Source organism: Microtus pennsylvanicus, chromosome 17 (assembly GCF_037038515.1).
Source record: "Microtus pennsylvanicus isolate mMicPen1 chromosome 17, mMicPen1.hap1, whole genome shotgun sequence".
Taxonomy (NCBI): Eukaryota; Metazoa; Chordata; class Mammalia; order Rodentia; family Cricetidae; genus Microtus; species Microtus pennsylvanicus.
The window spans coordinates 4,592,410-4,736,588 of NC_134595.1; the positions used below are offsets into that span (position 1 = coordinate 4,592,410).

Here is a 144,179-nt window from a genome sequence, read left to right on the forward strand (position 1 = left end):
TCACTGGTATGCGAAGTTTTGCTAGCCACTTTGCTCCGGGAATCCCTTGTCACCATGCCCACCCAACATTTATGAGAGATTCTTGTGATGCAAACTTGACAGTCCTTATGCTTGAGTGACAAGTGCTGTTACCACTGAGCCACATCCCCAGCCCCTATTTTTATTTTTATTTGTTTTTGAGCAAGCTCCATATGGGTTTTAATAATGGCTGTCCTAATTTATATTGTTTTTTTTTAACATTTTTTTATTGATAAAAGAAGAATAAAGAAAAAAAACCAATTTCCACCTCCTCCCAGCCTCCCCTTTCCCTCCCCCTCCTCCCACTCTTCTCCCCCTCCTCCCACTCTTCTCCCCCTCCTCCCACCCCTCTCCCCTTCCCCCCACTCCTCTCCCCCTCTCTCTCCAGTCCAAAGAGCAGTCAGGGTTCCCTGCCCTGTGGTAAGTCCTAGGTCCTCCCCCCTCCGTCTATATCTAGGAAGGTGAACATCCAAACTGGCTAGGCTCCCACCAAGCCAGCAGATTGCATAGGATCAAAACTGCGTGCCATTGTCCTTGGCGTCTCATCAGCCCTCATTGTTCGTCATGATCAGAGAGTTCAGTTTTATCCCATGCTTTTTTTGGTAATAGTCCAGCTGGCCTTGGTGAGCTCCCAGTAGATCAGCTCCACTGTCTCAGTGGGTGGGTGCACCCCTCGTGGTCCCGACTTCTTTGCTCATGTTCTCCCTCCTTGTGCTCCTCATTGGGACCTTGGGAGCTCAGTCCAGTGCTCCAGTGTGGGTCTCTGTCTCTATCTCCATCCCTCGCCAGATGAAAGTTCTAAGATGATATGCAAGATATTCGTCAGTATTGCGCTAGGATGGGGTCATTTCAGGTTCCCTATCCTCAGCTGCCCAAGGAACTAACTGGGGACCTCAGCTTGGGCACCTGGGAGCCCCTCTAGGGTCAATTCTCCTGCCCACCCTAAAGTGGGTCCCTTAACTAAGGATTGTGGTTCCGTGCTCCCCTATCCAACCTTCCTTTATCCCGATCCTCCTATTTCCCCAAGTCCCCCCTCCTTCCCTTCTACCTTTTCTCTCCCCATCTCCCCTTACCCCCTTCCCACCCCACCCCCAAGATCCCACTTTTCTCCCCGGCAATTTTGTCTACTTCCCTTATCCAAGAGGATAACGATATGTTTTTCCTTGTGTTCACCTTCTTACTTAGCTTCTTTAGGTTCGCCAATTGTAGATTCTGTGACCCCTATTTATGGCTAGAAACCAATTATGAGTGAGTACATCCCATGTTCTTCTTTTTGGGTCTGGGATACCTCACTCAGGATAGTGTTTTCTATTTCCATCCATTTGCATGCAAAATTCGAGAAGTCATTGTTTTTTACCGCAGCGTAGTACTCTAGTGTGTATATATTCCATACTTTCTTCATCCATTCTTCCATTGAAGGGCATCTAGGTTGTTTCCAGGTTCTGGCTATTACAAATAATACTGCTATGAACATAGTTGAACAAATGCTTTTGACATGTGATAGAGCATCTCTTGGGTAAATTCCCAAGAGTGGTATTGCTGGGTCCAGGGGTAGGTTGATCCCGAATTTCCTGAGAAACCGAAACACTGACTTCCACAGTGGTTGCACAAGATTGCATTCCCATCAGCAATGGATGAGGGTACCCCTTCCTCCACAGCCTCTCCAGCAAAGGCTATCCTTGGTGTTTTTGACTTTAGCCATTCTGACAGGTGTAAGATGGTATCTCAAAGTTGTTTTGATTTGCATTTCCCTGATTGCTAAGGAAATTGAGCACGACCTTAAGTATCTTTTGGCCATTTGAAGTTCTTCTGTTGAGAATTCTCTGTTCAGTTCAGTGCCCCATTTTTTAATTGGGTTAATTAGCATTTTAAAGTCTAGTTTCTTGAGTTCTCTATATATTTTGGAGATCAGACCTTTGTCTGTTGCGGGGTTGGTGAAGATCTTCTCCCAGTCAGTAGGTTCCCTTTGTGTCTTAGTGACAGTGTCCTTTGCTTTACAGAAGCTTCTCAGTTTTAGTAGGTCCCATTTATTCAATGTTGCCCTTAATGCCTGTGCTTCTGGGGTTATACCTAAGAAGCGATCACCTGTGCCCATCTGTTGTAGGGTATTTCCCACTTTCTCTTCTATCAGGTTCAGTGTTTTCGGGCTGATAATGAGGTCTTTAATCCATTTGGACTTGAGTTTTGTGCACGGTGATAGATATGGGTCTATTTTCATTCTTCTACAGGTTGACATCCAGTTGTGCCAGCACCATTTGTTGAAGATGCTTTCTTTCTTCCATTGTATACTTTTAGCTCCTTTATCGAAAATGAGGTGTTCATAGGTTTGTGGGGTAAAATCCGGGTCTTCTATACGATTCCATTGGTCGACTTCTCTGTTTTTATGCCAGTACCACCCTGTTTTCATTACTGTAGCTCTGTAATAGAGTTTGAAGTCAGGGATGGTAATGCCTCCAGAAGATCCTTTATTGTATAGGATTGTTTTGGCTATCCTGGGTTTTTGTTTTTCCATATAAAGTTGATTATTGTCCTCTCCAGATCTGTAAAGAATTTTGATGGGATCTTGATGGGGATTGCATTGAATCTATAAATTGCCTTTGGTAGAATTGCCATTTTTACTATGTTGATCCTCCCAATCCAAGAGCAAGGGATGTCCATCCATTTTTTGGTATCCTCATCAATTTCTTTCTTCAATACCTTAAAGTTCTTGTCAAATAGATCTTTCACTTCCTTGGTTAGGTTTACCCCAAGATATTTTATGCTGTTTATGGCTATCGTGAATGGAGAAGCTTCTCTGATTTCCCTCTCTGCTTCCATATCCTTTGTGTATAAGAGGGCGACTGATTTTTTGGAGTTGATCTTGTATCCTGCCACATTACTAAAGCTGTTTATCAGCTGTAAAAGTTCTTTGGTGGAGTTTTGGGGGTCGCTTATGTACACTAAGTTTTGGGGGTCGCTTATGTACACTATCATATCATCTGCGAATAACGAAAGTTTAACTTCTTCCTTTCCAATTCAAATCCCCTTGATCCCATTATGTTGTCTTATTGCTATTGCTAGAACTTCAAGCACTATATTGAAGAGGTATGGCGAAAGTGGACAGCCTTGTCGTGTTCCTGAGTTAAGCGGGATGGCTTTGAGTTTCTCTCCGTTTAATTTGATGTTAGCTGTCGGCTTGCTGTATATAGCTTTTATTATATTTAGGTATGACCCTTGTATCCCTAATCTCTCCAAGACTTTTAACATAAATGGATGTTGAATTTTGTCGAATGCTTTTTCAGCATCTAATGAAATGATCATATGGTTTTTTTCTTTCAGTTTATTTATATGCTGGATTACATTGATAGATTTTCGTATGTTGAACCAGCCCTGCATCTCAGGAATGAAGCCTACTTGATCATAGTGGATAATTTTTCGGATGTGTTCTTGGATTCGGTTTGCCAGTATTTTGTTGAGGATTTTTGCATCGATATTCATGAGTGAGATCGGCCTGTAATTCTCTTTCCTGGTTGAGTCTTTGTGTGGTTTTGGTATCAGAGTAACTGTAGCTTCATAAAAGGAATTTGGTAATGACCCTTCTGTTTCTATATTGTGAAATACATTAAGGAGTATAGGTATTAGGTCTTCTTGGAAGTTCTGGTAGAATTCCGCATTGAAACCATCTGGTCCTGGGCTTTTTTTGGTAGGGAGGTTTTTGATAACCTCTTCTAATTCTTCGCGACTAACAGGTCTATTTAGATTGTTCACCTGGTCCTGATTTAACTTTGGTAAATGATATTTATCTAAGAAAGTATCCATTTCCTTTACATTTTCCAGTTTTGTGGCATATAGGCTTTTGTAGTAAGATCTAATGATTCTCTGAATTTCCTCTGTGTCTGTGGTTATGTCCCCCTTTTCATTTCTGATCTTATTAATTTGCAAATTCTCTCTCTGCCATTTGATTAGTTTGGATAGGGGTTTGTCAATCTTGTTGATTTTCTCCAGGAACCAGCTTTTTGTTTCATTGATTCTTTGGATTGTTCTCTGTGTTTCTATTTTATTGATTTCAGCCCTCAGTTTGATTATTTCCAGTCTCCTACTCCTCCTAGGTGAGTCTGCTTCTTTTTTTTCTAGAGCTTTCAGGTGGGCTGTTAAGTCTCCAATGTGAGCTTTCTCTGTTTTCTTTAAGTGGGCACTTAGTGCTATGAACTTTCCTCTTAGGACTGCTTTCATAGTGTCCCATAAATTTGAGTATGTTGTTTCTTTATTTTCATTGAATTCCAGGAAGACTTTAATTTCTTTCTTTATTTCTTCCTTAATCCAGGTATGGTTCAGTAGTTGGCTGTTCAGTTTCCATGACTTTGTGGGCTTTCCGGGGGTAGCCTTGTTGTTGAATTCTAACTTTAATCCATGGTGATCTGATAAGACACAGGTGGTTAGTAATACTTTTTTGTAACTGTGGATGTTTGCTTTGTTACCGACTATGTGGTCGATTTTCGAGAAGGTTCCATGAGCTGCAGAGAAGAAGGTGTATTCTTTCCTATTTGGGTGGAATGTTCTATAGATGTCTGTTAAGTCCATTTGTTTCATTACCTCCATTAATTGTCTTATTTCTCTGCTAGGTTTCTGTCTGATTGACCTGTCCATTGGTGAGAGAGGAGTGTTGAAGTCTCCTACTATTAGTGTGTGCGGTTTGATGGCTGCCTTGAATTTTTAACAATGTTTCTTTTATGTATGTGGGTGCTTTTATATTAGGGGCATAGATGTTCAGGATTGAGACTTCATCCTGATGAACTGTTCCTGTTATGAATATAAAATGCCCCTCTCCATCTCTTCTGATTGATTTAAGTTTGAAGTCAACTTTGTTAGAGATTAGTATGGCCACACCTGCTTGTTTCTTAGGTCCATTTGCTTGATAGGCCTTTTCCCAACCCTTTACTCTGAGTAGGTGCCTGTCTTTGTGGTTGAGGTGTGTTTCTTGTAAACAGCAGAATGTTGGATCCTGTTTTCTTATCCAATCTCTTAGCCTGTGCCTTTTTATAGGTGAGTTGAGACCATTGACATTAAGTGATATTAATGACCAGTGGTTGTTAACTCCGGTCATTTTTTTTTTAGTCGTAGAGTTTGTGTGTATCCCTTCTTTGGTTTGTGTTGATGAAGGGTCTCTAGATGCCTGAGTTATTGTGGTCATTGTTGGACTCCTTGGTTAGTGATTTTCCTTCTATTACTTTCTGTAAGGCTGGATTTGTGGCTGCATATTGTTTGAATTTGTTTTTATCCTGGAAAATTTTATTTTCTCCATTTATAGTGAACGAAAGCTTGGCTGGGTATAGTAATCTGGGCTTGCATCCATGGTCTCTCAGTTTCTGCAGTGCATCTATCCAGGACCTTCTGGCTTTCATGGTTTCCATGGAAAAGTCAGGTGTAAGTCTGATAGGTTTACCTTTGTAAGTAATTTGGCCTTTTTCCTTTGCCGCTCTTAATATTTTTTCCTTATTCTGAATGCTTTGTGTTTTGATAATTATATGGCGCGGGGATGTTTTTTTTTGATCCAGCCTATTTGGTGTTCTGTATGCTTCTTGCACCTTCATAGGTATATCTTTCTTTAGGTTGGGAAAGTTTTCTTCTATAATTTTATTAAATATATTTTCTGGACCATTGAGCTGCACTTCTTCTCCTTCTTCTACTCCTATTATTCTTAGGTTTGGTCTTTTTATTGTGTCCCATATTTCCTGAATGTTTTGTGATGAGAGTTTGTTGGACTTGCTGTTTTCTTTGATCATAGTGTTTATTTTCTCTATGGTATCTTCAGAATCTGAGAGTCTTTCTTCTATCTCTTGTATTCTGCTGGCTATGCTTGTTTCTGTAGTCTCTATTCGTTTACCTAGATTTTCCATGTCCAGCCGGCCCTCTGTTTGTGTTTTCTTCTTTGCCTCTATTTCAGTTTTCAAGTCTTGAACTGTTTCCATTATCTGTTTGATTGTTTTTCCTTGGTTTTCTAGGGTATCATTCACTGATTTATTCAATTCTTCAAACTTTCTGTTATATTTCTCATCCATTTCTATAAGGGCGTTTTTTACATACTGTTTAAGGGCGTCAATCACTTTCATGAAGTCAATCTTTTCTCCTTCTTGATTAAGGTGTTCATGTCCTTCCGTTGTGAGGTCGCTGGTTTCTGGTGGCTTCATGTTGTTCTTCAGTTTGTTGGGCGAATTCTTGCCTTGGCGTCTGCCCATCTCTTCTTCCAAATACTCCCTTATGGATCTTCTTTTACCAGATCAGGTCTCCTTGCCTACCCAACGCGGCCTCCCCAATGTTGGCTCTCCTGGCACCAAGGGATCAGGTCTCCGTGCCCAACCCTGATTCTCCCCAATGCTGGTTCTCCTGGGGCCGAGAGATCAGGCCTCCGTGCTGGTTGGGCAGCTCGCAGACAAAGCGCCTACCCTGCTGGGTGCAGGCAGGCCACAGAAACAAAGGAACTGCAGCCCGCCTGGACGCAAAAGAGGGCGGGGGGGGGGGGGGGGGGGGGGGGGGGGGGGGGGGGCCAAGTGGGGGGGGCTCTGGACGGAAGCTGGGTGGGCCAGGAAGAAAGAGGCAGTAACCAGGGAATAGAGGTCCTGCAGAGAGCCCAAGAAAGACAGGAGGCCAAGGGACCCCCGAGATCCCCGTCCCTGGCTGGCGCTGCGGGCCAGAAACTCACCCCAACGCTGGTTCTCCTGGGGCCGAGAGATCAGACCTCCGTGCTGGTTGGGCAGCTCGCAAACAAAGCGCCTACCCTCCTTGGTGCAGGCAGGCCACAGAAACAAAGGAAGTGCAGCCCGCCCGGGCGCCCCGAGGACTGGGACCCAGCTCCCAATGCCACCCGCCAAAAGAGGGCAGGGTAGGCAAGTGGGGAGGGCTCTGGACGGAAGCTGGGTGGGCCAGGAAGAAAGAGGCAGTAACCAGGGAATAGAGGTCCTGCAGAGAGCCCAAGAAAGACAGGAGGCCAAGGGACCCCCAAGATCCCCGTCCCTGGCTGGCGCCGCGGGCCAGAAACTCACCCCAACGCTGGTTCTCCTGGGGCCAAGAGATCAGGGCTCCGTGCTGGTTGGGCAGCTCGCAAACAAAGCGCCTACCCTCCTTGGTGCAGGCAGGCCACAGAAACAAAGGAAGTGCAGCCCGCCCGGGCGCACCGAGGACTGGGCCCTAATTTATATTGTTATCCACAATGTAAAATGGTTTTTGTTCTCTATATCCTCACAGAGGCTTTTTGTCTCTTATTTTGGCTAATGGACCTCTCAACAGGTGTGAGGCCACAGAGAAACGAGGAGGAAAGAAATCGTGCTGTCCAGTAACTGTGAGTTTTATGGCTCTGCTGCAGCCCTGCTGGAGTATTGTGTGTGACGTGGGTTTCATCACCAGCACTCAATGCCATGTTGCATCTAAGTCATTCACATAGTCATTTAAAACTGTGTATACAGAGAATTAGTATTTTAAAATTGATTTTAAGCAAACAACGTAGAAAACTCCATTAAGACATTTTCACACATATCTATTGCTACGTTGTGTTCCTCTTCATCGTCATACTCTTCCTCCGTTGCCCTCACCTTTTCACTCTGATCGTGCCTGCCTGTCCCCCCCTCCTGTCTAAGGTCCTGTCCTCTGCTTTCTTGTCATTGTGTTAGCTGCTTCTCCCTCCCATCTCAAGGCCTCTTTTCATATATTCAAACCTAGGTTCCACACATGAGGGAGAACATGGAGTGTTTGTCTCGCTAATTCTCGCTTGTTTTGCTACACATAATGATTTCCGGTTCCACTTACTTTCCTGCAAATGTCAAGATTTTAATTTTCATTGTTGTTGAATAGACTCCACTGCATAAATAAACTAAATAGTCTTTATCCATTCACAGAACCTTGGACCAGTTCCTTACTTTGGTTATCATGAACTGGGCTGCAGTCAACAGGGATTTGTGAGAATCTCCCAAGTATGTTGACTTCAGAGTTCTTTGGGCAAATAGCCAGGAGGAATTTAACAGAGCCACCGAGTAGCCCTGTGTTTAGTTGAGCCCTTGCCCCAGGGAATTCCACCCTGATAGCCACTGTGGATGAACTAATTTACATGTCTACCGGCAGTGTGTAAGGTTCCTCTTTCCCTGCTTCCTCCCCGCAGCATTTGTTGTTTGTAATGGTTGCCATTCTGGCTAGAAAAGATGGAATCTCAATGTAGTTCCACTTTGCATTCCTTTGATGCATTTCTGGTGATGCTGAACATTTTTAAAATGTCTATGGCCCATTTATACTTCATATTTTAAGAACTGTTCTTTTCATTAGACCACTCACTTATTGGGCTGCTTGGCTTTATTGATATTTAGGTTTTTGAGTTCTTTGTTTTTAATATTAACCTTGTCTCAGGTAGTAGACATTTTCCCCTGTTCTGTGGGCCATTTCTTTACTAAATAATTGTTTCTTTGTTGTTTAGAAACTTTGGAATTTCATGCAACACCACTTATCAATTCTAGATTTTTCTTGAGCTATCAGAAAGTTCTTGCTCATGCTTATTGCAAAGTTTTTCTCGCCCAATAGGCCTCTCTGCTGACACAATAATCCAAATCAGACCAAATCAAACCGAATTAGAAAAAGCCCAGGTTTAATGGATATCAGCGCTCTGGGTGGATCTCTGGGAAAACACGGCGGGGGGGGGGGGGGAAGAACTAGGAAGACCACGTGTTCGTTCTCTGGGGGGCAGTTTAAATAGTCTGTGGGAGTGGTCTTGACCCTCTCTGGGAAGGGGTTGCCATTTGGTGGGCTTTTTTGGAGGGAGGTGGAGTTTGGACTGTGGCAACTCCCAGAGGAAGGGGCTTGAAATGGAATTTTCCACTCAAGCATTTCAAAATGGATGTCAAGGGCTGGGGTGAAGCCCCACCCAAACATTCAAGGCTCTTTGGATAAGGATGTTAGGGGCTGAGGTTATGCTTCCAACCAAACACTTATATCTTGTAGCGTTTCCCTTGAACAATTTCAGAGTTCATGTCTCACATTAAGGCCTTTAACTCCTTTTGAATTACCATATGTACAGGGTGTATGGATATCAATTTTTTTGAAGAAGTTGTCTTTTCCCCAGTGTATGTTTTTGATATCTTTGAAAAGTCAGGTACCTGTGACTTTGTGGTTTTATTCTTGGGTCCTCTATTCTTGTAGAGTAGAGGTGACTTACAGCCCCCAAACTGTGGTGAGTTTTTGAGGCTAAAGGTTAAAATCATTCAGTGATGGCTCTGGTGAGGATCTTCTCGGCTGTATCGTACGGCAGATGGCACTAGGAAGGGAGGAACATGCTGGAAGGAGGCATTACTTGGTCAGGCAGGAAGCCACACTAGATCAAAAATCTTGTTCTTTTTTATAATTATTTGATAGCCCTATACATCTACCTTAATCTTTTCTGAGGGCAGTGATTTCAATGGATCCACCATCTGGGATCCCCTTTTGGGATCCACCATCTGGGGTCCACCATCTGGGATCCCTATCTGGGATCCACCATCTAGGATCCACCATCTGGGATCCCCAACTGGGATCCACCATCTAGGATCCACCATCTGGGATCCACCACTTGAAACTCTCATCAATTAACACTGCCACCCAGGGAACAAAGCTTTGAAGGATAAACCACGTCAAGTCCACGGTGTGGTGGTTTGAAGGCTCATCTGGTTGAATACCTGCTCCACAGCTGCTGGAACTCTCTAGGAAGGATTGAAGGGGTGGCTTTGTTGAAGCAGTTGTATCTCTGGGGTGCACTTTGAGGCTTAAAAATCGCACACTCTTCCTAGTTAACCTGTCTCTCTGCCTCATGCTTGTGGAATCAGACACGGTTCAGTGGCTGCCTGCCTCCCTGTTTCCACACTCTTCATTATTGTGATCATGCACTCACCTTCTGAACTGTAAGCCCCAAAGAATTGCTTTCTTCTATAAGTGGCTTTTGTCATAGCGTCTTATCGCAGCAATAGAAAAGTAACCGGGAAACACAGCAAATATTAAGAACTCATTATAAGATTTATGCAAAAACAGATGTAATCTTGAGAGTGTACAAAAGTTGATTTTGTTGCACTGTTGGAGTGGGACTGATGTATATTGTTCTTGACTAGGATGCATAGACTTCGTGGCCTCCTTTCCAGATATAGGAAGCATACTTACAGGAAGAGAGGAGTCTAAGCGCATTACTCAACCCCATGGCTTGTGGCGTCTTTAGTAAAGACCATGCATCTCTGTACCAGCAAAGTGAGAGCCTTGTGATTAGATATCTCCCTGGGTTCCTAAATTCTGCCCGGAAAAAAGTTAATGAGAGGGGCAGAACAGATGCTCACATTGGGAGGTTACTAGTTTGCAGCCAACAGCTCAGCTGCAAGCTTGGGTAACCTTTCTGTGTCCTCTGCAACCCGAGAATGCATGCAGCTCTGGGCCACGGCCATCTCAGAGAAAAAGATGTTCACTATAAGGCCAGAAACTGAGCAAGTAGGTAGATATATATGACCTTACTTCACTTGTATCTTGTGAAGGCTCACAAGTCTCATCTCCATTAAATAAAAAGCGTTATTAAGCCAGAAGACTGTTAAACCTAAAGAGACCCCGATAACACAGATTTGTGGGACCCCAGAAAGAAAAGACGTCATATAAAAAGTGGCAAGAAGCTGAGGTGCCATCAGGTCATGAAGACTGGTTAGATGGTGATGGCATTAAGAAATCTTAAAATGATTTCCCAGATCAGATAAGAATTCCGTGGTCAGAACATGAAATCCAGACAGAAGTATCTGGAGTACAGGTGTGTGTGAAATGAATTCAAGGACTGGCTGGTTTAGTTGACTGTCCAGTCAGCCTGGGACAGTGGTTGTCAAAATGTGGTCCTTAGAGCTACAGCAGCACCTGGAAATATGCGAAAATGCAGATTCTCAGGCTCCACCTGGAGCCACTGGTTGTCATAAATTCAGATCTTTGTTCATCTGTCCATGGTTGAGACAAGGTCTCATGGAGCCAGGCTGGCTTTGAACTTGCAATGTAGCTGAGCTTTGGCCCTAAATTCCTGATTTTCCTGCCTCTACTTCTGAAGTTCTGGGATTCCAGGTGTGTGCCACCATGCCTAGCTAGGAATCTGTTTTAACTGATGGGCTCAATTGGCACTAACAGAAACAAAACAATAACAACAATTACTGGTGGAGGATTGATGTATCTTGGTGCATTTTCTGTCTGGGTCTGGGGAAATTATTAAGAATGTGAGACAACTCAGATTTTAAGCCTGGTTGAGTGGGAAAAATGATTTGTTTCTTTAAATACATTTTTAAAAATTCCTCTAAATCACACACTTGGAAGCTCTCTATCAAGTTATATAGATCTTTACAGAGGTTTTTGATAAGTAATAGAAATCCCCAGCTAAGAGGAGTTTAAGTCGCAGAGTCCAGTATTTCACCAAAGTTTAGAACTGGCCTTGGGTCGGCTGAGAGGCGCTTGAAGCTCACCATGGCCAGGATTTTCCTACATTTTGGATTGCTTATTATCATCACCTTATTATTCTAGTGATGTTTCTCTCCTTGTGTCCACAAAGAGCTGCTGATAATGAAGGCATTGCATCTTGATAGAATAGCCTTTTAGGAAAGAAGTACAAAACTCCCCCCTATCCCAGCTTGCCTGGACGTCCAGAAGATGTTCCTTATACCGTGTTGTTTAAACCTGAGTCATATGACTGCTCTTAGACCAGTTGCTGTCAAGCAAGACTAGATTACACACATCAGTATTTATAGCCTGGTGTTGGGCTCATTGGTTATTTTAACAAAATCAGAATTTTATTAGCTAAGAGGTTGGAGGCAGAACTCTGAGGAGAGAACTGGCAGTGTCCTCTGAAGGTCAAGGACTTGGACCGCTGGACTCAGCAACTACTGCCAAATGCCCTTCCCATCAACATGCCCTAGCTCTCCATCGTGCCCTTACCGTGTCAACTTTAACAACACCAAGAAAATTATTTTTAATAATCTTGCATTAATGCTCTTTCTGATAGCAAAAACCAGATTGAGATTTCCAAGTTGGTCTATTACATATTAGGCTACTGTAAGAACAAGGCATCAGTTGAAAAGCTGAACCTCCCTAACAGGGGTGAGAAGCACTGCCTTCAATAAGCAGCAAGTGCTACCCCTTCCTCCCAGCATAACCCGTAGCTGACAATCAGGGCCAATGTGGGGGAATGGACAGTGATTAAAGTTAAGCTGTTTTATTCACATCTAGGAATCTATTCCAAAACCTGCTATGCTGGTCCAAAGGCAGGACGTACGTAGCTCATACGCATGCTAGGATTGTGGTTGACTGTGCCCTTGAGAGGAGAAATCTCTGCCTTTGCTTCTCTCTAGCTCCTTGTATTTTAGTAGGAGAATCAGCTAATTATTTGACTGGACACAGTTGACAACCTACGGGTGGGGGGTGGGGGTTGAGGAATCGTAAATGGGCCGCTACATTGGAAGGTGGCATGTGTCTATGGTCGTATTCATTGGGTTTTTTGTTTTGTTTTGTTTTTAAATTTTATTTATTTATTGTGTACACAATATTCTGTCTGTGTTTATGTCTCCAAGCCAGAAGAGGGCACCAGACCCCATTACAGATGGTTGTGAGCCACCATGTGGTTCCTGGGAATTGAACTCAGGACCTTTGGAAGAGCAGGCAATGCTCTTAACCTCTGAGCCATCTCTCCAGGCCCATTGTATTCACTGTTTTAGCTTCCCTGCCTTGTACTGTGCTATGTTAGTCAAAGTGCTGATTTAAGGGGACACAGTAAGATGTGTTACTTTGGCTGAAGACACATTTTCTTGACCCCAGATTCATTTCTCAGTGTAATTCAGTTTTACCGGGGATGAGGTTTACATGTCAGAAACAACATGCATCCACCCCCATGTGCGACATTCATCTAATTATTGTGCTTGTGGTAATCCTCTTTCGGCTGAGTACACATTGCAGGAAGTTGGTAGGATGGATTTCAAACCTCTGCTCTTGATGCAGAATCAGGCTATCTGCACGGAGCATCAGATAAAGTGCTAACTTTGGAAACAAGCTAGCCAGTTGTGTTTTGAGATTATCCATGTATTATCATGGTATGGAAGCAAGGCAGAAGCATCTGAGATGCCCCAAATTCCCAGGAAGCGGTAAAAGCTGAAGTGTTTCACCAGACTCCTGGGCTTCCATGAGTCCCTAAGCAGCATTGGTACACGGTCCTAGGAATGTGGGAAATGTATGTGAACACTGATTTGAGTAGTGTTGCTTTAAAAAAGACTTTCATTTTTACTTCCATGGTGTGATTCTTTGGAAAAAATCTGCTTTTCTTTCAAAATTCAGACTATATCATGTGTCAAGTGATAGAAGCCTCGTTAGTCAATATTAACCAAACTATATTATTTGTTGCAGAGACACTTATACCAAATATTCCCAAATAAACAGTGCACATCTGGGTTTTCGGAAGGTGAGTGGCCTGACTAGACCAGAGGATCTCATAGAGTTTGCAGTTTTCTCAGTTTACCTCCATTAGCTGGACTCGCTACCAAGTGCTCATCCTCTTGTTTCAGCTAACAGGGTTCTGTGTGCAGAGAGATGAAGGGGGAAGGAATGGGAGGCAGGGGAAGGAGAGAAGAGGAGAAGAGAGAAGAGAATGGGTTGATGAATCTGTTCTTTTTAGCTCTGGCCCAATCAGCTGAGGTGTTAAGGAGATGTGAGACACATGGCCTTAGCGTCCCAGTTCAAGAATGACGGGTGGAAGCTGGGCGTGGAGGTACACACCTCAATCCCAGCACTTGGGGTCAGAAGCCAGCTTGTGCTATATAGTGAGTTCCAGGATGACCAGGTGGAAGGCAACAGGTGACGTCCAGACAAAGATATGCTGATTGACAGCACTTAGGTTAAAGTACTGAAAACAGTGGCTTGCATCCATTTATTTTTGAGGACATGCAATAATCAACACAAGTGGGAGGAGACGCTGGCAGCGTGGTGGCTGTGCTGGAGCTTTTAGTCTCTTAACTGCTGTTTGATCGCTCTTCCCTAAATGCAGACACTCAGGGGTCTTTATTTCATACAATTTCAATTCCTTTGTATTTGGTCTGGTTGGAGCCATTGTTGGTCCCCAGTTTTTCCCTCGGAGTCTGTAAAGAGAAGAAAACATGGAAAGATGTAACAATCTCTAAAATTCACCAGTAACTTGTGTTTATCTTAGCCCTGCCCCCCTCTCCCACTGCCCACCAGATTCCTGCCTGCAGTTTGGCTCCCTGAGAGGAAACGTGTGGGGCGGGTTCATCCCTGCGTCTCGCCTCTCCTCAGTGCACCCGTTCTAGTCCTTCGCAGCCAGCTCATTCCCAAGCCCAACACGCGCACTGTCAGAACAGGAAGTGCACTGGGCTGTGCTTACAGGATGTTACACACAAGGGGGGAGGTACATCCTGACTCGTACAGGCCACTAAGAAAGCCATATCAACTGTTTTCATAAGAAAAGGGGAGAACTTGGGGAGACCTCAGACAAATGCTTTGACGAAGGGAACTCACAAGGCTGGACACATCTCCTAGCTTATTCTGTCATTCATCCTGGGGAAAGAATAGACGGCCCTTATCATGGCGTTGGTCATTAGAGAGAAGAGAGTCGGCCACCAAATCTCTACTGTACTGTTGGGGGCAATTGTTAGGGGAGAATTGTACTGCCTGGAGCCCGGATCATGTGCTAACCAATCCCACTTGTAGAGGAAGACAATGGAGAGCTTATTAATGCTATGTCTACCATCTACTATTTGTGGATTCTCGAATTTATAAATTTTCAGAGGTGAGTTAATAACTCAGATCTGAAAAATCCTCTGCAGCAAGTAGAGAATCAAAAGAATTACTATTTAAAGCATGCAGACTGTTGTGGCCATTCTTGCTTTCTCCTGTCTCATTCCTTCTGCCTAAGCACTTCCTTGGTGGCCTTGCTCTATTAGGAGTTGCAAGGGGTGAGGCCATGTCTGTATGGAGTCTCAGTCTAAGACAACAACTATGTCCTGGCTCCATGTACCACAGAGCAAGCAGCTGTCCCAACAGAGAACTGTGCTCCAACTCTGCTAACTCCCACAAACGCTGGCCTCACAGTGCAAATCACTGGGCAACTGCCCCATGATGCCCAGCTTTCTTCTACATAGAGGGATCTGGATAAGCACACTGGATTGTTATTTTATCCATTGATTTGTGTGCGCACATTTAGAACCCATACTTGCTTCTGTACTGGTGTTCTCAAGCTTTCTCCGCCTACTCCCAGTTCAACTACTGAGAACAAAGTTGTCAGAGTCAAAGAGCGTTCTCCCTCGGGTCTCTCAGGCTCCCGCTCTCGGGACTCTCTGAAGAAGACTCCCTTCTGTTCCGTTGGTTATTTTGGGGCTTTGTAAAGGAGAGTTGAGTAGAGAAAAGTGGGGCCAGGACTGAGCTGAAGTGTCTTGGGAGTTCGAGGTTTGAGAAAGCAGTTTCAGTATGAGAGGAGTTATTTGTGCTTTCATTTTTCCTTCTCAAAGAGTTTATGGGGCATAAGGGAGAGACTGAGTTGTTCCTGAACCCTTCTTCCCAGCGTCCCGGGCTCTGCAGCTAGACAGGAGCCCTGACCGCGAGGTTCCACAACTCACCGTCTGACACTGCTGGTTCCTTTTCTTCAGGTGAGCTCATGTTGGAATGTATGCTATCCTTACGTTCTGGAACTAAAATGCAAAAAGTCAGGGTTCAAATATCATAACCAGCCTGTGAGATAGATAGTCTGAGTTGGTGCTTTTCAAACTTTGTGCCAAGATTAACAGTAAAAACTCTCTCTCTCTCTCTCTCTCTCTCTCTCTCTCTCTCTCTCTCTCTCTGTCTCTCTCTCTCTCTGTGTGTGTGTGTGTGTTTGTGATATCATAGCTCATTATGTTTGTGGACACGCAGATTGACTAAAAATTACTTGCCACAATACTCCGAATTAACCAAAAAACTGCTTTCTAATCTCTTTTTACTTACCATTCGTTTCAATTTATTTTTTTGAGAAAGTATCTCATTGTTAGCTCAGGCTGGTTTCTGATTCTGAGCAGAGTCAGTTAACTACTTAAGTGCTAGGATCACAGGCAGGAGCATGCCTGGCTTCACATGTGTGTGTGTGTAATATTAATACATACATATGATTAAAGCATATTAACATATAGATTATGATACTGATATGTTGTATACGCTATTATTAATATGTATAGGATTTATTTATCTATTATTTTTTTCCTCTCTCCCTCTCTTTCTGCTGTCTTTTCTATCCTGTTCTGTCCTGGTCTATCCTGTGCTGCCCTGGTCTATCCTGTGCTGCCCTGATCTATCCTGTGCTGTCCTGTTCTATCCTTTCCCAGTTCACTGGAAAAACAGCTCTCTTAACCCATCTGTTGCCAGTTTCATAATATTTCAATGGGAAAGTCCTGGCGATTAAGTTGATTTTCTTAATAATTAACATTTTGATGCCCAATTCAGAAAAAAACTATATGGTATGCTTGATTTTAATGCTTACTCAAAAAAATCACACACCCCCCTCCAAACCTGAAATCAGTGCCATCTTCTCTACTCAGTCAGGGGCCTCCGAGTTCTTTAGTCTGATATCTAATATCTTCGGCTAAAAATATCACTTGGCAGAAGGTTAAGTACCTCAAGTTTCAACTAGCAACTTGAACTGGAATTATTCTGGAGAATGTGATTTCTACAGCTTGGTTTCTTGCCTGCTCATCCCAGGAAGCAGCTATTCACCTTCTTCATGACAGATTTTATAGACTCGCAGTTCTCTCGGGGCCTCTGCAGTGCCAGTCCGCCTTCCTGGAGGAATAATTCCTCTCCAGATTAAATCCAGGCTTCTCAAGCTCTGCTGAAGCTGGGGCCCAGGTCTCTGGACAGTGACAGGGTTGTAAACGACCTCCACCGGCTACTGAAATGGCCAGGGTAGTTCAGGCTTGACCTCCAACTAGTCCATGCTTTGGCCAACCATCCACCAGCCAAATAACCTAGCATCGCCAAGCATCACGTGATCGCTACCTTCTTCCCCAGGTCTGTTAGTCCATTTTGCACCCCCTGTCCTAACCCAGATACCTTACTGTTTGGGGGAATTATGCACCTCTGGCCTTGCCTTGGTTACCCCAAAGGCCAGAGGCCTCTTTGCTGAGGGAGGTGCCTTTTAGCATCCCCTCTCTCCTCTCCACTTCAACTATACACTTTTGTTCTAAATCCCAGGAAAGAAGGATCCATCACCATGCAGCCCAGCTCCTACGTCGTCTGTTCCGGGAAGTCTTTCCTTACCCTCCCAGTTACCACAGGGACCCCCAGCTGCTTCCACCCTGCCTAGGCCTCTGTGCCAGCACTGCATCTCCACAGGATGTAAACGATTGTGTTCTGCACCCTATCAACCCATATGTTGAAGTGCAAACCTTCTCGTGATTATACTGAAAGGTTGAACTTGGGGAGGTGACCAGAGGAGGGTATAGCATGAATAAGAAAAACCCAGAGACAGATACTGGGGTTCAGCCTGAAGATAAGAAAAGCAAAACAATCAACCACTAGAGAGACCTTTTTCTTCTACCAAATCTTCAGACCGAAAGGGCTATCCTGCAACGCTCTCCACCTACCTCAGACCCCACACTCCACTGAGTTCCTGTCTCTTCTTTATATTCCTCTCTCTGTACAGCCATATAACTCTGTCTCCACCTCCTCAGTGCCGGGATTAAGGATGTATGATTCCAAGTGCTGGGATCACCTTTGTGTGAGCTCTGTTTCTCTTTTAGACAGATTCAATCTTGTGTAACCCAGGGTGGCCTTGAACTAACAGGGTTCCCTCTGCCTGTCTCCCAAATCCTGGGGTTAAAGGTATGTGTCACCACTCCCTGGCCTGTATGGCTGACTAGTGTGGTTGCTGTGCCCTCTGATCTTCAGGCAAGCTTTATTTATTAAAACACAATCATATATCACTATAGGAGGGCACAGCCTTGGTGAATTCAGAATTACAGTCTTCCAAAACAGGTCCATCAAAATTCATTTGTGCTTGTTTTCATGTGAAGACAGAAAAATAAATAACAAAACTGGCCCTGACCTCACACTGAATCTGCCAGTGCCTTCTTCTCAACATGCTCCTTGAACCGTGAGAAGTGACTTCCAGTTGTTTTTTAGAATAATGACCAGAACAAAGACATTTCTCAGAACTGAACTTTTCCTCTTTGCTCTGCTATTTCACGTGCTATAAAGGAGCTACTTTTGAAGGCAAGCATCTGCTGGATGTGTTTTAAAGCACCTAGCATGGCTCCTCCCTCTCTCCCCACTTCTTCTATCTGTGCTGTAAAATACATCTCACATGAAAACTACCTCATGCAAACAGAAACTCCATGCAACACCGTCAGCGTGCCCGCTGCTAACTGGCGGATGTCTAGAACGACTAAGCTGCATGACCAATGCAGTGCTGTTTCTGAACAAACACCCATTTAGCTCTCCTCTGCCGTCTTAGTTCTAAAGTAACTTTAAGACTTGTTTAGGTTTTCTCCTTCATGTCACTGGATCTTTCCTCTCCCTCTGAATGTTTAGATTGCCAATCGTGTTTCCTTCATTTTGATTTTCAAAACCCTGTTTTGTTAAGCTGTTAAACTAATTGTGAGTCTTGGCATGTCATAGGCTCTTAGGCCCTTCTCCCACACAGTTTGTGTGACTAGAGCTTCTGTGCTAGCAAGTTTTATGTCAACTTGATGCAATCTTTAGTCATCTGGGAAGAGGGAACTTCACTTGAGAAAATGCCTCATTAGAACTGGTCTGTGGGCAACCCTGTCGGACATTTTGATGATCGATGTGGGAGGTTCCAGCTCACAGTGGATAGTGCCACTCTGGGCTGGTGGTCCAGGGAGCTGTAAGAAAGCAGCATGAGCAAGCCAATTAACAGTATTCCACAATTGCCTCTGCATCAGTTCCTGCTTCCAGGTCCCTGCTCTGACTTCCTTTGATGGTAGTCTCTCAAGTATAAGTGTAAGCTGAAATAAACCCATTCTTTCCCAAGCTTGTTTCTGATCAGAGTTTTAACACAGCAACAGAAACCCTAGCTATGAGAGCCTCCTTATTTACTGTACTTCCGTTGTCTTTCGCAGAAATCAGTGACTCCGCGAAGCTCAAGGAATACTCTATAGCTTGCTATGAGGATTTATTAGTACCTTTAAAATATGATCTCATGTAGTTTGACATTTGGGATAGGATCAAGTATAAAATATGACCTTATTTTTTTAGTACGGGATGAGGATTTTGGAGGCCTTAACTGTTTTATGGCTAACAGATGATTAAATTTCTTTCTTTGAAACTCAGTGAAAATTCTTAGATTGAATGGAACATATTTTTTCCTCCACCCAAGTCTACTTACTACTCATGGCCTTATGCTCTTCCTGGCTGTCATTTGTGGGGAAGTCAGAGGTGTTTTGACCTTTTCAAAACTTAGTTTATAGCCTGAAAGTCAGAAAATTAAGTATTAAAGTAACTGAAGAGATCTCATGAGCCTCCTACATGAATCTTCTCACTGATGAGCTATTAACAGAGATCTCCAAATTGAGAGGTAGACTGCTCTAGTTATTTTTGGAATATCTGGGACAGTGGGCTCTATTTTTGGGGTAGAGACAAGGTCCAAAGGTAACAAAGTAAAAAGCAATCTAGACCTTTGCTAATAAATAAAAATTCAGTTTATACCATGTCATACTCTCTCACAAGACTCTTCATAGTCAAGCACAGCTGAGAAATTTAGGACCAGTTACCAGTCAATGAGTCAAACATAGGATGACAGTTTTGAAGCCCTTTCTAGAGGAAGAAAATTACATTCTTGCCTGCCAAACCCATGCAGCCACCCAGAGGACCTGTAAATTTTAAGAATAAAAGAACTCAAGTTAAAACCAGCTGTTCCTTGGACTTCTACAACCTGAACACCCCCCATCTTGCCTCTGGGCTGTGTTTGTTTTGGCTCTGTTCTGGGGACTTGATCATCAGTCAAGCTCTGACTTCCCCAGCCTCACGTTCTGCCCAGATCTCACTAAATCCTCCTTGGTCTAAACCAATGGCCTTCTGTCAGTTTCTTCCCACTAGCTCATTCTGAAAGAAAGCAACCTCTTTGGTTGGAATTTGCACTGACTGATTCTTAGACACGTTTCATATCACCTCTGGTTGGGCTTTGAAAACTTGATTTCTCATTATCTTTCCCTTCTTTGTGCAAGCACAGACCCACCAAATACAGTCTATCTGTATCACAGTTCCTCTCAACCTCTTTGCCTTAGCCCCTTCCTCCTCAGAGGCTAAGCAAAACAACGAGACTGGTTTCTTCCATTCCTGTGTTCAATGCAGGTACCCAAATCACCCCAACCACTTAAAGCCTGAGTAACAAAAGGAGAAGAAAGCGAGAAAAAGAAAAAAATACTTTAGGGAGATAATTTATTCTTACAGATAAAATCAGTATGAAAAACCTTAGAGTAGGGCTGGAGAGATGGCTCAGTGGTTAAGAGCATTGCCTGCTCTTCCAAAGGTCCTGAGTTCAATTCCCGGCAACCACATGGTGGCTCACAACCATCTGTAAAGAGGTCTGGTACCCTCTTCTGGCCTGCAGACATGCACACAGACAGAATATTGTATACTAAATAAATAAATAAATATTTTAAAAAAAAAACCTTAGAGTAATTTGTAGAACACAGCATCGAGGTTTGCAATGCTCACAAAATAGGATGGAAGTACACATTAATATTTAGGATAAAAGCACAGGCTAATATTTGGGGGCATGATCCACTTCTGCATCCAGGAAGCTGGGCATCACTTTAAGGAATCCCACAATCACACTCTGGACTCTTGGTTTTGGTCTCTGACTTGCATTGAACTCCCCGTACCTCTTCCGTATAATGTATCTCCTTTTCAGAATTAGTTATGTCCAGTGCTTCCCTTCTTCATTATGGTCTTTGACTCCAGAGATCTGTCCCTGACTCCTGCTTTGTTCTGTGCTCTCCTTGCCACACAGGCACCTCCATCCGCAGCCCCACCCTCCAGACTAGACAAACTCTAGACATGCTTCTCGATTAGATCTGATTCTCTGCTCTGCCTGAGGACTCTTCTCACTCTGCTCTAGCTTCATCCTCTTCCTAATGGTGGCTAAACATTAATATTCACCTTTCTATTTTTGGATATGTATGTCCATTTTTTGGATGTGTAATTACTCACAAAACCAAGTCCAAAGGAATTAGAGAGCACGGGTGAGGAAGTGTTCCTTTTCTAGTCACTTGGGACCTCCTCCTAGAGGTCCACATAGTTACCAGCTTCTAAGAAATCAAATAATGGTTGCTGATCACTCCATCTCTTTCTTTCCCACCCAGATCTCTCTTATGTGTGGAGACATGTGTCCATTGTTCAGAAGACACGTTCACTTACAGGATTCCTGAAAACCTGCTCCTTCATCTCTACGCTCTCCCTTAATCATGCCCTGCCCGTAGTCCTCATGACAGCACACACGGCGAATGACGAAGGCAGTGGAGGCAGCCAGCTTGAGCTGTTGCTGTTCTTAGGGCTGAGATCAATAGCTCCACATTGTTAACCCATTTGGTGCTTACTGTTGGGGAATTCTATTCCAGGGATAGTCTTAAATGATATATCCTAAAGCCAAAAATCCCCTGGGCACTTTGCTTGTGTGTGTGTCCATGTGTGCATTTACCCATGTGTGTTTATACATGTGTATGTGTGTAGGCTAGAGATTGATTTCAGCTCTCTACCTTATCATTTGAGAAATGGTCTCCGTGAATCTAGAGTTCACTCTTTGTCTAGCCTGTCTAGCAAGCACCAAAGATCCTCCTGTCTGCCCTCCGCCTGCATCCTCACCCTTGCTACCAAGCACTTAAGCTACTGAGCCATTTACCCAGCCAAATCCTCAGGCACATTCTAGACTCCCTTGACGTTTCAGACTGCCCAACTTCTGTCAACAGTAACTCTTTCTATACTGCCATGGCCACTGCTTTGTTCAAATCTAGCTGCACCTCCATACTACCATGGCCGCTGCTTTATTGGGCTCTCCTCTGGCTGCAGAGCTGGTCTTCTTGCTTCTAGGTTTTCTTTCGACTCATTCTACTGTATCAGACATCACAGATAGCAACCACTCTAAACTTAAAATTTACTTCTGTCTCTCTCCTCTCCCTAATCACGTGTTTGTTTAAAATGGTTCTTTGTTCCATTCCCGGTCTCCAGACATTCCTCAGGTCAAGCTCTATTTCTACAGAAAATGTAGCATTCTCTGAGCATTTTTCCTTACTTCTTGTGGATGTTGCTGCCTCTGACTAGAGCCCTCCTATTCACCATTCTTCCCGTGCTTTCCTCATTACTCAGTAGTCTGCCGTTTCCTTTAGAAAGTCCTTCCAGTGCATTCCTCTAGCCCAGAGCATTTAGCATGTGAACTCCACAATCTAAAGTCCTTTCTGGTCTCATGTCCTCCCTTTTCAGTCCATAAAAGTATTCTCACCCTAGCTGTGACTGACTTCTAGGCCACCCATCCATTGGGTGTGTCATGTGACCGGCCCTCTTCCCCACCACCGTCAGCCTCATACAACTTGGTCTTCCTTCCATGACATCACAACATCTCATCCCATCTCTCCATCATGCACCTTTGCCCACCTCCCCTGCTCTATTTAACCCTCAAAGGCTGGATCCCTCCTTATCCTCTTGTTTTCCAGATAAATCCATCACAGTCATGTGTCCACGGCTGTTTATGGATCAACAGCTCCCAGTTTGACAGCTATAGTCCAGGACTTTCTGAACTCTAGGATTAAGACATTATCTCTCTGATATTTCCATTTTAGACATTGCATGGGTATTTCACTGTCAGAATGGTAGACCCTAACTGGCCCTTCAGTTGCTCTCATAGTACAGCTCCTTGTGTCCCACTCACACCCTTTACTGACACACACCATGCGCTTATCACCTATTCTGAATGATGGCGCTCTCTTTGCCATTTCCCCTGTCAACAAACATACACCTCTGCCCAGTTTCGAGTACCCTGGCTGACACTGATCCTTTCTTCATGTTAATGTGCTGCTCTCCTCATCCCTTCACTTTCTGTGCATAGCTTTGCTTTTTGAACTATTTACACACTGGACCAGACTGCATTGCCCGTCCTGTGTGGCTGACTCTTCTGCTCCTCCTTCGTCGTCCCTCTGCCGCCTGTTCCCAAAGTCTTCCATTAGCTGGCACAGGCATTCTTTATGACTCTGCCTCTCTGCCATTGTCCTTGGGCTTCGGTCACCCAAGTTCTTCTGTACTTCTTCCAAACAAGTCCATCTGTGTGTTCCTGGCCCAAGGTTTTCTCTTCTATTCCCTGGCATAAGCCCTCCCAGAATCCCTTTCTTCTCATTCCTCAGGTATAGAGAGATGCCATTTGGATCAGGCGTGGCCACCATCTATTTTATCTACCCTATACTTTCAGTTTTTACTGTCAGCTCACTGTTGGTACTCCACAAATATTAGTGGAAGAAGAGAATCTAAGGTTGGGAAAAACATTTGGTTAATGCTCTTTGCATAGATAAGTGTATTCACTTCAACATGTCTTCTTCCAGATGTAAACTGAATTTGTTCTTGTTCTTGTTTGTTTGCTTTGCTTTTCAAGACAGGGTTTCTCTTCAGAGAGACTACGTAGACCAGGAATGGCCTCAAACTCACATAAGCCTGCCTTTGCCTCCTAGGATTAAAGGCGTATGTGCTACCATGCCCAACTGAGAATTTTTTTAAATGGCTCGGAGAAGAAAAAAGGAGAGAAGGCAGCACTTCCTTATGAGTTCATGATTAGCAAACCATCAAAGGGAAAAGTGTGTTTATTGATATTTACTGGATTGTAAATGAAGTTATTTAAAAATAAATATGGTATAATAGGTTAGACTGTGCTTCCCCAAAGATAGATAGCAGTTCTAACTGCTGGTGCCTGTACTTTTAATCTTGTTTGTAGGCAGGGATAATCAATTTAAAATAAGGGTCTTATGGGGGCTCAAGGGACAGCTCAGCAGTTAAGAGCATTTTCTGATCTTGTAGAGGACCAGACTTTGGTTCCCAACACCCACAAGGAAGCTTGCAATTGCCATGTCCGGGGGACCCAACACTCTATGTGGTCTCTGCAGGCTTTTGCACACATGTGGTACACATAAATCATGCATATACACACACACATACATATAACAAAAAATACAAGTACAAATTTAAATGGAGTCATAGTGAAATCAAGATTGGTCTTAAACGCAATAAGGTCTAGTCCTTGTGGCTTGAGAGAGATTTGGAAACACAAACATCCAGGGCACAAACAGATATGTGCAGGATGGCAAAGAATGTGGTATGGTTACGAGTCAACACTGCCGAGTACCTCTACTAGAAGCCAGGCTAAGCAAGGAAGGGTTCTTCTCTAGAACTTGCAGAGAACAGGGCTTTACTGACATCTTAGTCTTATGTCACCTGGTGCAGGCTAACTTGTTATACTAGTTCTGAAAAACTAGTAAATGTGGAATATACAAAACTTACAAAGCCACAGTATTCTAAAAATGTGATTTCTTTAGCATTTTATGCTGTATTTCTAAAGACACATTGAATTTAGCCGCTTATTTTGCTAACAATTTAGTTTTAAAAACAAAATATGTAGTCTAGTTATCTATATTAGTATTGACAGCAGTTCAGCTATAACAAGCATTTCATATCTGTGTGTAGGCATGCACATGTGTGTGTGAGCACTGCATGGTGTGTGAGTGTGAATGCAGGTGCACGGCATGTGTGCACGGCAAAAGGAGGAGGTCGTGGCTCTTCTGACTCTCTCCACTTTGGTTTTTTAAGACAGGGCCTTTCATTAAAATGCAGCTTGGTTGACAGCTAGAAGGCCTCAGAGACCTTCCCATCTCTTGCCTGCCTGAAGCTTTGGGAGTTACAGGCACACATGTTTGACCACACTCTCTCTTCTGTGTGAGTGCCACCAATCCAAACTCCTTCTTGCAGAGCAAGTGCTCCTACCCACAGGCCACCTCTTCAGCCATGTGGTACCTTTTAAAAAAATTTAAAAAGATTTATTTTTATCTTATGTGTATGAGCATTTTGCCTGTCCATATATCTATCTGTATACCACATGCATGTCTATTGACAACGGAGGCCAGAAAGGCTGCCCTGAAACTGGATTTGTGGATGCTTGTGTCACCAAATGGATGTTGAAAAATCAAACGTAGATCCCTTGAGCAGCCAGTGCTGTTAACCACTGAGCCTTCTCTAAAGCACCCTGTAAGTACCTTTTTGGCATCAGATCAAAGAGACAACAAATTTATGAGATTACCTTCTTTAACTGGCTGAAAAGTTATTAATTCTCCAAATGCAACACGTTTTTCCTGTTGAAAAAGTTATAATCAGAGCATTAAATGACAGCAACCGCTAAGTCATTCTTTAGCAGAAAAATTATTTGATGCTTGATTTAAAACAAATAAATATTTTTAGCATACTGAAAATTATAAAACCAGATGCATGACATGTTTTTGATATATTCTCCAAACCTTTGCTGCTTTATGGTTTTCAGGAACATGACAGAAATTGAGCTCATGCATGTCTTAGCCTCCAGAACCATTTTGAGATCATTATCAAAGCCAGCTCCTTTGTAGGCCCTCTGCCGTACCTGAATCAGATCATCTGTGAGCCAGTTTATTATCTGCTTACTCAGCGAAACGCCCTCAAGGTCTGTAAGAACTACCCACGTTCCGTTATCAAATTTCACAGGCATAGAGAACACGACCCCTTCTGGAATATCAAATTGGCCTGCAGGGAGCATAGACAGAGCAAAGCACAAATAAATATAGAATTTGGAAAAGGACTGAAAACAACGCACATAGTACATGATTTTAAAACTCTGTATGTGTGTGTGTGTGTGTGTGTGTGTGTGTGTGTGTGTGTGTGTGTGCGCACGCTCATGCATGTACCTAAGGGGGTCAGCAGAGGGTATTAAATATCCTGGATCTGAGCTTATAGGTGGTCAGGTGGTGTGAGCTGCCTGATATGGATATTGGTAATCAAATCCTGGTCCTCTATAAGAGCAGGAAGTGCTCTTAATCCCGGAGTCAGTACATGATTTTTAAGGACACTGGTGGTGCTAAGTTTCTAGAATTCCTATCTGATTAGGACTGGAGCACCCATTCAGTCCTTAATGCACACCATTCTCCCTTCTCTTTCATATCTAGGGGTTAGTGAAGTCTTTCTTTTCTAAGCCTTGTGTATAATTTGTACCTGTTTCCCATAGCTGTTCTATGACTCTGCATGTAACACATGAGCATGAACCACTCGAATAATTTGGCTTTCTTTTCTAGCTTACTACGTGTCTTAGGGTTACCATTGTTGTGATGAAACATCATGACCAAAGCAACTTGGGGAAGAAAGGGTTTATTTGGCTTGTGCTTCATCATTTATGTAAATTGATGACATGGCCACTCCATGGTAAGATTAAGGGGAAAATTTTTTATTGTAGATATGGGAGAAAAAGAACACCCAGATGAATCTGGAAGATCCCAGAGAAGAAAGAGAGAAAGACGTAGTTTGAACATGTCCAGCAGCCTGAACCTAGACACAAGAGAAGTAGGAACAGATCAGAGAGTGTAGATAGAAGTTTCTGTCCCATCTGGTCCTGCAGCAATTCAGTTCCAACAAAACATGCAGAGGCTTATATTAATTATAAACTGGTTGGCCTATTAGCTCAGGCTTAATATTAACTTAACTCTTACAACTTAAACTAACCCATGATTCTTTTCTATGTTAGTCATGTGGCTTGGTACCTTTTATCAGTGAAGCATTCTCATCTTGCTTCTTCTGTATCTGGCTGGTGACTGCAGACTGAGTCTTTCCTCTTCCTAGAATTCTTCTAGTCTGGTCACCCTGCCTATACTTTCTGCTGGCCAATGGCCAATGAGTGTTTTATTAAACCAATACAAGTGACAAATCTTTACAGGGTACAAGAGCATTATCCCACAGCAAGAGAGATAGAGGAAGAGAACGGGAATACAAAGAGACTTCATATGACTTATTCATCCTACTTTCTTAAAGAACCCAGGGCCACCAGCCTAGGGATGGTGATGTGGGATTCCCCTCTGCATACTGTGAATATGATTGGTTAATGAATAAAGAATCTGCCTTGGCCTGTGATAGGACAGAGTAGAGCTCGGTGGGGGAAACTAAACTGAATGCTGGGAGAAAGAAGGCAGAATAAGGAGACACCATGTAGCCTCTGGGAACAGATGTGCTGGAACCTTGCCAGTGAGCCACAGCCACGTGGTGATACACAGATTAATAGAAATGGGTTAAATTTAGATGTGAGAGTTAGCCAATAAGAAGCTAGAGCTAATGGGTCAAGCAGTGATTTAATTAATATAGTTTCTGTGTGGTTATTTCAGGGCTGAGCAGGCAGGAACAAACGAGTGGCCTCTTACTACCAATGGCACCATCCAGAACAGATGGGGCCCTCCTGTGACAATCACTAATTAAGAAAATGCCTTATACACTTGTCTGTAACTTGATCTTATGGAGGTATTCTTTCAGTTGAGACTTCCTCCTCTCCAGTGACTCTAGGTAGTGTTGAGTTGACATAAAACTAGCCAGGACATTATAGCAACCATATAGTTAATGTATGCTAGGCTAGGAAAGGAAAGGAAGTGGACAGGAGGTTTGGTTATTTCCTTGCAGCTTCAGTTCTCCATCTTTGTTCTTGTAAAGCTAATCATACTTACTTTCTATTCTAGTCACTTCCTATGGACGGCTTTCAGTTGTTAAATTGCTAAATCCTGGCATTCTGCATACCAGAGCCATTGTTGTCAGTAGCTGTGGGAGGCCCAGCTCAGTACTGGCCTGTATGTGGCCAGGGTTCTTTTCAGAGACTCCACCAGGGGAGAGATGAAGGTACTGAATTACTTTGCAGATAACAATTTCAGGACAAGTCAGTATAAAACAAACCTGGTGTTTTCTAAAGCAGGGTTTATTAAGTAAAGGGCTTCAGCATACACTTAAAGGTGGGTATAGGCTTCTTGAGAGAATCACAAGGGTGCCATCTTGGACAGTCATTTTATGGACAGATTTTGAAGTCTGTGGATGTTATTCATGAGTTAAGGTAGAGAGAAATGTGGAAAATTATAGGACTAGGTCAGAACAATCCTGAAAATTCATTTTCTCTCCCTTTCTTCTTTTAATGGAGTTTTCCTGGTGTGCCATGGTGTCAGATGCATTGTGGGAACAGGCAATTTTGCAAGGCTAATGATGTGGAAACACCCCTAAAATGAGGAAAAGAAAGGCAGTGGTCATGTGGGTTAGCCATGTTGATTCCAGCAGCCTAGACAGTCTTGCTGCAACAGCTCTGTGATCTCATTTTCTAAATACTGCTAAGTTGTCCTATGGCCCTGTGTTTACCTAGTCTGGCTCATTGCCAGATCTGTCCATGGTGCTGGCAACCTATCTGTGGAGAATGTGTTTTATTGGGACAGAGTGTAGGTTAGCTTATCTAACAGGGTCTCATGAGAATAGACTAAGAAACAAATAATTTTTAGTTTTGAGTGGAATTCCTACAGAGGTTAATAAAGCTTACAAATAAAAAGATTTCTCTCTCTCTTTCTCTCTCTCATTTTCTTGTGTGTGTGTTCACATACACACATTTGAAGGTCCTCTCCTTCTTCCATATGAATTCCCAAAAGCTAACTAAACTTAGAGTCACTTCCATGTCCCATCACGGGGTTTTCAATGCCTGTCTCTCCACAGTCCCAGAGTGGCAATGGCCAGGCATTATCACTTAAGCTGTTCACTGTGGCCTGAGTGTCACATAAGAAGCTTCTCCCATGGAGATGTAGCAGGAGTCACAGAGTGAGCCTACCCTCAGTGCAGAGATTCTAATGAAGAGGTTGCATGCATCTATAAAGGCACAGTAGAATATTCTGTCTGACAAATGAACCGAGAAACAAATCAGGGAAACAATACCTTTCACAATAGCCTTAGAAAAATACAAAATATCTTGGGATAACTCTAACCAAGTAAGTGAAAGATTTGTGTGATAAAAACTTCAAGTCCTTGAAGAAAGAAATTGAAGAAGGTATAAGAAGATGGAAAAATCTCCCAGGCTTATGGATTAGTAGAATTAATGTGTAAAAATGGCCATTTCATGAAAAGCAACCTACAGATTCAATGTAACCCCCATCAAAATTCCAACATACTTCTTCACAGACTTTAAAAAAAACAATTCTCAACTTCATATGGAAAAAACAAAAAACTCAGGATAGCTAAATTGAAAAGCTTCTGTAAGCAAAGGACACTGTCATCCAGACAAAGCCCAGCCTACAGCACGGGAAAAGATCTTTACCAACTTCATATCTGATAGGTGACTAATATCCAAAATCTATAAAGAACTCAAGAAACTAAATATAACAAAACTAAATAGCCCAATTAACAAGTGGGATACAGGTCTAAATAGAGAATTCTCAATAGTGAAAACTCAAATTCCTGAGAAACTATTAAAGAATGTTCAATGTCCTTAGCCACCAGGCAAATGCAAATCAAAACTACATTGGGATTTCATCTTTCAACTATCAAAATGGCTAAGATCAATATTTGAAGTGAAAGCTCACGTTGGTAAGGATATGGGATAAAGAGAGCACTCATTTATTACTGGTGGGAGTGCAAACTTGTACAGCCACTGTGGAAATCAATATGGTGAGTCCTCAGAAAGTTGGGAATCAATCTACCTCAAGATCCAGCTATAACACTCGAGCATATATCCAAAGGACGCTCCATCCTACCACAAGATACTTGCTCAACCATGTTAATTGTTGCTTTATTTATAATAACCAGAAACTGGAAACAATCTAGATGTCTCTCAACCAAAAAATGAATAAAGAAAATGTGGCAGATTTACAGAATGGAGTACTACTCAGCTGTTAAAAATAACATCATGACATTCGCAGACATATGGATGGAACCAGAAAAAAATTATCGTGAGTGAGGTAACCCAGACCCCAAAAAGACAAACATGATCACTACCTCACTCAGTCGTCGTCAGAGAAGTTTCCTCAAGCAGCAGATGGGAACAGATGCAGAGACCTACAGCCAGGCATTACCTCAAAGTTCAGGGAAGCCTTGGAAGAGAAGGTGGAAAGAGTGTACAAGCCAGAGGGTGTGGAGGAGAGCAGGAGAACAGAGCCTCTGACTCAGCTGAGGTAGGTGCATGTGACCACAGAGACTGGCGCAGTGGGCACGGTGTCCACACTGGGCTGCATCAAGTCCTCTGCAGAGATAGCAGAGCTTTAACTTCTTATTCTGATGGAACTCCTGAGTACGAGAATGCGTGTGTCTCTGATTCTTATGCCTGCTCTTAAGACTTTCCTTTTGTTGAGCTGCTGTGAGCATATCTGATATGATGGTTTTTGATTTACCTTTTTGTTTTGTTTTGTTTTTTTGACACAGGGTTTCTCTGTGTAACAGTCCTGGCTGTCCTGAAACTCCCTTTGTAGACCAGGCTGGTCTTGAACTCACTGAAATCTGCCTGCCTCTGCCTCCCAAGTGCTGGGATTAAAGATGTGTGTCACCACCAGCAGCTAGTTTTTGCTTTATCTTAATTATATTTTATTTTGCCATCTTTGACAAAAGGAAGGGAGGAAGGAAGGAAGAAAGGAAGGAAGGAAAAAAGGACGGAAGGAAGGAAGGGAGAGAAGGAAAGAAGGAAGGACACACCCACAAATACTGTGTTTGTGTGTGTGTGTGTCCTTTTGACTCACAATTAAATTTATACAAATTCTTCTGACATTTGTCTAAATGAATGTCCAAACATATATGTAAATTTTAAATTGTAATGTTCTTTACAGGGAAGGGGGTGAGGCAGCCCAGCTGTTTACAAACAGGGAAAGTTACCTAAATCATGGCATGATGGAATGATGTGAAATTATTTAAAAGAATGAGGTACATTTTCATATTTTCATGTGCTAATAAAAGATTTGCAGGGGAATTTGTCCATAAAAAAAGGAATATTTTGTCTGAGCTGAGTGATGGTGCATGCCTTTAGTCCCAGCACTCGGGAAGCAGAAGTAGGCAGATCTCTATGTGTTTGAAGTCAGCCTGGTTTACAGAGACAGTGCCAGGTTACACAGAGAAACCCTGTCTCAAAACAAAACAAAACAAAAACCAAACAAACAAACAAATAGAAATATTTTTTTCTCACTCTGAGAGAGTTTTGAGAGAGACATTAATTCTCACACTGGAGATTTTTGGAGACGTCTCTGAGATGCACTGAAATTGGAGCGAGGAAGCAATGGTGGCCCTACTGATAACACAAGCAATGCCAGAGGTAGGTCTGACTGAGAAAAAAGCCAGCAGGTTCAGGTTACCCTATGTTGGGTTCACAGCATGGCGTTCACATGACCATGTTTCCAACCTACTGAGGCTTGAATTCAGTAGAGAGGCCAGGGCCTGAAGATCAGGGAGCCAACGAGATGGACAGAAACAAAAGGGAGGAAATGCTAAAGGCCGAACCTACAGAGGACACAGCAGCAGCACTGCCTTTGCTAGTTTGTAAGAGTGATGGAGACTTCTACATACTTCTTAGCTTGTAGCATACCTCTGCAGTGTTTACTGATGGGCAGCAGCCTGTTGTGGATAATCTTTTTGTACTACACTGTGAAGATGTTTCTCTCTGATTGGTCTAATTAAAAGCTGAACGGCCAATCACTAGACAGGGTTTCCAGGCACAGGAGGATGCTGGGGATAGAAAGGGCAAGTACTCCAGGTATGCAAAGGAAGCATGGTGGGTCCCCTATGAGTAAGGTGATAAGGTTTCGAGGCAGAAAGTAAATACAAAGGAATGGGTTAACTTAAGTTTCGAGAGCCGGTTAGAAACAAGACTAAACTATCAACTGAGCTTTCATAATTAATAATAAGTCGTCATGTCATTATTGGGGAGTTGATCATATGACAAAAAAGTCTGACTACAAATGGCATCCAACCATTTGTTGTGTGGGCTCAAATATCCAAATACAGGACCTGAGAAAGTGGGAAAAAAAGGTATAGGCAAAGAGCCAGACGTAACTTCTTAGTTCTGCAGTCTGTCAGCCTGGTGCTCAGGGTCATACAGAGGCACAGCCACCGGCTGATGCCTGCAGGCTGGAACCATTGACCAGCACCATGTGCCAGCACCATGAGCTAAGCTGATCCAAGCAGGTGGCTGACCTAACAGTTTAAGATTTGTCTCACACGATCATAGAATGTTGCAAATGCTTAGTAAAGACAGATACAGATGGAAAGAACCTCTAAACAGGTTATAGTGCATTCAAAAGTGTGCACAGGCTTAAGAAAGAAAAGAAAATGGTATCAACAGTCATAGAAAAAAGAAAAGCATTTATAAATAATAAAAAAGCAAGCCATGCAGAGATGGGAAATGCACAGGAGTCTGGACCCTGTATGGTGCTGTGTTGACTTTAATTTTTTTGATTGCTGATGAGCAAGCCATAGCTGCTGAGAAACATTGGATTATTTTTAAAAACTACTAAATGAAACCAACTTATACATTTTAAAGATGTTTTAGCTTCAAAGTGGAAGTAAAAAAAATGTTACTATGAGGTTATGCTTTTACTTCCAAGGAAATAAAAGGCTGTGGATTTATTCAAGGTCAAAAGAGCTCCGATTTGATTGGGTGAGTACTCCTTGAAAATCCTGACTACAGACATGAAGAAACAACCTAGAAAATCAACAAGGCAGGTGATGTACATTTTAATGCTCAAACATAAAACAAAAAATCTCCTTTGGCTGGCTTGTGTACAGTGCACAGTCTATACTTGTGTTAATGCAGATATATATGTTATCTTCAAAAGTTTGTGTGTTTTCAGAGCAAGGGGACCAGACACCAATGAAAATGGGTGGTCCAAGTGATTCAGTCTCTCAGAGTGCCTCTATTTCAGTTTCCTCAGAGTTCTGCATCCAGAACAGCTTTAAGGCTGTTAGCTGAGATGGTCCAGCCTCAAAGACTATTCTAGCCAGGATTTGACCATTATTCAATTTTCTCAGGGTCCCCTAAAATGCCAGTGCCCCCAGGAAGCAGCCTGAAGAACATTACGGCCAGTTTCAGAAAAGGAAGGGTGGGAGGTTTTTGGTTAATCAGTGGGTTATGGATGGTTATCATTGTTAAGGGGGTTGGTTACAAGTTGTTATTGGTCATGGTCAGGGAGAAAGCTAATCAGAGGAGATTAGCTACAAGGATCTTTTCCTAAGGAAAAAAGGGAGACTATAATATAGAACCAGTGAGATAAGAGGGTGGATCGCTGAATCTACTTTTGAACAACCACTAGTCTTAAATATTTTACATTGATGTGGATTTTTGTATACTCATGCAATTTAAGATTTTTTTGTTACACTGTATATATGTTTCTATCTTGTTTAAGAGATTGTACCTATGCAACTCATTTAAAAATGAAATGTAAAGTTTTAGTCTTTGAAAGCTATTTAGGAGAACAAGAAAATACAGGTTGTCAATCATCTATAACAATTAAACTTATAGTCATGTCAGATATGTTTTCAAGGTCAATCAGAGACGTTTTAAAAAAATTGTCTTCAAATACTTTGGAGACCTACAGAATATAGCATTTTAATGTTTTAATAGCACAAAGCTTTCATGACAATGAGACATGTCTGATCTTGGAAGCACCAATTTACTTCATAAAAGAAAGATGGCAATTGAAGAACCCCCACAAGGTATTTGCTTTCTTTATGGCAAAAATTAGCTATTTGGGCAAGAAATTGTTCTTGTCTCAACTGCTGACAGTATGCTGTCCAAATTGGACAAGCAGGATACCAAAGAAAATGACTGCTGAACTTTTTAGACCAGGTACAACTTTCTACTTTATAGAAAATTCTGCAAGATATTCTAGACTGAAAGGCCAAAGATGGAAGCCACCAGAATTACAGAGGAACCTTGGGTGACTTTCTAGGAAGTCAGTTGTTTTGTCATTTTTTTATAGATTTGGAAGTTGCTTGCTTTGCACTTCCTATGCACTCAACTAATATTTTATCCTCCTTTGTTCTATGATAGGAACTCCAGACTAGAGAGTTATAGTTTTATAGTTTTCCTTGTTTCCAACTTCAGAAAAGAAACTTATATAAAAGATGTAATGTTTAGAAGGTTGAGAAACATAAAAGCTTAAGTTGTTTATCTAAAAAAATGTTTTAAGGTCTAAAAAAGATATTTTTAGGGTGATAATACAAGTTATGAAAAATGGTTTAGATATAAATTTTGGGCTAAGATAGGAGATATAATGGAATATTTTCTATAAATTTTCAAAATGCAAATGGACTGGGCATTGTAAATGTAATTCTTACCCGATAATTGTTTTTTTATCACGTACAGTTTTACTGCACTAGAGTTAAAACTTTTTCTTTTTTTATCTAGACAAAAAGGGGGAAATGTTGTGGAATAATCTTTTTGTAGACTGTGAAGATGTGCCACTCTAATTGGTTTAATAAAAAGCTGAATGGCCAAAAACTGGGCAGAATTTCCAGGCACAGAGGATGCTGAGAAGTATAGGGCAAAGATGCCAGGGACACAACGCAAGCAGGATGGGCACCAGGGAGATGAGGAAATAAAGGAGAAAGTAAATTAATAGAAATGGGTTAATTTAAGTTATAAGAGCCAGTTAGAAACAAACCTAAGGTATTGGCTAGGCTTTCATAATTACTAATAATAAAATTAATAATTAATAACAAGCCTCCATGTCATTATGTCATCACTGGGGAACTGATAGTCCTGTCGAAAACTCTGACTACAGTGTCCTTTTGGCATTCTTGGTTCTGCTTGGTCTCCTGAAGGTTGGGTCTCTTTCCACGTTTGCATACCGACTCTGAGTTTTCACTATTGGTGTTCAGTGCTCACCCACAGCCTTCCAGGTCAGAATCAAAGACTTCAAGATTTCCTGCAATACCCTCTCTTCACAAAGCCTGGCCTGCCTCCCTGTCGCTGTCTAGAATAGATTTGGATTTTTCTTTCTCAGCTGTATACAGAGAGGAAAACATCATGAGCCTTTCTAGAGACCTGGCTCTTCTTGACTCTACTTAATTGCTTTCTAAAGGCTGCAATCCCTTGTCTGCCTCTCTAGTACATTCACGATAAATATTGTTGAGTTTTTGAGTGAGCAGTTGGATAATGAATGAATGAATGAATGAGTGCATTATGGCCCTGTTAAAACCTACACAAATCATATACCATGCTATGATCTAAACAGAGCATTAAGACAAGAATTATTGCCAGGCAGTTGTGGCACACATCTTTAATCCCAGCACTCGGGAGGCAGAGGCAGGCAGATTTCTGTGAATTCGAGACCAGCCTGGTCTATGATAGCTAGTTCCAGGACAGGCTCCAAAGCTACAGAGAAATCCTGTCTCGAAAAACCAGAACAAAAAAAAACCAAACAAACAAAAAAACAAAAACAAACAAAAAAACAAACAAACAAGAAAAAACCCCAGGAATTATTACCTTCACTCATTATCCCCAAGGAAACAATCTCTCCAGGCGGTGAGCCATGATACCAGTACTTCAGTGTGGTGGCTATGCTGTGTGCAGCCAAAATGCCCCCAAATTCCTTTCCAGTGCTGCTCAAGTTCCGAAGCCTCATCACAAAGTCTTTTGTTACCCACTCACTGCAAGAAAAGAGAGAATCAACTTCCCAACAGAGAGAGGGATGGAAAGGAGATCCTCTGAGCCCTGGAACTCAGCACAGAGAGCTCTATGTGCCATTGAGACAGTAATGTGACCCACATACCCTTTCTTCTGGCGTCCTCATTACCTATGAAAGCAATGCAATTGGGCAGAAAGGAACAATTAAATTTCAGTCTGAAGTGTAGTGGTAAATTATGGAACACTGAAAAGATACCATAGGCTACAAAAAAATTTCTTTTATTCTAAGTAATTAATTATATGTTGATGCTTTCTTGGGACCGATCAGACCCTTCATTTAAAATCAAATACGTTCATTAAACAGTGAATCATTCACAATGAGATTTGGGGTAACATGTTTTATAGTCGTGAAGGATAAACTCAGGAAAGAGCTGAGCTGGATGAGAGCAAGGTTTGCCCGATTAGCCGGGCAGAGAATGGTCCCAGATCCCCACAACATTGACCTTGTGCAGGTAGCACATGGAGAGGACTGGGGTTTCGGGAGAGGGAGCCCAGCACACCTGGTTCCTTGGCATGGATACCATCCCCTAGTCTGAAGAGGGCGGGGCAATAAAGGATGGGGGAAAAGGAGAGGCCGCACTGGGGAACTGGGGCAGCGATGAGAACGGTGCTTCAGGAGCTCTGGCTACCCCTCTCCTTTCTCATCATCATGCAGGCTTTAAAATGAATTCATTAATTTCCCCATTTCTTCTATATGTGACAGGCCACATTACCATTTCCGTTCTATCAGTAGAGCCACGGAGGCACAAATTTGATGTAACTTCCCCAAAGCCACACAACTAATAAATGATGTTGAATTCCACCTCAGGAGGTTTCCTGCTCCTGGGACACACGGGTTCTCAGCTCTGCCTCTCTTGGGACCTGACAGTGGCCTGCTCATCATCACAACTCCTCTTCCTCCAAATGCTCAACTACTTTCTCCTTGATATACACCTGTCTTTATATTGACATCTGCTTTGCGTACACCTACTTTAGAGACAACTTTGACAGAATACATAAACTACTTTCTGGGTGACTTGAAATGTAAAAATTCATGATTTTAAACCGAATCAAATGGGGATGAGGGCCAATAAGTTACTATTCTGTGGATTTTTCTGATTCTTTGGTAGAAAACAAAAAATGTGCATAAACAATACAAGTTATTTTATGCAAATTTTACAAGATGTTTCAATAGTGCTTTCAACTGTTATATATCATTATATTATTAATCTAAGTCTATATACATTATATTATTATCTAATGTTAGTATATTTCACTTAAAAATATACTGTACCTGTCAAAAATCAAGTTTAACACCGGGTGACAATATCCAGGAGGTCCCTTAATAGCACTGTCATAGTCATAAACTTTGGCTTTCCTCAGATCAACGTAGTTATTTCCACTGATATTACCCCAAATTATGACATCTTTGATGCCTATACAGAACAGAATCAGAAATAATCATAATAAGGACCATCAATATAAAATTTACTTAAATGCAAAGCTTTGTATATATTTGTTTTAGGGTTGAGCCAATGAATCCAAGCTCTCCAGCCTGTGCTGAAGCTGGGGTTCACCTCCCTAATTATCAGGGCTTGATTGTCACTAGTGCTGCCTTGGGAATGGTGGGCTAGATGGGTAATTCAAGCAATACCAAGAACCTGCCGTGAGAGATCGCTAATGGAAATTGTATCCTTTGTGTTGCTCAACTTCTCAATCTATATCTATCATCTATCTATCTATCTATCTATCTATCTATCTATCTATCTATCTATCTATCTATCTATCTATCTCTGTCTGTCTATCTATCTATCTATCTATCTATCTATCTATCTATCTATCTCTGTCTATCTATCTATCTATCTATATCTATCTCTCTATCTCTCTCTCCCACAACCCCCCCCCACAGGGATGTGTAACGCACAAGCATGTATGGTTGAGTGTGCTCATGTAAGCTAGAAGTTGCATTGGGAATCTTACTCAGCCACTCTTCTCTGTATCTTTTAAGAAGGGGCGCGCCTGGCTGGCCAGTGAGTCCTGGAGATGCGCCTGTCTCCATCCCAGTGTGCTAGGGTTACATGTAGTTATGTATGTAGTCACACCTGATATTTTACTGACTGAGATGTTTCCCTGGCCCCAAGGGAAGCTTTTCAACTGTTTGGATTTTGAAAATGCACTTTTGATTCTAGACTGAACTAGAAATGTACATAAATGACAACTCTCTGGAGGTTTCATCACTTGTAAAATAATATTGTTCATGGGAGGTACTTTTAGAAACAAGGTTTAAACCAGGCAGTGGTGGTGGCACACACCTTTAATGCTAGCACTCGGGAGGCAGAGGCAACCAGATCTCTGAATTCAGGGCCAGCCTGGTCTACAGAGTAAGTTTCAGGACAGCAAAAGCTACCCAGAAAAACCTTGTTTCGGAAAAACAAACAAACAGAAGAAAGAAAAAAAAAACACACCCCAAGGTTTAAGAGAAAACAAACCCGCCAAAAGGATAGAGGGGATAAATGAGAAAATAATACCACAGTTATATTTGTTAGTTATATATCTATGGATAAAAATAAAAGAATATGAGCTGGAGAAAATAAGAATTGGAATTTAATATTTGTGATTTTGCAACTGTTGATTTTGTAGAAGGGTTTACGCAATTTAAAAAAGAATTTTATTTATTCACGCATTTATTGTTTTAGGTAGGGTTTCTATTGTAATGAGATCGTGAGCAAAGCTATTGTGAGGGAAAGGGTTTATCTGGCTTACAGTTCAACACTGTAGTCTACCATTGAAGGAAGTGGGGGGGGATTTGGAGGGTTTATCTGGCTTACAGTTCAACACTGTAGTCTACCATTGAAGGAAGTGGGGGGGGATTTGGAGGGTTTATCTGGCTTACAGTTCAACACTGTAGTCTACCATTGAAGGAAGTGGGGGGGGATTTGGAGGGTTTATCTGGCTTACAGTTCAACACTGTAGTCTACCATTGAAGGAAGTGGGGGGGATTTGGAGGGTTTATCTGGCTTACAGTTCAACACTGTAGTCTACCATTGAAGGAAGTGGGGGGGGGGATTTGGAGGCAGGGGCTGATGCAGAGGATACGGAGAAGTGCCATCTACTGGTTTGCTCCCTTTGGCTTTCTTTAGCACAAAGGACCACCACCCACAATGGGCTGGGCCCTCTCCCATCAATCACTAATTTAAAAATGCCCTGCAGGCTTGCCTACAGCCTGATCTTATGGAGGCATTTTCTCAGTTGAGGTTCCTTCCTCTCAGATGACTCTAGCTTGTATCAAGTTAACATACAACTAACAAGCACATCTATGCACTTAAAATCTGTATCCAAGAGATTAAATTCTTGTCTGTTCTTTTGTAGGAAGAAGAATATTAGAATAAGCTTTAGGGTAACTGTTGAATCTGCATGCAAGAAGGCAGAAGTATTCCGAGCTTTCCTGCCAAGAGATGACTGACGGCACTCTCTGATCCTCGCTGGCATCCTGTGCTGCACTGTCTTAAACGACTGTCAGTTCACATCCACGGTCTCCCCAACTTTTGTTTCCAGCAAGCCTGTAATTCCATCCTTAGAAATGCTGTTAGTCTAGACATAAAGGACCAGCTCTAAGGATGCAGAGCTAAAATACACTAAATGTGATCCAGTCTTATTTTCATAGGATTCTGATATCTATCAATTGAAAGAGCAATAATGAAATTTAATTAGATATAATAAACCTGTAGGTTTAATCTCCTTTTAGTTTTACTATGCATCAGGCAGCTCTCATGGGCACTTTTGAAATACTGACTGTGGTGGTTTGAATGATAATGCCCTCATAGGCTCATACGTTTGACTACTTGGTCCCAGCTGGTGGAACTGTTTAGGAAGGATTAGGAGGTGTGGCCTTTTTGGAGGAGGTGTGTCCCTGGGGGTGGGCCTCAAGTTTATAGGTCAGATGTAAGCCCGCAGCTCCTGCGCCAGCAGCATGCCTGCCTGCTGCCATGCTCTCTGCCACCATGATCATGGTCTGACCCCCTGAAACTGTAACCAAGCCCCCAATTAGATGCTTTCTTTTATAAGTTGCCTTGGTCAAGGTGTCTCGTGACAACAGAAAAGTGACCCTGACGTTGTCCCTTTGGATCTTCACATTGATTCCAGGAGGGAGTTGCTGTTTTTAAACATGATGATTCTGAGGACAGAAGTGGGAAAGGAGGCAAAGCTGTTTTTACAAAGCCTTGAGAATTTGTAAACAACACACACCACTTTCCCCATTATTATTGTGGGGAAAGTGGGATATTAGGTTAAAAATATTACTTGACTAATAGATATCTTATTACAACAAATATTTGCTAGTTTTATAATGATGGGCAAAGTCACAAAGGTGGATGAGGAGAAGTGTGCACAGCCCCTGTCCTCATCCACAGGGTTGCCTCAGTTAGACACTTTCTCTTTTTATGGAGGATGCAGCAGGTTTGGTGCTTGCCTGGGTTCTCGGGCCTGCTAGGCAAGAGTTCTACAACTAACCTACAATTCTGTCGCTGCACTTGATTATATGAAAAATTCCAAAAATAAGAAGTGGGTAACTTTTAGGTCACTTTAATTATTGTATGTTGTTATTGTTAGCTTATTAGGTTATCACTCTTTACTGCTGTTAGTCTTTTATGGCCCCGGGTTTATGAATTAAACTGGATCACAATATATGTGTACAGGAAAAAGCTAGGTAGGGAGGATGGGGTTGTCAAGTGGCATCCCCCAATGAGGGAGGACCACACTGGCTCCACCCATCACTCCTAAGACACTCCTTACATCTCTCTTCTACTTCTGTGTCACAAACCCTAGGTGGTCCTGTAGGATGCAGTTTTCCTTCCCCACTTTTTGACCCATGTATCAAAACACAAACAGGACAGTAGGCGTTCACTCACTGGCTGAGGTTGTTTTCATCTTCCGGGCCACAGTTGCTTTTGCTTGGCCTTCCACCCCCAGAGCCACTGCAATGATGTTGTGCGCGATATTAGGGGCATATTGCATAAGCAAGGCTGTTTTAAGATTCACAAAGGTTTTCCCGCCCACGATGACCTTGACAGACTCGTGAGCATTTTTTTCCATCAGGTAACCGTAGAGGCGGCACAGCGGCACCCGGCTTCTCAGGCAGCTCTCCAGGGTGTACACTTCCTCGTCTGTGCTGTCATCCAGGATGACGATGACTTGGGCCCGGAGGAAGGCATCCTCCGTGTTGGTGCAGAGGGAGACGCTGCGGAGGATGGGCGATGCCAAGTCCTCAATTTCCACCACTAAGCTTTCCAGGTAGCTTTCCATCTGCTCCCGGTCAAACAGGGTCAGGCTGATCTCTCTGTGCATCCCAAACACTTCTCCACTTAGCAAGATGGGGATTATGTGGTAGCATGCAGTATTGCTCGCGCTGATTAAATGCAAAAGTTGGATGGAAAATGGTTAGGTCCTTTGCTCATTTACACGTTTTACTCTTAACAGATATTTCTGTGTGTACTCCATAGGATGAGTCACTGTTTTCCATGGAAACCCTCCCACCTGCACAGACGTGCCTAGGGATCCCAAGCGGAATGAGAACGTCTCACTCCTCACACATCCTGGCATCTGGGAATACAACAAAGTAAGAGCTGACTGGTGTATTGGATGTTTCAGATGAAAGAGCTTGCTCACGTGCAGAAAACAAAGCAAGAACAAATAATAAGCAGGCAAAAGCTCCCTTCAGACTCTTCTGCTTCTCTGTGGAAAGACAAAAGTGCCTGCTTCAGTTAGCCACCGCCTTTTCCATCTTTACCTAGGAGTGATTGCCTTTAGTTTGGGGCAGACTATCTTTCCCATAGTTTCACAAAGCTTTCCTGAAATAGCAAGGAGAAGCACTGAATGTTCACTCTACCCAAAACTAACTGTATCTGAGTCTTCTGTTTCAGTGATGATCAACTGTGGGGAGTTGGAAATTGCATCTGAGAACATCTACTTCTCTTGGTGGACTTGGGGAGGACACAGAGGTGATATCCATTTCAGTTCTTTCTTTTAGAGAGGGTCATGGATATCTATGTACAATTTCTGAATCTTTTTAGTGTTTGTAGTTTTCCATAATTTTATATATTTCCTTCAAGCAGGTGTATGTTAGGATACCACATATTGCAAGAAGGACAATGTGAGTTAGACAGAGGGGATGGAAACTCAGAGAGAAAGAATAACAAAGAGAGAGGGCAGAGATGGAAAAAGAGGAAGTGACAAGCGGGGACAACGAGAAGCACACCTGAGAAGGAGAAAAGGAAGACTTTGGGGATCAGGATTGCGTGAGTGCACGAGTAAGAACCATGGGAATCCAGCAGGTGGGGAAGAGGGAGGGGGAAATGATCAGAGGACACAAGCCAGCAAAGCTGGTTTAGATCATGTGAAGATGCGTACACACATGAATCTTAAATCACACAGGGATGGGTGCTGAAGGATAGAGAAACTCTTGTCCATGCACCAACCCAGACCTGTGAACACAATCCTACACACATGCGTCTCGAATATTTTTTGGTGTTCTTCCATTATGCAATCAATCCCATCTCACTGTCCTTTCTAAAAAATAAAAACCCAGACTCCTAAATCCTGGAGCTTCACCTGGCAATCCAGACCTGCAGGGGGGTGATGAGATCTTTCAGGGTTTTTTTCTCCACCTCTTCTTCTATATGTGCCTCCAGGTTCTCTTTAGCAATGAGCATCATCAGGTCCGTTGTCATGCTGGAAGTGACACCATAGTAAAGCTAAATATCAGAAAAGAAAAGCTCAACCTCAGAACATGGTCAGACAAAGACTAGAACAGAAAACAGGCAAGGAGAAAATGATGTAATGGCTTAGAAAGCAAGACATTTGAAATACAAAATAATGTCAAGAGAAGGATGTTTGAACAGATAAGCAATGCAGTTCCCACACCTGGGCGTGCTCCAGGAATTCATTGTATCCTCCCAAAAGCAAGCCCTTGCCTCCACGGTCCAGTAGCTCTCTCCAGATAATGGGGGAGGTGCTGTGGTTCCATTTATTCTTTTCACAAATGTCTTCTAGCCACTCCTGTGGAAGAATATTCCAATAAAAGTCATATATTAAATCTGCCTAAGAATTCAGTTCAGTATTGTTGGATTTAGACAACAAAGGATCAGCTTGCTTTTAATGCTACTATGTGTGCACAATACATTTAGATACCTTCAAATGGAAAAATATAAACCTAGAAAATGGTCGTGAGCCTGGTTGCTCATGACTTTAATTGTATCACTGGGGAAGCAGAGGCAGGTGAATTCCTGTGAGTTTCAGGTCAGTCTGGTCCATATAGGAACTTCCGAGTCAGTCAGGGCTAATGGTAAGATCTGAGAAGCAGGGAGGACAGCATTCTTATCCGTAAAATACAACTGAGTGGTCCTAAAGCCCCACCACTGGAGGCCCGTGTACTGAGGACATCTCACAAACAAACTCTATTTCTAGCTAGTTCTGAAGATGTCCATGCTCTCAGTTCATCCCAAAGCAAGAAGACAGAGATTTCCAACATGGCCTCTCTAAGCACTGTACCACTTGGCTGGTGACACACTGAACTGGGGGAAGAATGTGATCTACTCCAAGAGACTGTTCCGAGGAGAATATGCCAACGTTCTTTCAGGCCCTGGAAGAATGTGTAGGACCGAATACTCAGAGTCCTGAATCCGGAACGGAACCTAAAGGTGGGCAGGAAGATTTCTTCAGTGTCACTCACTCTTCTACAGTTTGGGAGGGCACACCCCTGTGGAGACCCCAGAATACAGTGGTAATGTGTTACTTGATTGGTAGTCAGAAGTTTGGGAGGCCACACCTCGTGGGGACCCAGAATATAGTAGTAGTATGTTACTTGACTGGAAGTCAAAAGTTTGGAGAAAATGATGTCTCAAATAATGTAGAAATAGTAAACCTGCCAGGGAGGATGTGGAAGCAGAGGTCAAAGGTGTAGGGCACGGCTGGTGAGATGACTCTGTGGGTTACAGTGATTGCCACCAAGCCCGGCCAACAATTCCATTTCTGGGACCTGCATAGTCAAAGAATAGAACTGACTCAGCAAAATTATTCTCAGCAAAATATTCTCTCACCTTCCCTTACATCTTAGCACATGCAGGCCTTGCCACAAAATAAATAAATACCTAAGTTAATTTCAAAAGGCTAGTGGGCACAGGGTATAGGAATCAACCACATTTTGGGGGGCCAGACAATGCTTAATTCACCAGAGTCACCAGAAACACACTAAAAATAAAAGGAGCCTTGTGTGGCTGCCAACTGGGATGATAAGATATGGAGGTCCAGAGCACAGGGAAGTGTTCTCTAGAGAGTATCAGCTTTGAGAGAAATACTGGCCAGCGCCAAAGGCGTGATGACGTGGACAGTCACAAGGAGTTAGGCAAGAGTTCAAGAGAAGGGCTTGTAGTCTTAAAACCCTAGGTAGTTCTGACCATGTCTAAAGGATCAGCGAGCCAGCGACAAAAACCAGTGCTAGCATTTGATGACGGCACCATCCTTTGAGGACGTCAAAACTGCCTCTGTGAGAAACAGAAGACTCTGGCTTCTCTTCACAATGTAAGGCAAACAATCTGTCTAGACTGAAATCAGCATACGCGCTGGGTAGGGAACGCCCTTTCCTGGTCATAGGGCTTTCAGCAGAAACCCTGCCAGAGACTTTAGGAAATGCTTGACCTGCCAACTCTAGGTCCTGCACATATCTGTGAACCAAGGGGATCGCTTTATAAGAGAAGGGGTACAGTGCTGAGCATCACCAAGCTTGAGAGAGGGGCAACGCAGGCCAGCAAAGCTGCAGACACCAGCTAGAAGACTGACACATGGCAAGAACGGCCCCGCTCCTCCCAGTCACAAAATGTATTATACGTCAGTGTAGACTACTTAGAATTCAGGAACCAGGGGGGCAGAATTAAGAGAGACCTTGTTCACCATCATTCCCAGGGGCCCTCTTAGAGAATTTATGCTTCCCCAATTTTCTTTAGTCTGTGTGAGTTGAAAGGTTTTAAAAGTCTGAAGAGGAGCTTTTCTGGCAGAGGACACAAGAAGAATCCCACCTTTAAGCTATGGCCGACACTGGTCACAGTGAGGTGAGAGACCAGCGGGCAAAGAAAGAAGTTGTTGCTATGGAAGGCATAACTGGGCCTGCTAATCGGGAGACTGTACAACAGCTACCACCCGGAGTAAAGCATATTTAACATCCAGGTTATAATTTGAGCATCTTTGGCAATGCTATACTCACTTTTGACCATACAAGGGGCAAAGTGTAATGGCTGTGTCTTTCAAAGGGACTGGGGCTCACATCCCCTAAGTATACAGAAGTAGGCCATCACACCTAACAAGTGGCCTAGAGCGGTAGAGGGAGACCTCTAATGGAGGGCAGGGAAGAGAGATGAGCGCCAGTTTGGCTCTGAAACCATGTGCAATGGGGAATACAGTTCCTTAACAAGCCTTCCCTTAATAAAGTCTTCCCAGGGAAAGATCTTGATCTTCATCCCAGTAGAGCTGTTACCAGATGTTGTGAACTTCCTTAATGGAGCACATGGGTTCAGAGGCACAGCGGGTGGACTGTAGCAGATAGTCACGCACAGTCCAGGTTCCTTCCCGCCTATAACCAAGGTATCTGTGGCCTCAGTCACTAGAGATACCAGAGGTCATTGTTAAGGACTGACCTCAGCTAAAGAAATTCCCCTTGACGAAGAGTAAGCTCCCTTCCTTGGGGCATTGCCCGTCAGGTGACTGGTTGGTGCTCGCTACCTGTCTTTAGCATGGGGTGCCTCTGAAGGGATCCCCAGCATGCTCTGGAGGACCTGCTGATGCCTCTGCTATAGCTGTGTCGTAGCTGCCCCCCCCCCCCCATGAGCTTATTCTGCTGCCTTCATCTTCATTTCTTCCTAGGATGTCCTAAGAGCGATTTCCAATAAGTCTTCATCTTCAAATTCCCTACCTTAAAAGTCTGTTTAGGGGGCGACGCAGCCACAGATACGGATATCTCAAATAGGTCCTCATACCAGTATGACTCCGTGTGAAGGAGAAAGAAAAGGCTAAGAGTAGTGTGTGTTAAACAGGAACTACCTGTTTTCATGGCAGGGGCGGGGTGGACTCAGCACATTTACCCCACTTATTGGGGTCTCCTTTGTGCTATTAGGTGTGAGAAAAGAACATGTTTTGAGGCTGATAAGTAGGAACTCCTTTTTACTAGTATCCAAATGTCATTAATCCATCATCATCAGAATACAGTCATCATCGGAAGCCCAAACGATGCCCTAGCAAGTATTTAATCAAAGTAGAACCCTTTCTCACATAAACACATTTAATAATTGTAAAGGTTCTTACCTCCCACACATCAGGATGCTGTGTGATTTTAAAAATCTGAAAATCAGGAAGATTCTTTTGCAAATAGTCTGCCAGGAGTTCTGCCTTGGCGTAGTACGGGCAGTTTGCTTTCCCTGGAAGAGTTCAAGCGAGCTAAGCTTTCTTTTGACACTCACACAAATTGGCATGCTGCTATCAGGACTTGACAGACACCATGGCCATAATATATTATAACAAAATTACAAAATAACCTTCTATAACACAAACCGCAAGTTTCCTTATATTAATAAAAATAAGAAATATTTCATAGATAAGGATCTTACCTAATAAAATGTTGTGGAAAAGAGAATGTTTTAAATATTTACCCTCCTCCAGTACTCTGCTATACCACATAGGAAACCGTAGCGTACTATTTAAGCATGGCATACTAATACTGACAGTGAACTCCTTAGAGCCACCCTGGGGTCCAGGAAGGCGGCTCAGCTGATAAAGGAACTGGCCTCCCAACCTGATGACACGAGCTTGATCCCAGGACACACGTGGTAGAAGGACAGAAGCAACTCTTGTAAGTTCTCCCTTAACCTCTGCAAGCTCCCCTCCCCTGACCGCACACATAAAACAGATAAAACCAACACCAGAAGGTAAAAGAGGTGGAAATACAGCCCCTATAGATGTTACACACGGTCCAGAACCGTGGGGAAGCTGAGGGGGAAGGACACATCTGGAGCTAACTTCTATTTCATGGGTGAGCTGCTCAGACAAGCGCATTAGGAAGGACAGGCAGAGCACAGGGGCGCATAACAGTGGGAGGGCGTCTGATCCAACCTGGGGTGCAGGCGCCACGGGACAGCTGCAGGCGCACATTTTGCAGTGAGGACCACATAGGAAGCTAAACCTCCCCAAGAGAGCAGGTGGATGTGAGTTTGGGAAAACAGGCTCAGTGCAGTAGCTCCTGTGGAACACCTTTCCTTAACCTCATGAACCCCTCAACATCAATCCTTCTCAACACCTCTGTATGTATAAACCTCTCTGTCTAGTTCAAACCCATTGTTAATTACTTCAAACCCACTATATGGCTCACGTTTAATTATCCTGTCCATTTCCTGGGAAGTTAGCTTGTCAAAGCCCTGCACTCTGCTTGACCTCAATTACCTGCCTTTTCTGAATCTGGATTCCTTCTGCCCAGACATCACTGGGAAGATAATGGATCTAAAGAATGGAGAAGCTTCCAAAGGAAAGGGGTCTTGTACTCTGACTCCCCCTTTTGTCTCCTGAAAAGCCTTGCTCAACAAACTATTCCCACCTCATTAGACACTTTGTTATGTTTCTCGTGTCTGCTTTCAAGAATATTTAAAATGCATCCAACTTAAACTTCACTCTCTCCTTCCAATAAGTCCATGTTTCCTCTTCCCAGGCATTGCTTTCTATGTGCCCCTTTCTGTTAAAACTTCTTTTAAAAATCCTCTGTCCTTGGCGCTTATATTTTCATTCATTTATTATTCCACTATAACCTAGCATCTCTCACAATTTCCAGGAAGGAAACTGTATTAAGTATACATTACATATTTTTGCATAATTATACTTCATATTATATACAAGATGCTAGGTAATTATTTTTTTAAAAAATATTTATTTATTTATTATGTATACAGTATTCTGTCTGCATGTATGCCTGCAGGCCAGAAGAGGGCACCAGACCTCATTACAGATGGTTGTGAGCCACCATGTGGTTGCTGGGAATTGAACTCAGGACCTTTGGAAGAGCAGGCAATGCTCTTAACCACTGAGCCATCTCTCCAGCCCACTAGGTAATTATTATATTAAGTTTATTAAATGTAAGTTAAATACAAAAAAATTCAGAACCCTGAGGTCCTTAATACAATAAGCAGTTTTTGATTCTTTCTTCTTGGCACTGGTAGTGTTTATCAGTCTTGCCTGTTTTCACTTCCTGTGGCGTACTTCCTGGAGTGCCACCACTATGGTGGTATACTCCGCAGGTTTTCCTTCTAAATCTCTGGCTAGTCTTTTCTATACTTTGCAAGTTCCTGTTTCCTCATCAATCCATTGAATGGTACCGTTCGGCAAGGCACACATTTTCATACTTTTTCTGTATATTTTGCTGGTCACGTTCCTTGTTTTCAAGTAGCAATCTATTCCTATCTCAATCACAGTGTCGTATGTAGACGCCTGCGCTTTCCCACGTTCCACATCTCTTTCCGAATGTGTCACGACTGAGGTGACAAGCACCATCTCGTTCCAGTCCTCACTGGGTTTGTTTAAACAGTTCTCAGCCCTCCACTCCTCCAGCGCCCCCTCCCCCCAACACATTTGGGATTTGCGTGGCCTTGACCATGTTCTGGATGTATTAATCAAAGTAATTAACGCAATTTAAGATAACTAAAAAAGACATCATTGAAAAATAATTGTCTTGGTGTGTCTGAAATAATTACTAAGCTCTGCCGGGAATGAGTTTTTCAGCGATACTCTGACCCTCACCTAACTTCGATGTAAATTACAGATGTAAAAGGTAGGTTTTGCCTTTAAAAATGCTGTACCCCTGAGCCTGGGCACCAGGGGACTTTTCAGAGTCACGAGCCCACTCTTACTCTAGCCATTAATAAAAGAACTAAAAACTTTTACTGGTTTAATCAGTGCAGTTGACAATAATTATCTCATGTGGGTCATTTCAATTCTAAGACCTAAATCTCCTAGAGTAGTTATGCCAACCATCTCCTTATTTAAAAATATTAAGGGTAGTTGGGTGCAGTGGTATATACCTTTAATTCCAGCACTCTGGAGGAAGACATAGAATTTGAGTCCAGCCTCAAATCAGCCAGGGCTACATAGCGAGACTCTGTCTCAAAAGAGAGAAAGTATTACAAGTACCTATTCTTCTGATAAAAGTTTTTCAGATAACCCCAATCTACCTAGCTGTCCATTGTTTAGGAGTCTAACTTTTCCTTTATTTCCTGTGTCGTTTAGTGAACTAGACATCTTGTTCTACACATTTTTGTCTCTCAGATTGCTCCCTAGTCCATTTGTTTTTCTCCATTCATATTGACCACAATGCTAAACCCGTTGCTTCCTACACTTGCTCGAATCTCCTAACTGTCCTCTTGCTGCATTCATAACACTCAGGTAAGATAAAATTTCCATTGCCTTATATCTTTTTTATTTTTTTTGTTTTGCCTTATATCTTTAAGGAAAATTTTCCACATACTTTGGTCAAAGTCTAACTATGGGACGTGCCTCAGGAGGTTCTGCGTTGTCTCCGTCTTTGGCTTAGGATACTCTTCCCTGCACCCCTTCTCCCAGTCCTACTCGACACATTTCAATTGCATGATTATCAAATCCTCTCAGTTACCACCAAATTTGACTATGATTTCCAGCCAGACCTAGGGACTGGGACCGTGGCTTCGTGGTTCTCTGGCATCTGCACCATCAAGTGCTCTCAGATATTGTGGAATATTCCTTTACACTGTGTGAAGATATGCCACTGGGGTTGGTTTGATAACAAGCTAAATGGTCAATAGCTAGGCAGGAGGTATAGCAGGTCATTCTAGACAGAGAGAGCTCTGGGAAGAAGAATGGCAGAGTCTCAAGCCAGTGGCAAAAAAAGCAAGATGGGCAAAATGGAGATGTGGTAACAAGTGCATGGAAGAAACCAGGTTAAAAATATGGGTTAATTTAAGTTATATGAGCTAGTTAGAAACAAGCCTAAATTAAGGCCAAACTTTCATAATAAACCTCCATGTTGTTTTTTGGGGGGGAGCAGGTGGGACAGAGAAAGACTTATTACACTCAGAAGAGTTAGGGGTTCAAAGTTACTACCTGAGTGTATTGGGTTTCCATACACAACCATACATTGTCTTTGTAAGCTCCGCAGACTCCAGTACTGCTCCAGGTGTCAGCCACACAGAAATTATTCTGTTTCTTCCTGCATTGTCTCTGTTTGGTAGCTAGTTGTTCAGTCATCTGCTTAACCACCTCTCCCCCTGGAAGCCCTGACTAGGAAGGTCCCCTGCCCCCTCTCCCCTGGAATCCCTAACTAGGAAGGTCCCCTGCCCCCCTCCCCCTAGAAGCCCTGACTAGGGAGGTTCCCTGCCCCCTCTCCCCCTGGAAGCCCTGACTAGGAAGGTTCCCTGCCCCCTCTCCCCCTGGAATCCCTAACTAGGAAGGTCCTCTGCCTCCTCTCCCCTGGAAGCTCTGACTAAGAAGATCCTCTGCCCTCTCTCCCTCTGAAAAGCTGCTCTGTTACTGTTATATACAAAACGCCATGAAACTTTTCTACTGTATTCCCACAACCCAGTCTTCTAGTGCTAAAAATATTTATCTGAAGCAGTAGTGAAGCGAAAGAGTACTTCCAAGGAGATGGTAAAGATCAATTGTGTCCAGTGTAACAGAGACGTCCACGTGGAACAGGGCTCCAGACCTTAGCACAACTGACTCCATGATGGAAGCACCATTGAGGCTGTAATACTCAGCATGTAGACAGCACCACCTCCCAAAACTAAAACAAAGGCCCACTCCATCCAAGTCTTATAGTTCTGGGGACATCTCTAAGTGTGTTAACCTTACCTTTGGCTTCTGTAGTTCTGTTTCTGGGTAACTGTTCTTGTTAACTGAAGTATGTCAACCCAGAACATGGTTTTGTGCCTAAAAGCTGACCCTGAGAAAGACTCAGGGCTACACTGGGATCTAGAACACCTAGTGTAGTTGCCAGCTGGCTAATAAAGACTTTCTGTTGGCTTAAACCCAAGTCCGAGCAGTCTTCTCTGGTGTATACCCCAAAATAAACTAAGACAAAAACTGAACAGTTTATCTAAGATTGGTGATTTCAGGGGAAAAAAAACAGTTTGCATATAAGGCAAATTAGAAGCCAGATTGAGTGGAATGAAGGGCTAGAGATAGAACAGCCGGGAGCTCTTTTAAACAACTCGGGGAGAAGGGAGGAGGCAGACACACAGTAAGCATCCTGTTGCATTAGGTGTTGTTGTTGCTTCTGACTGCGGAGATGAGTTTTTTAAAAATGCAAATCCATTGACTCTATTTTACTTAAATTCTTTCAATGACACTTCTTTGTGTTCAAGATTTAGTTCAAATATTTTTCTCCCTAGGTGTTTGTAAGATACAAGAGTCTTGTTTCTATCTTGTAAATCTAACCCCATGTCCTGTCATACTCCCGCATCCAGTTCCTCCATTCGACTGCAGCTCTTTTAGCCCTAATCTGGGATAGTGCCGTTAACAGTTTCTCTGCTTAGTTCCCTGTGTCCATCCCTTCTCCATTCCACACCCCCACATTAAGAGAATATTCGCCCAGAGGCCTGTGCACCTCTCCCTCATTGCATTAATCACGGCAAATCAAAGTTATTCTCTATATGTTTGCACCGCCGTGGGAATTAAAACTTGCCAAGGCCAAACAAAGATGAACATTTTTCCCCCACAGTGTCCCCAGTGCTCGCTAGAGTTTGGCACGCCGCCACTGCCTAACAGCCCGAGGTAATCCATCAGAGCATGGGCTGCGGAATAGAAGGCAGTTAACAAGGCTGACCAGCGACTATGGGAAACTGAAGAAGAACTCACCCGCGATCACGAATTTGGCCATGATCTCTGGCGAGACCTAGAGTCTGGGACCACGGCGTCTCGGTTGCCTGGCAACCGCGCCTCCGCTTTAAAAATGGCGCAGGCGCTCTCAGAAGCTGCCGCTCTGCCAGTGGCAAGTTCAAAGTTACTTCTTGAACGTGTTAAGTTTATAGAAACAACCATACATGCTCTTTATAAGCGCCGTGGCCTCTTACGGAGACTCTTGCGTGGTCTAGGGTCTATCTTTTCATCCGAGAAACCATTCTTCTGGCAGCCCCCCCACAACACGTGACTATCTAAGGCCGCCGCGAACTTAGGCTTTTTGACCTATACAAGCATCCGTAGACCGTCCGGACGCGGCTTTGAGAGGGACTGTCATGGCTGCGCCCGTGTGCAGCCACGGGGTACCGTTCTATGGTGAGTGAGTAGTGAGCATAAGCAAGATCGTGGGCGGTGTCGTGGTAGTCTTTTTATTGGGTAGAGAAAAGTTTGAGAAGTGTCTTCGATCTTAAGTTTAGGGTGGTGTGTTGATGCTGGGTGGCCCAGTTGAGGAAGGACGCTGACTCCGGTTTCGGGATCTTGATGAGGCTTACTGATTTAAGCACGGAGAACTTCGTTTATATTTTGTTTTCTTGTTTTGTTTTGTTTGTTTGTTTGTTTTCGAGTCAGGGTTTCTCTGTGTAGAAACCCCGCTGTCCTGGAACTCCCTCTGTAAACCAGGCCGGCCTCCAATGCACAGGGAGCCTGCCTCTGCCTCCCGAGTGCTGGAATTAAAGGGGGAGCCATCTGCGCTCGGCCGTTTTCATTTCCGTTCTGTCCAAGTACATTTTCTTTCTTTTTAAATTAATTTTTAAAAAATGATCTTTTCTCATTTTACATACCTATCCCAGTTCCCACTCCCTCCCCTCCTTTCACTCCCCTGTAAGTTTAGGCTGAGCAAAATGTCCCTCCAAAAGGAATGGGCTCCAAAAAGTTATTTCAAGCACTAGGGATAAATCCTGGACCCACTTCCAGTAGCCACACATCTGTCACCCACATTCAGAAGGCCTAGTTCGGTCCTATGCAGGTTCCTCTTGCTGTCAGCCACTAGCTCAGATCAGTTGTTTCTATGGGTTTCCCCCATCACGGTCTTGACCCCTTTGCTCATATTATTGTTCTTCCCTTTCTTGGACTGGTCTCTGGAAGCTCGACCCAGAACTTAGCTGTGGATCTCTGCATCTGTTTCTATCAGTTGCCTGCTGAAGGTTCTGTGATGACAATTAAGGTAGTCGTCAATCTGATTGCAGGGCAAGGCCAGTTCAGGCATCTTCTCCACTATTGCTTAGGGTCTTACCTGGTGTCATCCTTGTGTATTCCTGGGGGAATTTCCCTAGTGCCAGGTTTCTTGCTAGCCCCATAATGGCTCCCACAATCAAGATATCTCTTTCCTTGCTCTCCCCTATCTCGATCATTCTATTCCCTCATGTTCTTCTCCCTCCCCTCCTACCCCTTTTCTCCCCTACCCAAGCTTCCAATTTTCTCAGGAGTTCTTGTCTATTTCCCCTTCCCCCAGGGATCCATGTATGTTTCTCTTAGGGTTCTCCTTGTTCCCCAGCTTCTGTGGGGTCATGGACTATATATAGGCTGGTTATCCTTTCTTTGCATCTAATATCCACTTACGAGTGAGTACAAACCGTGCTTGTCTTTCTGGGTCTCGGTTACCTCACTCAGGATGGTGTTTTTTTATCTAGTTTCATCCATTTGCATGCAAGTTTCAAGACACCATTTTTTTTTACTCCACTGTGTGAATGTATCACATTTTCTTTATCCATCTTTCAGTTGAGGGGCATCTAAGTTGTTTCCAGATTCTGGCTACTATGAATAATGCTTCTATGAACATAGTTGAGCACATGTCCTTGTGGTATGGGTCTGCATCCTTTGGGTATATATCCAATAGTTGTATTGCTGGATCTTGATATAGATTGATTTCCAATTTTCTGAAAAATTGATATATTGATTTCCAAAGTGACTGTACAAGTTTGCACTCCCAACAGCAATGGAAGAGTGTCCCCTTACCCCACTTCCTCTCCAGCATAAGCAATCATTGGTAATTTTGATCTTAGCCATTCTGACTGGGGTAAGATGGTATCTCTGAGGATTCTGAGCAATTCCTTAAGTGTCTTTCAGTCATTTGAGACCTGTTGAGAATTCTCTGTTTAGATCTGTTACCCCATTTTTAAAAATTGGATTATTTGGTGTTTTAACTTCTAGTTTCTTAAGTTCTTTATATATTTTGGGGAACAGTCCTCTGTTCGATGTGGGGTTGGTGAAGATCTTTTCCTATTCTGTAGGCTGTTGTTTTGTCTTATTGACTGTGTCCTTTGCCTGTCAGAAGTTACAGTCCATGACTCCAGAGAAACTGGGGAACAAGGAGAATCTTAAGTCAGACATACATGGATCCATGGGGAAAGGGGAAATAGATAAGATTTCCTGAGAAAATAGGGACCATGTTGGGGGGGGCAAGGAGAGGGAGGAACAGAACATGAGGGAATAGGATGGTCTAGATGGGGGAAGGACAGAAAAGGACAGCAAGGAAAGAGATATATTGATTGTGTGAGCCATTCTCAGTGCCAGGAGGTCCCATTTATTAATTGTTGCTCTCAATGTCTCTGCTACTGGTATTATATTTAGGAAGTAGTCTCCTGTGCCCATGCATTCAAAAGTACATCCCACTTTCTTTTCTGTGACATTCATTGTGGTTGAATTTATGTTGAGGTCTTTGATCCATTTGGACTTGAGTTTTGTGCATGGGGATAGATATGGATCTATTTACATTCTTCTACATGTTGGCATCTAGTTATGGCAGCACCATTTGTTGAAGATGCTTTCTTTTTTTTTCCATTGCATGATTTTAGCTTCTTTGCAAAAAATCAGGTGTTCATAGGTGTGTGGATTAATATCAGTGTCTTTGATTTGATTACATTGGTTTACCTGTCTTTTTATGCCAATACCGTTTTTAATTACTATAGCTCTGTAGTAGAGTTTGAAGTCAGGGACTGTGATGCTTCCAGAAGTTCCTTTCTTGTACAGGATTGTTATTGACTATCCTGAGTTTTTTGTTTTTCCATACGAAGTTGAGTATTGTTCTTTTGAGGTCTGTGAAGAATTGTGTTGGGATTTTGATGGGGATTGCATTGAATCTATAGATTGCAGTTTGGATGCTCACCTTAGGAGACCTGGATAGAGGTGGGCGGTCCCTGGGCTTCCCACAGGTCAGGGAACCCTTATTGCTCTTAGAGCAGATGAGGGAGGGTGACTTGATTGGGGGAGGGGGAGGGAAATGGGAGGCGGTTGCGGGGAGGAGGCAGAAATCCTTAATAAATAAATAAATTAAAAAAAAAACAAAAAAAAATAGATTGCTTTTGGTAAGATTGCCATTTTTATTATATTGATCCTACCTATACAAGAGCATGGGAGATCTTTCCATTTTCTGGTATATTCATCGATTTCATTCTTCAAAGACTTAAAGTTCTTTTTGTAGAGGTCTTTTACTTCTTTGCTTAGTGTTACCCCAAGATACTTTATGTTATTTGTGGCTATTGTAAAGTGCGATGTTTCTTTGATTTCTTACTCAGCCCTTTTATCATTTGTATATAGGAGGGCTACTGCTTTTTTTTTTTTTTGAGTTGATCTTGTATTCTACCGCATTGCTAAAGGTGTTTATCAGCTATAGGAGTTCCCTGGTAGAATTTTTGGGATCACTTATACATACTATTATATTATCTGCAAATAGCGAAAGTTTGACTTCTGGTAGAAATCTGCCCATCTGGCTCTGGGATTTTTTTTTTTTTTGGTTGGAGACTTTTGATGACTTCTATTTTCTTAGGGGTTATAGGGTCTATTTAAATTGTTTGTCTGGTCTTGATTTAATTTGTCCATTTCTTTTAGATTCTCCAATTTTGTGGACTATAGGTTTTTGAAGTAAGACCTAATCATTCTTTGAGTTTCCTCAGTGTCTGTTGTTATGTCTCCCCCTTTCATTTCTGATTTTGTTAATTTGGATATTCTTTCTCTGCCTTTTGGTTAGTTTGGGTTAGGATTTGTCTATCTTGTTGATTTTCTTGAAGAACCAGTTCTTTGTTTCATTGATTTTTTTTTGTACTGTTCTCTTTGTTTCTATTTTATTGATTTCAGCCATCAATTTGATTATTTCCTGTCTTCTACTCCTCCTGGGTGAGTCTGCTTCTTTTTGTTCTAGAGCTTTCAGGTGTTCTGTTGAGTCACTAGTGTGAGATTTCTCCACTTTCTTTATGTAGGTACTTAGTGCTATGAACTTTCCTCTTAGCACTGATTTCATAGTGTTCCATAAGTTTTTTGGGGTATGTGTGCCCTCATTTTTGTTAAATTCTATGAAGTCTTTAATTTCTTTATTTCTTCCTTGACCCAGGGGTGATTCAGTTGAGCATTGTTCAATATCCATGAATTCATAGACTTTCTGTAATTAGTATTGTTGTTGAATTCTATCTTTAAGCCATGGTGATCTGATAAGATACAGGGGGTTACTCCGTTTTTTGTATCGGTTGAGGTTTTTGTATCTTTGTTACCGTGTATGGACCAATTTTAGAGAAGTTTCCATGAGGTGCTGCTGAGAAGAAGGTATATTCTTCTGTGTTTGGGTGAAGTGTTCTATAGATGTCTGTTAAGTTCATCTGAGTAATGACATCTGTTAATTCTCTTATTTCTCTACAGACCTGTCCAGTGGTGAGAGTGGGGTGTGGAAGTCTCCTGCTATTAGTGTGTGAGGTTTGATGTGCGATTTAAGCTTTAGGAATGTTTCTTTTATATATGTGGCTGCTCTTGTATTTAGGGTATAGATGTTCAGAATTGAGACATCATCTTGATGGATTTTTCCTGTGATGAGTCTAGCGAGCTGGGCTCTCCACACTTGAACACAGACTCTTACCTCTCCAGGAGCAGTCAGGACTAAGGCTCCGGTGGTCAGACCTAAGTATGTTTTCTTAATGTTTTGGTTTTGGCAATTGCTAGATCATTCTGTTGAAAGTGTCCATCAATGATACTATTTTCAGTGGAGGCCTCCAAAGTAGCATTAACAAAATTACTCTTAGCAGAAGAAGACTTATTGAACACCTACATGGGAAATAATAATAAATAATAATAATAATAAGCTATTTTATACCACTGCTAAAATTACTGACCTGGGTACTTTACAATGATGTGCACTTTGGAATATAAGTAAGAGAGACATACTGGAGATATAGTTTTGCCTTTTTAATATGAAGTTCTAGTGGCTCATAGATATCCATGCAGGCTCCTGTTAGATGCAAAAATTTTAACTGTTATTTCTTTTATTTGCCTATCCCCTGCAGGATAGTCTACAGCATATGCTCTATTTAGAAAGAAGTCAAATTTTGTTGCATTGTGAGTATTTGGAAGTGTGCCCGTGGAGAGCAAAATGAGTAACAAAGCACATTCCTTGCTCTGGAACATCGGACAGTTGCGTGCTGTGCTTCCAAGAAGCAGAGTTTTGAGGATATATCCTCTGGGATTTTGCAGACCAGAAGTTGTTTATTCAAAATGGAACCCAAGAAAGCGCCTGTTAAATGGTTTTGAGGATGGACTGCGGCCATCTGTTAGATACCTCTTTCAGGGTATTTTGAAATCAGTAGATGATTGTACTCAAACTAAAGGCGTAAAACACGCAGGTGTCTTTAAATTTGGCAGAGTGCTTTGTCCTAGAAGACTGTCCTCTGACTCAGAACATTCTCTTGTCTCTGATGGGGCATCTGATCATGATTTAATGAAAATAAACTTCCATCATAGCTCCAGTGAAGACGTGCTCACCAAGAAGATGAGACCAACCCCCATGAGTCATAAAAAGCTGGCCCAGGAGTGTAACTCCTTGAGTGATGTGCTCGACACATTCTCAAGAGCGCCCACATTTCCTAGTAGTAGCTATTTCTTAGCAATGTGGACAATTGTCAGAAGGGTGTCTGGAGACAAGAGGCGCTTTGAGATACAGCTGATGTTCAGTCACCCCGCCTTTCATCAGCTGTGCACGCAAATGATGAGAGAAGCCAAGATCATGCACTATGACCACCTTCTCTTCAGTCTGAATGCTATCATGAAGCTGGGCGTCCCCCAGAATGCTCTTATGGTTCAGACGTTGCTGAGGACAATTCAGGTAAGTCAAATGGAGACTTACATGTGGCTTTACTGTGTTTAACATATTTTGAACGAGTCGGGGGAAGAAGATGTGTATAGCTTCCTTAAAGGAGACTATCAGGGGCTGGAGAGGTGGCTCAACCTTTAAAGGCTAGGCTCACAACCAAAAATATAAGAAGAGACTATCAGTGGAATATATGTTTTTAATGTGCATTTCTGTATTGTATAGTATATGTCTAGGAGACCTTAAGTTAGATGATTTTTTGCTTTGAAAGTTTATGGAAGCCTGCTCCACTTACCTTCTCTAGGGCTAAGTAGGAACAGAGAAGCTAAAATGAAGAGAAAGGCAAGCCATACAAAGAAAGGTTGGTAGTTGAAGGAAAGAGGGGTAGGGAAGGAGGTGAGCTAGCAGTTTCCTCACATAGTGTCCTAATCCTCTCACCAGCTCTGAAGACAAGGAAACAGATTTAATGATACCAAACTGCTTGCTTAGCAGCTCGTGTATTCCTTGATTCACACAGCGAATGCATATTGGGTGTCAGTCATGAACAAGGTGCCACAGTTTTATGCCCACTGGAGCTTGTATTTGCCGGTAGACTTAGGAGTTCATTGGAGAATTTCAGGCAAGGGATTGGTCTGCTCAAGTTTGTACATTATGTCATTTATATGGCACCAGACGTGAAGAAGGAATCATTTACTTTTAAAGAATGGCTATGTCAGACGTCTAAACTCAATAATTAAGGAAATATCCTAAATTGCATTACTTGCCTGGAGATAATGTATCACATACTCTTGTTTCACTGGGATTCATGAGTTGAGTTTATAGGTAGATGAGTTTTTAATTTTTTATGTAAACTTCATATGTTCTCAAGCAAGAACTATTAAGTTTTATATTTTGCTTGTTAAGCTTTGTATTTGTTCTTGTCCAGCCACTTACAATGATTGGTGTGACTCAGTTCCCACTACAGTGATGCAGCTATGTAGTAGACCTTGCACAGGCATTCCCAACCAGGAACATATCAGCATCCTCACCAGGAACATAGTCAGCAAATCGGCATGTGACTGTTCCTCCATAATATGTGGGTGTCATAAAGACGCTTAGCCAGAGGTGAGAGGGCAGTGTGCCGTCAGTGCATCTGAGCCAAGTAGTCTGACTGTTCATAGCAGTCAGCACTGTTCTCTGCCCATATCTCCCCTGGCATTTCTGGACTAAACTAGCACCTGACTGAGACCCAGAGAGTGGTGGTCAAATGCAGTGGGTCACGTCAGTAAGGAGATTCACAGGCACTTGTAGCATGGTGCTCAGGGAAGGAAGGTTATGTGGAAGTTGTAAGGACAGCCCTCTAAGGCTCATTGAGGGGAGCAATTGGCCTATGTACTTTAGTAGATCTTCTGTTATTCTATAGTATTCTACTGTGTTACTATATCATAACTTGTGTTATTCTTACTTTTAGGGGAGCAATTGGCCTATCTACTTTAGGAGATCTTCTGTTATTCTACTCTGATGTCCCCATAGTGGTTTGGGGTCCCATGAAGGGGTAAAAATGGTGTTTAATGCAGTTATTTCACAAGCAAAGGAATAAAATCAATATCAAATAGATTTCCATTGAGGCATAGGAAAGTGTTGATGTTTAAAAGGTTACGTGTCAATTATCTGGAAAGCCACTGAATTGTCATAGTTTACTTCCTGGGTATATGTGTATGATGGACTCCGTGACTTGCTGGTCTGGTACTTAGTCCTGTGAAAGTGTGGGTCCAGAGGTTTTGCTTGGGAAAGCTAGTGCACATCTCATGGCCTTTGCTGTTTGCAATTGTGTTTTACCAGGAGCGCATCAATGAGTGTGATGAGAGATGTCTTTCAATTTTGTCAACTGCTTTAAAGACTTTGGAGCCATGCATGAATGTGAATGCGCTTCGAGCAGGGTTGCGGTAAGAACCTCCTAGGTTTCTTCATGTGGTTTTCTCTGTGGCCCTGATATGGGCAATTTAGAAGCCCAACGAAAATTGATTCCTTTTTTGGGAGACACTAATAAAGGAGGCATTGGTGATTGTTAATATTTTATTAAGCTTAAAATTCCAACTCTGAATGATAAAAACCTGAAGATAGTAATTTTTAAAGGATCTCTTTCTAAAAATTTGTAGGTAATATTGAAATTAGTTTTTCTTAGACTCTAGTACTGATGTAAAGTCGGGGAGAACTGACATGTATACTAAATTCAGAATGGTTACTAGGACACTGTATGGATCACACTGTATCTTATGAAGATATAAAATTGATCCAAGTGATCTGATGTCACAGACTAGGGAAGGTTATGAGGATACCTTTAATCTGATGTGACTTGTTCATTAATAAAGGCAGTACAGTAATGTAAGAGGAAGTACCTTAGAATGATTTAGGTTCTTCTCTAACCGCTTATACCCTCTTGGGCAGGTAGACCACGTCTGTAGATTTCTTATTCCTGGTCTATTCCAAGTAGGGGCTGGATTCTAGGATCATCCTATTTCTTGTGTCTAATGACAGAATCCTAGTTGATCAGCAAGTTTGGAAGATAGAACACATCTTCACATTACAAACAGTGATGAAATATATCGGGAAAGACACGCCATTTGCTCTTAAGAAGAAACTGGAGGTAAACACCTGGCTTTTCTCAAGTGGATAGAAGAAACTGTCCTTTGACCTGTTACTCCCTAAAGTCGGTTTTGAAGGAGGATGTGGCTGTACTTTTACTGAAATGACTTAAGACATCTATCTGTCTGTGCAAACATATCTGTGTATATATATTTACTTCTGTATTTGTGTACACCTTTCTTAAGCCTCATGCTTGTTTCTTCAGCATTAAATTTTCCACAGATGATAATTAAATGCAAGTTTGTTTTCTGTAGATGAAAGCCTTGAAGGAGTTGGACAGATTTTCTGTCTTGAATAGCCAACATATGTTTGAAGTACTGGCTGCGATGGATCACCGCTCTGTTGTCCTTCTGAATGAATGCAGTAAGGTGGTCATAGGTAAGGAGGCTTTTCCATATTATCTGCCGTATCTGACCGTTCACTTGTTTTGAAATCTTGGCTCTTATGATGCAGAACTGATGACTGGTTACATATAAATTTTATTTTTGGCCGTTGTTTTGTTTTCCTTCAAAATAGTGTTGTTTTTTTCCCAAAGAAGGTATGAATATCTTGAATCTTATGCTCAAAGCCATCTGGTAATGCTTGCGTATTTAACTCATTCTTAAAGATAATATCCACGGGTGTCCTTTTAAAGTCTTGATTGGCATACTGCAGTCCTGTAGAGACCTGCGATACCAAAATGAAGATCTCTTCAAGGGCATAGCTGACTATGTGGCTACAACTTTTGAAATCTGGAAGCTGAAACAGGTGAGTTTCTGTTGGGGACATACCAGGGAAACTTTCAGGAAGCTTGTTCATTCCCTTGTTTGGAATCTGGAAGCTGAAACAGGTGAGTTTCTGTTGGGGACATACCAGGGAAACTTTCAGGAAGCTTGCTCATTCCCTTGTTTGGAATCTGGAAGCTGAAACAGGTGAGTTTCTGTTGGGGACATACCAGGGAAACTTTCAGGAAGCTTGTTCATTCCCTTGTTTGGAATCTGGAAGCTGAAACAGGTGAGTTTCTGTTGGGGACATACCAGGGAAACTTTCAGGAAGCTTGTTCATTCCCTTGTTTGGAATCTGGAAGCTGAAACAGGTGAGTTTCTGTTGGGGACATACCAGGGAAACTTTCAGGAAGCTTGTTCATTCCCTTGTTTGGAATCTGGAAGCTGAAACAGGTGAGTTTCTGTTGGGGATATACCAGGGAAACTTTCAGGAAGCTTGCTCATTCCCTTGTTTGGAATCTGGAAGCTGAAACAGGTGAGTTTCTGTTGGGGATATACCAGGGAAACTTTCAGGAAGCTTGTTCATTCCCTTGTTTGGAATCTGGAAGCTGAAACAGGTGAGTTTCTGTTGGGGATATACCAGGGAAACTTTCAGGAAGCTTGCTCATTCCCTTGTTTGGAATCTGGAAGCTGAAACAGGTGAGTTTCTGTTGGGGATATACCAGAGAAACTTTCAGGAAGCTTGTTCATTCCCTTGTTTGAAATCTGGAAGCTGAAACAGGTGAGTTTCTGTTGGGGATATACCAGGGAAACTTTCAGGAAGCTTGCTCATTCCCTTGTTTGAAATCTGGAAGCTGAAACAGGTGAGTTTCTGTTGGGGATATACCAGGAAAACTTTCAGGAAGCTTGTTCATTCCCTTGTTTCTGCTTAGAGAGGTCATTATGTCAGAATATGTCAGACTATTCCAGTGCTAAATTAGCTCAGTGCCATCTCCTTCTACAGGCTAAACATTGATAGAGTAGACCCTCTGTGGTCAGTTTTCTGTGGGAAAGCAAAGCTACATTGTCCAAAGTTCTTCTGCTTGGTTATCAAAGGGTTTTATGGTAGGTGAACTAACTAGTGAGCCTTGTGGATCCTATTTTCTTATTAGCTTTGAATAATAAAAATGGATCTAAGTAATGATGTATGACAGGCTCATGGTTTTGAAGAATGAGATGTTACTACTTTATGATCTTACCTATTTTCTTTTGAGTCCCACACTTTCAGGATCCATGTTTAACAATCCAGATGTCTAAATGTAACAGCGTGTGAACCTTACTTTTTCTAGTGAAGTAGGTGGAGGCTGATCAGTGGATTCAGTTGGTTAAGAGAGTAAGATGAATTTTGAATTTATTATTAAAATTGAGTTCAAAGACAGTAATTCTTGTGGTAAATATTACCCAGCAGGAAATGGAAGTGAAAAATATCTTAATCATGATATTTCACTTCCATATATTAATATAAAATAGACATATTTGAGTTACAACAACAAATTTTGTTTGAAAATGCCATAAAGAAATGGAATACTATGCATACTAATTAAAAAAAGTTAAAAAGACAAGGAAAGATGGAAAAATATTTGTGCCTTATTAGTGTTAAGGCTCAGATAATCCAAATGGACTTGGTGGCACACAGCTAGGATCCCATGTTGGCAGAGACTGCTCATTCATATCCGACTGCTCAGACCCAAATAGTCACACAGAAACTATATTAATTACAACACTGTTCGGCCAATGACTCAGGCATATTTCTAGCTAGCTCTTACATTTGAATTAACCCATTTCTATTAATCTATGTATTTCCACGAGGCTGTGGCTTACCCGAAAGGTTCCAGGTCCTTCACCTTCGGCAGCTACATGGGGTTTCTCTGACTCTGCCTGCTCTCTCTCTCTATCTCTTCCAGCCTGGCTATATTTTGCCCTGCTATAGACTGAGGCAGCTTCTTTATTAACCAATGGTAATAAAACATATTCATAGCATACAGAGGGAAATCCCCCATCAATCCACCTCGCCTCTCAGGAGGCTGAGACTGGAGGATCACAAGCTCATGCCAGCCTATGGGTAAAATAAAAGGAAAAAAATGTTTGAGGTGCCATATATATGATAATCTAGGCAGAGTTTAGAAGTGGGAGCAGTTCAAGCACAATATAAAGTAATTTTTAGATCTGTCGTATGAAAAATGGGTAAGAAAGGATTTGTTGTTGTTGTTTGTGACAGGGTTTCTTCGTGAAGCCTTGGCTGTCTTGAAGCTCATTCTATAAACCAGGCTGGCCTCAAATTTAGAGGTCTGCCTGCCTATGATTCCCAAGTGCTGGGATTAAAGGCGTGTACTACTGCCTCCTGCTAAGAAAGATTTAAATGAGGTATGGAGATTATTCTTGGCTCTTGGTTATTAGTCTTGGTTCTCAGCTTAGAAGAGATTGCTCATTAAGTTGATATCTGATTAAAGACAAAACACATGATTATCCTTTTGGGGTAGTATTTTGTTGCTTAAGTTCTTTGAGATTTAAAACCACTATAGTAAGCCGGGCGGTGGTGGCGCACGCCTTTAATCCCAGCACTCGGGAGGCAGAGGCAGGCGGATCTCTGTGAGTTCGAGACCAGCCTGGTCTACAAGAGCTAGTTCCAGGACAGGCTCCAAAACCACAGAGAAACCCTGTCTCGAAAAACCAAAAAAAAAAAACCACTATAGTAGCTGTTGAGTAACTTCCCCTCCTTTCTGTTTTTAAGGTCATCTTTTTTCTCCTGTTATTTGAAGACCTTGGTTTTCGACATCCCGATTTGATGGATAAGCTTATGGAGAGGGTAGTGGAGGAGCCTGGTGCTCTAAACATGAGAAACATTGTTTCTATCCTTCACGTGTATTCCTCTCTCAATCACATCAGCAAAGGCCAAAACAAAGAGTAAGTACCGATTTCCTTTACATTGTCACAGGTGTGCTTACAGAAAGGATTGCAGATCTCAGGCTTCCCACACCAGTAAGCATGACCGTGTTCCCAGCCACCATGTCTGGAAATACAGCAGCATTTATTTTTAGAGTTGAATAGAATAGTCTTACCTTTGTGGTTCTTTGTTTGCTTGTTCCTTTGTTCTTTAGGTGCAGTTGTTCATTATAGAAGTTTTCATTTTGAGCTTGTCTCCTTTACTATTAATTCCTAAATTATTTGTCCTTTTGAACTTCATCAAAAAGTCAAGAAATGTCTCTTTAAAATTCATTGTTGCAGTAAGTGTTTTGGGCAAGAGCGGTGGTTTACTGGCGACTTTCAGGTGGACAGTCCAGTGCTGCTGACTCCAGGCATAGCACATCTGCCTGGAGCTGCGTCCTCCTCCATATTTGAACAATCCCTGATGAACAGCTTTTCCCCTCTTTCCCCTCTTCCTTTACTCACATTTTTCTACTGTTTCTCAATTTGGAATATGTGCTATGTGTCCATCTAGACAAGCTTATTCATTAAACACGGTGTACTCCAAGTTCATCTGTTTCGTCATATGGAAGGATTTTTCTTCCTTTAAAGGTTAAATAATATTCCAATTGTATATTAATAGCATGTTATATTTATTCATCTATTGATGGACATTTAGATTTTTGGCATAAGTTAACTTTTGTGTTGCACATAAGAGTATACATATCCTGTTGAGATTCTGATTTCAGTTATTGTAAGTCAAAATGTACTTGGAAAACTTGCTGTAATTGCCATGCCTATAAATCCAGCACTTACACATTTAGGGCAGGAGGATACCTGTGAGCCAGAGGCAAACCTACACTACAGTCTGCAACTCTTGCTTCAAAAACCTAAAGCTAGAAACAAGAGAGAGAGATCCCTGAATGTGAGATCAAGATATGGTGGCCCTCTTATTTTTCATATTTGGGTTTTATTTTTTTGAGGAATCCTCACTGATTTATTTAATTTTCTCCCAGTAGTGTATGAAGCATGGAAGGGCTATACCTATAATAGTGTGCACTACTTAGTATGGAAGGGCTGTTCCCCCCACGGTGAGCACAGTGTGGTGTGCCGGGGCTGTTCCCCCCACGGTGAGCACAGTGTGGTGTGCCAGGGCTGTTCCTCCCACGCTGAGCACAGTGTGGTGTGCCGGGGCTGTTCCCCCAATGGTGAGCACAGTGTGGTGTGCCGGGGCTGTTCCCCCAATGGTGAGCACAGTGTGGTGTGCCGGGGCTGTTCCCCCACGGTGAGCACAGTGTGGTGTGCCGGGGCTGTTCCCCCACGGTGAGCACAGTGTGGTGTGCCGGGGCTGTTCCCCTGATGGTGAGCACAGTGTGGTGTGCCGGGGCTGTTCCCCTGACGGTGAGCACAGTGTGGTGTGCCGGGGCTGTTCCCCCGTGGTGAGCACAGTGTGGTGTGCCGGGGCTGTTCCCCCGTGGTGAGCACAGTGTGGTGTGCCGGGGCTGTTCCCCATGGTGAGCACAGTGTGGTGTGCCGGTGCTGTTCCCCTGATGGTGAGCACAGTGTGGTGTGCCCGGGCTGTTCCCCCACGGTGAGCACAGTGTGGTGTGCCGGGGCTGTTCCCCATGGTGAGCACAGTGTGGTGTGCCGGTGCTGTTCCCCCAATGGTGAGCACAGTGTGGTGTGCCGGGGCTGTTCCCCCGTGGTGAGCACAGTGTGGTGTGCCGGGGCTGTTCCCCCCACGGTGAGCACAGTGTGGTGTGCCGGGGCTGTTCCCCCCACGGTGAGCACAGTGTGGTGTGCCGGGGCTGTTCCCCTGACGGTGAGCACAGTGTGGTGTGCCCGGGCTGTTCCCCCACGGTGAGCACAGTGTGGTGTGCCGGGGCTGTTCCCCAATGGTGAGCACAGTGTGGTGTGCCGGGGCTGTTCCCCCAATGGTGAGCACAGTGTGGTGTGCCGGGGCTGTTCCCCATGGTGAGCACAGTGTGGTGTGCCGGTGCTGTTCCCCTGATGGTGAGCACAGTGTGGTGTGCCCGGGCTGTTCCCCCACGGTGAGCACAGTGTGGTGTGCTGGGGCTGTTCCCCTGACGGTGAGCACAGTGTGGTGTGCTGGGGCTGTTCCCCTGACGGTGAGCACAGTGTGGTGTGCCGGGGCTGTTCCCCTGATGGTGAGCACAGTGTGGTGTGCCGGGGCTGTTCCCCCAATGGTGAGCACAGTGTGGTGTGCCGGGGCTGTTCCCCTGATGGTGAGCACAGTGTGGTGTGCCGGGGCTGTTCCCCAATGGTGAGCACAGTGTGGTGTGCCGGGGCTGTTCCCCCACGGTGAGCACAGTGTGGTGTGCCGGGGCTGTTCCCCCACGGTGAGCACAGTGTGGTGTGCCGGGGCTGTTCCCCCCACGGTGAGCACAGTGTGGTGTGCCGGGGCTGTTCCCCTGATGGTGAGCACAGTGTGGTGTGCCGGGGCTGTTCCCCTGACGGTGAGCACAGTGTGGTGTGCCGGGGCTGTTCCCCCACGGTGAGCACAGTGTGGTGTGCCGGGGCTGTTCCCCACAGTGAGCACAGTGTGGTGTGCCGGGGCTGTTCCCCTGATGGTGAGCACAGTGTGGTGTGCCGGGGCTGTTCCCCACAGTGAGCACAGTGTGGTGTGCCGGGGCTGTTCCCCCACGGTGAGCACAGTGTGGTGTGCCGGGGCTGTTCCGCCACGGTGAGCACAGTGTGGTGTGCCGGGGCTGTTCCCCCACGGTGAGCACAGTGTGGTGTGCCGGGGCTGTTCCCCTGATGGTGAGCACAGTGTGGTGTGCCGGGGCTGTTCCCCCAATGGTGAGCACAGTGTGGTGTGCCGGGGCTGTTCCCCTGATGGTGAGCACAGTGTGGTGTGCCGGGGCTGTTCCCCCAATGGTGAGCACAGTGTGGTGTGCCGGGGCTGTTCCCCTGACGGTGAGCACAGTGTGGTGTGCCGGGGCTGTTCCCCTGATGGTGAGCACAGTGTGGTGTGCCGGGGCTGTTCCCCCACGGTGAGCACAGTGTGGTGTGCCGGGGCTGTTCCCCTGATGGTGAGCACAGTGTGGTGTGCCGGGGCTGTTCCCCCACGGTGAGCACAGTGTGGTGTGCCGGGGCTGTTCCCCCCACGGTGAGCACAGTGTGGTATGCCGGGGCTGTTCCCCTGACGGTGAGCACAGTGTGGTGTGCCGGGGCTGTTCCCCTGACTGTGAGCACAGTGTGGTGTGCCGAGGCTGTTCCCCCACGGTGAGCACAGTGTGGTGTGCCGGGGCTGTTCCCCTGACGGTGAGCACAGTGTGGTGTGCCGGGGCTGTTCCCCCACGGTGAGCACAGTGTGGTGTGCCGGGGCTGTTCCCCCCACGGTGAGCACAGTGTGGTGTGCCGGGGCTGTTCCCCCCACGGTGAGCACAGTGTGGTGTGCCGGGGCTGTTCCCCCACGGTGAGCACAGTGTGGTGTGCTGGGGCTGTTCCCCACAGTGAGCACAGTGTGTGGTGTGGGGTGGCTCTGGGTCTCCATGTCTTCTCATCTCGCTTTTAGCCATCCTAGCAGGTACAAGGGCACATCTCTTCATGAAACCCAAACATGTTGTGTTGGACATGCTCATTATAACTGTGCACTGCATGTCTGTTCTGGTGATTCTTCTGTCATTCCCTTTGTCCATTTTCTGATCATGACAGCATCTGATAAAGCTGTTAAATTGTAGGCATTGCTTCTATGTTTTGTATGATAATCCCCCATTGGGTGTAGAGTTTGCAAATATTTTACACCCTTCTTTGATTCTGTCAGCTACTTCATTTCCTTAGCAGAAGAATTTTAGTTTGCTGTTGTCCCCTTGACTATTGGTTTTTGTTGACTGTACGTTTCATATCATAGTCTAAAAATGATTGTTCTACACAATGTCATAAAATAAAGCTTTCCCATATGTTTTCCTTGTAGGAGCTCAGTTCTCATGCTTACTCAGTTTTAAGTAGATTTTTATGTGAAGTGTAAGACAGAGATTTAGTTTTATTCTTTTTATGTACATACCCAGTTTTCCCGATGCTGTTGTAGACGTTGCCCATTCTCCATTGTGTGTTCTTGGTGCCTCTCTTGTTTTTCTGCAGAACTGCTTGGTCTTCAGTTACCACAGCTTTGTGATCTGTTCTGAAGCATGAAGGTGTATAGTTCCCACCTAGTTCTTTCTTCCTGGATTGCTAAGGGATTCAGGCAACTTGGCTCCCGTATGAATGAATTTCAGGATTTTGTTTGTTTGTTTGTGTTTGTGTAAAAACATGCTGTTGTTAGTTTGGTAGAGATGGCCTTGGGTCACTGAGCCACTGCACACAACACAGACACTTCAACAGTGTTGGCTTCCAGTCATTGGGTGAGTGGTGTCTTGCCATGTTTTATTTGTACCATCTTTAACCAGTGTTTTATAGTTTACAGTGTGTGAGTCTCTCACTCCTTGGTTGGGTTGTTCCCGGAGAGCCTGTAGTGTAGAGAAATGAAGCAGAAGCTACTTCTCTATTTACATCTTATTCATTTCCTTTCCCTTTTCCTGCCTCAATATTTATGGACCTAGTTGTATTTTTATTTATTTATTTCACCTTAAGCTAGAATTTCTAGTACTGTATTAAATAGAATGGGCAAGTGTAGTAATAAGGGCGGCGGGGCTGCGTCCCCCAACACCCCAGCCGCCTGCCCGGCTAGCTCAGTCGGTAGAGCATGAGACTCTTAATCTCAGGGTCGTGGGTTCGAGCCCCACGTTGGGCGCCATTTGTAGTAATATGGGGCGGCGGCGGGGCTGCATCCCCAACACCCCAAGGCGGGGCTGCGTCCCCAACACCCCAGCCACCTGCTCGGCTAGCTCCATGCCCCGCTCCCGGGCAGACACACGCGATGAAGCTCTGAACTAGAATCTTCCTGGTAAGACCGGTGCTCACAGATTGTTAGAGATGGGTTGATTGGGATATCAGAATTAGCCAGTAAGGGCTAGAGCTAAGGGCCAAGCAGTGATTAAAAGAATACAGTGTCTGTGTAATTATTTCGGGGCAAAAGCTAGCCAAGCAGGCGGCTGGGGTGTTGGGGACGCAGCCCCGCCTTGGGGTGTTGGGGACGCAGCCCCGCCGCCGCCCCATATTACTACAGGCAAGAGGAGGTATTCTTGCCTTATTCCTTAGTTTTTCACCATCTGATATGCTGCTGGTTATATGGGCTTTTCACATATGACTTTATTATATGCCAGGTATATTGGGAACTTTTATCACAAAAGATATTGAATTTCTCAAATTTATTTCTTCAGCTTAAAGTAATGATGTGATTTTTCTTTTAACCCTTCCGTTTATGTGACGTATAGCATTAATTGATTGCATACACTGAGCTACCTGGGTCTTACTCGTTTGTGGTTTATCTATGATCCATTTTCATGATACTGAATTTGGTTTCCTACTGTTTTGTTCCATATAGCATAGTGTGAAGATGATGTTGGTCTTGTGAATTTGGAAGAAATGTTCTCTCTTCTGTAGATGTTTGGATGAGTTCAAGAGGGTTGTGTTAACTTATTATTCTCCTTCTCAACATTTGGTAGAATTTACCAGTGGATTCACCAGTGAAGTGCTCTGGTTCTGGACATTTTCATTGTCCAGAGGTTTTTTTCTTTTTCAGTTATGTTTGCGAATGCTTTGCCTGCATTCTAAGCCACCGCTCCATATTTTTTTGTGAAGTTTTTGATAGCTGATTCAATCTCTGTATTCATTATTGGTCTATTTTGATTTTCTTTTACTTCATGCTTTAGTCTTTGTTGTTTATATATGAATTTATTTCTTCTTGGCTACCAATTTGTTAGCAAATGTTTTCCATAATATCTTATTAATCTCCTTTTATTATTGTGTTGTGCTAGGGAGAGGCTGAACATGTACAGACTTTATTGTCATTTTCCTGTGAAAGGTAGTATCACGGCTAATTATGTAGAATTGCATTATATTAGATATTATAAATAATTGAAAGATGATTTAGAGTATACAAGACCATGTGCAAAGATTACATGAATCTTTTTTTAACTTGAGCTCACTATGTAGCCCATACTGGCCTCTAAGTTTTGATCCTCCTGCCTCCGCCTCCCAAATGTCAGGGGTTATAGGTACCATGTCTGGTTCATGGTACTGGGGACTGGACCCGAGGCTTCAGGCATGTGAAGCATTTTACCAAGTAAGTGACATCGGCAGCTCCTTTTGTTGTCTCTGTGGCGTCAGTGCTGTTGTCTGTCTCTCGTTTCTGCTTTCCAGATTACTGTCCTCCCTGCTGGTTATTTGTCTCTCGTTTCTGCTTTCCAGATTACTGTCCTCCCTGCTGGTTATTTGTGGGTTTGCCACTTGGGTTAATCCTTCTCTCTGGTTCATGACTTTCTTCCTCTACTGACTCTGGGTTTGGTTTGTTCTTTTTCTAGTTTCTTTTCTTTTAAAGATTTATTTACTTTTATTTTATGTACATGGGAATTTTGTTTGTAAATATATGTGTATAATACATGTGTGCCCAGTGGCTCTGGAGCCAGAGAAAGAAGTCGGAACCGGGAACTGGAATCAGACAGTTGCTGACTAAAATTTTGTTTTTTCTAACATAAATATGGCCACTCCTGCTCTTTAACCCCATTTGTTTGTGTGTCTTCTGTTCTTCCACTTTCAGACCCTGTCTTTAAAGTGAGCTCTTTGCACACAGTATATACTTAGATCTTATTTATTTTTATTCTATCTTTTAATTGTAGCATTTAATACATGTATCAGTTATGTTTCTCATTGCTGTGGCAAAAATGCACGGTAAAGATGTAAGAAAAGGTTTATTCTGGCTGCCAATTTAGAGTTTAGCTGATCATGGAGAGGAGGAGCGTGGTGGTAGGAGCATGGGACTGGCCAGTGCATCCACACTCAGGAAGCAGAGATGACTTCTGCATGCAGTAACTTTCTCATCTTTATTTAGTCCAGGGTCCAAAGTTATAGGATGGTGCTTCCCAAATCGAGGATAGGTGTCTTCCCTTCTCAGTTTAGCTTTTCTGAAAATACCTCATAGACATCCTCAGAAGTCCGTGTCCACACTGATTGTAATCCTGTGAAGATCAATGATTGCAGTACAGACATATTTAAAGCCTTTATTGGTAGAGATGGCTTTATTACTGGCATTTTGTTTCCTGCCTTAGAATTTTTTTCAGTTTTTTTCTCTTTCACTGTGTCTTTCTTTGTAATTTGATGTATCTGTTTTCCTTTATGTATCTTTAGTAGATATTTTTGTGGTTACTATAAGTCTTATGTAATTATTCTATTGTAGAAGTTAGTTTAGGCAGCCACGTAGAAAATCTAGACAATTTTATTCTTCCTCATTTTTTGTTATTGATTTTATAATTTATATCTTTTAAGATCATATATTTACTAACTGTTTAATAATTGTATTTGTAGTAATTTTTCTTTCAAATTTTGTCCTAGATTTAAAAGTGGTTTACATACTCCTATGGCTGCTGCATGAGCCTGGTTCAGTCAGCTCACAGTTTAATACCATTGCCTTGCTATTTTCAGGATCTAGTATGCTTGTCCCTTCCTGTGGAACTTCATTCTCTTAACCTTGCAGGTCTTACTGCTGCCCTGGCCCCTGAGATTGTCCAGTTGGTCTCAAAGTCTGGTCTGCACCCTCTTGTCAGTTGAGTTTCCTTCCAGACTCACTTGCCCTTGACGGCATCCCTGATCCATGCCTTGATAATACTGTTTTACATGTCATCCCTGATCCATGCCTTCCTAATACTGTTTACTGACAGGCAGAGCCTGTGCTCTCAGGGCTCCATTCAGATGATCTCCCCTTTCCTAGCGCATCCACCCTTCAGCTTCGCCCTGAAGCTCCTCTCTCCCTTCTACCCTGCCACAATCGTCTGTATATTTCATCTTTGTGTGTGTTATTCTAGGGATAACGTACACCCTGAGAGTCTGTCTAACCTGGCTCCAGGGAAGTCCACCATTTATTAACAGTGTCACCTCCCCGAGTGTTTTCCTCCCACTCTGTCTGTGCTTAACCCTGTTTATACCGCACAATAGCTGTGACTGCTAGGTTTAGGCTTGTAATTCTTTACCAAGAATTTAATAGCTAAGAATTTTTAATTGCTTATAAAATGAGAGTGGTAGTTCGGGCCTTGTGGAGACTGTCTAAAGAGTAGAAGGATTTGGTGCCGGACCATTTAGGTTCTTACATGTCTCTGCCCAGGCTGCTCATTCACTGTCACTTTCCTGGATGAGTGACTCAACTCTGAGCCGATTCACTCATCCGTATTTATGAGAATAATAACACCGCTGCCCCATAGACCTATAGGAGTGAAATGATTGAAAGCCTATGGAAACATATTCAGGCAGTATATCCACAACAGTCATTTGTTAGATATGTACACTTATAGACCTATAGGAGTGAAATGATTGAAAGCCTATGGAAACATATTCAGGCAGTATATCCACAACAGTCATTTGTTAGATATGTACACTTAGCATGGGGTTACTGTGTCCTGCACTGTATGGAAGCTTATTTACAGATCTGATTGGTTCATCTTATTTCTTTGCATTCACTAAAGAGCTGGGTTCTATGGCATGGAATCAGCCCTTCTGCTCGCTTGTCTTGGAAGTTTATTTGAAATCTGACTTCCCTTTGTTCCCCGAAAGGTTCCTAGAAGCCATGACCAGTGCTCTGACTGCCCGTCTTCACCACATCTCTGCTGAAAACCTACTAAGTACCGTGTATTCATTTTGCCTGATGAATTATTTCCCCCTGGCCCTCATTAACCAGCTTACTGAAAAGAAGATCATCAACGAATTGCTGACTTCAGGTAGTGTGTCACCTTGTCATTCAGAGTGGGCTTTTAGAGCAGCTTTAGTTCAGATGTGCAGAGCAAATGTTGCTGAGTATGGCTGACAATGGTGAAGTCAAAGGCCTGTGTTTCAGACCACAAGCCCAGAGAGCCACCTTTAGTGACATACCCTGGGGGGGTGGGGGGGGAGGTGCAGGGTCTGCCCAGCTGTTACCTTTTAGCCTGCACCACATGCACGGCGTTCACTGTCTGCACATATTCAAAGTTCAGTGTTCTACACCAGAGGTGTTTGCATTCCTTTTCTCAAGTATACCATTAAATAATCAACCCAAGTCACCAAGAAAAGTCACTCCTGGTCCGGAATGTGATGCCTGTTACATCTAGTGACCAAATTAGTCGTTCTTGGATGTTTTTTGGTTTGTTTGTTCATTTTTTGTTTTTGTTTCTTTTCTCTTTCTTTCTTTCTTTCTTTCTTTCTTTCTTTCTTTTTTTCTTTCTTTCTTTCTTTTTTTGGCCTGGAAATCACAGACATTGCCCTGCCTCTGCCTCTCTAGGGTAGAATTCCTAAGTGATGGAATTAAAGATGTGTATTACAATGCCCTCTAGTTATTGACTTTAAGTGAAGAAGAATAATATTTGGGTAGATGTACAAAATTTAATAATGTGTCTTACAGTAGCTATAATTCATTTCATAAACAATACTATAAAATCCTGACATTGAATTGTGAAGAGTCAACCCTATATACTGATTTTATAAGAAATAGTTTATTGTTGGAGAATAGGCTTGGAGGCCTGTACTCTCGTCCAATTCCTAGACAGTTTCTCTCCTATAAAATGATTTTAGACCAAGTTACCTTTAAAGATAGCTTAAAGTTTGAAACATTGGTAGTACAGGCCACTGATCTAGACATCAAAAACCAGGGAATCATTGAGAGAATTCTGGGAACAAAGAAAAGACGTCAAGCTCTTCCTGCAGGGGGAGCTATACGGAAGAGTGAGCGGAAAGACTCCAGAGGGGATGGAGATCTCCAGTCAAACAGTGCCCTTCAGACCTAACAGGACTGACACACACATGAGCTCCCAAAGACTGTGGGGGCCGCCAGCACCGAGAGGGGACTCAGGACACAAGTCCCCGTCCCAACCAAGAGGCTGTCTGCCATTGATGCTACTTGCAAATTAACAAATTAATTTTCTCCAGTAGAGTCTCAGTGGGCTGCCACACTTAAGGGCGCCCCGTGCCCAACAGTAGACGGCTGCTATAGAATGAACTCAGTGGTATTTTTGTATTTTGTCTTACATTACCTTGTCTGGGCTTTTTTTTTTTAAATTTTTCTGATTTTTTTGCTTGTATATTATGGTCTCTGATTTTATGCTTTTGTGTGTGTGTGTATGTGTTTCTTTTTTAAAATTCTGGTTTGTGGTTTTTTTGTTTTGTTTTGTTTTGTTTTTTCTTTTTGCTTGTTTACCTGTTTGTTTTCCAAAGAAAGAGGAAGGGTTTGGTATTGCATGGACGGGAGGATCTGGGAGGAGGTCGGGGGAGGAAGCCGTGACCAGAATATAGTGTATGAAATCTTTTCTTTCAATAAACAAAATAGAACAAAGTGGAGAGGGGAAGGAAGGATAACTGAGGGTAATAGGGGTGGGTGAATATGATCAAAGTTTTATATATATATATATATATGCATGCAAATATAAGCCATTATTTTGTACAGTGAATTGATACACACTAAGCAAAAAGAGTTTATGAGGTAATTAGAAATATAGCTATATTAGTATTTTAAAATATGGCACTAGCCGGGCGGTGGTGGCGCACGCCTTTAATCCCAGCACTCGGGAGGCAGAGGCAGGCGGATCTCTGTGAGTTCGAGACCAGCCTGGTCTACAGAGCGAGTTCCAGGACAGGCTCCAAAGCTACAGAGAAACCCTATCTCGAAAAACCAAAAAAAAAAAAAAAAAAAAAGGCACTAATTTTTTAATCATGTGTTTGCTTTTGTATTTTTAGGTGACACAGAGAAGAATATTTATAAACTTCATGTTTTGAATACTTGTCTGAAACTTGATGAAAATGCTTGTTACAAAGCTACACACATACCGCTGCCTCAGCTGCCGCTGTCCCCGGCGCACCCCAATGACAGGGCTGCAGAGGTGCTCAGCAACCTTCTGGAAGGTGATGGATGCTTCTCGAGAAATGTGCAGTTGCCACATAATTATCACATTGGTATGAGTTTCCCTTTATTTTGTTTTATTTTTAAGTTTTATTCTGTCTGTCCTGACAGAGGAGTAGGAGATTAGATACACACACGAGTACTATATTTACATCAGTTCTTCTCCTCTCTTTCCCTCAACTCTCTCCCGTCTCAGGTTCATGACCTCTTCTTAATTATTGTCATACAGGTGCACATACGCACACATGTAAAAATAAATACAGCTGGCTGAGTCCATTGATTGCTGCTTTCGTTACCACTGACCACTTGGAACCAGATTATCTTAAGTCACCTTTTTGGGGTGACTCCTGCCATGATCCTAGAAGCAGTGAGTTTGTATGTTCCGGGATAGGGCGGGAGCATTAGAAACATTAGGTAGGAGGAACAGATATAAGATAGGAACACAGAGACAAGGATAGTACTGGGAGGGCAACTCAGCGGATTCTGAATGCTGAATTCCCCCTGCATGTACTTTCCATAGACTTTTATACCCAAATAAAAATGGGGGAAGAAGGCAAAAAGACTGCTTTAACATGACACAGAGGACAACCAGAACAGTTACTTGTTCCAGTACTTGAGACATCAAGCCTGACATCAAGAGATTGATTCCTGAGTTAAGCATTTGATGTTTGCGGCAGTGAACCCACCCTAGACCAAGTATCCTGTCGGCAGCCACTCTTCCTAAGTCAAACCTCCTATTTCAAAAGAAGATAGCAGAAGTCTACTTGAATTCTCTGACCTCTGGTCAGGGTGAAGCACATCTACCTCTACCTCTATAGCCATCTTAATGTCCAAAACATCAAGTAACCACAGCCTAGGTCAGGATATCTTGTTTTGTAGCCACACCTTTTGTCAACAACTTTGAAAGAACAAAAGTAAGCTCGAATGAATTCTCTGACCTGCAGACAAGGTGGAACATGCTCACATTTTGAGTTCCCTCACTAGATTACATATCCTGAGGCTTGTCCCTGGGTAAGACTCAGTCTTCTCTCAGGGGTCATTAATTCCTGGAGTCGTCATCTAGGGGTGGGGCCTTGTGAGACTTCCCCCCATCCATATTGGCATGCCAGCTGATGGTGGTGGTGCACTGGTCTTTTCTGGGTGACCACACTGTTAAGGTCTTCTAAGTGTAGTGTCCCTGTCCCATGTAGAAGACACTATCTCACAGCAGATGCCACATTCCTCTGGCGCTTACAGTCTTTCCGTGCCTTCGCCTGAAATGTTTCCCATGCCTTAGATGTGGAGACTGCTCTGTAGGGGTTGGGCATTTGGACATTTGGGCATTTGGCTCTCTGTGAGAGTCTCTCCTTCCTTAGAAGGAAGCTTCTTTGCTGACAAGTGAGGGTTGCCCTTATCAGTGCTAAGGATAAGTATTTAGGATGCAGTTAGAAATTAAAGTGACGGTGGGTTCTTTTCTATTGTCTGTGACCTCATCAGCAATAGTAGTTGGCTAGGTTTATAGTACCAGGCATGGATTCCCTCCAATTGAGAGGTCTTCAGTCCAATTAGATAGGTGTTATGCGCCCAAGATAGAGGTGCCGCTATTGCTCCCTGGGGGCTGTCTGCTGTGCTGGTCACTATTGCTGCCTGGGGGCTGACTGCTGTGCTGGTCACTATTGCTCCCTGGGGGCTGTCTGCTGTGCTGGTCACTATTGCTCCCTGGGGGCTGTCTGCTGTGCTGGTCACTATTGCTCCCTGGGGGCTGACTGCTGTGCTGGTCACTATTGCTCCCTGGGGGCTGTCTGCTGTGCTGGTCACTATTGCTCCCTGGGGGCTGTCTGCTGTGCTGGTCACTATTGCTCCCTGGGGGCTGACTGCTGTGCTGGTCACTATTGCTCCCTGGGGGCTGTCTGCTGTGCTGGCCACGATTGTTGTGTTTGCAGGCTTTACATCAGGGTAGGACTACTGATTGATTGGCAGCCGGGGTAGGACTACTGATTGATTGGCAGCCGGGGTAGGACTACTAATTGGCAGCTGGGGTAGGACTACTGATTGATTGGCAGCTGGGGTAGGACTACTGATTGATTGGCAGCTGGGGTAGGACTACTGATTGATTGGCAGCTGGGGTAGGACTACTGATTGATTGGCAGCTGGGGTAGGACTGCTGATTGATTGGCAGCTGGGGTAGGACTACTGATTGACAGCGGGGGTAGGACTACTGATTGATTGGCAGCGGGGGTAGGACTACTGATTGATTGGCAGCATGGGTAGGACTACTGATTGATTGGCAGCGGGGGTAGGACTGCTGATTGATTGGCAGCTGGGGTAGGACTACTGATTGACAGCGGGGGTAGGACTACTGATTGATTGGCAGCGGGGGTAGGACTACTGATTGATTGGCAGCATGGGTAGGACTACTGATTGATTGGCAGCGGGGGTAGGACTACTGATTGATTGGCAGCATGGGTAGGACTACTGATTGATTGGCAGCGGGGGTAGGACTACTGATTGATTGGCAGCATGGGTAGGACTACTGATTGATTGGCAGCGGGGGTAGGACTACTAATTGGCAGCTTTCCTGAGATGCTTGGATACTGTGAGAACCAGGGAGGAGCCTGCAGTCAGTTCTAGATTTCTCTCCAGTCCTATATCTGAAGTGTGTGGAGGCTTCAGCAATAGGGTCTTATCTTTAAGTCCTAGGAGGCAACCAAGGATATTCTGAGAACCCCTGACTCCCCTGACCTGAGCAGATGTCCTATGCCTGACACTGGTTTTGTTAGTCTTTGTATTCTTGCTCTGAGATTTCCTGGTACAGTAACTTGAGGAGTGTAACCATCCCTAGTTTCTTTGTCTAAAAGGGCCACAACAGTAGTACACAGAAGTTCATGACCAATACATGAAATTCTGCTGTAAAATCCCTGGATTAGTGTCTGCCACATTAGAAGCTCTTAGTTTTATTTTAACTACTGTTTTTGTCCTCTCTGGCACTGTTGACATTAGACTTTTGTGTAGATGGAGACTGCTCTTGGTTTCATGACTGCCCAGACGCAAATAATCACACAGAAGCTATATTAATTACAACACTGACCAATAGCTTAGATATGTTCCTAGCTAGCTCTTACGTCTTAAGTTGACCCATTTCTATTCATCTGTGTATCACCATGAGGCTGTGGCCTACCAGTAAGATTCCAGCGGCTGTCTCCTTTGGCAGCTGCATGGTGTCTCCTTGTCTCTGCCTGCTCTCTGTATATATCTCTGTTCAGATTTTCTGCCTGACTTTATCCTACCCTGCCATAGGCCAGAACAGCTTCTTTATTAACCAATGGTAACAAAACATTTTCATAGCATACAGAGGGGAATCCCACATCATTTTGATATATAGAAATTACTTTGAGCAATGTGAGAGAAATTAATATCAATTTTTTATTTCTTTCAGATTTTGAAATCAGAATGGATAAGAACAGGACTCAAGTATTTTCATTTTCCGATGTAGATGCAACTTCTGCCACAGACATGCAAAGGTAGTTTATATAGACTGGGCATTCTGAGTTAAAATTTTAGTAAAGAAAGACTTCATATTAAATAGCAGTATCAAAAAGACCTTATGCATGTTTGTAGCTTGCAGTATATCTGCTGCATGTGGTTAAATACAACGGTCTGGGGTTGCGATGCCTGCTGAACCAGACAGTCTTTAAAAATTAGTATAAAAGACAACAGTTCAGTTAGACAATATTAACATAACTTAAACTATCACTGGGTAGTGGTGCACGCCTTTAATCCCAGCGCTCAGGAGGCAGAGGCAGGTGGATCTCTGTGAGTTCAAGGCCAGCCTGATCTACAAGAGCTAGTTCCAGGACAGCTAGGGCTGTTACACAGAGAAACCCTGTCTCGAAAAACAAAACAAAACCCCCCCAAATCCCACATAACCAAAACTACTATCAGTGCAGTATAAACTTCAGCCAAGATAATACAGTGATTGTAAACTTAAGGCATCTACACAAATTAACTACCCAATGCTTTTTCCGTTCCTCCTGGTCCTTTCTTTATAGCTTTATAATTGGTATTATTTGTGGATCGGAGCACATTGAAGCTAATCCAAGTCATTTCCCTGATTCACATTACATATAATGTGCTTCTGGAAGAAACATGACATCATGCCATGAAACAATACCCTGCTTGTTCAGTAGAAGCATAGATCATGGATCCTTCCCACACACCTATGTCAGTCTTTGTGAAAGGTTCTGCTAGGCCTGCTGGGCACAGAACGATGAGCCTTACACCTGCCACTGTCCTGAACAAACACATACATAGAGTAGGAGGAGCAGGAACAAGCTGTAAGGATCCACACCCTTGCCTGCTCATCCCTGTCCATTCACACAGTGTTCTGTGTCTTTTCCTCTTTCTGCATCCATCTGGCTTATTCCTTGGTGTCTTCTTAAGTATTATGTTACCCAGCTGCCCTTAAGAAAGCCTCTCACCCTACTGAAACCTCATTTCCCCCCTTTAATCTACTATTCTGACATGAAATGGTAGCATAAAAGTGCTGGGAAGTGTAAAAGCTGAGTGGTGTCTGGTAAGTGTAAAATCTCTCCTCTCTTCTGGAAGCTGGTGACTGGGGGAAGACAGAGGGGGTAGAAGTACCTTTTGTTCTTTTCTTTGTTCTCCTGGGGAACTTCCAGAAAGGAGGGAGTGATGGGATTCAAACCACAGCTTTCCACTTTGCTTATAGAATTCCCCATTGGAGGAGCAGGTCTTAGGGTTTCCTGAGTTTGGAAGACCTTGTGCCACTTTCTGCTGCCCTCACCCGTAGCTTTACTGAAGAATTGTATTTGGGTCAGAGCGTAGCACTGTCCCAGAAACCCTTACAATGTGTGTTTTTGTATCAGGAAGTTTTCCTCCTTAGAAAGTACAGTCTTTCCTAAAGAAGGCTGGTACGTAATCATGTAAAACATTATGTGAGATGTGGCTTTACAAAGTAGCCATGCACTGCAATGGCTGTAGAGGCCAGTAACAGAAGTAAAGGCCAGAGCGGGGCGTGCTGAGGACAAGGTTCGTGACGAGCAGAGTGTTTACCATTCCAGGGCTCACTCTTTGTGCTTGCTTCCTTTCTTTTCAGAGTAGCCGTGCTGTGTGTTCCTAAGTTTGTTTATTGTTTGAATTCAAGCCACCCCAGAGGATTGTTTGCTATGAAAATTCGACATTTGAAAGCAATGGGTTTCCATGTGATTTTGGTAAGAGAGGAAAATGTGAATGGACCATTTCTTGTGTTAGCGTTGTGCACACTCCCAGCTTCCGGATGCTGTGGTTGAAGGTGGCCATTCAGCTCCAGGGGAGTAGTCAGCTGTGGTTCTCTGTCGGGCATTCTAGTATGTGGTTTGCCTTCTCCTCAGCTGAGTGCTGTCCTCTAGTAGGGATGGTCAGCCTTAATCTCTTATTAACACATAAAGTTACCTCCATGATTACCTTGATTGAGGAATGATGCTAAGGTATTTGTTTTCTGGGCCAGTGTGAGATCCCGCAGTGTGTGCTTGTTGCCCAGAGAGCTGGAGGAAGACCCTTCTCATCAGCTTCCCTTTGACCCTCAGGGCCATGGCTTTTCTTGAATGGCCTTTTCAGGTCTCAGGGCCTTATGATGATTTTGGCTTTATCTACCTGCTACTCATGTGGTCCTGCACACAGTGTGAAGTGTATACGCTCAAATCTCCTATTATTGTACTTTAATCCTGAGGGACTGGGCTTGCCTTACTAAGCTTCTGCTAATGTGCCATTTAAAAGTCTGGGAATAGAGAGCCTTTGGAGTTTTACACTTTCCAGTGTTAATACGTTTCCTCAGTCCTAGACTTACTAGGTTTAGAATGTGAACATTTAGTTTTTGAAAGTTGGTTTGCTACTTCTTTCATATGCTTAGATCCCTAAAGTCCTTTTATTTTTACGTCTGATCATTTTCTCACAAACTGCGTTCTTTTTCGGCAGATCCATAACTGGGAGCTGAGAAAGCTGAGGATGGAGGATGCAGTAGCATTTGTGAAGGCGAAGATCTATTCCCCCAAAGCTCTTCCCACCACTGATGCAACTGTGGAAAGCATGGGTTAAAGCAAGCAGGAGCCTCTTCACACTGGAGCACACGAAATGACTGTAATAAAGGCTGTGATTCAATTATCAGTGGATAAGATGGCTGATTACTGTAACAGTGTTATTTCCGGGCAGGTTAAAGATGACCTTAAGGATGGGAGATGTGTGGACACTGGTGTTTTAGAAAACAGTGAACATTTCAGAAGTGTCTTTTTGCTCCTCTGACTGCCCAGATGTGTGTGTGCGTGTGTGTGTGTGTGTGTGTATGTATGTATGTATGTATATCCAGCAGCTGTCTGTTTACCTTTTCTCATTAGTGTTGATGGGATAAAAGCTGACTTCTTAATTGTGTTGTGATAGCTCACATGTAAGTTGGTATGGGGAGCTCTTTGTCTGACATCTGAGTATGATACTTCTGCTGTCAGCTGCTGTGAGGCTCAGGGTTTATACTTCAGATCATATAGCATTTAGACGTTCTCAAGTGGAAGATGGTGTAAGAATTGGTGGGGTGGGGTAGGAGGGTGTGGGGAGGGAATGGGAGGAGGGGAGGGAGTGAGGACTTGGAAAATAAAAATATAAAAGTAACAGAATTGGTGAGGTAGCCTGCTAAACATGGGCGAGGGGTCCAGGAATGGTTGAGTGATTATGGTGTTTGGTGTGCACAATGTGGAGGATATGAGTTTGAATCCCTAATGCCCATGTAAAAAGCCAGATGTAGGGATGAGGACCAGTAACCTCTGTGCCTTTGTCTATGTGTATGGGGTCAGGGGAGGTTAGAGATGGGCAGACCCTAGAGGCTTACTGGCCAGTTACCACGTTAGATGATATTGTAAAGTACTGAGGAAGACATCCCGACTTTAACCTGCACAGTCAGTCACACCCACACAACACGGGCGGTCACACTCACACAGGCACAAAGCAGATGAGGGCGGTGCACACATATGCAGCAGGCACTGCAGACAGCTGCAACAGGAGAAACATGCAAAGTAACCCATGTTTGTTAAAAAGGATAGACTATCAGTTAACGTAATGTTTGCCATTTTTGAGATTATTTTCTTTGTCTTTGTCTCTTCCACCATTGCGTGAGGTTTTAAAAATTAAGTATATAGCTAAATGGAATTAGACATCACTATCATTTCTAAATTCTGTCTGCTTTTTCTTCTGCTTAGGTTTGAATATTTTGTTCATTGTATTTGTCTGTCCACTAACTTGGGATATAGTAGTCAATGTGTATGGTTGCTCACGTGACTATGGCTTGGGTTCCATGCACAAGGAGGGATTGATTATTCCACCCCTCAGCATCCCAGATGAGCAGTTGCTGGACATCTTCCTATTTGCTTGGCATGGCTAAGTATTTGTATTCTGTTTTCATTATCTTAAAAACCCTTTGAAGTGTAGCTGCGCCTAGGATTCTCTGTGGGCTTTTATGTCCTCTAGCGTGTGGGGAAGTTATTTGTCAAGTCTACAGAAGCAAGGCAGACTAGGGTTTGAATGTGAGCTGACACGAGCGTGTAAGAATTGTTGAGGGTTCCCCCAGCTGGCCAATTAACAAACCACAGCCGGCCTGACAACAGCTGTCAGATTGTATCAGTGCGCAGACGCCTGCAGAAAGGTCAGAGCTGCAAGGAAGTTTAGAGATCTCTAAGTGGGCGGCCCTGGCCCTAGCGCTCGCATGGGCACGTATCCTCGCACGCCCCCGCGCGCGCGCGCGCACACACACACACACACACACACACACACTCACAAACTGGATGGAAGTTAAGGTGCTAGGAATTTCACTTTTCTAAGTCTCGGTCATGCCATTGATTTCCACATCCTCTCATTGACTGTTTACAGTTTGTGTCCCCGGAGGTCTGGCTTCTGGTTCCGTCATACTGGACATTGTCTAGCTTTGTGCTTTTAGCCGAGTGATCTCAGCTTTAAGCTTCAGAGTGAGGGGGAAATGTTGTTGTTTGGGAAACCAAGAGTCATTCTGTAACTGTTTAGTGCCCATCAGTTTCTCCTAGTGGCTAATGATACTGTATATTCCAGGGGCTAAGCAGATTTACTGATAATTAGCCCGTGTTTGGACAGTGTTTTACTGAGTTTGGGTGACTGACACCTGCACGCAGGGCCCTCGCGCCTCCCTTACTAGTGTTCTTCACTGTTGGTGCAGAGCCAGGAGGAGCATCGTGCAAACATTCGGTCGGCTCGTGAGCACATGCTCATCCCAGTGACTGAGCTCTTTCCACCACTGCCAGCAACAGGCTCTAGTTTCCTTTTAATAAGAATTACAGTGTTGATGAAGATGGAATGAGGCAAACACTTGCATAGGCTGCTGGCAAAATAGAAATTAATATCACCTGGAATGTACTTCTTTTATATTTAAAGAAAATGACTGCACAAGGATATAAATAGCTTATACTAAGTCCGCATTTATTTAAGGTGTAGCTTGGTACTTGTCACATGCAGACACGCTTGGTCATGTAAGCGACCATCACCTCTGAAAGGTTGCCCTCTGCCTGTTTCCCATCTCTTGGAGACCACATGGAGCAGTGGTTCTCAACCTTTCTCTTTTTCAATTGTTTTGCAATTGTTTTTTTCTCTGTCCCCCCCCCCCCCCCCGTGACCCACACACTCCCAATTTACTCAGGAGATCTTGTCTTTTTCTCCTTCCTATGTAGATCCATGTATCATGTATGTCTCTCTTAGGGTCCTCTTGTCTAGGTTGCGGACTGTAGGTTGTTTTTTTTTCTTTGCTTTATGTCTAGAAGCCACTTACTTATGAGTGAGTACATATTGTATTTGTCTTTCTGGGTCTGGGTTACCTCACTCAATATGTTTTTTTTTCTAGATGCATCCATTTACATGGAGATTTCAAGATGTCATTATTTTTTACTGCTTGTGTAGTTGTAGTATTCCAGTGTGTAAATGTGTCACATTTTCTTTATCTGTTCTTCAGTTGGGGGGCATCTAGGTTGTTTTCAGGTTCTGGCTATTACAAATAATGCTGCTATGAACATAGTTGAGCACATGTCCTTGTGGTATGATTGAACATCCTTTGGTTATATACCCAACAGCGGTATTGCTGGGTCTTGAGGTAGATTGTTTCCTAATTTTCTGAGAAATCGCCATACTGATTTCCAAACTAGCTGTACAAGTTTGCACTCCCACCAGCAATGGAGGAGCATTCCCCTTATCCCACATCCTCTCCAGCATAAGCTGTCATCAATGTTTTTGATCTTGGTCATTCTGCAGGTGTAAGATGGAATCTCAGAGTTGTTTTGATTTGCATTTCTCCTATAGCTAAGGATGCTGAGCATTTCCTTAAATGTCTTTGAGCAATTTGAGATTCCTCTTGTTGTGGTGACCCCAACCATAACATTTTTTGATACTTTATAACTGTAATTTTGCTTCTGTTATGAATCATAATGTAAATATCTGATGTGCCACCCCTTGGGTCACAGATTAGGGGATGATAGTGTTCCCACTGGCCTGGTTATAAGGTATTTGAAGTGTCTATTCTCAGATTTATAGGAAAAAATATTTTGCTTATAGAAGAAAGTGTCAGGGAAGTTATTAAATACTTCTTTGTGAAATTCCAAGAAATGTTATATACAGAATCATTATCGAGAGGCTTGGTCTGGCTTTCAACATATAACTGTTACATGTCATGCTGTGTGCTGAAATACCTCCATGCAGTCCTTGGGCACTTTGGTAAATTCTTCGGTTCTTGGCAGTAACCACTGATAAGAAGCTCTGTGAAAGCAGCTGCTGGACAAAGCGGAACTCTTCCTGCCTCTCAGAGCCTGAGGATTCTGTAGCACACGGCTCTTCCTTCTCTGCGCATCAGTGCAGTGTTGTTGTTTGCTGAGCATGGAGATACAGAGGAATCCCAAATTCACTTGGACTCTTAAGTATCAAATCTTTTCAGTGATGAGGATCAAATTCATCGTGATCCTGGGCACAGGGGAGATTGGAGCACCTGGCGGAACTGTACTTGTCAGAAGGTACCGTTTCTCAAGCTGACAGCATCTTACTGAAGTTGTGTAGCTGCTGGAAGAGCCACGCCCACGATGGCCCACTCGAGCAGGTGGCTTCTGGAGCTGCCTAGGAGGTGGCACACAGAAGGGCCCCATGCTATCATCCTTATGGCCCGAGGGGCGAACATTAACCCCATCCTGTTTGAGACCTTCCTGGGAGCTGTAGATGAAGAGTTACCTACCAAGAGGGTTTTGGTTACCCAGCTTTTTGGCCACTTGGAAGCTGAGTAATTCAACAAAGTCTTGACATACTTGTGGTCCATTTTGTGTATGTGTTCTCACCTGTGTGCCTAGAAAATGGTCCAGTCTGTATTTTGTAACTTCCAACTTTGAAAGATAAGTTGGGGGCTGGAGAAATGGCTTGGCAACTAAGAGTGCTCTCTGCTTTTGCAGAAGACCTGAGTGTGTTCCCGGCACACATATCAGGAGCTCACAACTGCCTGGACTTCAGCTCTCGGAGGATCTGATGCCCTCTTCTGGCCTCCGTGGGCTCTGCACTTCATGCACATACCCATACACAATTTCAGAAATGAAATCTAACTTTAAAAAGATACCAGGCTAGTCGAATGAGATGAGCTTCTCTGCCAACAGCTAAGAGCGTCTGCTTTTTCTCCAGTAGCCAGAGTTGCCATGGTGCAGCATGGCAGGACTGGTGGAGAGCACAGCTAATGTAGTAAAGCTCTGGACGGGCCAGCATCCAATTTTCCAGTTTCTGTGCTCTAAGCAGAGATAACAGCTCTTTCTGGCTGTAGTGTCTCTGATGGTGCTCTCTATCCTTCTTGGAGGTTCACTGAAGTCTTCTTGGGGCTCCTTTGACATGTGATCTTACTCTCAGCAGGAGGAGGGAGGAGAGAAACCACCCCACTTTTGTTTCCCTCCCATTCTTTACACTCAGTTTTGACATTGGTGTCCCATAGTTCTCTGCCCTCTTCCCACTGACCTTTCAGGCAGTGTTCTCACCCTGGAATCCACCGGCATCCTGAAGAGGGAAGAGACAGTGTCGTCAAACTTTGACCCAATAGCCTTAGAAAAGCCTTTCCTTGTTTTTGTTAATGCAGAAAGGAGGTGTGGGAATAAGGTCTTTTATGTATAGAATCATATTTGCAAATAAGGAAACTTTGACCTATTCCCTTCCCTTGGCATCTCTGTTTATTCCCCGTTACTGGTCTAGCTAAGGTGTTAGCTCTATATTGAACGCAGGCGTGGAGAGCGGATATCCTTGTCTTGTTAGGAATGTTTTCTCCATTGAACATGCTATTGGCTTTGCTGTGCATCGTATTTATTATGTTGAGATAGATGCCTTGTGTCTCTGAATTCTCCAGGGCTTTTAGCACTGATTTTTCATATGTTGGACCATCCTAGCATGTCTGGGATAAAGCTATCTTGATTGTGGTGGGTGTTCTTTTTAATGTGTTCTTAAATATCATTTCCAGATATTATATTGAGAATTTTTACATCTCTGTTCATTGGGGAGATTGTCCTATAATTTACTTTTGGTGAGTCTTTAGCTGATTTTAATATTGGGTTAATATTGACTTCATTAAAGGAATTTCTGAGTGTTCTCTCCTTTTATATTTTTGGAATAATTTGAGTAGTATTGCTGTTAGTCCTTCTTTGAAGGTGTGGCCTAATTCTATGCTGAGTCCATATAGACCTGGGCTTTTTGTAGTTAGGACATTTTAAATTTCCTTCTGTCTTATTTGTTATAGGTGTGTTTAAATTATTTAATTCTCATCAGTTTAACTTTGATAGATCATATACATGTAGAAATTCATTTCTTTTGGATTTTCCTCCTTAGTAGAATATATTTTTTAAGATTTTATATGTATTTATGTGTGTATATACACACACAATGTGTATGTCTGGTACCTAAGGAAGCCAGTAGTGGACACTGGATCTCCTGGAACTAGAGTTATAGATTGTTGTAAACCAACATATGGATGCTGGAACCCAAGCCTGGTGTCCCTGTAAGAACACCAAGTGCTCTTAACTGCTAAGCCCTTGGAATATACCATTTTATATCTTTTTGTTTGTTTGGTTTTTTTTTTTTTTGTGGTGGTTGTTTTTAGAGACAGGATTTCTAAATGTGGCTGGTCTCGAACTCACAGAGATCCACCTGCCTCAGCCTCACAAATTCTGGGATTAAATGTTGTACTACCACTGCCTGGCAAGGCTACTCCCTTTTTTTTTTCTTAAAGATTTATTTATTATGTATAAAGTGCTCTGCCTGCATGTACACTTGTACACCAGAAGAAGACACCAGATCTTCTTATAGATGGTTGTGAACCACCATGTGGTTGCTGGGAATTGAACTCAGGACCTCTAGAAGAGCAGCCAGTGCCCTTAACCTCTAAGCCATCTCTCCAGCCCATACCGTTTTAAATTATGGCCTTTGAGTCTGAATTTTCTCACTGTCTATTGCAATGTCTCCCTTTTCATATCTAATTGTATCAATTTATTTCTTCTCGCTCTTTTTTAGTTTATTTAGCTAAATATCTCTAATCTTTAATCTTTTCTAAGAGCTAATCTTCATCTCATTGCTTCTTTGTATTTTTTCATTTTCATTTCATTATTTTCAGTCGCATTTTTGATGATCTGTTCCCAGCTATTGTATCAAGATGGTGTTCTTGTTTACCCGAAGCTGTCCAGTGCCTCATGACATTATTAATTGGAGCTATCTCAGTTCTTTTGACATATGCACGTGTCACCATAAACTTTCCCCTTAGGGCTGCCTTCTTTGTGTCCTCTGGACTTCTGTATATTGTTTCTACATTTTCATTCAAGTCTAGGAATTTTTAAATTTCCTCCTTGATCACCTTCTTGATCTAATTATCCTTCAGTAGTATGTTGTTTGGTTTCCATGAGTTTGTGTACTTTCTGTTTTTTTTTTTCTGGTGTTAATATCTAGCTCTGTTTCCTTGATCAGATAGAACGTAGAGTACTGAAGACACCTTCTCTCACTGTGTGGGAGTTAATCTCTAGTTTTAGATCTAATATACCTTCTATAAAGTTAGGTACATTTGTGTTTGGTGCATAGATGCTTAGAAGTATAAAGAATATTTTCAATAAAAGGAAAAATTAAAAAGTAATGCAATATTGTCTTGGTGAATTTTTCCTTTCGTGAGTATGAGGTGACTTTCTTTTTTATTCAGATGAGTTTTGGTTTGAAATCTATTTTATTAGATATTAGGATACTTATACCTACTTGGTTTTAGTTCTCTCTGCTTGGAATACCTTTTTTCATTCTTTGCCCTAAGGTGTGTCTGTCATTGAGCACTGGTATGTTTCTTGGGGGCATCACATAGATGGACACTATTTTCTAATTCAGTCTGCTAGCCTGCTTTTCACTGAGAAATTGATTCTATTGATATCAAAAGTTATTATTGAAAGATAGGCTGGGCAGTTGTAGCACATGCCTTTAATCCCAGCACTCGGGAGGCAGAGGCAGGTGGATCTCTGAATTCGAGGCCAGCCTGAGAAACCCCGTCCTGAAAACCAAAAAAAAAAAAAAAGATAATTCTGTCATTTAATCATTTAAACCTTTCTTGTATTTACTTAGGCCTCATGTAATTAACCATCTGGCATCACTTACTGCCTGTGACCTCTTGGATGAGCTTACCCTTCTCTTTGAGTCGGAATAGCTCTTCCAGTTACCTCCGTAGAGCTGCCTTAGTGGCCATAAATTATTTAATCTATTTTTTATCATATAAAGTTATTATTTCTCCTCTAACCTTAATAGATAGGGTTTTTTGTTGTTTTTGTTTGTTGTTTTGCTTTTTAAGACCGTGTTTCTCAGTATATCCTCAAACTCACAGAGATCTGCATTGCTCTGCCTCCCTGAGTGCTAAAGCCGTATGCCACCACTGCCCAGCTTTATTAGATAGTCTTGCTGATAGACTGCAGTCTAGCCTGAGAGTTGTGGTCTTTCAGAACTTAGAATATACCTTTCCAGGACCGTCTATTCTGATTGGCCTGCCTCTATAAGTGCCATGGTCTTTCTCTCGACTTTCGATTCCTTCTCTCTAGCCTGTGTCTTTGACTATTTTGATATCTGTAGAGCGTTACTTTTCTGGTCCTGTCCACCTGTCCTTCTGCAGGCTCCTTATGCCTATTCTCTAGGTTTAAGAAATGTTTTCCTATGGTTTTATTGAAAATGTTTTCTATGTCCTCACTGTGATAGTCTTCCTCATACTGTGTTCATAATTTAAAGGTTGAATGTCTCAAAGTTCTCCCATGTTCTGTTCATGGTTTTTAAAACGTTTCTCTGACCTTCAGTGATGTAATTCCTCTGCTTTGTCTTCCATCCTTGACTCTATTTTTGATGTGATCCATTCCGTGTATGATGTTTTCCACCAAGGTTTCTCTTTGGCTTGTTGACTTTTTCTTGTCCAGCATTAAGTTTGGCTTCCTTCATCAATTCTATCTACTTATTGAATTCTATTTTCAGATCTTTAATGGATTTAATTCAGTTCTTTGTGTTTGTCTTGGAGGATACCTTCTTTGAGTTATTTGAAGTATTTGTCTGGATGGTCTTCTAGATCATTCTCATTGGGGTTCATTACTTTGAGATTAGTCATTTTGGAGGGGCTGAGTTATCTTGTTTGTTTTTTTATATATTCACTTTTATTTCTGCACTGAGGTATGTGTATCTGAAATAGTTTGTTGCCCCTCTCTTTTGTTTGTTCAATTCTTCCTTCCTTCCTTCCTTCCTTCCTTCCTTCCTTCCTTCCTTCCTTCCTTCCTTCCTCCCTCCCTCCCTCCCTCCCTTCCTTCCTCCCTTCCTTCCTTTTTTCCTTCCTTCCTTCCTTTTCTTTTTTTCAGTGTAGGCATGAACAATGTTCAGGACAGGAATAAGTTATAAGAAGGTTGTTTTCTTTTATGGAGTTGGTGTTGAGGGCTGAAGATTTCATCTCTAGTTTTTGCTACTGTCTGCAGGAATGGACACTTTCCATGAGCCACCACATCGTTTGCTGGTCTGCTGCTACCCTCTGCTGCGGCCCCAAGACTGGTCCTTCTACCTTGAATAAGCAACTAGCAGTTGGGGACAGGGGTGGGAAACTGGGTGTTTAAGGAAGCCTGGGAAGTGAAGAGAGTCGAGGACTACTTAGAAGCACTGGGGAATGAGATGCCAAGGAAACAGCCAGTTTATAGGGCAGGAATGAGTAGGCCTAGTCTGAGGGATGGCTATAGGAGAGCTTAGAGGAAGAGTTGGTTCGTCTGGAACTTGGACGTGTTGTCTGGGAGGATCTTGGAGGATTGTATTGTGAGGTAGAATAATGTATATCCAAGGGTCAGAAATCAGAAATCAAAGAGGAGATGAACTGTCTCCAGGTAGTAGGAAGGAGCAGAGACTAGTTGATAGTTGCTCTGGGGGTCCCAAAGAAGAAAAGTAGCTATGGAGAAGGGAGGAGTCAGGCTTACCTAGCAATGCAAAGAAGGAATGACCCAGAGGGACTGGCAGACCTTTGGGGTCAGAGGCAGCAGACCTAGCTACACAGTCAACTCTTAGGGAGCCCAACTGATCTATGCTGGGGTAGGAAGGAGCAGGATTCCCTGAAGTCCTAGAAGGGCCAGGAGAGTCCATAGGATAGGAAGGATGGGCCAAGTCGACCGTGCAGAAGTCTTGAAGGAGCCTAGTGGGACTATGTGCTGGGAAGGATGGGACCTAGCTGGTGGCATGGGAAGGGACAAGCCCCAATTTGCTTTTTATATTTACTGTTATTTTGTTTTCAGTACTGGCCTAGGACCTCATGCTTGCAGACTGATATTCTACCACTGAGCCACACTCCCAAACCTCTTTAATTTAACTGCTCTCAAAAGCAGACTCACGGAACACTTTCCCCTTTTCTTCCTGATATGTTGGAATTTCCTTTCTAAAGCACATTAATATTTTAGTGTATGTATGTCGAATGTTTGGGCTATATCTTGATCTGTTGATGGTTACTTGGACTGTGTTTACATATTATATCCATGTCTGTGTTCTTTCTGTCCTAGAAATTTGATGGCTTGAATGTCAAACTGTTGATCCAGAAATTTTTAATCTTTTATCATCTCCTTTCCCAAGGAACTTTGTTGTTTACTTTTTAATGAAGTATATGTTACCACAGCGTATTTTCTGTAGCCAAATCCATTCACCATGAATTTCCCTTGTAGAAACAGGAGAAAGTCCTGTAGGGCAACGGGCCATGAGAACTGAGTGATTCGGTTCAGGATCAGCCCGGCCCTCTATCTGGTGTCTATGATGGGGGCCAGGGCTGCACTCGCCTTTTACACCATGATCTCCTTTATTTTTTGCCACACTTGTTGGATGCTAACTGATAAGTTTTTATATTCAGTCTATAGACTAGGAATATTGATGAGGGCTCTAAGTGGTTTTCTTAAGAGAGGATGTTTAGGGAAGAAAGCAGAGCCAAGTCCTGACCTCCTCCCCCGATCTCAAACTCGCAGCAGCACCGTGCCAGTATTTCCCAGCGTTCCTGCTGATTACAGTCGTCAAGGGCCTGCCAAATGATCCTGCTCCGCATCATGGAATTGCATCGTATTTTCAATTAGCCTGTAACGTGCTTCTGAAATAACGAGACGACGCTCTGCTCCTCCAGGCACGGCTCCCACAGTAGTGCCCTCCCCTGGGTGCAGGGTCCTCCCCCGGGCGTGTGTTTTGAGTATTTGCTGTTGGAATGGCACCACAGGTTTTGGGGTGACGTCTTTGGAGGATAATAAGTCACCTAAGTGAGCAGCCCACAGATAAGCATGATCAATCTATAATAGAATATAGACCTATATAGATCATTTCATAGTGAAGACAGTAAATCTGCCATGGCTTGGGGCCAGGGAAAATCTCTTAACTCTCCAGAGCCTTACGTTTTTTCATCCGCAAACTGGGGGTGCCAAGAGCCAATCTGAAGGACTGGTATGTATACTATAAGTACATTTATATACTGTCCTCTACAGGAGATGCCTAACAACTGGTGGTTCTTATAATGGGAAAGGAAATACCCTCCGGTGAGCTGCGGATATAAACCGCAGCCCTCAGCAATGATCTCTGTGCAGTAAGCTAACTGACTAGGGTTTCCCACTGAAGTCAGGCTAAAGTCTGAAAAACATGGCTTTCTCATAGGGTGTGGATTGGGAGTACTGAGAAATTTTACCAGGAACTTCAGAGAAAAAAAGCAAGAAATGAATGAATATGTCCCCTAGGTGGTGCTGAACCATCATGTATAGAAAATTGGGGCACCTGGTATTTTCAGGGGTGACTTCCTTCTAGTTAGAATTTCAAATAAGAACAAGCAGGCCTGCTCCCTGGGGTGTCTGGGAAAATGACCAGGCAGGAAGAGCCTTTTTGATTCAGTAGGACTGAGTCTGCAATACCCTGGTGGGCCTGGCCTCTTAGGGTTCCAGCTGTGCTTGGGTTGGGAATGGGAAGCAGGATCAGGCTAGTTTTCCTTGGTTTTCTGAGCTGCTGGAGCTGTGACTGATACTGACAGATGAAAACCCATTCATGAGAACAGTGAGGAGAGTTTAGCCTGGGCCGTCAGTGCTATTCACTCCAGTGAAGGGTTTGAGAGGAAGTGGGGACCTCTCCCCGCCTCCAGAATACACAGCAATGGCTGCTACTGGATTCAGCAAGAATTGCCCTTTATTGTTTGGTGGAGAACACCAAATGGTGTGCATTTCTCAGCTCTACCCAAACTCAACTGCTGGGCCACCTGTTCTTCCTTCTACAATGGAAGTACTAGTATCTGATGAAGTCTGGCTGGCAGCTAACATCTTTCTGTCAAACCCGGGGCAGGAGGCACCGAGATGCTCCAGTGTTAGGTCAGGGTCAGAAATACTGTCCCTGAGGTCTTGGTTCTGGATCTAGTATGGGGGCCACGTGTAGGGGTCCCAAGACTCCACTTCTGGAGTTCATTTCCATTTTGGCAAAATGTGAGTGGTTTCTAAGGGAAACCGCTCACGTGTATTAAAATGTCTCCACTGCTGAAGTTGCCCTGTGTCATCCACCAAAGTGTCTGCCGTTCATCCCCATCTTCCAACATCTTTTCCAATGTTGTGTCTTTCAGAGGTAACTATAGCAACTAAGCTTCTTCAAAAATGACTGAACCCAGGCACTGAAGAGGCACTGTGATATTTTACATCGGGAACTTACAGAGGGCACTAGTGTAGTGGCACCAAAGAGTTCCACAGTAGCCCAGAATGCAGTATAACAAAGGTTTATTTATCTGGGGATAAACTCACAGTAAGGTAGCAATCTGCAGTCCTCTGTGTGTGCTGGGAACTGGAACTGAATCCAGCAGCAAAGAGGGCCCAGCATGCTTTTTATCTGCACTTACAGTATATGAGACCACGCCCAATCTTAAAGGCTAATGGCTGAAGGAGTTCCCACAACACACTGATGAATCTAATCATTGTATATGCCGAGTACTGCTGTCTCTGTAGTAGGTATGGTACTACATCGTATATGCTGAGTAAGTACTGCTGTCTCTGTAGTAGGTATGGTACTACATCGTATATGCTGAGTAAGTACTGCTGTCTCTGTAGTAGGCACGATACTCCATTGTATATGCCGAGTACTGCCATCTCTGAAGCAGACATGGTACTCCATTGTATATGCCGAGTACTGCCGTCTCTGTAGTAGGCACGGTACTCCATTGTATATGCCGAGTACTGCCGTCTCTGTAGTAGGCACGATACTCCATTGTATATGCCGAGTACTGCCATCTCTGAAGCAGACATGGTACTCCATTGTATATGCCGAGTACTGCCGTCTCTGTAGTAGGCACGGTACTACATTGTATATGCTGAGTACTGCCGTCTCTGTAGTAGGCACGGTACTCCATTGTATATGCCGAGTACTGCCGTCTCTGTAGTAGGCACAGTACTCCATTGTATATGCTGAGTACTGCTGATCTGTAGTAGACATGGTACTCCATTGCATATGCCGAGTACTGCCGTCTCTGTAGTAGGCACGGTACTCCATTGTATATGCCGAGTACTGCCGTCTCTGTAGTAGGCACGGTACTCCATTGTATATGCTGAGTACTGCCATCTCTGAAGCAGACATGGTACTCCATTGTATATGCCGAGTACTGCCGTCTCTGTAGTAGGCACGGTACTCCATTGTATATGCCGAGTACTGCTGATCTGTAGTAGACATGGTACTCCATTGCATATGCCGAGTACTGCTGTCTCTGTAGTAGGCACGGTACTCCATTGTATATGCCGAGTACTGCCGTCTCTGTAGTAGACAAGGTACTCCATTGTATATGCTGAGTACTGCCATCTCTGAAGCAGACATGGTACTCCATTGTATATGCCGAGTACTGCCGTCTCTGTAGTAGGCACGGTACTCCATTGTATATGCCGAGTACTGCCGTCTCTGTAGTAGGCACGGTACTACATCGTATATGTGGAGTACTTCTGACTCTGTAGCAGACATGGTACTCCATTGTATATGCTGAGTACTGCTGATCTGTAGTAGACGTGGTACTCCATTGTATATGCTGAGTACTGCTGATCTGTAGTAGACATGGTACTCCATTGTATATGCCGAGTACTTCTGACTCTGTAGTAGACATGGTACTCCATCGTATATGCCGAATACTGCCGTCTCTGTAGTAGACATGGTACTCCATTGTATATGCTGAGTACTGCTGATCTGTAGTAGACATGGTACTCCATTGTATATGCCGAGTACTGCCGTCTCTGTAGTAGACAAGGTACTCCATTGTATATGCTGAGTACTGCCATCTCTGAAGCAGACATGGTACTCCATTGTATATGCCGAGTACTGCCGTCTCTGTAGTAGGCACGGTACTCCATTGTATATGCCGAGTACTGCCGTCTCTGTAGTAGGCACGGTACTACATCGTATATGTGGAGTACTTCTGACTCTGTAGCAGACATGGTACTCCATTGTATATGCTGAGTACTGCTGATCTGTAGTAGACATGGTACTCCATTGTATATGCCGAGTACTTCTGACTCTGTAGTAGACATGGTACTCCATCGTATATGCCGAATACTGCCGTCTCTGTAGTAGGCACGGTACTCCATTGTATATGCCGAGTACTGCTGATCTGTAGTAGACATGGTACTCCATTGCATATGCCGAGTACTGCCGTCTCTGTAGTAGGCACGGTACTCCATTGTATATGCCGAGTACTGCTGATCTGTAGTAGACATGGTACTCCATTGTATATGCTGAGTACTGCTGATCTGTAGTAGACATGGTACTCCATTGTATATGCCGAGTACTGCCATCTCTGAAGCAGACATGGTACTCCATTGTATATGCCGAGTACTGCCGTCTCTGTAGTAGGCACGGTACTCCATTGTATATGCCGAGTACTGCCGTCTCTGTAGTAGGCACGGTACTCCATTGTATATGCCGAGTACTGCCGTCTCTGTAGTAGGCACGGTACTCCATTGTATATGCCGAGTACTGCCGTCTCTGTAGTAGGCACGGTACTCCATTGTATATGCCGAGTACTGCCGTCTCTGTAGCAGACACGGTACTACATCATATATGCGGAGTACTTCTGACTCTGTAGTAGACAAGGTACTCCATTGTATATGCCGAGTACTGCCGTCTCTGAAGCAGGCACGGTACTCCATTGTATATGCCGAGTACTGCCGTCTCTGAAGCAGGCACGGCACTCCATTAAGAGGTTTAATTCTCACCACAGCCCTATGGGGTAGTCATTATCTTCTTTGGTGGCTGTGGCACAGAGATTTGGATGGTTGCACAGCTATTTTGATTCTCCTGCCTGCAGGAAACCAGGAGGCATCCTCCAGTGTGTGCTCTGCACGTAGTACCATGGAGCCACGTGGAAGATGTTCAAGGCACTGGTAGAGCTGTGGACCCGGCCCCATCTCTTGAACAGCTCCCTGCAGTGTGGAGTTTAGAGCTCCCAGGGGGATTCATCCATGTCTGGCAGCAGGCCTTGTGACTGTTGTGTCTGTTTGTGAACGAGACAATCGAGAGACTGATAGGTTAAATGATATTTCTCAAGGTCACCATGTAGCATTTAGAATAATTAGACCACAAATATATCTCTGTCTATCTACTTATCTATCATCTATCCCGTCATCCAATAAACTATGCCTTCATAAGAATTTATGAATCTAAAAAGCATTGTGTGTCATTGGCAAGATTTGAAGGATCACACAATTCATTAGAAGAGTCACAGAATCTAGATAAAGAGATAATCTTGGACTTGAGTGTTATAGAAATGCTGTTTATGAGTATCAGCTTCTATATGTGAGAGTATATATTCTAATGAAGCAAAAACACCCATATTAAAGTATTGGTGTGGAATCATACATTTATGTCTCTAAATTGTCTAAGATGATGAGAAAAAGGATGTTAGTCATAAGATTTTTCACCGAGTAGAAAGTTTGAATACTTGAAAGAAAAAGTTGTCTGTATCCTGCAGAGATACCAGCTATGCCAGGAAGGCAGTGGGAGAGGAAGGGTCAGGCATGGCCCACTCACGGAGAGCATGCTTGCTGCCTTAGTCTTGAGTGCACTAAAGTCAGGGCTCATATTGACTCAGAAGACTGCATTTCAGAGCCTGATGTGGCCCAGTGCTGGTGGGACTGGGAGGAGGTAGCTGAGAAAGAAGCCTGGCTGTTGCCTGGAAAGGCCTGGAAGTCTGTAGTTACTTTGGATGGCAGAGGAAAAACAGACGCCGTGAGAGGCTTCAGGCTTCCGTCCATCTTTTCCTGGGAGAGAGGGTGACATGGATGGAGCAGATGACTGATGAGGACACTGGCAAGTCTGAGAGATGCTGAGAGGTGCTGCCTTACAAGACTTGCAGCCAGAGTTTGCGAAGGAGGCTGTATGGAGTCTCCTAAATCCAGAAGTCCATTTGTGGGTCCAATTCGGACCACGGGTGTGAGGGTTGCAGGTACAGAACAAACTGGAGTAGGTAGACGAATATCTCTTTAGGAAACCCCCAAAAGTACAAGAATGCGTCAGAGCCAGCATCTGTACATCACAAAGGACATCCTCATAGGATCACTAGTTAATAAACCTTGCCCTTGTCTGTCACTAACCTGGTTCATGAGCCAGAGGCAACACAATGGATGAGACAGGAAGAAAGAGAAAAGGAAAGACAGACAAATTACTAAAGGAGACTGACAGCCTCCTCCCCCCAAACTATAGGAAGAAGAAGGACCTAAACCTGGGTGAGAGATGGCACTTTTAGGATACCTGAGAATGAGGTGCTAGCCACTGGGTGTGAATAGAGTACTTTGTAAGAATACTGCAGATGTTCTTGCTGGGTGGGGAAATAACCGACAGACCCAGCCAGAGAGAGGACAAGAGAAATCCTGTCTATCTTCAGACTCACTTCCAAGCCAGCCCATTGAGTGACTTGGCTTTCTAGTGGGAGCCTTCCCAGTGTATGACATATTTCCATATGAGCCTCTAGGTTTCCCCTCCTTGCTAGTCACCCTGGCAGCAAGGCTCACATTCTGTATGCTCTTCCTTTTAATGTCTAGTAGGCAAAGCATGCCCTGCCCTTCCTGCTTGGTTTTACATTCTCGCCCCAGGGTTATATCACCAAGGAGAAAGACTTTTTTTCCCCATAAATTGCAGACAAGAGTTATAAACTCCCTCTGGATTACTTGGTTGGACCTTCAAGATGAGATTGGAATCTGAAGGGAGCAGATAGCACAATTATAAAGAAATTGTATCAGGTAGTAAAACATCCTCTAATATTGTTCCTAATAGCATATAACATTACACGGTGTGGGGCCCAAACAAAATGTGCTCTTCTGCAATTCTTCACGCTCACCAGGGAAAGAGTTCTCCCTTTGTTTATTGTTTTAATCATGATTAACAAGCAGTGTGATGATAGGGTTATGGTGATAACAGCGTGAAGAATGAGATCTCGAGGTGCAAGTTGCAGGCATGATATTGACCCTCTGCTCTGAAAGTTGCTGGCAGAGCACAGGAGGCAGCTGGTCTACCTTCAGTGGTTTTGTGTGTGTGCTCACGTGCACGCACAAGTGTGTGTCTTGTGTATGTGTTTGTGTGTGCGCTTACGTATGTGTGTGTTTGTGTTGTGTACATGTGTTGTGTGTGTATGGTGTGTGTGTGTGTGTGTGTATGGTGTGTGTGTGTGTGTATGGTGTGAGTGTGTTGTGTGGCGGAAAAGGGTGAGGTAGGCGATAGTTTATCCTGAATAAGGACCATGTTGAATGGCTCAGATATCCTTTGCTTTCCAGACGCTGCCTTTGGGTCAAGGTCAGGAGTGCATGAAGTTCACAGAGGTTTTTCTTTCATTGTGTCCTCCCTACAGAAGGGACATTAATCATTCAAGAACTGCAGCAATCCTTCCTGCTTGTGTGAATATACATGCAATTGTTTTGGACAGCAAGTAGTACTCAAAGACTTCCAGAGAATTAGAGGATTCTACCTCCCCATCCCTGGCTGCCCTGGAGTCATCTACATCCTTGTTCAGCATCTTCTTACCCTGGGTCCAGGCTTTGTTTGGTTCCTTGGTGAATGACTTTCTTCAAGCTCTCAGGAAACAGAGTTTTAAGCGCCCTCGGCAATGTCAAATGTCTGTTGTTTAGAATCTGGCATCATTTTAAAGAGAGGGAGAGGGAGAGAGACAGAGACAGAGAGACAGAGAGAGAGGTAGTTACCCCCCCCCCCCATGAGCCAGCACCTGAGATAGTAAGCACAAGAGGAGGAAATGTTTAATTTTGTTCATGGGCTCGAGGTGTCACACCGTGCTGGGAGAGCGAGTGTTTGCCGAATCTGTTAGGCAGAGTGTTTGTAGCCTCCCGCTTCCCCAAAATACAACAGCCTCTGTCTTTTCAGCATTTCCTCTTGAAGTTTAAGTAAATAAACCGTCAAACTTTCAGAACCCTCGTACCCATTTCACAGTTGAAGAAGCCAAGGCTTTTCTAAGTCACATGATTCTTAGGCTTGATACTGCAACTACATTCCACATGTATAATTTTGTAGCAAACAGGGGCAAGTCATTTTAAAGCAAAGGCCTTAATGTTCTTATTTCTAGAGTAGGATATGAAGGAACCAGTGCATGGAAAATGGGTGGCCGTTTTCATTTTGAAATGAATTTCACCTTGGATGAGAAATGTTCATCTATAGGGATTCAAGGGTGGCGCTACTGCTGGGCCAAGGACGAGAAGACCCAGGCTGTAGGCCCTGCCTCTGCCATTTGGTTTTCTCTCCTGCATGAGAAATGAAGCTGGAGTAGACCCCTTTAAAGATGAGGCACTCTCCCACCTTTACAGTTCTTAGCATAAACTGGGATTTTCAAACCCATTTTCCCAAACCAGGCTTTGAGCTTATGGCCAAACAGGGCTTTCATCCCGGGACCGAGAACACGAGGTCCTCTGTAAATCAAACTCAACATTAAACTGCACTGCAAACAAAAAGTTTCACACGGTTCGGATGTTGCAGTGTGGAATTTAATGAGCTCCATATGCCTGACCTCTGGAAAGAAACGGTGTTGGGAACTGTAGCCGGGGAGGAGTCTAGGGGTATCAGCATCTGCTGCGAGTTACTTGGAGTGAAGGGAATCGACCGCATTTTTGTATCGCTGCCAAGCTGGAGAGGTGGAAATGCTTTACAATCTGTGCGCTCACCTTCTGAGCGCATGCCGACAGCTTTCCAATCTTTCCTTGCTCATCAGGAAGTTATGGAGGACAGCAAATTCTAACTTCCTTCCTACAGCTCCGCCAAGCATCTCACATCTACTGGGCCATTGGGTTTCGGTCTGGCTGGAGAGAGCAAGATGTCCTGGGAACACATCAGTGACATGACTGACTCTTTATAGTTCTTTCGAAAGAGTCTGCTAGTCCTGCTGGGTCCTTCCCAAACCCACACCTGATAATATCATTCCTTCTCATTATTAAAAAGGAAAAGAAATGAGGGCCTTCTCACTGCTGTGTGGACTGTCAAGTTGGACCAGGGTGCACTTCGGAAGAGCCCATGGCATTTGTTCCCTGTCTTTGACCTCAAGTGCCACACCTATGGGCTGTTCAGCAGCATTGGGGTTTCATCTTGCAGGGCGTTCCATACGCCCTCTCTTCTGCAGGATCCCTACCTTCCTTCTACCATGCAGGATGTCCCTCACCACACAACTCCCACACCACTCCCCACTTCCTTCTCCCCTCTCAGCTTCGTCTTTGCTATCCTATAACCATATGAGGGTGAGGAAAGGGCCTGTGTGGTCTCCTCCCAATAAGTTGGAAAGGTCTTCATGAAGGAGAGACCATGTGGGGTCCTTGCCTTTACTTACTGGGGCAGAAAACAGTCTCCTTTTGTAAGTGTTTTTGGAGTAAAGATATGAAAGAAGGAAGCTACGACCTGAAAGTCTTCAGAGCAATGCAAGCGCCTCTCCCTTGAAGCTTCTTCGATTCCTCTGATTACCTTGTTTAATATAATTGATGTCCATCTGATGGTCGTGTGGCACTTGTGTCCTTTCTAAAGACCGCTGTTTAAGGGAGGAGACAGCTCCTGTTCTTCTGACCACAGGGGTTGCTAGGAAACAGGGCAGAAAAGAGCACAGCAGTCTATTCCTAGTTTTCACAAGATGGCGCAATGCCCTGTGCTCAGGCCCAGAAGGACACTTCTCTCAGAGACGTGCTTCACAAAGTCATTTCCCGTGCCTCTCTTCACAAACAGATTGTTCTCTCCAATTGGAGAGGCAGCCAGTTAGGTCTTTTGTCATAGCTAGGATTCCATTCATATTGTGTCCCCAGCTTTATTTCAGTGTGTTGCCCAGGACCTGAGCTATCTATCAGCAAACTATTGCTTTTCTTTTTGGTACAAGACTCAGAAAATAAAGGCTATTTATGTTTCAATTTTTATTAGTAGTTGTATCAAACTAAAAAAATCAGAATTCTGGGTTGAAGTCTTTTATGGGACATGGCAGTATCCAACACATTGCCTCACAAGAGTTTTGTAATGGTCTCATGAAATGGACAAGGCAAAAATTTAAACTCATTACTCATAAGGAAGGGGCTTAAAGTCACAGAGGTATAATGTGGCATGATTTTATGGGTAACCCTGTAAGTGTTTACAATGAAGAGACCCCCATGCTCTGTGGAACAGCGTGTGTTTGGTTATCTTTGCAAGTGTCTGAATGCTCAAGCAAGGCAAGCTTGGTGGGTGCCATGTATTTCCCGTTGTCATGCTTCCCTGAATCCATGTGATGGGACTAAGGGAGGAAACAAGAAGGTTGGCCATTTTGGGTGAAAGTTTTGGTGCAGAATGCAGCTGAACATACTTGGAGGGAGAGACAGATTGTTAGAATCACTTGTTTTTGTTTTAACTGGGACTGTCCCCTTACGCCATTCTCGGAGAAATTCTAGAAGCGACGATGGGAAGGAAGGTGGTGAGTCCCTTTGTCAGAGAACCTGGACCCTGTTCAGAGAAGGTGAAGATGGGCCGTGTGTGAAGAGCTCAGTTAAAATCACGGAACAATCTCAAACCAGGTAAGCTGGGGGTTCCCTATCTTCACGTGCTCTCGTTAGAAAAGTGGAATTTGAGGCTTTAAAACACAGCTTGTTTCCAAGTAATTGCTGAGTTCCCCCAAATTTTGTTTAACATATTGCTGGGATAATGCATATGAGATGGTTAAAAATGGAAGGAAGAAAAAAAATTCCCCAACACCCTTAGAGGAATTTGCAATTCATAAAGTTACTGCCAATTTTGCTTTATAGTTGTCATGGTAACCATGCTAGGCTTCTGCTCAGACATCCCTCAGAAGGGGAAGGAATAGTATATAATAAGCTCTTCAAGTGTAATTTTTATTGTAGTTGAATTAGTGTGTAATTCTCGTGTGAGCAACCCTGTAATCCATGAACGCGCGCCCTCCAGTAACACTGCCGGCTTCTTATCTTCCTGTGCTTGTGCAATCTATGAAAAGCTGCCCTCTGCCCCCGGTGTTTGCTAATTAATTATAAAAAAACAACAAAAGCATTATCGACAGTTAATTAGTTATGAAAGCAAACACGCAATCAACAAAAACAGCATTTCAAACAGGACTCAGAGGGCCTGACTCGCTCGCTGATCGAAAGTCCTTCCAGTCAACCTCTGAGACTGAGCTCGCGGCTCACCCTGTCCCCTCCATGTTTATCCTCAGAGGAGCCCTACATATTAAATGAAGGAAGTATCAAACACAGCTGGCTGGACCAATTAGACCAAAATAATACTTTGTTCTGTTGTCTGTATAGGGAATCTTTTTGAAGAATGGTAATTGAGTCTTAAATGTTTTCTTTACTCAGCTTCTAGTGAGTGGGTCTAAGAGCTGAGGCAGGACAACCCAGGTCTGAATCAAAGGCAGCCTTGGCTCCTGTGCCCACACCCCGGCTTGCATTCTCTAAGGAAGAGACAATGTAGACAAGCCATTTTTATTAGTTTGGTTTGCATTAGGACAAAGCAGCTGAGGATGGGCATTTCATAAAGGCAGGAGGTTTATTCAGCCACGGGTTTTAGTGCTGAAAGCCCCCAAACACAGTGCCAGCCCTGCAGTGGGCACCTCTGGCTACACTGCATCATGGCAGTTGGCATGGTGTGGGAAGCACACGTGAGTGGGAAGCATGGTGAGATAGGAGCCAAACAGAGGAAGGGCTGGGCTCTCCCTGACCTTGATCCCACAGACCCACATTCACCTACAAGATGGAATTTAGACATGACCCAATCAGCATGCAGAAGACTCCACCACTTAAAGGTTCCACTGCCTCCCCAAATTGAGCTCCCTAAAGGGGAGCCCATAGGGGACATATTCAAGACAGTAGCCCCTCTTGACATTTGGGGCCTGAGTGTCTAAATCACACTATTGGGGTTTTGTGGCAGTGCTTGCAGGTGTCAGGGACAACCGGGTGTGAAACAGCCCAAAGTTCAGCACAGTGTATCTATTTCCTATTGTTTTCCTAACAACCAACTACAAACTGCCTCCAATTCTTACGTTCACTGTTGTACAGTGCTGGAACCGGAAGTCCACGGTAGCTCTAACCAGCTTAAAATTAAGGAGTGGACAAGGCTGTCTTCCACTGGAATTCTAGAATCAAAGTTTTGTTGTCCTTGCCTTTTTCAGCCACTGGGGTCAGCACGTTCTGTGGATTGGACCTCCTCTCTCCATCTTCAAAGCTCGCCGTGTCCAGTAGGATCTTTCTCACATCACGCTGCTTACTTCGACACTGATGTTTCTGTCTTTCTCTTCTACTTTAAGGGTGCCTATGGTGAGACTGTGTGTGCCCTCTCTGCTAAGACAAGATTAACTTTATTTTAAAGGCCGTTAATTAGCAACCTTTATTTTAATCATAATCTCATGATTTTTTTTTGCCTTTCCATGTAATATTTGGCACTAGTTAGTTAACACCTAAGGTTCACTGAAGTTTTTGTTGGAATTTTTTGCTTTTGAGACGGGGTCTCAAGGGTCCCATCGACTTCAACCCCGCCGTGCAGTCAAGGCTGAGTGGAAACTGCCGATCTCCTTCACTCTCTCAGTGCGGAGATTACAGGCACGTGTCACCATGACTGGTCTGTTAGGTGCCAGGAATTGAACTCAGGGCTTCCTTCATGCATGCTAGGCCAGTGCCATCCTAACTGAGCTACATCTGCAGGGACTGGCCTCTCTGTGTTAAGTCTACAGAGCCAGTGAGGAAGAATTGACATATTTGGCAGCATTCTGTTCCCACCCATGAATACAGATTCTCCCTATTCATGTTTGACATGTGTTATAGGTACGGCTACTGTTACTGAGATGAAACGCCATGACCAAGAGCAAGCTGGGGAAGGAAGGGCTTATTTGGCCTACACTTCCACAGCACTGTGCATCACTGAAGGAAGTCAGGGCAGGAACTCAAACAGCAGACACCTGGAGCAGGGGCCATGGAGAGTGCTGCTTACTGGATCACTTCCCATGGCTTGCCCAGCCTGCTCTCTTATAGAACCCAGGACCACCAGCCAAGGGATGGAACCACACAGAAACAGTACAATGAAGCCACACCTTTCCTTTCTTATTCCTCCCTAAGATCTCACATTGAAAACATAAATAACTTTAGAAGTCCTACAGTCTTTACAGATTCAAACTCATTTAAATTTCAATTTCTCTAAAAAAAAAAACAAAAAAAACCCAAATTTCCTATCTTAAAAGTTCAAAGTCTTCCAGGTGTGGGCTCCTGTAAAAAAAAAATTAAAATTAAAGAGGGAAGAACCAGGGCACAGTCGCAGTCTGAACCAAGGAAAACCAAACTCCAACAGTTTAACTAACTCATTACCTGGGGGTTCATTCACGATCTTCTGGGTTCCTCCAAGGAGCCTGAGCCACGTCTACAGCTCTGTGCACCCTCTATAACACACACAGCTTGTCTTTTAGTGGTGCGGGAGAATTGTCTGTATTCTGTCAATCATGTCTTAAATAAACGCTGATTGGCCAGGCAGGAAGTATAGGTGGGTCAACCAAACACGAAGTAGAGGTTGGGCAATGAGAACAGGAGTATTCTGGGAAGCAGTAAGCTCCCTCTGTAGTTCTGCCCAGACCACGGAAGGAGCAAGATGTGAGCTACCTCGCTGAGAAAGGTACCAAGCCATGTGGCCAACATAGATAAGAATAATGGGTTAATTTAAGCTACAAGAGCTAATAAGTAGCCTGAGCTAATGGGCCAATGCGCTTTATAACTTATGGAGATCGTTGTGTGATTTTCTTTGGGGCTTGCCAGCTGTGGGGAACTGGGCAGGACAGAAACCCCAACAAGCAGGCCCCTTCATGTTACATTTTAGGTTTCGGCTGGCTCCACTCCATGGCTGCTGCTGTTCTTGGCAGTCATCCCATGGTATTAGCATCTACAAAATGCTGGGGTCGTCTGCTGCAACTGGGGTACATTTCCACCACTAGCCTCTCATAGGCTATCTTCATGGTGCCAAGATTCAACATCTCTGCATGACCCCTTCAGTCCTGGGCCTTCAGCCGCCACTTAGGCTGCTCCTTCACCTAATGCCTCTCCTCCGTTCTCACAGGGCCAAGCCTCAGCTGTTCACCATGACCCCTTCATGCCTTCGACACCAGTCCCACCCAGGTGACTCTTACAGTACCAAGTTCAGTTGCCAGCATGCGGTATAACCTTGGTCACCTCTGGAGCACAGCTTCTGTGTGTTTACTCAGAGGAAGCACTTCTCAGGAGACTTCACTTCAGTGATGCTGGTCTCTTTTTATTTGCCACAAATTTCTTATCTTCAGCTAACCAGCATCAGGTATCCAAACAAAACAAAGGTTTCGATTTAGTAGCTCTTGTTAATTACAACTGATTCCCAGCCCCAGCTAACCAGACACCACAGAACCTTAAATCAAAACAGTAAATGCCCCCCCTAGAGTCTTCAAACTTCAAACTTCCCTCTGAAACTTCACGATCCATGCTTACTCCCTCTGCACTGCTTTCAATAGTCTTATCTCTAACCTCCTAGGGAACATCCCCCCCCCCCCCCGAGTTCTCAGTGCTCAAAGGCTTTTCTAGGCCCAAGTTTCGAAGTCCTTCTGCAATCCTCCCCAAAAATACAGTCAGGTCTGTCACAGCAATACTCCACTATGCCGGTACCAACTTGTCTTAGTGAGGGTTACTGCTGCTGTGATAGATACTGTGACTGAAAAGTGAGTTGGGGGAGGAAAGGGTTTATTTGGCTTACTTTTCCATATCGCTGTTCATCATGGAAGGAAGTCAGGACAGGAACTAACAGGGAAGCAACCTGGAGGCAGGAACTGATGCAGAAGCCATGGGGGTGGGTGCTCCTTACTGGCTTGCTCATCATGGCCTGCTCAGCCTGCTTTCTTGTAGACCCTAGGACCACCAGCTCAGGGAAGACTCCACCCACAATGGGTGGGGCCCTCCCATATCAATCCAAGATAAGAAAATCCCTTATGTCTAGATCTTATGGAATCATTTTCACAATTAAAATTCCTCCTTTCAGATAACTCTAGTTTGTGTTTCAAGCTGTCCTAAGACTAGCCAGCACAATATGCTTATCAAATATTTTTAGTTTCCATTTTAAAAATGTATATTCTTTGTTAAATTTATACCCATGTGTTTCATTTTATGGTTATTAATTATAACAAGAACTTTTAAAAAGTTTTGCAATAATTTTCATTCATTAATTGTTCACATGTAGGAAGATATTTGCTTTCCTTTATTAATTTTGTGTCCTTTGTGAAGATGGGGTGTATACTACATTGGTATTGAACATGAGATTTTGCGCAAGCCAGGCAATCACTCTACCCGTGAGCAAAATATCTAGCACCTTAAGGTGTCCAAGCTGTTCACATCAGCATCCTCTGTAGTAGTAACACTAATATACTTACTCTGCCAAAGAATGGCTCGAGGAGGAGGCTCTAGAAGCGAGAGGGCTGGCTGCATCTCATGCTCATCTGTTGGCCTGGCTGTTTAGTTGCCTTTCTGCGCTGAGGGATTTGGGCCTGTGGTCGCCCCTCATTTCTCTCTCTTTGTACCAAAGGATAGAGGTTTCCTAAGGTTTTTGCTTTAACATGTTTTTAACTGCAAGAAACACTATCTTATTGGCACAACTTTAAAATCTGCTTAGCCAAAGTGGACTAATTTCTAAAGCCCAATGTGTGAGCGAGGAGGTGACACTGGGATTTCATACTATTCTTCGGGGGAATGATGTCTTCACACCACAAGTTAAGGCTGGCCCTCTCAACCCTGTCTGTATAGGCAGTGAGGGCCCTGCTTGCTCTCTAGTTCCTTAAAAACCGAATGAAGGAGAATATTCTTTTGGCTTGGGTATTGATTAGTAAGAAGGAATACATTCTGACCAGTTCCACCCTGGAAATGGTGGCCAAGGGAAACCATGGATCTGCTCTCTGGAAGTCTCATTTGCTTGCCACAGTTGAGGTGTGGCTCTGGGTAATGTCAGGCAGGTGGCCAAAAGGACACCCATCCCTTCTCCATCTTCTCTCTCTCTCTCTCTCTCTCTCTCTCTCTCTCTCTCTCTCTCTCTCTCTCTCTCTCTCTCGGGTGTGCATCATTACTTCCGTAGTTCCCTCCAGGGCACTCAAACATCTGTTCTCACTGTGCTTTCCCCTATGAGTTAGAGGTTCCCTGGCTGCCTTTCATATACTGTGCTTTGGGGAAGCAACTTCTGAAGGCAGCACCCTGGATAAGAATTCTTCTGTAAGAAGGCGTTATTTCAGCTGCTCTTTCTCCTCATTAACATGGGTTTGCTCTTATTGGCTTCTGTTTTGTTTTATGTTTTTTGTTTCTCCTATAATTTGTTCTAACTCCCACTATTCTCTCTCTCTCTCTCTGGACTTAATATCTTTTGTTAAAAGAATTTAATAGTGATTCTTCTGTGAGAACAAACACTCTTGCAGGATAATTGTTTTCCAACTTGATCTGCATGAGGAGAGTGTGGATGAACCCCTTGTCAGATGTCCTAGCAAGGAGCAATGGGTATGGCCTAAAGAAGGAGAGAACTGCGCTCATGCCGAGAAAACAGCCAGACACCTGCTTACTTGTGTTTCTTCTGCTATTTCCATCTAGGGTTTTTAAGCCAGTCACTTGCTAATGTATGGATTTCCCACCTCAGGCAAGGAAGGCGCTGTAAAAGGAGGAATCCACAATCTTGTTGGTTTCCACTTTACCCAAATTGACCATCTATTGAAGACATTAGCTGTCCTGCCTGTTGCATAAAAGGAGACAGATGTTGCTGTTTACCAGTGGTAAGAGAAGTGGGAGAGGAGACCTCCTCCGACAGCCGGAGTTGTCCTTTGAGCTAGAGCACTCAACATGAGAGCAGTCCAGTAAATGATGGTATTTATAAAAAAATGACTTTACAGTCGAGCTAAACAATGGATGGCAGCAGCCGGAGAGATGGCTCAGTGGTTAAGAGCACTGGCTGCTCTTCCAGGGGTCCCGAGTTCAATTCCCAACACCCACATGGTGGCTCACAATCATCTATCGTGGGATCCGATGCCTCTTCTGTCATGCAGGCATACACACAAGTAGAGCTCTTATATGCATAAAATACATAAATAAATAAAAGAGGGATGGCAGGGGCTTCACATCTTCTTTTCAGTCCTTCTGATACACAGCTAGAATACTCTTCACTTCCCCCTTTCGGTCTTGATGCCCATGTCCCCACAGGCTCGGTTCCCAGAGGAATGGACTCAGTCAGCATCAGTGATGAGGAGTGTAGACAAAGGGGTTTCAGTGGCTGAGTGGTTGCCTCTGCGGTCAGACTAACAGAGTTGTGTCCTGATTCTGCCACCACTAGCTGTGTGGGCAAGTTTCTTAACCAGCCGATTTCAGTCGCTTTGGGTAGTGCTCAATAATCACGGCAGAAACATGGGAAATAACTATAGCAGGATGATAGGTATGGATGAGAACGGCGGTGCTCGAATCAGGGTGCCTCACACCCAACTCTCAGCAAGATGGACCCCTTTTCCTCTGGAAAGCACGTGGAACAGTTACGGACATAGAAAAAAATTGCCACCCGTGATACAAAACAGGGGGTACTCAGGATGGAGAGGGTGGTGCTACTAAAAGTCAGTGGATGTTAGTTTATAGTAAGTACATATCCAATTCTTCATATTCCTCAGGGCAATCTGGCATGGTGAATAGTACCAACAGCTGATATCTACCACTTGATTATCCTGCAGAACCTATCAAAAAGTCCTGGGTGTACTTCCTTTAGAAACAATATACTCTAGTAGTGTCACAACCCCATGCTTCCGCCTAGGTGTGTGCGTGTGCGCACTCACACGAGAGTGCTCATACACGGGCGTGCTCATGCACATACGTGTACATGCTTGTAGAGAAGAGACGTCTACGTCACACGTATTCCTAAGTTGCTCTCCACTTTGGTTTCTGGGACAGGACGCTCACTGAACACAGAGCTTGCCAATTGGCTAGACTCCCTGGCCAGCAAGTGTCGAGGTCTGCTTGTCTCCCCCTGAAGAGAGGGAATGGGATTACAGACATGTTGTCATGCCTGCTTTCTATGGGATGCTGGGGCTCTGAACTCACAGAATTCATGCCTTCATGCTTACTCAGCAAAGCACGTTACCAACTGAGTTATCTCTCCGGATCCCAGACTGACATTTTATAAAATCTCCCTCACTACAAAGCAAACGTGCCCTTTATTTTAGAGCCAAGGTATACGGAGGAGGCTTTGACTGTTCTCTGATTCAGTTCACAATTGTCTGCTGCAATCCTGTCAACATGCAGTTTCCTGAGTAAAGGTGGCCTTGAAACGCCAGAGAAACCTGCACGACAGTTTCAGAGGTCTGCCATGAGTGGGGTGGGGGCTCTTAATGTTTCCCTTGCAATAAAGAATCTGCATTTAGATAGGAGACTCTAGCTTTGTGTAGGAAAGAAATGAGAAAACTAGATTTTAGAATGGTCTCGATACAGTGGCGATGAGTGTGCATGCCAGTTTCCCAGGAAGCTTGTGGGGGCTTTAGGAGGACCAAGGCTTGGAAAGTACTTTATGATTTGAGAAGGATCCGAAAATCTCTTCCACAGAGCCGCACCAGGGATCAAGCTAATTGGTGCTTGTTCCTGATTTCCCAAGATACTGATCATCTCTTGAGGGTATCTATGGATACATGTTTTCTTGCTGGCATCATCAAGATGATAGAGAGTTGAATTATTGATGACTTGTCTCTGCTAAAAGCTCCATAAACTAGCTTCATGAGTGCATCCAGTCACCTGTCTGTCACAGATCTGTGCATTGCTTCATCACATACTTACCCAACATACTATTAGACGGTAATGACAAAGGATTTAGGGAGATAATATTCAGTGCAGACTCTGGCAGGAGGTTTGTAAAAGCAGTTCCAGTTCTTTACCTTTGAACTCTTTGTTACATAACTTCAGAGACTCTGTTCTCTGACACGACTTGGTCAAGGAGTTGTTAGTAAGCCAGATACAAGCAAAAGCTTGGCCACACTTGTGGAATAAAGCTTGTATGCATTCACATCTCTGTAAGAATGTGTGTTTTAGCCTGTTGGGTGGTTATCATAGTGTAGAGATATTATTATTCTAGCCAAGAATATCCTACATTGGTCAAAAACTGGGTGATCTGCTCAAGTTAATGTATCTCCTATACATGTGAGCTTGTCTGATCGATACAAGATGAGTCTCCTAAGATCAGTCAGAGCTGCCAGTCACCCATCCCAGCATCAATGAGAATTGTTTGTTGATGCCGTCAGGCCACTGTGAGACTAGTTAATGGTATAGCTCCAAACACTCTTCCCTGCATATCTTCTCTCCTTGACAACTCTGCTCCCATTTTTCTCGAGATGTATTGTGAGCCTGCCAATGTCATGCTCTTAGACGGCTCGCCGTTATTTATTTAGGAGAACGCAATGGCAGCTTGAGATTTCATCTATGCTTTGCTCATGGTGCTGGGAAACGCGGGTTGAAGCTACAGAAGTCTTCTGAGTGTAGGGGAATTCGTGCTCACATGCGCACTGCTCACTCGGTGCTCAGGTCACGAACTGGAGCAGATCCACTCTGGAGGCAGGAAAAGGCATGAAGAAGAGGTCTATTTGTGCAGACCTCATGTTCTCCTAGTGGATGCTTCAAATGCGTAAACAAATAAAATCCAGCACAGCACAGAGTCCCCATATGAAACACTGAGCCCAGTTTTTATTTTGAAATTTAGAGAGCTACCCGCCAAGAAAAGCACTACAGACATGGGAAAACACAGGCAGATCATTTGCTCATTCAGAAACGCATCCCAAAAGATTAGTGTAGGTAAATAGTAAACTAGATGCTTGAGTTTTTTGGGTTTGTTTTTTTTTTATTCTTTCAAGTGCTTAAAATTTAGCATTGTGAGGCTGATATAACAAATAAGGACCGCGGATTGAGAACATAGGTTCAAAGAGTTATTCAAGTTGGAAACACGGAGTTATTAAGAAAACCACAGAGGGCTTGAGAATGCAGTGTTGGGAAGGAGTGTTGGAGTTTGAAATGATCTGGGTGAGAAGGCGAGGAAGAGCGCAGGGGAAGGGCATTAGGATGCAATGGGTGGTGTGCCTCCCATGGGCTCCATGATTTACAGGTGTGTTGGAGCCACCCCGTTCAGCCCATTTAAATGTTTTCACAATAGAAACAGGTAGAAGTGGTTTTGAGTGACCTATACAGATCCTTCCAGCGCTAAGACCCAAGCAACCTCCTTATTTGCCCATATGCTAAAACTTAATGAGTAGCTAGTAGATTTGACCCAGGCCACGGTGGCCTCTCACAGAGTGACAGCATAGAAACTCTCTTTACAGTGACAGAACCCATCGTCCATTTTAAAGGTGGGTGGCTAGGCTTTGTAGAAAATCTGTTATTGAGTACACAGCGCCTTAGGCATACCTGAGCTTGAAGTCGATGCAATCTCCAGGGATATGATTCTGTATAAGACACTTGGCACTCTGCCTTGGAGTTTAAAATGAGGATAATAGCCCACTTCATAAGGCAAAGAATAAAGAGTGCATTGCGCTACACATTAATAGTTCAGTGTGGCTAATAGACAAGTGAGCAGGTGAGGCCTCTGCATGAATACATATTTTGCCAAATGCAAGAGCTATGATCCCAAAAGATCATTGTGGTTTAAATTTTTATAACTTTCTCATATTGGGAATGGGCTGTTTTAAAAGTCCCGTTGGTGACTCCCCTTGCTAAACAATACATTGTCTCTTAGATTACATTGAAATATGAATGTCCATATTAGGATAATTATTTACTTAAAGCATAGCTTCTAAAAACAGGCTGAGTGTGGAATAAATTACACATCACCTACTCAATATTTCCCACCCAATTCTTTCTTAGTGGAATATTATTTGAAACACAAACACAAAGATGCTCATCTAACTCAGCCCAAAACACATTGTTTCTCGCCCTGAGGAGTGACCAACGTGCTATCAACTGAAGTCCACAGGGAAGGCACCGGGAAGAGTTCCCTTTGATCCTTTTTCTCATTCTCATTTCCTTGGCTGACACGGAAGTTGGCTGTCTAGAGACCCACAGACATTTTACAGTCCTGAGAATGGAAGTTGAACATCCAGGATGGTGCAGCTGCATCCCTGATGACTTTGCATCTGCAGTATCAGGCCAGCATCGCCTATCTTTAGATGCTCTCTTCTGAGGCGGAGCAATCAGCTTCTATTTTAAGTCTCTGTGAGCTCTACTCTCTGATACTAGCACCTCGCTGTCATTCCTAACTGATGTCTCAAGCGATGGTAACAGCATCATCAATGTCACTGAGCTGGGGTGGGTTTCAGAACTGGACGTCGCAGAAATAATCTCGCCAAGCCGCTCCTCAAGCAGCTCACTTAGGCCCGATCTCGGAAGACTAGTTAATCTTGGCAATGATTCTGTTTGTCAGGAGAGTTTAGACAACATCCATTAAGACACTGGGGAGTCTACTAGGAAAAATCTGATCTTGGAAATGCTGGCTACAAAGCATAGCCATAGTTTTCCAGGCTGAGCTAAAGATGGGAAGGGGTGGGTGGGCATAGGGAGGGCGTTACTAGCGAAAGGAACAGGGTTTGCAGAGGCCGGGTGAGCTTGATATGTTTGGGGATCTTCAGGCTTTTATTAAATGGAATGCAGTGCCAGAGAGGAGCATGACTCGTGGACAAAGGCAGCAAATGAGGCCAGGGAATGAGACGGAGAAACAGATGATGTATTTTTTTAAGATCACACTCAGGCATTTCACACATATCCTTCTTGAAAGACCATTTATGCTGGACGGCAAGGAAGATGAAGACTGACAGGTGGGTGGTAGCTTCATGGTGCAAGGTGATGGTGCATCATGGGAATAGCATGGGTATGCACGGCAAAGCTGTGTTTATCCAGACTGTGGCATGGAGATGTAGAATAGACACAGATTTCAGGGCATTGGGCAGGGTAGAACTGCTAGGACTTGTGATTGATCGGCTTAACCGGATTTCTGGCCTACGCTTCAAGGTTGAAGGAAAGGCACTTGCTACTAATGAGAACTATGGAGCGCAAACCTGAAACTTTCAAGGTCCCACTAACTGTATCTTCTAAGAATCCTACATGTCTGTTTCCTAGTTGAACATTAGTTTGACAGAAACTGGCTTACTGAAAATTAAATTTTATCGATGAGAAGGCTGTACCATCTGGCTTTTCTCTGACTGGTAGAGATCTATTTCCCTGGATGTAATAAAGATGTAACCTCTGCCACAGGAAGCTATTACCTGATATTATTTATTTCCTGATAAAAAAGGAGCAAATCATGGCTGGACATCTGTGGAAAATGAGTTTGTAATAAAGGTAAGGTAGTTAATGTCTAAATGGGAGTTTCTCCTGTGATGATAAATGTATTCTCTGTTGAAACAGTTTCCATAAAACTCAGTAAATAAGAAGGTAGAGAGATTGTGTAATTGTCAATGAGGCAATAATGGGGGTGTTTGTTTATGAGGCTTACAATAAAAAGTGAACCCTAATTCCTATGAAAAAAATGAAAATAATTTTGGTGTATCAGTTTTGCAATTTAGAAGCCTCTGTTTTGGAAAAAAATATTTTAGTATGTGTTTAATTAGCACTTGCTGGCTAATAGAGAATTGCAGCATACCATCAGGAAGAACAGTTCCCACGAGTGCGAGCAGGGGCTGATAGCCCAGAGAACAATAATAGCCTGATGCTGAACACTCTGCCCACACAAGGGGTCCTAAAAATTGTTCTGGGTGATTACTGCGTATAAAATCTTCTGTTTGATGGTTGTCTGTATTGGTAGCAGACAGGATGTGGCACCATCTTTACTTCAAATACCTGCTGCCTTTCTCTTTCAAAGACCTTGATGAAGAATAACTAAGTGTCTTTGTGATGCTGACTGTGACAGCAACCCACTGGCTCAAAAGACTCCAGATGAGAATGTCATTGGCATGCTCTATTGTGGGGAGTAAAGGAAGCCCTGAGTGTATGTACTGTTGACATGGGCACAGTCTTTCCAGGGACACCAATGTCTCAGACCCATGGAAATGACAAAGTCTTCCATGGGTGAGGCTCAGAGAAATGGCAAAGCCTTCATCTGATACAAATATGAGTGCTGATGAATGTTTGACCTTTATCTAAGACCAGAGTACCGCAAGCATCTACTGTAGCTTCCTTCTCCGGGATATTTCCAACCTGAAACTGATTCTCTACATGGACCTCCCACTAGCGCTTGCTATCTCCTCCTCTTTGTGCCGTCCATGGTAACCAGACCAAGGTTCCGTGTTGCACAGGGAGTGCCCTCCATCAGAGCAAGCACAGCCCACCCATCCTAGCTGTTCTCTATGTGTGTTTGCCGTTTCTTCATTGTCCTCGCATTGCCTGAGCTCAGGTTTACAGAACTGACCAGTGTGGAGCGAGACACTCTGTTGCTGCCTCTGCCTCAGGCTGGATAGGGAGGGTAAACAGGGAGGCAAGGGAGATGTAACCACATCCAGGATATTGGTGAGCCTTCAGAACCGTGGTTCTCAACCTTCCTCACGCTGCGACCCTTTCATACACTTCCTCATGTTGTGACTCCCAGACATGAGTTATTTTCATTGCTTCTTCATAACTGTATTTTGCTACTGTTATGAATCATAATGTAACTATTATGTGCAGGATATCTGCTATGAGGCCCCAGTGAAAGGGTTATTCAACTCCACAGGTTGAGAACTGCTCCAGAATACAGTGTTAGTGGCCAGTGAGTTCTAGTAGGAATAGTTATCTTTGGATCCTGTAGCAGTCACCAGATAAGGTTCCTCCCTTTGGAATCAGGTATATAGAGCCAGTTATTCAAACTAAGCTGCCACAGCAAAGAAACTCAAGCACCAGTGGTCAGAAAACCTACACATTTGCTCCTTATTCACCTCAGGATCCAGAGCAGAGGAGAAGGGGATGTCTAGGGTAGGTAGATGACTCTGTTCTAACAGCCATCATGGTTTTCAATTTCTTCTCACTCATTGCTTTGCCTTCTATTGGACAGTTATTCAAAACTGTGCCTAGTCAAAGTCAGCCTATAAGAATCACGCCATCTTTCCAAGGGAGCGGGAGAAAGAGGAATCCAGGGCAATCTTTGCCTTGAAGATACCATCAAGAAGTTGCTCTTCTTATTGGACATGACCACCACATTTACCTTCGATGATCCTGGGAAATTAAGTATCCCACTGATGGCTGAGGCACCAATGAGAACTAAGTTTTCTAGTTCCGAGAAGAGCGGGAAGATGAGCACGCTGGGGGCGCCTAGCAGTCTCCGCTACAGAGCCCTTTGCTCCGCTTTGCTGCTCTCATTGTAATTTCATGGGTGTTTGAGGATGAGTCTGCATCATTTTGTTGTTGTTGTTGTTTCAAGACTATTTCTCTGTGTAGCCCTGGCTGTCCTGAAACTCTCTCTGTAGACCAGGCTGGCCTTGAACTCACAGAGATCTGCCTGCCTCTGTCTCCAGAGTTCTGGGATTAAAGGTGTGTGCACCACCACATAGGTTTACTTATTGATGGTTTCCAGATGTTAATTCCTTGTTATTAAGGAAACTATTGGATTTTAATATAATATTTGCAGCGATACAATTTGATTATTTCATACATTTTAGTTACTCATACATGGAATTACTTCAATCCTAACCTGACAAACTCAACATTTTAATGACTATATTATTCATCATATCTGTCTCCCACCCTAAACTATATTCAAGAGAGATGTCTTTGTGTGGGGATAAGGTTTTCTTGTAGTTTCATGGCCCTGACCAGGAAAGTTGGCAATTAAGATTTTCTAAAAGGTTAATGACAATATTTGAAATTCAGTGGAGTGCCTTGTGCATTTATCAGTGAAAGAAAATGTATCAAGAGTATTTGTGTGTCTCAGAATAGAAAGCTGTTTTCTATCAAAGTCAAACATATTTAGAAGAGTTTACGCCTTTGCTTGTTTTGCAATGTCAGATTGAGATTTTTCTCGAGTTACCGCAGTGCTCTGTGATGGGGTTGTGGTGTGAACTGAAAGCTTAGGACATTGAGAATTTCCCCTCCGGGTAGTCCCAAAGAACCATCTGGGGATCATCCAGGACTCTCCACAGTGTTACCACAACGCTAAAAATATTTTTTGACAATTACTACATTTGTAGTTTGGTTATCTGTTTTTAGATACGAGAGACCCCGAGCTGATTTACGATGACTGTCCTCCACAACTTTGCTTCGGGGACTTACGATCCAGGTGGCACAATGTTGAAACACAGAAGAAATGGAGAGGAAGAAGGGAATGGGGCTGTAGCTCTAAAGGAAAAGGGGAAATCCTTATGTGAACTGGAATAAAAGAGGAAAACTTGGGTGTGGACACAGAAAGTCCGGGTACTCCTATCTGATGGGTGTGATCTAGTCTGTGAGATATGAGGGACTTCGTTTCAACTGCTCAGAGTGGTATGCTGGTTGGGGGTGGGAAAGGTCGGAGAAGTAAGCTTTGGAATAAGCACTGTGGGAAATGAGACAGTCTCGCGGTCACTCTGACACTGTCGTATTAGCCTCTTTCCTCTGTTTCTTTACTTTTTGCTGTTGCAAAGATGCTTGCATCTTAAACATACAAAACGTACTCAAAGGTCCAGTCCGCCATTCAGCCATGCCGTTCTCTTTGTTCCCCATTGAAGACAAGTCCCTGAGAAGAGCCAACACGCCCAGTTCTTGGACTTTTGCTCTCCATTTTGTTCAGCCCTCCACCCAGCTCCAACTCCTTTCTTTTTCCTTCACTGAAGTCAGGCTTGACAAGTCCTGATGAGGTTCTCGTAAGAAATATACCACCGACTCCATCCTTCCATCGCCTGACTTCCAAGAAGCGCCCCACCCCGCATTTTATTATAAGGGTACGAGTGTCTCCCACACGTATGCTTGTGCACCATGTACATGCAGTGCCTGCAAGGCCAGAGAGGGCATTTGATCCCGGGGACCTTAGTTACAGATGGTTCTGACTTTACCATGTGGGGTCCTGGGAATTGAACCCATGTCCTCTGGAAGAGCAGTCAGTGTTCGTAACCACTCTATCATCTCTCCAGCCCCCAGACAAGCTACAGACTGTCCCTTCTGTTTTGTAATGTCCTCCCCACCAAGCTCGGACAACGTCCCTGTGTCTCTCATCTCTCCAGTTGCACCCTTGCAAGTCCTGTTCTGTCTCTTCTGAACTGCATCTGTTCCTGCCGGGTTTCTTTGTGTCTTCTTTTCTTCTCTTTTCTTCTGTCCTCTTTCCTCACTCAGGCTTCCTCACCTGCCACGTAACATTGTTGCTCCCTTGTTTTCAGTCACGTTTTTAGGCCATTAACTACAAACCTGCATTTCCGGCTCCCACTCCTCTCCCTGTTCCCTGCCCAAATCTGCAGGTGTTTCTTGGACATCTATACCGGCAACCCCTAAAGTCGTCACACCCACCACTCACCTCACCGCCATCTTGCCAACATCAGCTCTTAGGGCACTGCACCCATTTGTCAGTCAGCTGGGACCACAGCATAGAGCCTGTCAAAGCTCCATCACCAGATTGTTGCTTCTTTAAATTATCTTAGGCTATTGTGCCACATTACTGCCTCCCTGCACTAGCCACAGAGGCCTCTTACTTCTACAAACTCTCTCTGCTTTGAGTTCATCTCCTGCCAATCATCATAACGCAAATCTCCTTGTTATAGTTAAGTGTTCTAAGTATACATGTTCTCATTTATCTCCTGCTTCAAGTTAAGAAATGGTGCCCCTTTCTCCACCAATATCAAACTTTTATTTGGATTACAGTTTTTGTGGCCTGACCACAGATTATCTTGGCCTGACTTGAACTTCCCACCCTACCTGGAGCTTTAAGTCACCTCCAAACTGACTTTCTTTAACATTTAAGCCAGCTCTATTTGTTCACATTTCAATGTGGTACTTTGTCTGTTGGAAATCTTTTTTTCCTTCTCTCCCTCCCTCCCTCCTTCCCTCCCTCCCTCCCTTCCTTACCCCCCTCTCTTTCTCGGCCTGATTGATATTCATTTGGCAAATATTTTGTTAGTAAAGTGTAGCGTTATTGTGGCACTAAGGGCAGAGTAGGGAACAAAACCACAAAGTGCCTGTCCACCAACATCAGCAGTGTTTTAATCACGCTCTGAGTCATTTGTCACCAATGGCATCCAATTAGAGCTTATTTGTAGATCTGAGGGACATTTTTCACTACACCTTCCCTAGGGAGACATAGTGAGTGGCTCCCCACACTCGATGAAGAGCTGAATGATGAGGCCCTGGAGAAACAATACTCAGGAAAGTGCTGGCTGGGATCGAGCAGTAATTCGCCATTGGAAATGAAGCTGGGAATCTTGCGTTGGTTGCACATGGTGTTAAATTGTTGTGACTCAGCTCTAACTTCCTTTTTAAGATGAGGAAATGATGGGGGGTGACTCCCATGAGTCCCAGGGCTAAGATTCAAATCTTTTAGTAAAACAGGGAAACCTAAACTTTGCATATCCGCTATGCAAGACAAGCAGGTTATAGAGAACTGTGTAGAAAATGGCAATCAGCAAGAATTTCTTGTACAAAATTTGCCAAGAGGGCGTATTTCATGTCTTCTTATAAAAGGGGGGAAATGCAAATGATGGAAGGGAATCAGATTGACTTCTGATATGATTATATGTGCTTGGTTGGATATCTGCACCTGCCTTTTGAAAGTGAGTCTAGCAACTGGAGGTACCCAAGGTGGGATAATAGTCCAACAGGAGATGGTGATAATTTGGACTATGGCAGCAGTAGAGATGGAGTAAATACTTGGGTTCAGGATTTCTAGGTAGATGGAGAGTAATATTATTTATAGAATAAGGTCATTATCATCAGATGGAGAAAGTGCGGGGGGGGGGGGGGGAGAGAGAGAGAGAGAGAGAGAGAGAGAGAGAGAGAGAGAGAGAGAGAGAGACCAGTTAGTAAAGTGCTTGTATTTTTAGCAAGAAGACCCAGTTTAATCCCCAGAATGCATATTTAAAAAGACAGGTTTGGTGGCAAACATCAGCAGAGAAGGCTCCAGCAGAAGCCTTCAGAAGGGAGGCCTGTAAGGGAAAGAGGAAAGGGAATTTTCCACCACGGTCACAAAAGCAGTAACAGATCTCTTATGTGGATGTCTGGCCATTCTTCGAGTTCATGATCTGCTTTCATCATCCTGCAGTCTTTAAGCTTTTATTTTCATTCGTGTGTATACACGTAGGTGTGTGTGTGTGTGTGTGTGTGTGTGTGTGTGTGCCACATGCGTATGCATAGGTTCTCACAGTGGCTAGAAGAGCGCATTGGAATGCCTGGAGCTAAAATCACAGGGACTTTTGAACCACCCAAAGTGGGTGCTGGAGTTGAACCCAGGTCCTCTGCAAGAACAGCACTCACTCTTAACCAATGAGACATCTCTCCAGCCCCTTCCCATATCTGAACCCTCTGTCTCTGAGATGGAGTTCACGATGTAGGCATGGCTTGCCTGTCCTCAAACTCATAGATGTCTACCTGCCTCTGCTTCCCAACACCTGACTTTTTATGTAGATGCTTGCTTGCATAGCAAGCAATTTACCAAGTGAGCTGTCTCCCAAGCCTCCTTGTATATATTTTGACTTTCCTGATGTAATCTATTACTATTAAAAGCTTCATAGATAAACAAACCAAACCTTATGATATGTATGACATTGTTAACAACCTGAACAGTATTTCATTCCTGTTCTCCACCTACAGAATAGAACCTATATAGTTAGTTAATCCTGTCCTCCCAGGTTTGTTAGGAAAGTCCTTCAACTGTGTGCTGCCTCAAGTCTGAGGCTGTGCACTGCTCCAAGTCTGTGCTCTGGTTAGACTTTCTATATAGAACATTAGAGCTACAGGGATGTTATATGGTCCTACAACCCCAGCAACATTATTTATTATTATTGATTTTCTGTGTGTCTGAGTGTTTTGCCTGCATCTATGTAACTGCATTACATGTGTGTGCCTGGTGTCCATGGTGGTCAGTAGAAGAAATCGGATTCCCTGGTTGTGATTCGCCATCCAGGTACTGGGAATCAAACCCCATCCTTTGCAAGAGCAACAGATGCTCTATAGTGTGAGTCATCTCTCAGGCCCTATCCAGGACCTGAAATATTATCATTTCAGGATTATTTAATATGACTTAGCAATTAAAATTATATATATTTAAAGTGTACGACTAGATATCTTGATACACGTACTTATTGTAATCACTGCTATCAAGCTTCCAAACTCTTTCAGCTCAGAAAATCAATAGCTTAAGGAAGCATTTGATCTGCTGTGCTGATTTCTGTATTCTTCACAGTTGCTAAAGGATATGAAAAACCAACTCCTTATGTTATTTTTAACTGACACAAAACATTTCTATGTATTTATGATATACAATGGTAAAGTTTATGTATACAATGTATTATGAGCAGATTAGGAAAATTAGCATTTTCATTTATTTATAATTTCTATGTCTTAGGAAATTTCAGACCCTTCCTTTGTATCTATTTTTCTTTTTAAAATAAATTTATTTTTTATTTGTCTATTTATTTATTTGGTTTTTTGAGACAGGGTTTCTCTGTGTAGTCCTGGAACTTGCTCTATAGAATTCAAAGATCCACCTGCCTCTGCCTCCCGAGTGTTGGGATTAAAGGCGTGCGCCACCACTGCCCAGCAACTACTTTTATTTTTTTAACAGCATAAATAAATGTAAGAAAATATCAAAAGAAACATGCTTGATGTCCACCCGACAGTGTTTTGGTATGAACCAATGTACCCATGCCTGCATCTCCCTTGGAAAGAGATGTCTGTAAGGAACTACCACAAGACTGAGACTGGGAAGCTGGGTTCAGAGACAAGCTTGGTCCCAAGTCAAGCACGACCCTTGGCAGTCCTCTGGGAAGCACAAGAACATGTGGCAACCCTACTCAAGACTGACAGGACACACGGCTAAGTAAACCAAGCCAATAACGCACATGTTTGAAATGAAGACGAATGCATATTAGGTTGATTTTTCTCATTTCTCTACGGGGAAACAAGTGGCCTAGGAGTGCCATAAGTAGAATTGGAATTAATCATGATACCTTCTAGGAAGGAAAAAAACAACTCCCTGAAGTTCCGCATGTACAAGTTGTTTTCTAAACTTCTGGTGTGTTTGAGAAGCAGAGTCTTGTTCTTCCACGCAGTTACTAATGATGTAAGGAAGCGAGGACCAGTGGCATCAGATCGGGCTTGTGTGGTGCTTTCAGCTAGGACGTTTATCCTACTTGGGAAAAGAAAAAGAAACCCCGACGTTGCTGTGTTTCTACCCTCGCATGGTTCCAGGGCAAACTTTCTGTGGAACCCTGCAAGAAAAAAAAACAGAGGCTGCCTAGAGGAAAAGGACAGAATTGGGCAAGAATCTGGAGATCTGAAACTACAATCAATATTTCTTCATAACAAGTAGAAACTAGATCTCTTTCTATATCTGCATCCATGTCGGTCTCTTTTTGGCCCTTCTGCTGCCTTCCCTCCTGCCTGCATGGTGCGCGATGTTCTGCTTTCTCTGAGTCTGAAGAGCCTACATCAGGCAACATCTAAGGACACACCCTGGCAGCAACAGGGCATTCAGATTCATTTGGTCTCCCTGTAGTTTGCCTCATGCACATGTGAATGTGTAAGTCACAAACAATGCCACACCAGTTTGGAATTATGATTAATGGGGTGTTATTTATTTAAAGGGGAAAAAACTTACAGATCACCGTCCCAGACAACAGCCCTCTGTGCAATCAGGAAGAAGTCTAGTCGCCAGAACCGGAGCAGGAAGCAAAGAGAGCAAGAAGGGAAGTAGCCGCTTTTTTAAAGGGAGAGAGACCACGCCCCAATGGGCTGGTATCTCAGCGGCTATTGGCTGGAGGAGCGGAAGGACCTCTCGCAACACACATGTAACTGTATAATGTGGATGAATGCTTCTCTGTGCTGAGTTCTGCTAAACAATAGTCATATAGACAGCTATGGCACTCTGTATTAGACCAATTAAACTCCTCTTTCCACTTCTGCCAGTGATAGCATAACTTTTTCCCCTACTCCTTTCCTTTTTCCTTCCTCATTTCCACTTAATGGATTCTCCGTTTGTCCTTCACACACACACACACACACACACACACACACACACACACACACACACACACACACGGTTTGAAGTTGCTTTGAGAAATACGTCAAATACAAAAAATAATAAGACCTGTGCTTACTTCAGCAGCACATATACTAATATTGGAACGATACAGAGAAGACTGACACGGCCCCTGAGCAAGGATGACGTGCAAATTCATGAAGCATTCCATATTTTATGGCCATCTCCTGTGATCAGATTGGTGACTACCCTAATTGTCATCAGAGAGCTTTCATCCAGTAACTGATGGAAGCAGATGCAGAAATTCACGGTACTGGCTGATCTCAGGGAATCCTGTTGAAGAGAGGGAGGAAGAAGAATTGTATGGGTCGGGTGGGGGGAAGTAGGGCAGTCGAGGGATGTTCAAGGTCATTATAGAGGGGAGGTGAGGGATGAATGGGAGGAGAGGAGAGAGGGAAAATGCAGTCGGGATGTAAAATAAGTGAAAAAATTTGATAAAAAATGAGAACTATGTGAAGAAATTGAGGTGAAAGGGGAACTAGATTGTAACAATGAGAGACAGCAGGGCTGAGGTTAGCTTCCGGCAAAAAAGATGGTAGTTCTTTCTGGAATCCAGAAGCTCCCCCCACAAACCCTGCTTTGAGTTTCTCAAGAAGAGAGAAAATGCAAATAATTTTCCTTGTTAGTTTTTATCAACTTGACACAAACTGAGTCACCTCAGAAAGGGAAAACCATAACTGAGGAACTGCCTTCATCAGAATGGCTTACGGGCAATGTCTCTCTTGCATTTTATTGATTTCTGGTTGATGAGGGAGTGCCCATCCCACTATGGGGAATGCCACATCTGGGTAGGTGGTCCTGGTTTGTGTTAAAAAAGCAAGTAGAGAGAGCCATGGTAAGTAAACCAATTATGAAATAATTCCCATGATTTCTTACTTCAGTTCTTGCCTTAGTTTCTGCCTTGACTTTCCTCAGTGATGAACTGTAATTTATAAGGAGAAATAAACCATTTCTTCCACAAGTTGCTTTTGGTTAGTGTAGACAGAGATTGCTTCTGCCTACAGGTTAGGGTTATTTCATGGAAACAGAAAACCAAACTGGTATAGTTGCAATAGTAAAACTTATACTAGGTGCTGGGGACAGCTAGTTCTTCACAATTTATTTAGCTGGTACAAAACTTTTGACCTATTACTGCTTCTCCATTTCACAATGAGTTGAATCAGGGATAGAGAGGAAGATAAATCATGGGATGATTTGAGTCTGAGTTCTTGATGTGGTAGCAGTTTGTATAGCATGCTTACTTAGAATCAAGGGTAATGTTAAAATGTCACAACCCTGATGCCTTCCCCAGTCCATGGTGGTTCTGAAGGAGTGGATGAACAAGGGGAAGATGATGTCCTTTATAATCTCTATAACAAGTAAACCACATATGTTTGAAAACGCTGATGTAGGATGTGATGAGAGAGGAAATGCTTCAGTTCCAGTTTCATGGGAAGGAGATCTGCATTCATGATGTTTGCTGGGAGGACTTTCTGTGAAAACCCATGAAAAATGGTGAGAAACAAAGTATAAGAAAGGAAGTCAGGCTTTGAAGCAATCGCTAAGGTCTTGGGTGATGCCAAGTAGAATTGTAGGCCAGGATCAGCTCTATGTCTGGATTGGGTAAGGGGGTAGACTTTCATAGTTCCTTGATGGGCCAGTTGTTAAAACTTCCCTGAACGGAAGCATGTTTGTGAGTAGTTCTGTAGTAATTGGAGTGGCAGGGCTGTGTCCCCAGCACCCCGGCCGCCTGGCTAGCTTATACCCCGAAATAATTACACGGACACTGTATTCTTTTAAACACTGCTTGGCCCATTATATCTAGCCTCTTCTCGGCTAACTCTCGCACCTGGACTAGCCCATTTCCAATCATGTGTGTAGCACCCCAAGGTGTGCTTACCAGGAATATTCTAGCCTATGTCTATCCTGGGTCTGAGCTTCATGAGTCTGGCTCTGAGAGGAGCTGCATGATTTCTGACCTCACTTCCTCTTCCTCCCAGCATTTTGTTCTGTTTACTCCACCCACCTATGTTCTTACCTATCAGGGCCAAGGCAGTTTATTTAACCAATGACCTTCCTCCATCAGAGTAGAATTGTTTTCTTCAGCAGAACACAATTCCTACAGAAGAAAACAGAGCGCCAGAGGCTAATGTTCTTAGCAGCTGGGGTAAAAAGTACATCACAACACAGAACCCATTTCACTTCATGGCCCTTTTACACATTCAGGTCTCCTTGCCTCTTCTATGTTCTGGGAACCACTCCTATGATGACTTCAGGGGATGCACCACAGCCCCCACTGTTGTCTGTCACTCCTAGGGATGCCTTGTTCTTTTAAGCATCTTCATAGCTTACTGAAGGTCAAGGGTCAGCTCCTCTGTAGCTGACCTGCCTGCTGTCAGAAGTTGGCCAACACTGAGCTGCCCACTGATAATGCTACCCTTAGAGTCCTATGCTTCTTATTTTGTTCAATAGAATGCTTCCTCGGTCAGAGGTTTTTGGTGGCATTTTCAGCACCATCTGGTATACCCATGAATGCATACTTTCATAATGCGTTTGGTTTTTCCTTTCATTTTATGTTGCAATATTTCTGCATGACTTAATGTAGGCCATTGTTTCCTCTAACCTCCCATAAACCTCTTAGTAACTGAAATATTACCACTCTCTGGACTCACTAAACATTAAGAACTGTATTACTTTCATATCTACCAACTCACCAGTATCTTACATTATGTTCCACCCACATACTAATACTCAGAATTCAATCTCACATGGATTCTTCAGCTCCCTGTTGGTACGTCTAGATCCTACAGCAGCTTCGCTCTTTCCTTCCTCAAAGACATTAAGAAGTCAATAACAAGTCAAATTTTGCTGTAATAACAATAAAAACCATTAAAAATAACCTTGTTATTATTTCAGTGGACAGAAAGAAGTAAACAGTAAATAGAGTCTGCATCGTCTTGTTGAGCAGGGCTTTTCTACTTAATCATCTATCAACAGAGACATTAGCCTACACATTATTTTTACCATTTGATTTATGTATATGTGTGTGTCTAGGTGACTGGATGCCACATGAGTACATGCCTGCAGGAGCCAAAAGAGGTCACTGGATCCCCTGGAGCTGGAGTCACAGGTGGTTGTGAGCTGCCTGACATGGGTGTGAGGAACTGAACTGAACTGGGGTCACCTCTCCAATCTCATGGCATTAACTTCTACCTGGAAAGAGCGAGCTGCTTCTGCAGAGGATCCAGAAGAATCTGAGAACTTAATACTGCTGAATTTGTCAGCATAGATATTCCCATCGCATGCTTCATAGTTCCCAGTCTTTTCTATGCAGGGCCTTAACAGTGGCCTAGTAGACCTGTCAAAACATCGACTTATAGTGGTTTGTGCTATTCTTATATTTGTCTTGGAATTGATTCTCAGCTTTGTCTGCCCTTAGTAGTGGGAGATTTGTCACCCGATATGCTCCAAAGCAGGATTTGGTGTTCAGACGTCTTTAATTAGATCAGTTACATTGTTGTTAGTATTTCTTCCATGTCTCTCCAGCTCCTCATCCACCAGACCCGCTCATTGTGCTTGCCACTGTCCTTGTTCTCCATTGGCAAAAACGTTTCCCTCATTCTAGAGCCTGTTTGCCTCCAGTGGCATGGGTCATTGCTATTCACTGGTGCATGGGTGACCCAGCTCCAAATCTCATTTCAAGCAAGCACTTTTGACAATTTATAACATGTCCACTGTCATAGATCAAGTTCCCTAGGAGGTTACTAGAGGTTCATCATTCTTTGTGGGAATGAGAAAGAAATAGAGGGAGACAGAAAGAGATGATTTGGTGATGAGGCATTCACAACAAAGACCCCAACTAACCGCATCACTTGTCCTGGTACTGTGGTCACTTTTTGTCATCTGAAACCAAGTCTCCGTCTTAGCATTTATAACCTTGGCATGTGAATGGATGTGGGCTACTTTCAAGGTGTGCATGTGTGTGTGTGTGTGTGTGTGTGTGTGTGTTTAGATTGGACTATGCTCTTCAGCAGAGAATATTCTCTTCAGGAGAATTCAATTACGAGCTATCAGTCACCATACTTGGAGTTTGGGGACCGAGGGACTTTGTTGTGAGAAGGAGGAGGATGCAAGTGGAGGCTTCAGACTTACAGTTTGATCTGCTCTTACATGACCATCAAAAGGCTAATTTGTCTTCAGCTATGTGAACAAATATGATACCAGTGAATTGTCTGAGAGTGGGGTTTAGATACTAAAAACAAATGTGGAGAGATAAAGGAGAAATCATTGGCTGTGTCCAATTATATAAACACTAAGTCCTTCACGGCAGTCCTCTTTAAAATTCCTCTCCTCTCAGTCTACGAGAGCCTGAGGTTCTTAATTTCAGTCTCCCCAGGCCTCGATCCTCTAAGCAAGGTGGTTTATCTTCTGAGATAATACAAACACCAACAGCTGTGCTCCCTCCCTCCAGGTAGGCAGATTGGAAGGCTATCCCCAGTTTGATGAATTGTAAATTCCTCCACTGATTTAATGAGAGTTGGCTTGGGAATGCAGGGTAAAAAGAAGGCAGGAGAACAATGCCACAGTAAAAATGATTGTCCCTTGGTATCTGTGTGGAATTGGTGCCAGGCCTGAGAATGCTCAAATCTCTTATACAAAATGGCGGATTTGCATATAACCTATATACACTATCCCTGGTACTTTAAATCACCTCCAGATTACTTGTAATACCAAATACTATGTAAATGATGTGCATAGTTGTCTTACTGTGTTATGAAGGGAATCATGATTACAAAATTGACTTTATATGCTCAGTGCAAATGCAACCTGAAATTTCAAAGCAATGTTTGTTGAAGGCATGAGTGTGGAACCCACAGATACATGAAGGGTTATCTACACACCATAAGTAGTAGGATGAATCCCAACTTCAGATGCAATCCTTATGTGCTTCAGAAAGGGGACAAGACAGTAAGAGACAGCAACAGATCCATAATAAAAATACGTAATGTTTTTAAAAGTCAGTGAAGAAGAGTGTACTTCAGAGACAACAGTCACAACTTCTTGGGGGGTGTATAATTTGAATAGACTGTCAGAAGGAAAGTGAACACCCTAAGTGTGTGTTTCTGCAGTTTTTGAGCTTATTTATCTCTTTAGGCTGGTCTAACACAGTAAGTAAATTTACTCTTCTATTCTGTATTTTACCTATATCTCATAGTAGTTAATTTTTTGTGTATGTGTGTATCATGTGTATCAGCACACAAGCATGTATGTGTTCTCTCACACATGTGTTTATGGTGTGTGTTTCTGTAAGCTCAAACTTGACATCAGATGGCTTCTTCAATTGTTCTCCTCTTTGTTTAATGAGAGTCTCTTGCTGAAAGTAGAGATGTTTCCATCTCCTCAGCCCACAAGTTAAATTTACAAGGATCTAATTATTAAGACACTTACATTATGCTGCTGTTATGAGTTGATGTGATGTTTGCATATGTGTGTGTGTGTGTGTGTGTGTTATGGTATTAAGAGACCTTCTAAGAAATAACAGATTGGATGCTCTTTTCATTTGCTTTCTATTTGTTTACATTTGCAGTTGAATCTTGTTGTCTCCTAGCAACAAGAGACAAAATAATATATTCATAGGTTGAGTAGTACAGTTGCCTCAAACATGCAGCAAAACAAGGGACACAAAGTGACTCCTGGTTCTTAATATGCTTTTCTTTCCTGGGTGGTAGACCCAGATATGAAAGAGATAAAGTCAGATGATGAAATCACAATATTTTCCCAGCTCCTAAAGCATTTTGACTGAAGTACACATTTTTTTTCTACTATGGATTTAAAATGAACATATTGTAAAAAATGGAAAATCCAGACAAGTAAATACTGTGATTAATTATTTACTCATAATTCTTAGTAAGGTAGGAACAGCGATATGGCAATTGGATTGGAAATGGTGCCACCAATAAGAGATTATTTTTTTACTGTTATGACAGAGTTGCAAGATTCAAATTCATATACACACAAAGCCACATTCATGCACAAACATACATATACACATTTGTATGCATTCATGTCTACACTCATATACACATATATACTTGCACACACATATAAATATGCATGCACACACTCATAAACACAGATATGCATGCACATATATGCACAGGTACACACAAGTACACATGTATGTGTACACATAAACAAATATACTTGCATGCACACACTCATATGTACTTACATACACAGACACACAAATACATATGTACACACATATACACATATAGACCTGTGAGCTCACATATATACACACATGCACACACAGACACATGCGTGTACACATATGTCATCACATCTCAATGCAATTTCTAGTTCAAGTTTTCAAGAAAGCTGTCAGTCCAGTGTTCCTCTTTTTTCTTTCCTTTGTGAGTTTGCTTTAGAGCGGCATTCCCAGGTATCATGGTTATGGTGATATTTAAGGGAAAACAAGATTTGTTGATTTAGGAACACTACAGCATGTATAAAAACGTCAGTTTGTAAACCATTTGCTCAGGCTATCTTTAGAGGGACTTGATTGCATGTACTAAATCTCTCTAAAGGAAATCTTCCTTGTGCTGGTTGTCGGTGGGCTCTGTGAGCCTTGTTGGAAAGAGTTAAGACACAAATGATCAGGGAGTGGGAGCGGAGCTCTGAGAAACAGACCTGTGCTGGGAATATTGATGGGATGACAGAGGACGAGAGCCCTGTCCTGGAAGTGAACTATGTTATGAAGGCAGATGGTCAACTCAATATATGTCACTCACCATAACTTGCTCTAAACTAATTACCTAATGCAAGAAACAGATGTCTGGAGAGCCTCATAAACAGAAATGATATATGGGCGACTTTTCAGTTTAACCAAAAGGATGGTAGCTATTAAAATGCCATTGATATCCCAAAATAGAAAAAATTACATTAAGTAGTGTTTTATAATTTTTCCTGCTTGGGAACCCGAAGCTCCCAATAACCAGTAACACGACCCATGCATATTATTAACTATAAAGTAGAGCTATTTATGAGATTGCTTACTCTGCACAGGTCACTGTGCCTTTATATAAATTATTGCTTCTGTGAATTAAATTGTTTCCTGTGACCTGTGAGCCCCAGTGCCTTTCTGGCGGACTCAGTGACTGGCAAGCTCTGGCCCCACGCTCCACAAATGCTGCTGTCTCCTTCAGAGGAAGCCCCTGGGAAAACCAAGACTTAGTAGAACAGAAATGAAGTCAAGTTTTCCACACTGGATTAAGCTTGGGGAGCCTGGGGAGAGGGGTTCCATTTCTGCTAGGTAATGTGACCTGTGAATTTCTGTGCTTTAACTTGAGAGCTCTGATCTGATCAAAAATACATCTATACATTTTAACAAGTATCTTTTAGCATTTCTGTTTTTTCCCCCAAGTGGCCTTATTAAGAAACATTCTTAACTGACAGAAGTTTGTTGGCAGAATAACATACAGTTTCCAACGACTAAGATTCAACCAGCCTTGATATTTCTCCATTCTTGCTTTTTTTTTTTTTGAGGGAGGGGATAGGACACAGTACTTGTAAAGTTAAGGACTTTCAAATCTGTTTCCCTGTCCACCTCAAGGGCAATGCTGATTTCAACTCCGATTTTTTCTTTCTTTTCCATGATTTTGTATTAGACCTTGTAACCTATAGTATAAAAACAATATTATTTTTACTAGTTTTACTAGAACATTAGGAGTTTATGATTCACATCTAAACCCTCAGTCTATTTGGAGTCACAGTGGAGTTAAATATCCAATTTTTAAAATTTTTTAGATGAAAAACGGATAACCTATTACTAGTTTTTGGACACCATATTTTTTTCTTCGTGATCTACAGCACAGGTATTGTCAACAGTGCTTGGGTAGACAGAGGAAAACAGAGCTAAGCACATGATCATGGAGTGTTCCCTGTGAGCATTGCTGGTTTGCGTTGACTGGTCTGCTGGGGACCCCGAAGTCTGTCTGCTCAGCTCCGGTGCAGCTTGACACCAATGGCCAGTGACGAGAAGAGAACCGGTGTGTGTGTGTGTTCTCTCAGATGGGAGTGTGAAGTCTTTCTTCAGTCTTCCAGCTTTTCCTGTGAGCTGGAAGCAAGAAGAGAGCGTGCTGAGATGGCCGAGCCTGAGCCAGGGCTGCCCAGGCTGTTATCACACACACACACACACACACACACACACACACACCATCCATCCATATTAACACTGGACCCTGTATGAGCAATAAGAAAACTAAGTGCTAAACGGTGCAGTTCAGTACTAACGTGGGACTGTAGCTTGTGCTGATGGATGTTCCATGACTCTTTCTCTGGGCCCTGTTTGCCACCATTAGATCGCCTGTCTCTCCAAACGCCATCTTAATTATTTTGCCTTCATATGGAGTCCTGTTTCTAATAGAGCAAGTCTCCATTCCCACTCTTTCTTATCTTTTTCAACTTTTTATCTTCTCAAATTAATTTTGGAATCATTATGAAGGTTAATGAAATTGCCGAGACTATGATTACAATTTTATTAAATCCTTGCTTCAGTTCCAAAGAAATGACATGTTCATTATCTGAGTGTCTACCCCCGAAGCTTGATAAATCTCCTCCATTTATTAGGTTTAACCACATTAAAATGCCAGATCAAAAAGCCATAGGACCTGCCTAAGGGATCAGCTAGAGACAGGAGACTATCACGCTCATAAGGCGTGTTGAAGACCCAGTGGGGGTGAACGCAATCCTCTGCTCGACTCAGTGAGTCTCATTGGGCCAGTGAAAAAATGTTAGTAAAAGTTTATCCACATAGGAGACGCACATGCAGGGCAGTGGTCCTGCGAGCGGGGTCTTTTGATTTGCAGGGAACACTCAGCAACATTTGAGCACATGTATGTACATCAGGGTTGGAATGTGGTCCTCAGGGTGGGAGTTCTACTGACCACTGGGCTGTCCACTTGAAGAAGTAGCTGAGGTGGAGCCTCGGTCTTTCAGCAGGACAGCGTGACAGCACCACCCCTCATGATCAGGCTCAACAAAATAAAACGAAACTCATTTTTAACACAGAAACCACTCCTGGGGTCCTAAAGTTTGAGTTTATTATTCCCTTGCTTTTCTTTATATTTGACTTCGTGTGTATGCATTCCTAAAAAATTCATTATTGTGCTTTTGCATATTTTTAAGCTTCATATAAACAAAATCTCTTGCATTTTATTTTCTGTGTGTGAAGGTTAGTTATAATTGGCAACCTGACACAATCAAAAATCACCTGGAAAGAAAATTTCACCAAGGGTTTATCTGGACTGGGTTTGCCGAAGGCTCATCTTGGGTGGGGAGAATCTCGTGAACATGTTAATTGAGGTGAGAAGAGCCTCTCACGAGGATAGGCAGGGTTCTGAATTGTAGAAAGGAGAGAAAACAATCAGGGCACAAGGATGTGTGCGTTCATGTGTTTGTTTCTGCTTCTTAACCACACGTGTGATCAGGGCAGCTGACTCTAGCTCCTGTCATCGGGACTTTCCCGAAATGGGGCCCTGAAACCGGGATCTGGGAGATAACAAGCCCTGACCCTCTAGGTCACTGTATCAAGGTATTTGGTCACATCTATATTATCAAAGTTGTCCATCCATGTTGGGATATGAAGCTACAGCTCATTTGGTGCGCTCATTTTTCATTATGATATTATATTATAGCATTTCACTGAGTGAATGTAACATGTTTTCTTCTATTATGGGGAGTTTGTTCTGTACATTCTTATATATGTCTTCTAGTGCACATAAGAAACTTCTACTTTTTCTCAACAGATTTTTGGATTTAATTTATTGGGTATTTTTAAACTTCAGTGGAAACTGGGAATGAAATGAATGGTCTCATCAGTTGTGCATAAGTGTTCTTGACACTCCATTTTCTTGCTAATAGAGAGTCAGACTATCTGATTTCTGTTTCTCTGGTGGTTTTCAATGTTGTTTTTATTTGTAGTTTCAACTTGCACTTTATCAATTTAAATAAAGGGGATACCTTTATTTGTCTGCTTCTCAGCTCCTTGGGCTCCCCTCACGGAAGTGCTTGCACATGCCTTTTCTCTGTTGAGTTGTTGATCCTTTTCATTTTCTGAGATACTAAGCATTCTACACAATTTCCCTTTTATTACATGAATTGCAAATGCATCCCACTCATTAGTGATTGCTTTCACCTGATAAATGATGTCTTTTTACGGTGGGCAGATGGCTCAGTGGTTTATATGGCTTACTGCTCTTGTAGAGGAACCAAGTTTAGTTTCCAGTACCCGCATTGGTTGGCTCCCAACTACCTGTAACTCTGGCTCCAGGGCATCTGACTCCCTCTTTGGGCCTTGACAGGAGCTGCACACACATCCACAAGTTCACAGACTGATATACACAGATGCCTAACTAAACATCTTTTTAAAAAGAAGTCTATTACATTAATGCAGCTTGAAGTACCAATTTTAAAGTGTTTTAAAAATCATATTGAAAATATTGTTTCCATGGGGCTGGAAAGATGGCTCAGAGGTTAAGAGCATTGCCTGCTCTTCCAAAGGTCCTGAGTTCAATTCCCAGCAACCACATGGTGGCTCACAACTATCTGTAATGATGTCTGGTGCCCTCTTCTGGCCTGCAGGCATACACACAGACAGAATATTGTATACATAATAAATAAATAAATAAATAAAAAATATTGTTTCCAAAGTTTATACCAAAAAGTATAATTGAAACTTGAATGAAATAGACAGTCAGTTATATTGTAAGATGCTGTGGGATAATGTTTTTGTACACTGTAAAAATTGTCACTCATATTGGTTTAATAAAACATTGATTGGCCAGTAGCCAGGCAGGAAATGTAGGCAGGGTGACCAGACTAGGAGAATTCTGGGAAGAGGAAAGGCAGTCAGTCACCAGCCAGACACAGAAGCATGATGAGAACTCCTCACTGAGAAAAGGTTACAAGCCACATGGCTAAACATAGACAAGAATTATGGGTTAATTTAAGTTGTGAGAGCTAGTTGATAATAAGCCTGAGCTAATAGGCCAAACAGTTTATAATTAATATAAACCTCCATGTGTTTCTTTGGAACTAAATGGCTGCAGGACCAGACAGGACTGAAACTTCTATGTACAGTAAGGGGTGTCATTTTATATATTTATATTTTCTATATATATTATATATATACATTATAAAATTAACTATATATTTCTTATATTTTATTTTAATATATGTTATATATATAGCTAATTTTAAGCACCACTTATTTAAATCCCCATCCTTTCTTCAATAATAGTCAATGATCCACTCCCATTTGCTAACATTTCCCTGTATGCCCAGGTGTGTTCTGGTCTCCTTTTGCTATTGTTGTTCTCTTGTTTTCCCTCACACTGATGTCACATTCCTTCTGTGATCAGACCCTAGATAGAGCCTGCCAAGATAGGATTGTTTGTTATGATTATTAATTATTAACAGTTTCTGCTGCTGGCAACCTTAGACTTCAATGTAAACTTTATCATTGCCTTATCAAGATCTTTGGAAAACGTGGTGCAGAATTTGCCTGGGGGGCTGGAGAACAGCTTAGCAGTTAGGAGCACTGGGTAGTCACCCAAAGGTCTTGAGTCAATTCCCAGGAACCACATGGAGGCTCACAACAGTCTGTAACCGTAGTCCCATGTGATGCTCTTTTCTGATGCACAGTCATACATGTACACAAGACACTCACATGCGTAAAATAAAGAAATATATTTTAGAATTTTATTGTAACACATTGAATTCCCATATATATATGGAGAATCAATTTTGTTAAATATATAATTTGTTGATTGAAGTTGATAGTAGGGTTCTGCTTAATTAATGTGATAATTGTTTGTTTTTGTTGCTTTTATTATTATTTTTTATGTGTATGAGTGTTTGTCCATATGTATGTGTACCACATGTACTCTTGGTGCCAAGGGAGGCCAGAAGAGGGAGTCAGGTGCCTTGGAACTGGAGTTACAGGTGCTTTTGGGCCACGATATGGGTGCTGATATCCTCTGCAAGAGCACTAAGTTTTCTTAGCTGCTGAGCCATCAATCTAGAAGCTTTGTTTTTTTTTCTCTGCTTTTAACCACAATATACAGAGATTTAGGAACCAATTCATTATTCTTTAACAAGTTATGCCTATACAGTATAATGGTGGTTATGTTACACATACTGATATGCAAAGAAGTTTCGGCTGAATTAAGGTGGATTGAAGTATTTATAATCTTATCTGATTAATTCCCTCTTCATCGGCCTCCTCTCTAATCTTATTTTTGGAACAAGTCTGAAATTTACTTTCCATTTGAATCTTGTAATATCAGCCTCTCCTTTAGACTATGCATACAAACTCTTCTTTTACTACCTAAACTTTAAAATTACATTAATGCTTTCTATCGCAAACTTTAAGCACTCAAAAACTATTATCTTTACCCTACAGATATCATTTATAAATTTTTTTAAATGAGAAAATTTGCAAGAACAGTAAAATGAAAGCCAGATATGTAACACCTGCTTCCCCACCCCTTTTCTTCCTTTTGCTTTTGACAGATTCAATGAGTAACCAGACCAACCTCAAACTCACCATCTTCCCGAAAGCTGGCATCACAGGTGTATGCCACCATCCCTGACTCCACCACCTTGTATGTCTCTTAAATCACCCATGGTTTCTTCATCTGTCCTGTTACCTATCAATCTTTCTTTCTCTATGTAAGTGTATACATGTATGTATGTACGTATGTATGTATGATGGATGTATGTATCAATCATCTATTTTGTTAAATCTTTTCAATGTAAATTACATCATTATGACCTTTCACCCTTGAATATCTTAACTTGCATCCCCTAAAACTGATAACATGCCCAAACACAACATAATGCTATTAGATCACCCAAGAAAGCAATACTGAGACTGGGTGGTGGTGGTGCATGCCTTTAATCTCAGCACTCAGGAGGCAGAGGCAGAGGCAGGCAGATCTCTGTGAGTCAAAGGCCAGCCTGGTCTACAAGAACTAGTTCCAGGACAGGCTTCAAAAGCTAAAGAGAAACTCTGTCTCGAAAAACAAAAAACAAACAAACAAAAAAAAGCAACACTGCATTAAACATTTCTGGGTGGCAAGTTTTCTATTTCGACCTTTCTTTGTGTGTTAGCTACCAATCTTCATTTAAGAAAGGCCTTTATAATTGGGCATAAGCTTTAGTTGTCTCTAAATAGTCAAATCATTTTGATGCACAAATTCTTTATGTGGCATTTTTATTGCTAAGAGGATCTGTATTAGGAGTTTGTGACCCTCTTAAATCATGTATATATAGATAGCCATTTTTGTTGGGAGAAAATCCGTGCCATGGTCAGGCTCTTTTTTTTATTATTATTATTAAAAATTTCCTCCTCCTCCCAGCTTCCCTTTTCCCTCCCCGTCCCCCGACTCCCTACCCCCACTCCCCTCCCCCTCCCTCTCCAGTCTGAAGAGCAGTCAGGGTTCCCTGCCCTGTGGGAAGTCCAAGGTCCTCCCCCCTCCAGCTCTTAAAGGTGTTTGTGGTCTCAGAAAATCCGGGAATACTCTTTTCTGTGTGCCTGAATACCTAGCAACTCACGTAAAGTTGTCCATGTTGACTTAAATATAAAAGCAATCATTGGAAATATCTGTATGCTCTGTTTTAGACTGTGTATTGCTGATGACAGGCCAAACAGGAGTTATAATGTTCAGTGAGGTACAGAGAAGGAAATACAGTGACCACTCACTAGGGCCCAGCTTCTGGTACTGGTGTGGAGGCTAATAACCGGCGAGCTTAAATTATATTCAATATCGTAATCACGTATATCATTAAGAGAAAATGGTGACTGAGCTGGCCTCTTTGTTAGTCTCTAAAATGAACACATTCTCGAAGTTAAAGCCTCCTATCTGCTGACAGGCACTAATGGCTCTGGGGCTGACGTGTTAGCTTAGTTCAAGTATTTCATAGATGATTAGAGTTAATGAGCAAAGTGTAAGCAGGACTCGACTTAATGAATGTGCTAATTGTTTTTCTTGCTGCAAATATTAGTGCTTCTTTTAACCATAATATACAGAAGATTAGGAGCCAATTCATTATACTTTGTCTAATGAGTTATATTTATACGATATAATGGCATTGTTAAATTTGCACAGCACCCTCCTTAATATTCACAGCACTTTACTAGAGCGTGCTATTTTAAGCTCAAAGCGGTCCTTTGTCAGTTGGGAAGGCAGGGATAACCGTGCCTGTTTTACCCGGCTTGTTATGAGCCCAGACTCTGAACTGGCGCTGCCTGGGTTTGAGAACTGGCTTGGCCGCCAACCAGCTGTGGACCTCTGAAAAGCTGCTGAGCTCTCTGAGTCTTGTGCACAAAGAAGCGGGGGCAGTGGCATCCGTGTTGTGTACTCTCGCGGGATTTGGTGAGGTCCTGCTTGTGAAGCATTTAAACTGTTGCTGGGAACAACCCGGACTTCTAAGTGTAGAGCTGGTATTTTCTGTTACAAACACAATTCCATTGTCCGTTCCCTGGCCAGCACCCAGGGCGCTCTTTGAAGACGGACAAGACCTGCATGTCACCTGGCTGTTTGAAATACCTGGGCAAGGGGAATGAAATCCAGACATTGACTGTGACCAAGTGTAATCTAACCCTTGCCTCAAGTTCTTCTACCCATCCCTGGCTCCTGTCTACCTTCTGGGTCGCAAACATTCCTGGCTCTTTTCTGCCTTTGTCCTCCCTTTCTCTAGATCCTCAGGCAGCTGTCAATCACACGGCAGTGGAAGGTAGCTTTAGGGACCCAAATCTCTTTCACTAACACTTGGCTGGTACCCACCTGCTCTGGTAAATGAAAAGTGAGTTCCTGTGAACCTCGGGGCTCGGGGGCACCGTCACTATCAGTGTGTTTTACTCTATTGTGTTCACTATTGCATAAATACACGCCGCTGTGTTCACAGGCTCTTTATCTGAGTACGTGTATAGTGGTGTGTGCCTCGGACTTGCCCTGGCTTTTACTGGGACTCTCACCTGGTCTCTTAGCCAATCGTTCTTCCAAGTTCAGTGTATCCAAGGGTTGCCTCTGGGTCTTTTGATTCACTAGTAGGTAGGATGTCTTGGGGGCATGGACATTCAGGTTGGGAAGAACCCTGAGCTCCTCGGACACCCAAAGAGGAGAGTTACCTGTTCAAGTGCTGAGCTGAGGAAGTAGTTGTGGAGTTTGAGTGACTGGGGGTGGGTGGGGCTTGGAATGGTTCAGCTGTGGTTGGTGAGCATGAGAGGATTTAAATTGATATGGAAGAGGAGTAGCATCCAGTCAGGTGGCTTCTCTTTGCACGGGGGAGAGCAGGCTTCTGTCTGGACTCAGTGGGAGTCCTCTGGGGGGCTTTGTGCAGGGGAGAGACACATTCTGCCCTTTTGTTGTCTTCTCGGAGTGTTCTACTTAAAGCAGGTTGTCATCCGTCAAGCAAATGAATGCAGCTGTCCTTAGGTGTCCAGTGGGCATTGGCTACAGGACCCCCACAGTGACCAAGTCAAGTTCCTTATATGAAGGGACATGGTGTTTCCATCTAGGCAGCTACATCCTCCTGTGTCTTCTCCAGGTTACACATAATACTTCTGCCAAGATAGCAGGCTGAGTCCTTCCTTGTGTAGTTTAATTCCACGTTCTGTGTCACCAGTTCTACTGACCCGACCCAGCCAATCGGACCAGGATGGCCAGAAGGCGGGCTGGCCCGTGCTTCGGGAAGCCCTGCTCTGCCAAGCGGGGTTAATGATGGCTAACAAATTAGCAGCAACCGCAGATGATAGCAGTACTGGAAGTTTCTACAGAGAAATTTGTCCCTAAGCCTGCGGGGGCCGTGAGAGAAGCGTCAGAAATGAGTGGAATGCTTTAGTAAGCACAAAGACACATTACCCAGAATTCACTGGTCAGCAAAGGGGGGCGTTGATAGACTGTGACAGGAGAGGCGATGGCTCAGGCAGCAGTGGGGACCTCCAGCAGGGTGCAGTTAGGGCATTGGAGGGCGGGATATGCAGAAATGAAAGGGCCAGTCTCTGGGGTGCTGGGGCAGTACTTCTGCCCACTTGGGGCTGTTTGAGCAAGGCCTGGATGTACCCCTGTTCCTGTGTCCTTTCTCATGTTCTGATTTCTTCCCCACCCATCACTACATAGAATAAACCCAGTCCTCGGCCAAAAGCAAGGCTGACCACTGTACCCCAGTAAGCAATATCTTGCTTGCAGGAATTCTTCTGTATCCTCGGACATATGCACCGAATCACTCAGCAGTGCTCCGACAGAGTTTCGTTCAGGGTAGATGCACTCACCTGCAGCAGGAACTTCAGTGCCGAGTTACTTCATACACAGAAGTAGCATCAAAACCACCTAGCAGCCAGTGACAGTAAGTTACTGTGGAACAGTGAAATGCCCACCTGTGGCAGAATTTCTAATTCACTGAGTTATGTTCTTGTGATTATTTTTCTGTGTGTAAATGGAACTTAAACTGTCCTGATTTTTAAGGGAGGCAAGGATGTCTCACTTCTGTACTGGCCTTATCAGCAGCTCATTACTGTTAGGAAAGAACCGCAGACCCTTAGAAGGCGTGTGGAGTCCTCTCTTCAGTCCCCTCATAGCCCATTTTCTATCATCAGCTCCTAAAACCCAACAGTTTAGCTCCACTCGAAGGAGGAACCTCAGTGTGCCGTCTCATGCGATGCTCTTTCTGCCCGTCTGTTCCGAGAACCCTCCTTCCTTCCAATGCTTCCTCCTCCTGGCCTAAGGGAGACCCTCCCCTCTCACTCTGTGAGTTCACCTCTTCCTGCCTCTCTGGGGTGTTCCACTGGACTTTTCTGTCTGCTTGTCTATTGTGAGCTGTAACAAGGCAGGACCCGTGTTTATCCCAACACATAGCACAGTACCGGGAATACAGCGCTGTCAGCACTAATGTTCACGGTCTATATTGCCTACTGCCTCACAAAGAAGTAGTAGCTGAGTATTTCTCCAGGAAGACAGAATTGGTACTCTGAATATTTTTACTATAGGAAATGCATGAGATATTTTATCACACATAGTCCTCAGAGTAACGTTGTGCCAGGGTGCCATGCTCCACGAAATCCCAAGATTCCAGGCCTCCGCTAATGTCCTCTAGATCCTGTCTAAAGGCCAAGTCTGCCATGCAGATGCTCCGAGGGGGCCAAGCACTTCTCTTTTCACTAGAGTAGAGGGTCTTTCTGGACTCACTTGAGTGTGGCTATACTGGGGCAAAGTGGGGTGTTCTTCTGTTTCTTCTATGTTACCTCATGGCTCCCAATGACTATTTGACAGGACAGTCTTGGTATAAGTGCCATGCTACTAACTGGAGTGGCCAGTTCTGCAACAAGTTGCATAATTTCTCAATAAACCAAACCAGAAGACATAAATTGTTATTGTTAATTTATTGGTAAGAAAGTAGCCCAAAGAAAAACGGCTCGATCAAAATAACTCAGGGAGCCAGGTTGTCTGATAGGAAGTCAGTTTTGCAGTTCTAGAATTATCTTTAGGGATTTCAGGATAATGGATGACTATTCCAAAGTCTACCTCGTTAGAAAACCTGCTGCTTTCTGGACAAGCACAGTAGAAAGAAGGAAAAACTCAAGAGGGTGTCCATGGAATGACAGCAGAGATGATCGCAGAGATCCCCTGAAAACGCTACCAGTGCATTAGCTCTACTAACCTAATTCACAACCGAAATCTAGATATGATGTAATTCCCAATGAAAACAGCCCCTGGATCGTCTCCCTTGAGATCACTGCAACTTCAGGAAGCTTTGCTTTAACTGATCTGCTAAGAATTGCCTCAGAGGTCTGATCAGTCCAATAAGTAGGAGTAAAGAGAGTTTGAACGCAGAGTTCAAACATGCCAAGACTTTATTACTGGGTAGGAACTACCTGATGTAGCTCTGAGTCCATTATAGAATAATACAGTTTGAGAATGTCCTGCCAAAATAAACACCAGGAGAATATTTCCTTTGCAAAACACAATGCTTTATACATATTACTATAAACACCATGACTCAGAACAGTAGTTATGATATCTGGGCATCATGGCAGAAACAGCTCCAAGAACACATGGAGCCAGTGTAAATTTAATAATTATGAGAAGCAAATGGCATTGACTCATGGCTCTGAATCCAATGTCTGGGGAATGTTTAAGAACCTTCCTTTTGATGTCATATTGTTTTATTAAATAATCTCTTGCCTATTCTCATAATAAATTCAGATATTTTAATATACTACTCAAAATTTTGGTAATTCATGGTGAAAAATACATTAGAACACAATATACATACTATGAACACACATGTATATATTCGCATAACTGTAGACATGCCTTAAAACTGCTTTAGCCTGTGAACTATGTATTATGATATTTCATGTTGTTGCTAAATTGACCTCGCTTCCTTTTTGTGAATCGTGCCTCTAAGTGTCAAACACTATTTTAATGAGTATTTGGGGCATTTGGCATTTTCTGTCACCTGCTTTGCAACCACCTTGTGACTTACGATGGCATCCACTTTTATTTCGTGTACCATTTGCTATTGGTCAGTAATTGGAGTCTTTTTTCTGAGAGAGTTTTGTATGTTCTACCCAGCATTCGTGAATTTGCTTGATTGTGTTTGGCTTAAGGACAGTTGCTCTAAAGGACTCAAAGTGGCTTCCTCATACCCCTGCTGGGGTTGGCGCAGGCGGGACCTGCCGCACCCACCTGGAGAGTGGAGGAGTTAAATTTGCATGGAGAATGAAGCCTCCACAGACAGAATGGAAACTCTGTCTTTGTATGACCTACGCTCAAAATTCCATTTATCATATCCTTAGTACTGCTTCGGGAAAGCAGTCACAGAGAACAGTAAAATTCAAGGAAAGAGGCCGCAGATCATGACTTTTAATGGAAACAATGACAAATAATATGGAGCCGTGTTTAAAATCACACAAATAGCATCAGCCCATGTTTCTGTAAATTAAGACCTGAGAATATCTGTGAATATCATATTTTTATTTTAAACATGTATTTGATGCAAAACTTAAAAAAACACATTTTCCCTGTATTCTTACATGAAATTCAGATGTTTTAATGTGGTGTTTTTAAATGGTTTGATCATAATCCATAGTGAAAATTTCATTGTAACCCCCCCCACACACACAGAGCCTACACAAGACTCGTAAAGCAGGAAGTGCCCTGTGCACATGAATATTTTCTTCTCTTCCTCCCTCCTTCTTCTCCTCTTTTGTGAATAATGCTGGTTGTAGCTCATGAAACCGATTTCACACTCATTCAGGAATCGTGACCCCAAGTTTAAAGAGCATTGTCTTAGTAGGTCACTCTCCCTTTTCAATTCAGGTCCAGAGTTGCTTTTCTTAGACCCTTAGCTACCAGAGACCAAGAAAATGGTTTTATTATTCATCATCTCCGATGTCACTGTAGACACTTAATAAATGTTCCTTGAGCTACTGAATTGAGTGAAAGACAAAGAAGAAACGAATGGACTCTCATCTCCTCCTCTGCTCCCATTTGTCTTCAGTTCTCTTTGACATCAGTGTCATGGTTCAGTACGGCAGGAGCAGAAGTCACATCACACACCATGATGCACAGCACTAAAAGGACTTGTTATTCAGTTGGGCGCATTTCTTTCCTTTTCTTCCTCGTTCTTTTTAATTTCAGCAGGGAAGACAAAAAGTTAAATAGACAGCCTGAATCAGGACTGCAGTCTGCTCAGAGTGCTTTCTTCTGCCTAAAGTAGGGAGTGTGAGTGCACACTCTTGTGCATGCACACACACGTGTGCACACACATACATAGAGGAGGGAGAAGGAGGGTGGGAGAAAGACAGGCAGGCTGGTGGGGTTGGACACGGTGACATGTTTTTTCTCTGGTAGAGGACCAGTCCCTACAGGGAATCCAGAAGTACTTGTGAAATTTTTGAGACCATTGGAGACAAGGAGTAAGCTGAGGAAGGTAGTGGTGGAGGGAAGATGAATTTGGGGAGAGGGAGAGAGCAGAAGTCAGCTCAGCGGAGTTTTAGGACATGGGCTTTATCCTGAAAGAAGTAGGGAAATATTTCATCATGTGGTATTATGCTTGAGCAATTCCAGGCAAGGACAGCATGTCAGGCAATGTCGGCACGTGAAGATATGAGGGCCAAGGTGGCCCTCGCAAAGTGAGCCTGCTGTGTCAAGGTGCAGCAGAGAGGACTGAGAATACGGGCAAATATGGAGTAAGGATGGTGTGGTGTGGGCCACCACTGTATTTGCTTTTTTTTTTCTTGTTGAGGGTCCACCACCCAGATTCCAAATAAATGTAAATGCGTGGAGATTTTTCTTACTTAAGAATGCCCAGCCTTAGCTTGGCTTGCTTCCAGCTAGCTTTTTAACATAAATTAACCCATTTTTTTTCTTCTTTTACATTTTGCCTCTGGGCTTTTTGCCTTTCTTTATTTTATATGTCTGTTTTTGTTTTTTCAAGACAGGGTTTCTCTGTGTAGCTTTGGAGCCTGTCCTGGAACTAGTTCTTGTAGACCAAGCTGGTCTTGAACTCACAGAGATCCTCCTGTCTCTGTCTCCCGAGGGCTGGGATTAAAGTGCTGACCGTAAAAAATAAATAAATAAATAAATAAATAAATAAATAAATAAATAAATAAATAAATAAAGTGCTGACCGTGTGACTGGATTGCTGGTCCCTGGTGTCCTCCTCTCCTTCTCTTGTTTCTCCCTCTTCTTCTCCTATTTATTCTCCCCGCCTGGCAGCCCTTCCTATCCTTTCTCCTCCCTGTTGTTGACTGTTCAGCTCTTCCTTAGACCAATCCAATGTTTCAGCCAGGCAAGTAACAGAGTTAAACAAATACAGTATAAAGAAGGCAACACACCTCTGCATCATTAAACAATGTTCCACAGCATAAGCGAATGCAATTCATCTAACACTCCACAACATATCACCAGTGCTTTACTAAGCTGCTGGCCTGAGTTCCAGGGTCACAATGGGACACATATCGACGCTCATTGTGGGGCAATGGCCAGTTTGCTTCTGGCCACTCTTAGGTCTGGCTTGACATGACAGTGTTCCAGGCGTTGGCTTTCTCAAATGTAGATGAAAAAAGTAAGAGCAGATTAAAGATTTGTGTCAGCTGTTAACTTCTTTGTTTTGGTTTGTTTTCAAAATAGCCAGATTATTAGTATTTTTAAGGATTTGAGGGCCACGTGGTCTCTGGTACAGGTATTCAGCTCTTTCTTTGTTGCTTGAAGACTGTCATAGATAATGTAAAAATTAATAAGCATGCTGTGCTTCAATAAATTTAAGTTCAGAAATTACTTATAAACATAACTTTCATGAATCATGACGCGTGGCTCTTAGGATTCTTTTTCAGTCACTGAAATGTCTGATACCCAGTCTTAGTTTACAGGTCACACAAATGAGAGCTCTCTCTTCTAGAGAGTCATAAAGAACATTCCATGACAGCAAAACCAAGAGTCTTTCCAATATTCACATCATAATGATAGAATTAAAAGGAAATTACTTCATCAATATATACTCCATCATTCTTATTCCCTCCCAGGAGCAAGAGACTATTTTTACAAATGTGACTTCAATAGTTTCCAAGTATTCTATTACAAATGAGACAGTGAAGCAAATAGTTGTCTGCCCATGTTCCCAGCGAATTATTCGTAAGAGTGAATAGGCAGGAATGTATCTAAATGTCCATCAAGACATGAATGTCTAAGCAAAATGCAGCACGTACAAGCAGTGGTATATGATTCAGCTCTCAAAAAGGACGGAATTCTGAAGCATGCTATACCTTGGATAAATAAGGCATTGAAGAAAAAGAATATAGAATGAATTTGCTTACGTGCGATACTGAGCCTAGTGTAGAGAAATCCATAGAGACAGGAAGTAGAGTGGTGAAGGAGAAGGAGAAGGAGGCACAGGAGTGAATGG

At 43.2% G+C, this 144,179-nt stretch overlaps 2 protein-coding genes and 1 non-coding gene across 4 annotated transcripts; 2 read left to right on the forward strand and 1 right to left on the reverse strand.

Moving 5' to 3' along the window:
* Positions 1-13,894: 13,894 nt before the first annotated feature.
* On the reverse strand, positions 13,895-51,692 carry Mdh1b (malate dehydrogenase 1B). 2 transcript variants are annotated; one of them, XM_075951342.1, is made up of 11 exons: positions 51,605-51,692; positions 46,043-46,155; positions 42,614-42,748; positions 42,302-42,444; positions 40,603-41,099; positions 36,990-37,131; positions 35,516-35,679; positions 25,661-25,800; positions 25,328-25,379; positions 15,627-15,698; positions 13,895-14,132 (listed from the first exon to the last, which is right to left on the reverse strand). In XM_075951342.1, the coding sequence occupies exons 1-11, from the start codon at positions 51,624-51,626 to the stop codon at positions 14,071-14,073; spliced, it is 1,542 nt and encodes a 513-aa protein (XP_075807457.1). In that variant the 5' UTR covers positions 51,627-51,692; the 3' UTR covers positions 13,895-14,070. The 2 variants fall into 2 exon arrangements, with proteins under 2 accessions (XP_075807457.1, XP_075807458.1); XM_075951343.1 differs by having other exon boundaries at positions 42,302-42,421; positions 51,605-51,633.
* Positions 51,693-51,937: 245 nt separating this feature from the next.
* On the forward strand, positions 51,938-81,158 carry Fastkd2 (FAST kinase domains 2). The gene is made up of 12 exons (XM_075951641.1): positions 51,938-52,021; positions 56,971-57,785; positions 59,592-59,695; positions 60,288-60,396; positions 60,650-60,773; positions 61,003-61,142; positions 63,870-64,042; positions 72,707-72,870; positions 74,855-75,070; positions 78,433-78,517; positions 80,113-80,227; positions 80,970-81,158. Exons 2-12 carry the CDS (start codon positions 57,057-57,059, stop codon positions 81,087-81,089), a joined length of 2,079 nt encoding a protein of 692 aa, XP_075807756.1. The 5' UTR covers positions 51,938-52,021; positions 56,971-57,056; the 3' UTR covers positions 81,090-81,158.
* A 41,117-nt stretch (positions 81,159-122,275) lies between these two features.
* On the forward strand, positions 122,276-122,382 carry LOC142837234 (U6 spliceosomal RNA). Its single transcript, XR_012908224.1, has one exon. It is a non-coding gene; the product is annotated as a U6 spliceosomal RNA (small nuclear RNA).
* Positions 122,383-144,179: the final 21,797 nt, after the last annotated feature.

Excerpts from the sequence above, each read along its gene's own strand:
- Mdh1b (XM_075951342.1), bottom strand. The coding sequence starts at position 51,626 with ATGGCCAAATTCGTGATCGCGG. Across the intron at positions 25,380-25,660 it reads TCACAGATGATCTGATTCAG|GAAAAACGTGTTGCATTTGG; the intron begins GTACGGCAGAGG and ends CTTTTTCAACAG. Across the intron at positions 15,699-25,327 it reads TTTTCAGCCAGTTAAAGAAG|TTCCAGAACGTAAGGATAGC; the intron begins GTAATCTCATAA and ends TTTGCATTTTAG.
- Fastkd2 (XM_075951641.1), top strand. The coding sequence starts at position 57,057 with ATGAGTAACAAAGCACATTCCTTGCTCTGGAACATCGGACAGTTGCGT. Across the intron at positions 57,786-59,591 it reads CGTTGCTGAGGACAATTCAG|GAGCGCATCAATGAGTGTGA; the intron begins GTAAGTCAAATG and ends GTGTTTTACCAG. Across the intron at positions 75,071-78,432 it reads GCCACATAATTATCACATTG|ATTTTGAAATCAGAATGGAT; the intron begins GTATGAGTTTCC and ends TATTTCTTTCAG.